The 111,107-nt window shown below is 40.8% G+C and overlaps 5 protein-coding genes across 13 annotated transcripts; 1 reads left to right on the forward strand and 4 right to left on the reverse strand.

The window, feature by feature from the left end:
• Window positions 1–33,167: 33,167 nt before the first annotated feature.
• Window positions 33,168–35,519, reverse strand: LOC102695146 (heat shock transcription factor, Y-linked-like). Its single transcript, XM_006632806.3, has 2 exons — window positions 34,150–35,519; window positions 33,168–33,955 (listed from the first exon to the last, which is right to left on the reverse strand). Exons 1-2 carry the CDS (start codon window positions 34,699–34,701, stop codon window positions 33,236–33,238), a joined length of 1,272 nt encoding a protein of 423 aa, XP_006632869.2. The 5' UTR covers window positions 34,702–35,519; the 3' UTR covers window positions 33,168–33,235.
• Window positions 35,520–35,910: 391 nt separating this feature from the next.
• On the reverse strand, window positions 35,911–37,136 carry zgc:110222 (endothelium and lymphocyte associated ASCH domain 2). Its single transcript, XM_006632807.3, has 2 exons — window positions 36,522–37,136; window positions 35,911–36,372 (listed from the first exon to the last, which is right to left on the reverse strand). Exons 1-2 carry the CDS (start codon window positions 36,778–36,780, stop codon window positions 36,143–36,145), a joined length of 489 nt encoding a protein of 162 aa, XP_006632870.2. The 5' UTR covers window positions 36,781–37,136; the 3' UTR covers window positions 35,911–36,142.
• A 1,400-nt stretch (window positions 37,137–38,536) lies between these two features.
• On the reverse strand, window positions 38,537–51,920 carry tmem185 (transmembrane protein 185). Of its 3 annotated transcripts, none has more exons than XM_006632738.3 (8): window positions 51,830–51,920; window positions 49,054–49,286; window positions 47,924–48,100; window positions 45,501–45,708; window positions 45,099–45,182; window positions 43,679–43,855; window positions 42,932–43,055; window positions 38,537–42,403 (listed from the first exon to the last, which is right to left on the reverse strand). In XM_006632738.3, the coding sequence occupies exons 2-8, from the start codon at window positions 49,089–49,091 to the stop codon at window positions 42,159–42,161; spliced, it is 1,053 nt and encodes a 350-aa protein (XP_006632801.1). In that variant the 5' UTR covers window positions 49,092–49,286; window positions 51,830–51,920; the 3' UTR covers window positions 38,537–42,158. The 3 variants fall into 3 exon arrangements, with proteins under 3 accessions (XP_006632801.1, XP_015206830.1, XP_015206831.1); XM_015351344.2 differs by having other exon boundaries at window positions 49,054–49,323; window positions 51,830–51,917; XM_015351345.2 differs by lacking the exon at window positions 49,054–49,286 and having other exon boundaries at window positions 51,830–51,913.
• A 240-nt stretch (window positions 51,921–52,160) lies between these two features.
• Window positions 52,161–74,469, forward strand: mtmr1a (myotubularin related protein 1a). Of its 4 annotated transcripts, XM_015351340.2 has the most exons (18): window positions 52,161–52,291; window positions 54,320–54,425; window positions 55,943–55,966; window positions 56,975–56,998; window positions 60,277–60,342; window positions 63,982–64,057; window positions 64,607–64,701; window positions 64,925–65,032; window positions 65,360–65,461; window positions 66,273–66,356; window positions 67,063–67,212; window positions 68,125–68,313; window positions 68,556–68,741; window positions 69,170–69,376; window positions 69,805–69,897; window positions 70,153–70,266; window positions 70,408–70,584; window positions 70,906–74,469. In XM_015351340.2, the coding sequence occupies exons 1-18, from the start codon at window positions 52,161–52,163 to the stop codon at window positions 71,068–71,070; spliced, it is 2,097 nt and encodes a 698-aa protein (XP_015206826.1). In that variant the 3' UTR covers window positions 71,071–74,469. The 4 variants fall into 4 exon arrangements, with proteins under 4 accessions (XP_015206826.1, XP_015206829.1, XP_015206828.1 ...); XM_015351343.2 differs by lacking the exon at window positions 60,277–60,342; XM_015351342.2 differs by lacking the exons at window positions 55,943–55,966; window positions 56,975–56,998.
• A 1,055-nt stretch (window positions 74,470–75,524) lies between these two features.
• cd99l2 (CD99 molecule-like 2) lies at window positions 75,525–103,620 on the reverse strand. Of its 4 annotated transcripts, XM_015351448.2 has the most exons (12): window positions 103,313–103,620; window positions 94,507–94,563; window positions 93,912–93,953; window positions 93,029–93,133; window positions 91,438–91,551; window positions 89,764–89,841; window positions 87,147–87,206; window positions 85,659–85,730; window positions 84,784–84,825; window positions 84,357–84,476; window positions 83,348–83,413; window positions 75,525–82,782 (listed from the first exon to the last, which is right to left on the reverse strand). In XM_015351448.2, exons 1-12 carry the CDS (start codon window positions 103,368–103,370, stop codon window positions 82,718–82,720), a joined length of 879 nt encoding a protein of 292 aa, XP_015206934.2. In that variant the 5' UTR covers window positions 103,371–103,620; the 3' UTR covers window positions 75,525–82,717. The 4 variants fall into 4 exon arrangements, with proteins under 4 accessions (XP_015206934.2, XP_015206936.2, XP_015206935.1 ...); XM_015351450.2 differs by lacking the exon at window positions 91,438–91,551; XM_015351449.2 differs by lacking the exon at window positions 87,147–87,206.
• Window positions 103,621–111,107: the final 7,487 nt, after the last annotated feature.

Here is a 111,107-nt window from a genome sequence, read left to right on the forward strand (position 1 = left end):
TAAGTGATTTTCTAGCAATATACCAAAGCGGTTGATATAATTGGAGGCATGTGAATTATTTGTTCTCTGGCACAGCTTTGTTGAGAGGAGTAACAAATCAGACATTCTTGGTTAACAGATATTTATTACAATGACAAAACACACAAACTACACTGCACACAACATACAACACACAAGTTACTTTATGTACAGCACTTACAAACAAGCCGTTTCTGAGGCCTAACATTCTAAGGTCACCCAGAAAACCCCAGACTGCTACTAAGCATTAAACTCTTAATATGCCTACAGAGCCCACACAAGATATGAGCTGCCTTCTAACTAAATACAAAGCAAACTGCAGTTAAATCTCCCTCTCTGCACCCTGGATGCCACAGAATAAATGGGAGCCTGTATCCCTATCCATAAAAATGTACCCTAAGCAGGAAAGATGTTTCTAACTGAGGTATCTTTTACTCACGAAACCCAAGTTGCCTAAAAACACAGAAAAGCACGTTCTCTCTAACAAGGTTTAAATACTTAGCTCCAGTCATGTTTGATTTGGATGATCGAGAAGTAGTGGCTCTCACCTGGTGCAAGGTTCAAGTCCCAACTCCTCCAGTCCCTGCACTCTTCTCCCTGCTTCTCCTCATTTCTTCCTTCTCTTCATGTGATCTTATATTGTGTGTGTCTGTACTGCTCCTTGCCAATCATTAATCCACAACTTCCTAAGGTATACTAAGGTAGACTTTACAATTATTTCTGTTCAAGGGACCCCCATACCTCAGCAAACATCATCTCTCCTTTGAAGTTAAAAGTGTTTATCCTTCCAAGTGTCAGAAACATATCTAAAATCTAAGAGACATTTCTCAGTCGCCTAAAGCTGTAACAATATATTTTATATTTATTACATTCTACCATATTATTCCATCTAACAGTAGTTCAGAGTCAGTTTCAGAAAGAAAAACAAGTTTCTATTTTATTTAGATATTATTTACATAGGATCTCAACTACAATGCCATGTTAATTTAGATTGACACTGCTTGGAAATCAAAAATGTGATTTTCATCACTTTCTTTTCTCTAGAGTTCTTCAGAGGAATCAGTGCTTTGTTCACTGTATACCACACTGTGGAAATATTACACACAGAACAGCACAGTAAAATGTTATTATATATTGTATAATATGTTTAAAAATGTTATTAGTAGCATAATTCCAACATTAACGTGCTGCAGTCTTCGTGGAGTGCTAAGTCTCACCCCAGAGCTGATGGAGTTAACTGTCTGTGTATCCACACGGGTTATAATTTAATACACATTTCCATTCATTGCCACTGGTGAGCTCATCAAAGTCAGCTGGGGTCAAGAAGAGACTTGAATGTCAGCTGTGGTTTTACTATGAGCTTAGAGAATGTGAGAATGTTAAACAGTGTTTACTGTAAGAGCATGCCTTGTTATCAAAGATTGTTGATTCATGATGACTATCTGCTTTTTTTTAAAGCTGACAGCTCTATGGAAGAAATTCACTCATCTTTTGCTCTGTAGTAACCTTTGTGGGTTGTAGATAAAATTTAACATGTACTGCAATGACAAAAAAGGAGAGGAGGCTGGCTCCCAAAAAGCTCAAGTACTACATATTTCTGGTTAGAGCCTTTGTCCAGGACTGCCTACATACTGTCACATGACTGGCAGAGCATCACCAATGGAGCATGGGCATCAACTGGACTGTGGTTCTTGACCTCTCTTAAACAACAGCTCTTGGTATGTCTTGTGACTCTAGGCATGCAGTGACATCAGAGAGAGATGTCGCCTTCCTCCAATCAGCGATAACTCTCCAGTCAAGCACAGTAGAGCTCACAGCATGACAAAAGACAAATGGCTCTGAGAGATGGGTGTAGCAGAGGAACATGTCTGCAGGTCCTCATTCTCTCCCCACACAGTACTTAAGTATTGCTGGAGATATTGCTGGAAAGCTGTGTCTTACTCAGCTTTCTTGTTAAGCTGAGTTGTTAAGAAAAAATCCTAACAACCCAAAGGGTTGGTTTAGCAATAATGTTGACCTTGACTATGTTTGGACAACAGCTAATCATGACCGCAATGTCTTTGACTGCTCAGGAGAGCAGACATCAAAATGAAACAATGAAAAGGGTCTGTAAGGAGTGAGGGAGATCAAAAGGCTTTGGACAAAGTACTTGGAGGACATACAATACTTAAAACGAGCATCATCGGTGCAATTGTCATGCCCGAGATCCCTCCCTAGAGGGCGCTCCACTGCTCCCATTATTGTCCTTGTGATTAAGTTCTCCAGGTGTACCCTTTTAGCGTTATTATTTAAAGACCAGCTCCTCCAGTCCTCGGGGCTCATCATTAGGGTAAGAATGTTGCGAGGCCCGCCTGGCACCAGGAAACCTTACGTCCGTCTCCTGAGGGCATAGGCCTCGTCCCCGACACCTCTCGCTTCCTGAGCCCGGGGTCTGGAGGATCTCGCCCTGTCACCTTTGGACCTCCATGTTTTGCCTGTCCGTGTGCTCCCCCCTCCCGGGGATTTTAACCTTGTCGCGTCCCAGGGTGGATTATTCTTTGATGGACTCTTGGACTGTGCCCTGACCTGCCTTTGGACCCGTTTGGATTTGGACGTCGTTCTTTGTCTTCCCCGTTCACTGTCTCAGGGATGGTCACTATTATTTTGTGCACTATTAAACCCCTGTGTGTTTCATTTTACCATGCCTTCTGCTTTCTCCAGCTCTTACCGCATCGCATAGGGTCTACTACAAGACCTGACAAGGATTTCAGTCCGTGTTTGTGACAGCAGTGCACTGGCTGAAATATACTGAACAGACAACACCTGTTTTACAACAACTCCCCAAAACAAGGACTGCACCAGATAGATAAGAGAATTGGACATTCGTTTCCAAATGATTTCTTGACTAATTTTGTACGTCATATTTTGAACACCAGCGTTTCACCAGGCAGGAATTTATTTTACTACTGAGGCGGTGTAGAGTAAACAGAATAAAATCAAATCTGCAAACTCCTTCAAGTAATGGCGTTAAATGAAATATGAAAACAAAATTTCTCTCCAGTTTAATAAGTTCAAAATAAACAAGAAAATTAAATTACGCACCAAAAAATAGAGTGATATAAAATGTGCTTTTATATCAGGTAAACACTTGTGTCACAGCCAATGATCAGCAAACAATTTGTTCAGAAAACATTGCGATTTACCCTTTCTTTTACAAATATCCTTACCCAATTGATAAATATGTGAATGTCCAAAGGCACAAATAAGCACTGTAATTTACGCCTGATCAGAATTTGTATCATATACATTCTTCAGTGTTATGCTGTTATAACAGTTGATTTCTCATATCATGTAACTCCCATCTCGTCCTGCTCAGCAGATTGAATATATGGTTCCTGCACAACCTTTTAATTATAGCTAATCTCACAGATGCCTGCAGTGGATAGCATTGGCCTTGTCCAGCACCACATGTTGGTAGGGCAGCAGTAGAATGAATGAAAGTCAGTTATTAAGTCTTATGTGTCGTTCCTGAGCTTCTCATTGCAGCAGTGGGATCAGTCTGTTGGTTCCTTGATGGGTTTCACTGTTCCCTTTCATTAGGAACTATTATTAATAACATTTATTAATAATTACTATTCATCTACTATGAATGAATAGATTTATGACAAGTCCAAAGACTTAAAGAGTCTTTCTTCACGAGCGCTTTAAAAGAAGACACACTGGCCTAATGTTGTTTCTTACCTTCCTTCTGATTCTTTCTTTTTGAATGATATCTTTAGAAAGATGGGACTCCTGCACCGCAACTCTACCCAGTACAAGAGGATTTGGACCGGACCTGCATGGATGGCAAAAGTCTTCTATGGCTCATGGCCTGGTATCTCACACATTTCATTAGGTCTGCTTGAAGGTTAATTGCCAAAGGTCCCAAAGGGGAGCAATTTTATAAAGTTTATTTTAAAAAAGTCCCTTACTACTTCCTAATCTGAAGTGTTACTGCATTGTGTATGTTGTTAATTGCAAATTTGATTTCATTGTTTGCAAATAATAACACCCACTAACCTACTAGATGTGCACATTAATCAATGACACAGAGTATATCCATTGTTCTATGTACAGTGTTACCATGCCAGTGTAATGTCATTACTCATTGAATAAAGTTTGCACACTACTTAATAGGTTTTTTATTGGCAGAGAAAATGGTGGAGTGGGAACAGGGAATAACAAGGGGTTGGAAAGGAATGCCAGCATTCTGGCTTTTACACAGTGAAAAAGACAGATGCTCTCATTTACATAATGATTAATATACTGAGTCTTTCACTGTTATCTTAGTGTCCTTAAAGTACCACTTCTTAGTTCAGTTTTTAGATGAGCAAAGAAACTTCGAATCCCAATAGGGGAAGTTCACACTTCTCCCACGGGATGGACAGTGGATGGATAGTGGGACATTCATCAGAATAGTTTCAAGCAGTCTACTGGGCTAAAAGGCATCACCTCTGCATGGCTTGTCGTCTTCTCTTTTTAAAGAGTTCAGGTTCCTCTCCTGCTCAAACAGCCAGAGAGGACACTCAGGATGCACTGGCATCAAAAAGAGGCTCAGAAATAAATCAAGTTGCAATAAAGAAAGCACATTTAAGATTTTTGCAGTTCTGCAACACTATATAATAATACTAGCCATTGAACACCAGTGCAAAAGAGTTTTCATGAAACAAGAGCCCACAGACAAAAAGCTATGTTCCAATTTCAGCATAGACCAATCAACATCAAACCCTTACGAACTGACATCAATGCCGCCTTAAACGATTCTTTTTCACATACTGTACACTACGATGGCCCTCCCATCTGCAAATACCACACACCTCTTCGTTTCTATTGTTATTTCAATAAATTAGCTGTCTCCTAAACTCGTTGAATGATGTTGAATGGAGAAGCACATTCTGAAAAGCAACAAAATAAGATGATAATGAACAATCCCAAAAAATGCATGACCAAAATGAGCAATTTTAAATAACCACAAATAAGAGTTTGGCGTGACAAATCACAATGTAATAAATAACTAAGACATGCTGACTCTCCTGCAAATTAGGTTTTTCAGTGGTTACTTATATTGACCTTGACATTTAATATATCTTCTCTACATTAATTGTGTTTATTATGTGACCCTGTTTGAAATTCTCTTGCAATCCAGAATTTAAACAGAGAACACTGAAGTTGTTTTTGTTTAGAGTGATATATCTGTGTGTTATACTGAGACCATGAAGAATTACTGTACTGTGGCTGAATTCTGACATTCATTCTCAGCTGCCCTGTCTGTGACAGTGTTGCACCTATCCATTTGCCAGGTGTGCAACACTGTCTGAACATCCAGAAAATCAGGGGATACTTTGCATTTAGATTTCAGCGTTGCTGAAAAACGGATTCCTATGACTTTTTCTTTGCACCACGTGGTGGGTCAATCACAGAAGCCTTTTTCAATTTCTGCTTTAGTGACTGCTTCAGTGTGTGATCGAGAATTTCACCGTAAACAGTAATATGCTGCGCTCTTAAGGGATCAGCATTGTTGCCAAGAATACAGAGCTTTTCAGACAGGGCAGGTCTTTGTTGTTTTAGTGAATGCTGATGCCTAAAAAGAGGATCTGTGACAAGAGGACCACCTTGAAGCCTTGTGACCTACTTGAAAATTATACAGCTTTCCTTTTGTCACCATGATAGAAAGTAAAACATACCTTGCATTTTTCACTGGAATCATTCCCTTACAATAAGAATTGCTGTTGTCCCTCCATGGTGCAGCACAATTTCGTACAAGAACTGTTTCTGAGTGAGAACTCAACAACACCTTATTGTGCAAATTGAGACATTTCCTTTTTTTTTGTGTTGTCAGCCTTACAGAGCTTCCCTTGCTTGTGGTTCCAACAGCAACCTATGGACCTGAGCCTGTGCAGCCATACATATCAATGTAATACAAATGGTCAGACCTGAATCAGAGGAGCCTTATTCATAATTCTGCTGCAATTGGCTTGACCTGAACCAGTGGGAGGAGAGTTGTGCTTAAATGTGTGTCAGTGTCCTGTGTCAGTGGTTGCACTGTTTAGTTGGAGAACTGTTGGGAGACTTGTAGGAAAATTAGTTTGATGTATGCCCAGCCATTTGGCACTTCCCTTCCAAAACCCACTGGTGATTGGTTCCATCTTATTTGGAGGTTTTTAGTGTTCCATTTTTAAATTCGGAATCATAGTAGGCATCCCACCAGTCCTCAGTTGTTGAAGACTCATCTTTAACTGCTGCACTGCGTGGGGAAGATGAAGAATTACAGATATACTCCTCTGACACATCTTTATTGAGGGCTCTAACTGATGAACACCCCTCTTACCATGCTGTAGTTGTTTGTTGTCACTTGGAGACTCCTGGTTACAAGAAGGTAGTGAGATAACCATGACCATGCCTATGGTGACATGCGGGTACTAGGGCTCAGCTTGTACTTAGGAGCCCCATCATATACGGTAACATTTCCAATCAGAATTAAAGCTTTTTATATCTCATTCAACTTCATCATTCAAGGCATTAGCTTGAGCAGATCTCTTGGTAGGAAATAATAACTTCTTAGAACAATAAAAAATAATGCAGATAAGAGAAGGTCATTTGGCCCATCTTGCTTATTTTGCTAGTTTAGTAATAAATGAAGCCAAATTTTTAGCTTTCTTAAAAGGTTTCTTAAAAGTGGAAAGAATTCAGGCCTCGACACCTAGCAGAAAAACTTGACCAGGACACCCATAACTCTTTGTGTGTTTACAATTCTCAATGAATTGCCTACATTTTATCATTTTGTGAAAAGAAATGTTTACCTCCGTCAATAGGTTTCTGTTAAGTTCCCAGCCCGGGTTCTGTGTCCTTGATTCACTACTGAGTGTGAAATAGGCCGTTATGCGTCAGATCTTGTGACTGAGACCTTTATCTTAACCAGAAGATCACACAACCCTTTGGGATTGAGTGGGCTCCTGTTTGAAGACGAAATCTCCAAACATGAATGATTGTCATTAAGAAGATAAAAGGAGAGAAATAATGGACTGTTCCAGCTTTTTTTGTAAATTAAATGTCCAATTAAATGGTTTAAGCACTAAGTCCTGTAAATTCCCTAAGTGGACATCTACAGTATTTCCCATTTTAGATAAGCTTTGGAGAATGTGCTGACAGAATCATTACAGACCCATCCCCCCTGCATGTCATTTTAAGGCTGGATATCAGTCTGTTGAGCACAGCTCATGTTTTGAATGCTATCATTTTGTATCCTTGTTTTTAAGTCACAGTCATTAATATTCTGTAATATGTCCTATAGAAAAATGCAGATCTTAAACGTTTGGATCTTGCTTTATCTACTGCAGTGAAGCAGTTCACACCCTTGTTAGAAAAATATCTCAAACGAGACAGGATAATTGACATGAGAATTTCTCAGATACAAAAATATCTACAAAGGGCAAGGTTTCATGGTTTCAATTTTTAAAAGCTTATCTTAACATTACTCCAATGAAAAGGAAAAAATAAAACATTACTCTTGTCATAGAGAAGAAGAGGTACAGGCATTTTTTACAAAAAAAACTTAACAGACAAAATCTGAAAAAAATGAATACATTTTACTCAAAATCCAATTACCAGCACTTTAATGCATCAAAATGTTACAGTAAATTGCAAATAAGGAATATGCATCCCTATGTGTGCATCCCAGAGGGATAATTGTTTATTCAGGAATGGGGCACAACAGTGTAGCTTCTGAGATTATATTACTTGTAGAATGGAAAAAATGCCCTCATTCATAGCTACATTTTGTTCTGCTCTGAAGAGAGACAATTACACAGAAAGCTTTCATTTATCTAAGAGAACAAATGCTAGCCCTTACGAAATAACTGCTTTGCTAATCAAATTTCAGAAAAGCTGTAATCACAGGGGATGCTTCCCAATTTAACTGCAAGGCTGAATAAAACAGCAGAGTGTAGCTACACATCTAGCAACCTGCCCCTCTGTTGTAAAGTGTGGGTTAAATAACAGTTATTAGGAAAGGGAAGGAAACTTAGAACGTAGACCCAACACAGAGGTAGCAATTTGCTGATCACTCTATAGTCAGAGTTCCTTTAAAAAAGACTTACATCTTAAAGGACTCTCAGATACTAGTATACTAGAAGTAGATTTCTAGTCATATCTAGTCTTTATTAGATATGTTCTTTTTTGCATTTCTTATCAGTGCTAAAGTAACAATTCTAGCAAAATGGTCCGAAGTGGTGAAGGACAGCCCATGTCAGGGAAAATTTTATCTTTGCAGTGGCTGCAGTACGTGATTCTCTTCTAGAGGGATTTGGTATACTGTGGTATGTTAATTGGGGGCAATTTAGAGTGAAATACAGCACACCATCCTGTGAGCACCAATCAAATACAGTATCTCCCTTCTGATTTACTCTCATTCATACTGCATCCAACCAATATGCCACTTTCCCATTGATTTAAGGTTCTTTGAATGTGTAAAAAGCATTCTGTGCCTTGCAGCTGTTTTACTCATCTGGGTTTTTCACACCACAAGATAAGTGTTCCTCTAATTACAATTCACCCATCTTCAATTTGATATGGTCTTTAGTGGAGAGAGTGGGCTGGAAAATGTAAATAAAGTATCGGTATTTTCAAACTACCTATAGTATTGGCTGAAGACTGTATTAACACTTGGCTCCATCTAGAAGACTTCACCTTGCCTGCCTCACCACTGTATGTAGGACAAAATAGAAGTTGTGTAGCACTCCCTTCTCCCAGGTGGCATCAGTATCTTTTTTTAAGCCCAGGCTCAAGACTGAACTCCTCGTTAGTGCTTTGACGTAGGCCTTGTGCCTTAAGGACAGCTCCTGCTTGATGCACCAATGTAAATCAATTAGGCAATGCAATGCAAACCAGGACAAGACAAAGAGTCCAGGGTGCCCTTTATCCTAGAATGCTCCCACCATAATGTGCTTGGCACCTGACTATGTTGATATGTTCCAGTGTCAGCAATGCCAGGAAATAACTGATCATGTGCAGACAAAAATGTGACAATGACTTTAAATTGCCATATTACATTGTTATAATCAGCAGGTGGGAACTGATTCATGCGTTATTTTATACTGTATGTAACCGCAACCCTGTGGTCCAAATACGATCTTTGAAAAGTCTAGGTAACATGGTAAATGCACATGCAAAGCAATACTGTATTTTCTAGCAAGTCTGTAAACAGGAGAATTCAATTCACCTTTTGACCTCGATAATATCATTTTGAACACACAACGTTTAAATCCAGTTCCTTTTGCAGAAATAATAAAGAAACAAGAGCAAAACCAAGGGATCAAAATAATTAGCTGGCATTATGCAAACATATATTTTGCTTGCATAATTTGTTTGCAGAACCAGGCTTTGAATAATTCAATTTTCTTCATTTTGCAGTTAAACACCCTACTTTTTTACATAAAGTTTAATTGCACTTGCTGGAGTTAGAATCCTAAAAAGAAATTCCTTTCTCTGACTTAAAGCATGTGCAAAATAGTGCTCATATAGTGAAATTGTGTTCATATAATACTTTTTCTCTAACGGTAAGACGAAAAGACGTGATTTGATGTATAATGATGCATTTAATAGAGTGGCCTTATCTGATTTATTAGTACCTATCACTGCTAAACACAGATAGAAACTAAGCAGCAACCATGCATTCAGGAGGCTGAGTTAAGGTTAAGAAGAATGAGTCAATACAGAGCACTTAACTGCAGCTCCCTGCTTACTGAGCGCAGAGAGGTTCATCACGTGTGTGATTTCACAACCCCAGCAAGCTCAAAACCCCTGCAGCCTGTCTCCCTCAAGGCTGCGCAAAGTGTAATTGGACTTAACAAAAGGTTTTTTTCAACCGAATAGTCTGGCTCACATTACTTCAAGTTGAAGCCCTAATCCGCAATTTCAGCTTCAACCACTTGCCGTGTGCAGCTGTGTCATCCCCTTTTCAAATAACAAGAAAAATGTGTATTTCGTCTTCTAGCTGGCACCAAAATAGTTGTGGTAAAGTCCATGTGCTGTGGTACCATAAGCCATATAGCCGCACAGTCCATCAGGAAATTTTGTTTCAAAAGTGATCGATTTTAACAGGCCAAACATTTCTAATCTACAATTAGTGAAGGAAGTGTGGGTGTGATTTGTGATGCCTCAAAACTCTGGTTGTCCAGAAAGTTTTTGTAAGATGCTGCGTCGATTCTTTTTACTGTACCCCACCCATTATTGTTAGACCATTTTGTGTGAGACTTTCTCACAGTTACACACAATATAATTATCCGTTCTTAGAATTCTGTTTATAATTTTCTGCAATGACATACTGTACAAAGCCGTTTCTGTGTGCATTAGAAGCTGCCTTGGATAAAAGTATCAGTCAAAAGTGATAGTAAGATCATTTTAAGTTAGTCACAATCTCTGAAGGTGTCAGCGGGATTTTTTTTCTTCTAAATGATCGGTATTAAATTAATCAGATCCCACTGATACTGACTTCAAAAAGAATCCTTTAGAAAACTGGCAGGAAGGTGATAGTGGACAGTTTTGCTTTCCTCTTGACTACTAAATATACTGTATATGTCAATTGTGTAGACCAGGCAATGAGTCAGGGAAGTAATGCAGTTACACTTTCTAATGGAACTCACTATGTGAAGCTACTTGGCTCTTCCTTCACAAACTGATGTAAAGTACAGTCTTGAGCAACAATACACTATCTGCCCCTACTCATTTCCTGTCATTCATCTATGAGTCTATGTAGTTGCTTTTTAAGGATTATTTTAAGGTTATGCACATGCTCAGCATTTTACACTTCTTGGCTCCATCTTGTCTGTCTGATCTGATCATGTACTTCTGCCTGTGTCCTGAATTCACATTTCTATTTACGTTGGACTCTCCCTCCGGTGCTCTTCAGCCCCCTCCTAGATTACTCCTAGAGTCTGCCTGTAAATCCCACACTGACATGAGACGAGATGAACTTTTGTCTGGAGTAAGGGTGAAGAGAGAAGATGTTGGCGCAAATGTTTTGCGGCACAGTGTAGTTTAAATGCTCTGAAAGAGCCTACAATGTGTTTCTCACATTATGAAATGCTTGGAGGTTAGCTAGATTACTTGCAAGTGTGGACATTGCATCTGTCATCCCTGCCAGCCGAATTTACTGTTCTTGTCACTTCTTAAATTAAAGTATATATAGAACTCCCTGGAATTCTCCCGCCTTCAAGAAGAACAGTATATTAGTCCTATTCTGTCAGCGTCCTGTTGAGAATAATGATCAATGCCTTTGCTGCAACTGAAAAATGGAATCTTTCACATTTTAATTCTGGGGGACAATTAACACACACACACACACACACACACACACACACACACAAAGGCAATTTTCTCTGTGGTTCTGACCGGTGTCTGGCACTGATCTGGGTGGGTTTCTACTTAGAGTAATAAGCTGGAGCTTGTGTGTTCTCTCTGCATGTGTGAGTTTCTTCTTGGTGCTCTGGTTGCCTCCCACAGTTCAAATATATGCAGGCAAGTTAAGTGGCTTCTGGGAATGTTTGTGTGTACCCTAAAACAGACTGGTATCCCATCCAGGGATTACCTTGCCTTGCTCCCGTTCCTTGCTGGGATAGGCTCTGGCTCCCCTGTTACCCTGAATTGGATAAAGCCGTTAGAATGTGGATGTCTGGAAGATGGAACTCAATCATACTAATCGAGATCCCTTGTTCAGAATGAAAATCAATGCACACCCAGGCACAAATGGGGTGTCACAGCTGGAAATAGTTTGAGAAACTTTAGCAATGTGAGCAGCTGTGAATGTTTTCAAGCTGTTCGTTCAGGATCAACCGGACTGCAGCAAAGTCAGGCTGTGTCTCAATGCTTATAGCAGAGGAATGAATTCCCTTCATTAGAATAAGGTCTGTGTATTCAAAGACCTTGCACAACTGCCCAACTTTTTCGCACCTCTGTCTGGGTGATGAATTTCTTGCATTAAACTTTGCAAGTCAGTGAAATTCAAAACAGGAGTGTGAGCCCTCTAAAAGCTTCCTGCTTTGAATTTCATTCAAAGAAATAACCTTTTATTTTCAAAACAGGCTTATGAAAAAGCTCTTAGCATTTTTGCTAGAGGGTATTGTAATGACTGATTATATGACCCAAACTGTAGTTTCCAATTTCCCAATTTTCTGTCAGAAGGAATCCTTTGCTAACTCAAATGTTACATGTTGCACTTAATGATTTTCTAAAGAAAGGAGGCGTCCTATGGAATTTTGTGGTTATTGTAGAGGAAAATGTAACCAAGATTTTGCCACGTACAATTTCATGCCTTTTCTCAAATCCTCCCAACATCAAAGGCGATCAACCAACTATGTCCCGCTGGATGAATAGTGCTGTTCACAGTGGGCTAGAAACACATCCCAACATCAGCTTTATCAAAAAGATTACAGAGCCCAATCTGCCCTGTTCATTAACGTTATACCTTAAGTCTACGATCTGCAAGAAGATATCTTCCAAAATGCAGGAATATTACAAAGTTCATGGATTGCACAAATTGAGTGTTGAAAAATTGAAATGTCTTGCTTCTGCACATTGGTGGTGGTGGAGGGGAGTCCACATTACCCATAAAACGCTTTGAGTGGAGTATCCAGAAAAGCGCTATATAAGTGGTAAGCAATTATTATTATTACTGTGTAACTGGAAGGTAAGTACATACTCTTTTTGCCATGAAGCTGGAGTAGAGAGCTCTATTAGTATGTATGGGCTGCGGAGAAACAAGTAGAGGTTATTTCCACGCTGAGCAGTACAAAGGAAGCACACCTTCAGCCAAACACCTGAAGAAGGCTCACCACTCAAATCGCTGTTTCTTTTTTCAGTTTTTCCACATGGCATTAACCTTCACTTGTTCCTCTTATGGGCGTGCACCGTTTCAACAGGCACACAGAATCGCATTGTGTTTCTTTGCAGCGAGGAGTTAACCCTGATTCAGATTCGCATCAGGAAGTATAAAAAATGCCTCCTGGCCACCTTTTTTAGTAGCAGCGCAGTGTTCTGTGCCAAGCGCGGTTCATAGAATAACGAACAAAAACAGCAAGTGCTGACGGATGGACTTTCTTCTGCCATTTCTCCCCCTTGCGTGTTTTACACAACTGGCACACATCCTACCGACGGGTAATTAATTACTCCATTGTCTCCCCGATGGCCGCTTCTCATTGCACTTCCTGCTTAGATAACACAAAGACTCTTTGACAGCAAAAGCCCATTTCGGCGCCTTTTTTCTTTTCTTACAACAGGGAAAATGAGGGGGAAAAAAACTCACTCAGGAAGCAGGACTTGTACCTCAGGCAACTACTGTGTGTTCAATTAGGCAAAGCCAGAGCTGGCTCTTACAGCAACTCGAAATCTCATCTCCGAAATTTTTGTGCCGTATTGCAAGCGATCTCACGACCGGTTGCAGGTTACCCAGCCTTCAATGATGAAGGCTAGATGTCTCGAAAGCAGGATTGTGATTTTTCTATAACCTGATCTGCCACCAAGACATCTTGAATAGTTCCATACACCACGACCCTCACTAATCAAGCACTGCTGTGCGCCTGGTGATTCTGACAAGAGTGTGATTAAGAAACGTGGCTCAATATGTTAAATGAATGCAAGGGGAATTAAATGCTGTGCCGTGTAATACTTTACACGGCACAGATCCTTTCAAAGCTTAAGCACCACGTCAATTCAGAAGGACCACTCCCTATTCCCACACTTAAGATCCACTTGACAAGTCCAAGCATTCTTAATTAGGTTTGCATGTGGAAATACAGCACTTCACTTAAGCAGACATGGGGGAAGGCAACAGATCAGGCCTTGCAACCATACAGTATAAATGTGTAAGTCAAACAGAGCACTTAAAATGTTACATAACTTGTGTACTGGTTCTTTTTGACATACATATACACCAGTAGTTTGTAAGCATATATTAATTATTTAATTATTTATATTTATTTACTATTGAGTTATATTGAGAGTGAAAAAATATCCAAACCCATGCACACATACTGTACCACTGTATAAATACACACGCTTAACACATACATGGATTATGTATACACATTTAATTTTTTCATGTCTTTTCTTTGTCCTTGTTTAAAGCAGGACCCGTTATGGTCTGCTTTTCACTAAAAAGCTTGTTGAGATTTTCCCCCGATTTGACCTTTGCCTTTGAAGTAAAACAGTAAACATTTCTATGTTTTGGAATGAACCAAGCTTGGTTTTCACTATGGGATAACCTACGTGGATATCTCTATTGGTTGGATCTCTAGACAGCTAATTTTGTAATCGAGGTGAATATTCATGGAAGTCAACGAGGAGAATAAATAGAACTTTCAAAATAGAAAGTTGAAAACTCTTTTGTTTCAAAAAAGGAAGGCAGAAGTCTGAAAACAAATTCAGTCAGAGTTCCGATTTCTGGGTCTTCAGAGCCACTGGGGGTGCATTACATAGAACCTTTGTTGAAGCAAAACCCAACATTCCAGACCTGGAGCAGTTTCTGGAAATGAGAGATTACTAACTGGATCACTGCCAACCGAGTGCTTGTGTAATATCCAAACTTCTATGCAAAAAAGGAATGCAGTAATTAAATCTAATCTTTCAGGTAGTACTAAAAACAAAGAAATCTAAAAAAATAAATGCAAATTACCCCAAGGGTTTTAAATTAATCTAAGCTGTAACTTGAGTGTTAAGAAAAAAGCTTTGATTTTCCAAGAGAACGTTAAAAAAATGTAATTCAGTGCTATGAATGCAAATTTCACATGCATGTTTCAGGACCACGATTTCACTACAGAAAGGTAAGAAAGAGATATTAGAATTTTAAAAAACTGCTGGTCATTGTCAATTTCATAACGTGTACTGATGCACAGTGAAACTGCAACAATATAAATTTTGCATCAATAGGTCATTGGTCACATCCATCAATTTTCTAATCATTCTGTCAGGTACAGAGTTGCAGGGGAGCTGGAGCAACAGGCACAAGATAGAATACACCTTGAATAGAGTGACAGTCCATCACAGGGCATACAGACACATGCACACACTCACACCAGGGCCAATTTTCTGAAATCCAATTAACTTACCAGTATGTCTTTGGACTGTGGGAGGAAACCAACGCACCCAGAGAAAACCCACGTGAATATGGGGAGAACATCCAACTTTCACAGAGATAGCACCATGGTCTGGAATTGAACCTGGGACCCCAGCACTGTGACACAGCAATGCTATTTTCACTGTCATTGGGCACATGCATAATACAATTTTCATTTCTTAAGTAATGTTTTACGGTGATCACTTCCAGGAATTTGTTAATGCACCCAGGGAAGTCGTATTAACTCAGTAACATTCTCTTTTTAACAATGTGTCATATTAAAAGCTGATCATGATTCTCTGGTCTGTACTTTTGTTCCCATTTTCCCTTGTTTTGCAAGTCATGTTTAAAACGTCTGAGTGAATCCATTAGACCTGAGTGTTGTGCTCATTTTGTGCATCAGTATATTCATTTCCTTGAGCATGCTCATCATCAAAACTTTAACATTTGAAGTGCAATCTTTTTTTTCTCCATTACTATTTTAAACCAAGGCAAAGGCACAATCAGAAAAGCAACAAAAGGCTACCTCTTATACAAAAGAAATCCCTCCAGTGAAAACCTACTTAAAGGGCAAACAATCTTCTTGAAAAGCAGTCTCTTAATTACACCGTGAGCATTAGAAATAGTGTTGGTAATGGTTCTCTTCAGTTACTATAACAAACACATAATACTACAAGGACACAGACAGGGTGCACTGCCCAGGAGTACGCTGTGTCCTAACAAATGCTCATCAATCTCATGCACTGTACAATTGCGTGACATGACACAACAGAGAAGGTCATTATTCTCCAGGAGATGCTAGAAGCTCCTGCACAACGTCACAGGTAGATTATAGATAAGGGTTACATGGCATCCCAGATCTAAGAGCACAGGTAAGAAACACAATGTGCTACCCACCTGCCCTGAGGAAAGCAATAAATTATCCTAGTAAATTCTAAAAAAGAGAATACGTATTCAGTGAGGAAAAGAAAATATACTGTACAGTATACTATATGTACTGTGACTGAAAAAGAAAAATAAGTCTACATGTTGTATGCAAGTTTCAAGTGATCAAAAACCATTTTCTATTTCAAGACATTTTTAGAAGAAAGCCCCCACCTTCAGTTGTTTAGAAAGAAACTACAGTCTAATAAACTTGGTGCTGACTGTATACACTACTTATAAGAAATATGAAAACTAATTATCCTACTCTAAATATTACACTGTGTATAGTATATATTGGTCCTCTCTTCAGGCTTAGTGTGGCTAGGCTTTTGGGTGATTCTCAGAGACTTCAGAAAATGAGAATATTAAAGAGACAAGCAGAGATGGGAATGGCTCTCATTCTCTCTCCTTTTAATAATAATAATAATAATAATAATAATAATAATAATAATAATAATAATAATAATAATAATAATAATAATAATTCCTTACACTTATATAGCACTCTGGACACTCCTCTCAAAGTGCTTTATAGGTAATAGTGACTCCCCTCCACCACCAATGTGTAGCCCCCACCTGGATGATGCAACAGCAGCCATAGTGCACCAGAACGCTCACCACACATCAGCTATCAGTGGCGAGGAGAACAGAGTGATGATGCCAGTTCATATATGGGGATAATTAGGAAGCCATGATTGGTAAGGGCCAATGGGAAATTTGGCCAGGACACCAGGGTTACACCCCTACTCTTTTGGAGAAATGCCCTGTGATTTTTAATGACCACAGAAGTCAGGACCAAGGTTTAACTTCTCATCCGAAGGATGGCATCTTTTTACAGTATACAGTAGCATCCCTGTCAGTATAAAGGGACATTAGGACCCACACTAGACTTCAGGGTGAACGCCCCCTGCTGGCCCCACTAACACCTCTTCCAGCAGCAACCTTAGTTTTTCCCAGAAGGTCTCCCATCCAGGTACTGACCAGGCTCACACCTGCAGAGCTTCAGTGGATTGCCAGTTGTGAGCTGCAGGGTGATATGGCTGCTGGCCTTTGCCTGATATGGCTTTTGCCTTCGGGTATACCCTATTGGTCTCGAGTACAGCAGTGTGGCCCCAAGTCCAGCAGATTTTGGGTATTGTAGGCCCTTTAAAATCATGATCCTAATAACGATGCGAGATATGGTTAAAGTTCCGTTGGTCTGAAGAGGCCTTAACCTCTGAGATCTTTTCCTCAGATCTGAAGCTGCTTCTGTACTGTGGCCCTCAATAGCCAGGGCTGTGGAGCCAGGCTCCCTCCCTTCTTGTGAGAGTGGAAGAAGCTTCATTTGTATTGCAGCAAACATCTGTGTGTGCTTGCAGTTTCCGAACAGGGGATTGGTGGTGTCTTTCTTCAATTTCATTCTAAAAGCTTAAAAGCTCTCTCCTCCTGCCTGCTGTCACATTTGTCTGACGTCCTCATACCCAGTGACAAGCAAGGGGCCAGACTGGACAATAGCAACAGATCTGTTCACATCTGGTTCCTGTTGAGCAGTTAATTCTGTGATCTTGGTATTTTTCATCATGTTTATTACTTTCATACGACTGAATCAAAGCCAGAACTCGCTGCATACTAAAACCTTTTAATTGGAGTTTCACCCTCTAATATTCCTTGCTCAGAGCTAACTAAATAACTGATTGGTCAGCCAGGAAGGCTTCAAAATCCGTGTCCAGTTAAGAGTTAGGGTTAGCCATATCATAAAATATCACTTTATTAGCCCCATTATTATTCCTTGCATTAGGAATTCATCTTTTCGCATACCCCAGCATGTTCTCCATGAGACACACAGGCACACAGACAGGGAAAGAGAAGCTTGGGGTCAGAGTGCAGGGTCAACCATTTATATGGCACCCCTTGAGTAGTTGGGGTTAAGGGCCTTGCTCAGGGGCCAAACGGAGTAGGATTCCTCTGCCAACTGCGGGATTCAAACCAGCAATCTTCCAGCCACAGGCGCAGATCCTGAGCCACAGAGCGACCGCTCTGCCCGTTATCTGGACCAGTGCAGGTGAGAAGGCCAAAGTGAGTGACCAAAATGATGTATAATTTTTATTACCTTGTTAATAGAATACATATTGCTGTACGAATGTTCAGAGAAAAGCAACACAACACATTCTTGGGCTTAAAGGAATGTCCCCACTCTGACAGCCTTAAAGAACTGAACCTTTTCATTCTCAAACAGAGAAAGCTAAGAGGGCACCTGATCCAGGTTTTGAAAATCCCCCAAGTCACTCAGAAGTCACTGTATTGGACTTTTTCACAATCATCAGCAAAACATGAACCAGTGGGCACAATTGGAAGCTGGTTGGGAGTGTATTTAAAACATGAACAGGAATTCTTTACCCAAATGGTTGTGGGTGTATGGAACAAACTACCCGACCATGTTGTTGAAGCTGATTCTTTGACTTCCTTCAAGAAACAACTGGATGAGATCATTAGATCAATTAACTACTAACTAACAAATGGGTCGAATGGACAGGACCTGTTTGTAACTTTTCCTATGTTCTTATAAGAGAACAAGTGAGAGATAACACTGACACAGGTAAGTGCAAGAAAGGTTTGCTTTAAAAGTCAAGGTGTGGTGGGAAATGCTGATCATGCCCTTGTCTTTTGTGTTTTTGTTCCAATTTCAGTTTTTAACCTGAATTTGAATAGAGTATTACCACACCTGTTTTAAATAGATCTTAATCAACAAAGCAGAGTTGCTTTTGTTGTTACTAGTAGTTTGTTTTTGTACATGATAAAACATCTCATCTAGTTATTTTGCCCAGAGAGTGTTGGTCGCCTGAACTGAAAAAAAATCAGTATAGTTCTCATATTTTCCTCTTTATTTAATGGACAGGATCCAGGCCAGTGTTCTCCTAGACGAATCAATAATAGACAGTCATTCCCTGAGGCTAAACCGAACATTAACAAAACAAGAAGGAGCCAGGCGAGTTAGGTTTTTTTGGGGGGCTTCCTACAGTTTTTGAACTGCGGCTTTTGTGTCATATTTGAAGTCTGAAAAACAAAGGACGCAAAGTGTTATTGACATCTCAGCATAACTACAAGGGTTTACTGGAGAAAATCCCTATTCATCACAGCAATATAATTTACAGGTTAGGTAGGTTTTCATACCAAAGAGGATCTCTCTGCCTAAAAAGTAAGCGGACAGTTGCTATAAAGTACACACATATAATCCTCCTTCTTCTCAATGATGAGCATTAGGGTTATAAACATGTTTGATTCTCTGTTGCCCACTACAGCTTTCAGTGATCCACCTCTTTTTTCCCCCTTTTACAGTTTGGTCTTATTAGCAGGAGAGTAGGTCTCCAAAAGCATCATGTCTGGTGCCTTCTGGATTAAAGCTGAGAGCTACAAATGTTCTGGTGCACTTAGCCCATAATCAATAGGCAGTCTGGAGAGTTACATACACAGGACAAAGGGACTAGTCTGGGTTACTGTGCTCCATTCCCCTCTGGACTTGGCCTTTATCAGGCCAAGACTGTGCTTTTGTGTTGCCTTTCATCCCCCTTTGGATACCCAGTCAGCATGTTCCGAGAAGCTGATTCCTCAAAGTACGTTCAGTGCTGGAGGCTCACTTTTTAACCATTAAAAGGGCCTGAACTCTAGTTCAGAAAGGTACTGAAGGGGGCATTTCTGCCCTAATGCACAAGCTTGCTCTGCTTTTCAGTAAGTGTAAACATGGCAATCTGGGTAGAGGACATTTAAAGAAGTAATTTAGGGCTTATGGAGGAGTCAAGGTCATTCTGTCACGATTATAGTCCCCCCTCCTTAAGGGTGCTCCAGCCCTTTCACTTTAGACTTAATTCTGTGCACCTGATCCCTTTTCCCAGCCCACCTTAAAAGCCAGGCGCTGACGCGCATCCTGGCTCTGCATCTGGTTTCAGCACCGTGCGAGTCCGGGACCTGGAAGCACCTGGTCCCATTAAGGTTTTAACCTCTGTTCCTGTTCCTTGTCCGCTGGTTCCGAACCGGTTCGTGTTTTTAATTCCTTGTTTGGAAGGATCACCTGGTTATGGACTTATTCTTGTGTTTTTGGATTCCCTCTATGGATTACTTTTGGATTGTTTGCCTCGGCCACACCTCCCCCGTGCACCAGGGCACTTTGGACACGCCCCCCTGTTTTCAGCCCCGTATTCCTGCATGACGTTTTCCTAGTGTTTCCCCACTTCTTCGGATTGTGTTGTCCGCATAGGGTCCGGAAAGAACTGATCGTTACACATTCAAATGTTTCAGGGTTAGGCATGAAAGACCAATTATTCAAAATAGCACTAAAAACATTTAATCAATCTTTGAAAGACAAACTCCATACATTTTTGTGCTCAATGTATCAGCTTAGACTTCTCAAAGCAATTTATTTTATATATTTCATGTCAACACTGCCCCTGAAAGTGAGATATGGGGTCCATTAATCTTATGCTTTAAAAAGTCTTTATTAGCCACCAAGCACTGCATCTGCTCTTTATTAATCACCATGTGCTTTACTATTCAATCAGAATCATTTTATTTGTGCAAGGAATTTGATCTGGTATCTCGGTGCAAAAATAAAGAAGCAATGAATAATTCATGGACACTTTACACACTTGCACAGGTCCACAATTATAAACAGTCAGAATTCTGTATTCACGTGTTCTAGTTAAGCAGAGTGACAGCTACGGGGACTAAACGATTCAAACCCATCATCCTGCTTAATTGATCGCTTCACTAATCACCAGCATATTCACTCTGTCTCAATAAATGCCACCCTAACACTCAGCTTCAACTCCAGTCTTCATACATCTTTGTGAAGACTGAACCTCTTATCACTATGCCAGCCAATCCTGTTTGGCCAGGGACACCTCCACATCTTCATTCAATCACTTGCACCCCTGACGCAGCAGGAGTCAGTTTGTTGGTCTCTCCCCCTCCCAGATCACCCAACTCCCTGCTGATGGTATGGCTCAGGGAGTATTCAGAACTTAATCAGTTCCTCGGCATCATACTTCAACCCCATTTGATCTAGGCAAGCCCACCAGTCCAGCTTAAGATGTATTTTTTCAAGCATCCCTTACTTACTGAGTCCCACAGGCCTGTTAACTAGTCCAGTCTGATGCTAATAAGACCATTCCTCTAGAGCTCTCACTCTCCCTCCTTCAGCCTGAAGCCCTTTACCTCCTAGCTATTCCAATAAGCCTCTTTGTTAGCCCAGAGGACTGGCTAGTTCCACACAGAGCCTGGCTGTCCTGAGAGCTCCTTTTCCTTACATGGAATTTCACACCCTCGGAGTGCTAATTACTCAGTCAGACCAGGTGTCCCTCATTCTACGGGTTTTTCCAATGAATTAACTGGTGGCTCTCCCTCAAAGCCTACTCATTAGGATTGTTTAAATCCTTCTTTTTTTCCAGCAACATGTTCTTGCGGCACAATGCAAATTTTCTTTTCCGCAACTATTGCTGCTTCAGGTAAACATAATTCATATGGAGTACATTGACCACTGTTTTAATCATTGGCGATGCACTCTCAGATACACACCTGAACATGCCCAAAAAGGCATTGGACTCTCAAGGGTTCAGATGCCCCTCCATAATTTATTGCAAAACATCTACCACAGCACATTTTTTCCACCAGATATTCTCATTCTCTTATATGACTTATATGGAAGAACAGCACTTGTTTACAGAATACATACACTAAAAGTGAGAAAAGTCAGATGTCTGTCAGGTGTTCATTGGAAAAGGCTCTTAAATGCAGGCCCTGCATTTGAGAGCCTTTTCAAAATTAAAAGCAGATGCATCTTGCTCTGAAAGTGAGGTGAAATGTCTGGACAGATATATTAATCCTCCATAACACTGCAGAATGTGCTGCATAAGCTGGAAAGCAAATTATACGGCAATAATGAAGGAGTCGAGGGACCAGTTTTGTAGAACCGTATGTCAGGCAGTTAATAATAAAGCAGGCTGCCAGACATAATCGGGTTTAAACTGACAAAAGCAATATTTGCTTGGTCAGTCGCTGATGGCCTCTTGATTCTTAGATTCTCTTTTTAAAAAGAAGCATTTCAGACCTGTTTTTTTTTTGTTGGCTGTTTTTCATTTTCTGTTCTAGGAGCAGAAAAGGACAAGACCAGTTAGATAAACATGACTGGGATCTCTAGCGCTGTGAAGCTTTGTAAATACATATACATATGTAAAATAGTTTGAAGGTCTGGTCCTAAGGCAGAACTACAGTGTCCATGAAATACAGCAGAAATCAATCAGACTGAAGGTGCTGTAATGCTTATTTCTCCTCCCATGGTTCTGTGCGGTAGACATGCAGATGTGATCTTCCCAGAAGCAGTTCTGCCTGTGGGCCATTACAAATGACATACACATTTCTTAAGTGAATATTTTTAATCAAAACGTAATTTATGCTGACATTTAGCATATTTCACCCACAAGAGTGCTCAGTCTGGGCATTCAAGGTTTGATTAAAAAGATTCACATTTGTAATTTAACAAAACGGGACATGACTGGAAGGAAGTGAATAGTTTTGCAAAGCACTTTAAACTACCCATCAAAAAAATGAACCACCACTTAGGTGTCTAAGTCTAAGCAATATGTAATTGGAAATTGGAATGTTAAAAATACTCAAAACGAATACATTTGCTGTATTTTATGTTAGACACTATTACTGTATATTATTTTTGTAGCGGTTGTAAATTTGAATGCAGATGGGCCCTTCTTTGCACTGAAATTCTTCAGGTACTGCACTTACAGTCCTGTACAGATAGAGTCACTGTCCAGTCCCAAAGGCTAACTTTTGTTTTTTTCTCCACTGCCCTGACTCTGCCCAGCTTGTTTTTCAACTTTATGAAAAAACAGCTCTGCTAGACAGATGCCATTGTACTCAGGGATACAGTGGTCTCTGACGGCAGAGCCTCAGCTGGTGAGATATGCCAGGCTATCTGGGGCAAGGGCAAGGAATACAAGAGGACAAAACTGAATAGAACTCTTCTGCCCTTAGATGCACTGCCCTTGTCTCCATGCTCTCTTCACAGTTTATTACAGCTTGCTGCAGTGCCAAATGTAAGAGACTTTCAGTATTCATTGAACACTGTATTTGTTAACCTCATTCAAAGTCCCTCTTGTTTCATTTCATGATATTTTGTCATCATAATTTGATTTATTTCAGAATAATGTCTGATTAACAATATTTTTTTATGTATTCAAGATGGCAAATGTATTAGAACATTTCTAGATTTAGTTTTTTATTGACCATTGCAGACATAAATGTATGACGATCATAGGTTGTTTTTTCCATCCAAACTCACAAGAACACAAGAAATTCATTGAAAGCTAAAAACCACAGCTATGCCATTCAGTCTCTTTAATGCTAATGTTTAGTATTCCAGCTTTTGGCATCAGTAACAGGATCTTTTTTGGCGTTGTGGCTGTGCACTTTCTCAGACTCCCTTGCTGAAATCTCATTGTCTTGAAGTTTTAATTAGAAGTCTTTTAGAAGCATATACCATTTGTGAATATCCGTTCCCTGTTGCTGCATTAAAAAAGCTATGTGCATGACATATTAAAACCATTATTAAAAACAGAGGAGCTATAATTGGCCTGGTTTGATAATGTCTCAGTAGCCTGTAGTTTGGATATGCTCGACATTCCAAGCTGCAGGATGGATGAGGATGGCAGTGGTAACTGATGAGCGCAGTGCTCTGTGGTGCACACATATACCACAGAATGCATGATTCTCAGCATTGAGTGGGCAGGTGTCTCTTCTTGGGCTCATCTTTGCTGACACAAGGAGTGCCTTTGCCTCTAGCGCTCCAAGCACAAATGCTGCTCACTAATGAAGCTCCTTCACAGGGGGCACACAGAGAGAACTGCAGCCCCCCTGTGGCTAGGGAAGTATGGCACGCTTTGATAAGGAACAGGAAATCATTTGATTCACTAATCCATTCACAGGACCTCAAATCACAAAGAAGAGAAGCATGAGGACCGGCATGCACGTACAGTTGCTTTTCTGCAAATCTCTTTTCTTTTTCCAGATTGTCCTCTCCAGTCCTCTGTTAATATTGTATTTGTGCCCCTGGGTGGACTATAGAAAGGGATTATGGCTGACGGAAAACAGCCTGTCAGACTCACACACAACATGGCTTCAAGCCCAACCATTCAGGTTCATATCATGTTCGGACCCGGAGTTCCCGAAAACCGCTTCCAATCTGCACTGAAACTGGTTATAGGAAATCGAGCACTTGTATTTAGCTGGGTTTAGCTGGGTACTTCTCTGGAGCAACGATCAGTGGGCGTGCAGCTGCAGCAGCATGGACCGGTACAGTGACAGTCAGTGGAGGGGGAATCGCCGGGGATGGAGGAGACACAGAGAATCGAGAAACGTGGCCTATGAGTTGTTGCATGGAGGCTTGGAGGTTGGGTGAGCGCCTGTGCACGTTGTTGGAGAATCGAAAAAATAGGTTGGTTGTCCGTGGGATCCATTGTGCAGGCTCGGTATTATGTTACGATTATATGTCGATAAACGAGCTGGACCCTATGTGGAGTGTGTTAGAATCCGGGAAAGCAAACTAGTCCAAGAAGCGTAATTCCGAAAGGGCAGAATCCAAAGGTCGAAGGTAGAGGTCTAAATCTGGGATAATCGTTCAAGGTAAAGCGCGCGGTGAGAGTTAACCAAGCAAACAGCTAACTGACAAGCCAGGGACTCAAATGCCGAGAGAGGAAGTGTGGGAACTAGGAGTTTAAATTGTGGAGGAAAGGGACGTGATTGGAAAATGAGGTAACGAGTGCAATTAATGTGGACAGGTGTGGTACGTGGTCGTACCGGGATCCAGCATCTCAAACTGCAGGGGTAGAATTGTGAACAACTGTTATGTTGTTTATCTGGGAATCTTTAGTGCAGAAAGATGGCGCCACTGTGAGACAGAGTTCACCTACCCTTTTATAACAGCTAGTGTTGAAAAGAAAGGGAGTTGATCGCATGGATGCTTTCAAAACCAAAATGTAATTATTTCTACTTGAAAGGCTTCCTTCCAAGCTGCTGTAGGCTGTCAAAGGTGAGAGACTATTTCTTAGGTAATCAGATTCCTCCTATTTGACAATATATTTTTTATCCATACCTAGTTGATATTATTTATACTGTACATTCTCAGACGATACATCAGGAAAATAATGGTACTTAGCATATTGGAAACCAGGGTGTGGGGGAGGGATCTTTCAGGCAATATCTTTAGTAAAAGCCAGCTGACTTCTCAGTCGAACAGTAGCAGCATTTTCAAAATGTCTTTTAAATGCTAAGAATTTATCTGATATATTTCAGCAGACAAACCGCCAACAGTCTGCTACATACAGCGGGTTCACTTTTACTAAATGCTAAATTACTATTACTAAATGCTAAATGCTATTACTGCATTTAATAGAAAATAAAATATTTCCACAATATGAGAAAGGTACCTTGCCTGGAAGTCCCTTCAGGGTCAGCTAGCTGCCTGACAGATTTCTGTTTGTCACTGAACTGTCCACCAGTGTCTGTAGTACTGAAACTATTTATTTCGAGTACTCTCACAGCGCAGGTAAGAGAGCTGAGGACAGGCTCCACTAAAAAGGGAGATTTTGGACCATTTTGCAGTCAGACAGACAGTCATGGAGACTCAGAGGCAAGCAAATATTTACATTCGTGGCTAGAAGACAAGACACAGAAAGTACACAGGGGCAGAAGGAGAGATTAAGACGCCGTGTTAAAATAAGCTTCCTCTAGACAACACAGAACGGTTCAGTATTCCCAGAGCACGGTCTGTGGTCTTCACATCAGACCTCTGAATAAGCAGCAGCTGCTAGTCCAGCTTCACATGCAAGGACCCAGTGTAACCTACATAATACAGTGCCTCCTAATTTTTGTGTATGGTGCTGTGTCATATTCATATCATGTGTATGTCAGAGTGGTTCACTTTAATGTAGCAGGGCTACTGCTGTATGTGTATAACTATTACAGTGACCACAAGCTTCAGAATCCATGTAATTTGATAGTTTCAGGCTCATGCCTTGCATCGTGTCTAGTCCTCATGACTAGCTTCACATCTTATACCCCAGTTTTCTTTTAGTCTCCAGCCCTTTGACTCCAAAACTGAGAATAATAATTTATGATGTCTGTAGTTCACAGTGTCCTCACTCCTGGCATTAACTTTAAAAGTACATCCAGTATAAGTAAGACATCCAAAGCACCTGGGAGATTTTCACACACAGGTAGCTGCTAATTAAAAGCTTTGATTGGCAATGTCGATGATGTCTGTCATGAACAGGAAAGTGCTAATTGCTTGCTAAGGTTTATTTTCCTTATTTTGCTAAATGGAAAAATATAAATCACTGTGATTTACACTTACACTACTAAACTCGCGATTTTGCACTCTAGGAATAGAGCAAATCTAGAGGAAATTAACATGCAGGCCCATTTTGAGTGCATATTGAAGTTCAATTTGCCTGTTAGCACAATTTAATTTGTATAGGGTATTATGTACAGAAGACTAAAATAAATTTTGTCGAAAACTTGTTAATGTTTGTACTTAATGAGGCACTGTTCTTGGAGCAGCTCTTTACAAAGTCAGCACGCAGGTATATATTGTTAGAAAGAAAAATTGAAGGTGTATAGGGCCAGTATTCAGCGTGTTCCTTAAATGTTTAATAAAGTTTCTTTAAATACTGCAATTGTGTCTGAAGTCCATCACCCAAGCAGCACAGCACATTTCAAAATAATTTAATGGCTATTATTATTAATTATTATTATTATTATTATGAGATTATGTAGAGCTTAGTAGGTATTTCCTTTTTTTCCAAAAAACTTTTGAAATAAAATGAATCTGGGATATTTAATATTTGATTCAAAATCACTATGACAGCAGTTACAGGAATCACTGTACAGCATGACTAATAAACAGCCAGACAACCAGGTTTTCCAAAGCTTTGCTCCAGTCTCCTTTCTCCCCCTCTCAGGGGACGTCAGTATTGTATTAATTAAAACTGTGCAGGGTACAAGACATTTCCAGAAGTTTCTGTTCTACTTTAGAATTTTGGGATAAAGCATGTTGCAGTTTTGTTTTTTCCACACTGCATATTTTCATTAAAAGTTAATTCCAGCTTTTACTCATGAGTAATACAGTTTTGGGGAAAAAATGTATTTTGTTTTTTCACAAATCTTTAAGGATTACATTATGCAAAAATGGTATCTGAAGAATTAAAGAGGCTTTTGCCAAACAATGCAAGAGGTCCATGCACTGCAGCTAACCTGTAATAAAATTTAAGATGAATTCTTTTTCATTTTTACTTTGCCATTCTGCACTCTATCAGACCCCTATTCTTATTCGTTGATTTAATTATTTAAAGCACTGTTGATTTAAAGTGCCATTAACCTGGATCAAGGTACAGTAGAGCAACACTTGGTCATATTAACACTTGAAAGACAGGGGTTTTCTATCATTGTGCATTTCATCTGGGGCTTAGCCAGAACCTGTTTTGCTCATGTTCATGTATTGCTCATTGCTCATGTTCAAAAGTGTCCTACAAAAGGAAAATATTTTCAAAATACTTATTAGTATTACAACACAGATATTAGTATTGTTGTTAAATAGAAACACTCCACAATATAAACCTTTATGTGAAATAAGTGCTTGTCACAACCCCTTTGGTTGTTACCTGACCCGATCTTAAGGTTGAATAATTGTGGTAGTATCACGAAATATAATAACAATGAAAAGACTAAAAGATTTGCAGTAAGCACAAGTCTTAAGAGACCAAGACAATTCTATTCTGACAGCTGTAATGCCCTTTCTCAAACTGCAAAACCCATTTTCAGGCATGCAATATACTACATATCTGAGCCATCTACAAGCACAACCGCAGCTCTGTTGATTGAAGGTTTAAGCAATAATGTGACTAAGGGATTATTATTAAAGCCTGTGTCTGCACTGTATAATGGATTGCACTGCTATGCCTTGTCCTCAGAGGCCCTGTTCTTGCAAATACAGGCTTGATCCAAAGCAATGACTTTTTCTACAGAGTAATGTTCAGTCGTTCTTTTCTGACAAAATTCTGATTCTGATTCTGACAAAATTACAACAGATAAATATAACATTAAATAACTATGAAATATACATTTATGTGTATGTACAGCCTTTAAGATCAAGAATGTTAACACTCAAATTAGCTGTGAGAGTAGACATTCTTTTCTTTCATGTATAACTGTTTATTTTATGAGGCTGAAGACAATTTCAGGTGTGTGTAATCGGGAAGGTAAGGTAAGTTTCCACGCTGTATAGTATTCTCACTGCAGCCATGCTGCACCAGCAACACCACTACACAGCAAAACGGGTAAAGCAGTGAGTCATTACTTCACAAATTTACAAAATGATGGTGGACTCTGGTCAGGACACTGGGGTTTAACCTCTACTTTTATGAACAGAGCCCAGGCCCAGCCTTGATCGGGATCTAAGAAGCTAAGAGCAGTAGATAAGTAGATACCTTAGGGATGTCAGTACTATGTAAAAATGGGAAACATCAGTGGCTAAATTCTATTAATTGTTAGTTGTATTTACAATGCATGCAGCAAAAGACTAAATAAACTATATGAATTAAATATTGAACACTGGATAAATTAACACTGAATTTAATATTCAGAACCAACTGTTTAACATTATGAGAGTTTGCTGCTGCATCATACATTTACAATTAGCACAGAAGAAATGAAAATTTAACATTTCCTCCAATACACTGCATATAGCTCCTCCTGGATAAACTACCAACAGCAAAATAATCAAGACAGACTGAATATCCATATCTTCACTTCTGTGCTCTTTCCCTTAGGGAGGTTTGTGTATCTGGCTCTGTAGGCCTATGAAACTTCTGGTACCGTCTCACTTACGGAGACACACTTACGAAAAGTATCATTCAAATGAACACATGAAATTATCTAAAAAGTAATTACATTTAATAAAACTAGCACACTTCCAGGATATTGAAAAATATCCAACCAAATATCCATTTTCTAACTGCTAAATCTAATTCAGTTTTGCTGGAGCCTATCCAACAACAATGGACACATGGTGAGAATATTGAAAAACATATCTCCTTCATTTTCTTAAAGGAATCTAACATAATATACAGTATATGAGATTCCTGAGGCTCTCTCTGTGTGGAGTTTGTATGTTCACATGGGTTTCTGGGTCTCTGGTTTCCTCCCACAGTCTAAAGACATGCTGGTAGGTTTAATGGCCTCTGGGAAAATTGGCCTTAGTGTCAGCATGTGTGTCTGTGGTTGTGTGTGTGCTCTGTGATGGACTGGCATCCCTCCCAGGAGGTGTCCTGCCTTGCTTGCTGGGATAGGCTCTGATCAGATTCACATATCACCCAATTCATATTCTAGATTCCATATTGCCATTCAGAGGCTACACTCTAGCCACCACCTCAGCATTTTAAAATCATGCTTTAGTAAGAAAGCCAGGAATAAAATATGCATGTCACATAACTTTCAATGAGTAACAAAACTAATCTGTGGATTACAACACTTTCCCTCTATGCTGATGAAAGGGATGTGATGTCCTGAAGCTACATGTGATCAGACAGCAAAGAATACAGAATCTGCTGTAAGTATGATTAAAAGAATAACTCCAACAGATATCCGAGTAATGCAAGATAAAACAAGGAATACATACTTTAGAAACTAATATCTGAGGAAGCAGCAGAAGGAAAATGGAAAGTGGTATAAGGGAGAAATACTTTGATGTGGGCTTACCAGGTAAGTAATTGGTATCATTCTCCATGTAAAAACATGTCCCGGAATTATCCTTTGTGACCAATGTTGATATACTGTACAAAAGAAACAAAGTCATAGAAGAACTGATGCCAAATAATTCTGCAACGTCTTTCTGGCGACAGATGGCACACTGTATGTCAGTAAACAAAAAGACTTAAAAAATGTTAACTTTTAAAACTGTGCTCAAGGTAGGACTTCACTGTTTATGTCTAAATAACACATTTAATTTATAACTGTTACAATAGTATTGGTATACGTGTAATACCATGAAGAAATAATAACAATACACAGATAAAAACAAACAAATCTGATAAGCAAATGATATTGGTTCAAAAACTTTTTTTCTGTTCTTGTGCCTCTCAATATAAAAGATGCACCTTTAAGAAAGCTTTAAAAATGTGCACAGTTCCAGATTCTCTGAAGGATTTGGAAAAATACCACACTTAAGGATTCGCACACAAGAAGGCTCTATCACCCCATATGTGTGCAGCCTGGTCTTCAACAGTGTAAAAAGCCCTGAATCAGCCAATCTCAACTTAAGAGATACAGTAGACTATACTTATGCAATATAGCCTTCAGGTTTCCTGGGGACAGAGCATTCAGTGCTTTATAACTGAACAGGAGAATCCATTGCAAATCCCCTCTGAATGTCACAGGGAGCCACTGCTGTTTACACAGCACAGAAGTAAAATGCTGACACGGAGTACTTGTAGTTTGCACATAAACTGCTCAGTTCTGGAAATACTGAAGCATGTTTCACAGTACTGTAGAAGGGACCCTGGTACAGTACATAAGTCAGGACAGTAGTCTTATCTTGGTGAAATAAAGATATGTACCTTATTTCAGAATGAGGCAGGAAGAAAAACCTTCACTTCTGACTTCACTCAAGTTGATGCTGATTTCTTTTCTTTCATGTTTCCTGCAGTAATCCTACAGGGATGGACATTCATGGTCCTGGAGAGCCAAAATACAGTAAGAGGTCTGCATCACCCTTAAAGTATTTGTTTCTAAACACTTGGAAAAATATCGCTAGGATTTGTCAAGTTAAGTTGGACAAATATAAATAGAAAAGTAGTGTAGAAAACACTGGAAGTGAATATAGAAACACTATATACTACTCAAGGATCACAGCTGTCTGTTCCTGATTGAATTGAGCCAAATAACACACTAATTGATCAAACACTCATGTGTTCCAAGTCTTTACAAATTGATTATTTTACAGTGTCCTATCGTGGACTCTCCATGACCCCAGTTTTAATTACTCTAAAAAAACAGAAATGTTTTCCTGACATCTTAAATGGAACACGCAACATGACATTACTGACGAGAAACGCAGTCAGGAATGCGCCGTTATTCCGTCTGCAGTGCAGGTCAGCCGATCAATTAAACACTTTTCTTGAAGAGATTCAATCACAGAGATTACCTGGATCTTTTTGTTCATTTACACGTGGCTTCACGTTTCATTTTTTTAAAAAAAAGTGGTATCGTTACATTTTGGCAGAAGGTGATTAGCAAAATAAAATGTATCCCCTTATTAGACTATCAAACAGGCAAATCTCGGAAATGTCGTTTGAAAAACGGCAGCCTTGCTGGGGTTTTTTCTGGCTAAGTAAAGCTGGTGTAAAATGTGTTTAATTATATTTCTCCCTTTATTGCAAATTCAATGTTCTCTGATTATTAATGGCATACTTTAACGTAAATTATGCAGTATTGATTGCCCTGTCAAGCACAGCACACTCCAGTAAAGAGCATGAGGCATCATAGTGACCTCTTACCAATAATAATTTGCTTAGGAAAACAGAGGGAGAGTGGAGATCTAAAATAAAACGGAGGGTTGATACTGTACCTTTCATCGAAACGGGACCATTTATTAGCCAGTTCAGCTGAGTTTTGCACTTTTAAATAAACTCATGGACTAAATAATGTCTGATGCACTGTAGTTCATAATGTAAGTGAAGGAAAAAGGCAAAACCGAATGCGAAATAAAACTTGATCAAATCAATACAACACACTGGGCTGTATTTAAAAAAAACATTACCACCAGGCGATGCTATCTTTTTTTCCTCTCTCGGTTAAATCGTGGACTATTTGCAGAATCAGCTGCTAACATTATACCTCAGTATAGGTTTATATCTCAGCATGCAGTTCTTGAACTGATTTGGAATTTCTAGGAAATTGATTATTTTAAATAAAATCTGCGGCAAAGCCCAGCATGCTTTATAATCCTTGGTGAGGTCCAGGGATCGCTCATGAAACAGAAAGCACCCTAAAGTGTCACCGGCTTCACTCCCTTCTTATTTTATTACTCGTTATCCATGGACACCGAGCTTTTATTTCGTGAAACAAAAAAAATCGAATTACTTTTTTGTTGTCGTCACGCGTTACACCCCAGATTAACATCTTTATTTCCCTAAACGGGAAAGTGTGTGGCAAAATTATTCTAAATCCTGATTTGTTCAACACAGTTCGCTGCAAGATTAAGGTTCAACGAGTGGATACATCTGGCACATATTTTTTTGAAAATACGTTTCTAAAGCCCACTGTATCGGTGACAAGCCTCCATGTGATTAACAGCGATTGAGGAAGAGATCTACAGTGAGCCACTTGCTGGTTTAATTAGGTTTCACCTCTGCCTTATCCGATGTTAAATAAGGAAAAAAAACAAAGTTATTGCTCCTGCTACTGGCCCTTCTTTACATAAAGAGTAAGTGAGAAAGTTTCGTCGAAACATTTTAATATTCAAAAATCCATTTTTTTTTCTAAAGCAGAAATGCATGTTGTAGTTTAATTCTGAAGTTAGGTATAATAATATATGCGATATATGTAAATTGCTACCTGCACTGCATTTAACCATGTTTTAGTTCACCTAATAACATTCACACCTATGAAAAGACATCACACAAACGGGCATCGCAGCATCTAAAGCAATCGTGATTCCCTCGGACAATAAACTTATAATTCCGTTTCTATGGTTACAGCTGTCAAAGCCACGATGCTGCCTATTGTGACTTTTCATATCACTGGGAAAGCCATTTGGAGACAAATTCTAATTTCCAGTGAAGGCCTGGAGACTCATTTATACAGCAGGACATTTACTGACATTACTACTCTGACCGCAATACCTCACTCAAACATACCATCCCCACTCCAGTCCCAGGTGTGACCCTGTCTTGAATAGTAACAATAAGCAGTCCCATAACTGAATATATGTAACGTCTATATCGAAATAAAAGCCGTTTTGAATTATTTTAAAGGTGAATTATAAAAGGAAATAATGAAACGGGAATTTAAATGAAGAGCTTTTATTATCAATCTGAATAGGTTTATATAGAATGAGCATCTCGCTGGGGTCCTTCACTGGGCCTGCCGGGAGGCAGGAGTGCCGTCGGGGTTTCGGGCGCAGTTGCAGCTGGCGCAGTGGTGGTGCGGAGGTGTGGGGGCCCGCGGCGTGCAGGACCGTGCGGACATGGAGAAGGCAGAGGCAGCCGCCATCATGGGCATCGAGAACCACGGGTTGCAAAGGGGCAGCCAGCTGGCCAGGTATGCCTGCGCTACCGCGATATCCGGGTAGGCCGGTGGGAACGAAGGGAAGGGCGTCAGCTGGCCGAAGCCGGAGGCTGGGACGGGGGGCATCCAGTGATATATGGAGGCGGTCGTGGCTGGTGCGCTGCTAGGCTCTAGGGGCAAACTGTCAGTACGGACAGGCTGGCCGACCGGCAGGGACGAGGACTGGGGCAGCTGAAGGGCTCTGGTACCAACAGCTTTGGCTAATTGCGCATCTGCACTGACCGCCGCTTTGGGGGCGCTGTTGGATCCCTGACTTGCGGAAAGTGTAGGGGGTGGACAGGGCACCCCGACAGTGACCCCTGTGTTTTCCGGTGGCTTTTCGGAGCTTGTGGTCGTCCCCTCTTTCTGGCCTGCCGACGTTGCTCCTGTCGATTGCCCTGCTGCGTTGGCGTCCGCGTCCTCGCCGAAACTAGCCGACAGCGCATTTTTAATTCCGATTCGCCGCTTCATTCTTGTGAGGAGGTCTGGGAACCCTCTTCGGAAATTAGGGTTGTAGTAAAACTGAAACTGAAATAAAAAAACAATCCGAATTAAGAAGTGCGCAGGCAAGTGAATACAAGAAATAAAAGACTATAATGGGCAATGAACTTGTTAAGGTTCGCAAGTCTCTACACCAAAAGTTGAACTTCGCAATACTTCTACGCGATTACATTTGATCATCAAATAGCTGGAGAGCATAACACAGCCTCCAGCTACTTTACCTTCGACAGCATCACTGCCTCCTTCTCCTGAGCCAGGAAATCTGCCAGGGAAGCCGACCTGTGAGGGTCGAGGCGAACTTTGGTGAAGCCGTAGAGGTTAAGCTGACGGATAAAACTTTTAACGCAGTCGGTTTCGAAGATCCGTTGGCAGCCATTCCTTTCCAAAACCTCCGTTTTAAACAGCTCCTCGTCGAGGACCACGTAGTTTCCATCCTGGTCCCACTTGATGGATTTAAATCGGTCGCTGTCGACGATCTGCCACAGTTTGCGGGGGAAAGGGAGGGCGGCCAGCTCCAGCCGCGGCTTCTTCAGCACGGATTCGTGGGTCAGCAGCTGCAGAGCGTTCTCTTCCAGCACCGACCGCATCAGCTCCAGGTCGCCAGCCCCCGACTGGTCGCAGATGGGCGCCACGCATTGGAAGACCGGTGGCTTAGTAGCTTTTCCGTTATTTGAATCTTTCTCGGTCCTAACCGAAGAAGTGCTGGGTGTCAATTTAGATAAGCCGGAATCGACCTCCATTCTGTTATCTTCAAGTTTTATGCTTGCTGCCATGTTACATATAACATATCCAGAAACAGATGGGGTTCCCGGCCTTAGCCAGACTGAAATGAAGTTAAAAGTTGTCCAGATAATATGTTTATTTTTTACCAGACATCACAAAGAAATGATCCAGGCGTAAGGTTAGGTCATAATGCTGACGTCACAATAGTAAAAGCGTCATCAGTTGACAAATGCAAACGCATAGTAGTAAAAAAGGCTATTGTAAGAACATAAATATAAAAAAATAACTTTTAATTGGAGAATGTATCTTAATTTTAATCTCACTGGTACCATCTTTAAAATGCTGAGAATAATAAAGAGTTAAATTGGAAACAACAGACAGTTGCAAACACAATAAAAGCTAGTACCAGTTATAAACACAAATTAAAAGTCTTATTTTCTGGAGTCATCTTTTGCATTTCAGGTAAAAAAAACAAAATTAAGAAAAAAGCTCACCACACATGCTTAGAAAAGTGAAATTTTACAAAAGCTTTCATAAAAAAGGTTTAATGTGTCACGGTAAATCTGTCAACATGCTGAAAATTGCAAATGCAAAGATGAGGAGACATTAGAATACTACTTTATACAAAGACAATATACAGTATGTGACCCAAGCACAAGCCCAGATTGGAGCAGGCACAAACACTGGATAAGGCAGTTTAAGCTGGTGTGCCATGCAGGGCCAGTCAGAGAGAAGACTGACAGACACACTCCCAGTGTTTCCACTGGGAGGAAACTGGAAAATTTCCACCATTCTTTGCATGCCCAGTTTGAAAAATAAAACAGGGAAATAGCTATGACTTCCATTACACAGCCTTGCAATTAACCTATTGTTTAATGACCTCCATAAGAGTTTCCTATATAACCAACACCAGACACTAGAGGACTACCGGCCTATTAACTTTTTAATCAGATGCATTAAAATTAAAGACTGAAACATGGTGGTTTTTTTATTTATTTATATGAAGAAGAAACATAAAGCCCGAAAATCTTGAAATTGATGTTCTTTACAAGAATTATCATGTTGACTGGCACATTTGTTCCTAAAAAAACAAAGCACAAACACTCAAAAGATTCCTTTCTGGTTGTCCTGGAAAAAAAATATATGAACACCTATTTTGTGTATGGTTTTTGTGTGCATGATATGTCGGTAACTGTACCACAGATCTGCAGTGTTCTGTAGTGAATTAAGCCTAGATCCTGCTGCAAAACAAAAAATCCTGAGGTGAAAATTCTGGGTTTATTTAAAACTTGCACTGGCACAAAGAAAAAATAGAAAGACTATGCTGCCAACATCTCACTGACTTTTAAAAAATGGCATAAGTTTGTCCTGACCCTGGCTTCCCCAGGCAAGAACTACATTGAGCCACCACCCAGTTAAACACAAACTCCTGACAGCAAACTCCGGTGTGTCCTGAAAATATTTTAAAAATGATGTGAGGAAGCAGAGGGTCTAGGGCTCAGGAGTGGGAGGGGCAGGGAGTAGACGGATTGGGATTTCTACTGTCCACAGATCCTTGTGTCCCCGCGAGAACAGCGGCTCCTTCAGCCAGCGAGGGCTGGACAGCACTGTCAGATATTTCCCCTGCAGGCCGGGCAGCACAGCTCTCCTCTGGAGGTCCTGCAGGTCGTCAGTGGCCAGGCTCTCTGGACACTGCCAGGTCTCGCCTACATCCACCAGGCCTTGACAGAGACAAGAAGTGGACGTTACACACAGACACCACTCATTGGGAAAGGCAAGATTCACTGCAACTTACTGATTTCAGCCTGGTTTTCTTTAGCTTTGATAGGAAAACATTTATGATTTATCGTTTTCGGGAAGAAAATCATACCTGCTATAACTCCTCGTCCAAATCTTTCACCAGCGTCAAGAAGTTCCTCCACTTGAGCCGGATTTATGCTCAGAGCGTCCGTTAGTAATTCTCTCCACTCGGACCCTTCCCAGTCCCTCTGGGCAACGTGAATAGCCAGTGTGCAGTTTTTCAGTTCAGACAGCAGGGGTCTCCATCGTGTCTCAATCGTTTTAATTCCGTTCAGTATGAAGCCTGCGTAGGGCTGTCTAAAAGACAGGCAGTTGACTTGCATCGTCATCTTCAACCGGCTAATTTAAAGCTCTTATGTCGTCATCAAAAACGTACTTTTCCATTTTAGTTCACGCCCTTAATACGATTTTGATTTTTTTTTAATTATTTACACGTATCTCTCATATAAAAATATTCTTGAACGATAAAGCCTCACAAAAAGAAGAGTTTTAAACCAGCCGCAAATTGTTCCTTTATTATGTCGACAATCGCTTGTTCCAAAAGTTTTTGTGGCAAACGGACTTTTAAGTTTTACTTCACAAACCATACACCCGCAACTCGGAAAGCAAAGAGGAAAATGCAGCAAACAAAGCACCGTAGAAATCATGAAATTGTGCAAGGTTATCGCTGGTATAACGCAGAAGATTCAAGATGGTATTCAAGCATAGGTTTAGTATAAACTTGTGCCTGTATCGCCCTCGTGTGGGTGAAAGAGAGGTTGATATATTTGTGAAATTTACGATACGTGATGTATTAGAATACCGCTGTTGGATGGCATTTGAAGACGATACTATTATTAGAAGTGAAAGAAATGAAGTTTGAAATCTTACACTTAAATGCGTATAAAATATTTTATCTTATAAAGAATCGCAGGGGAGTTAATTTCCTCCCAAAGGTAATTGCTTTTATAATACACTCAGCCTATCTTGGCAAGCAATGGGCTCAAGGCAGGGTACAACCTGGCTGGGATGCTTTTCCCTCACAGGACAAACACACAAATAGAGAATGGCTCAGCCAAGGGTCAATTTTCCCAGATGTCGGATAAGGAAATGAACCTGGAGGAAGTCCACGTAAGCACAGGGAGAACATACAGTACAAACTCCACACAGTGTAGTACCACAGGTCCAGAATTGAACCCAGGGCCCAAATCCTGTGAGGCAGCAATGCTAGACACTGCTCCACCTTGTGACCCGTAATGCACTTTTCATTCTAAAGAAACTTCACATGTAATAGGAGACATCACATCACCCACCACTGCAGTGCAGCCCTGACCTGGGTGAAGGAAACAAAAATGTGAAGCTCGAGATCAGGGGATGGTGCTTTACAATGTTTAAAACATATAAAGACATGAAAGTAAGGCAAGAGCTCTTTAACCCATCACCACATCTGAAGCACCTTCATCTATGGAAGATTCAGCTTTCCAACTATGTATTTACATCAAACTGCTCCCATTTGACTGCTGGGCATATGGTATTGTATGGGCTGCTGCACTCAGACTACAACTTTGGGTCTATGACCCTGGCCTTATGGACCTGTACTCCTGCTGCCTTTTATAGCCTAGAAGGTACGGAAATGCCTCTTAATCAGGCAACCGATTGATCCAATGCCATCTTTGAGAGCTCAGCAGAAATGAAAACCTGGAAATGTTGGAATTCTGCACGATAGCATTGCAGATGCAGATGAATTAATAATAAATAATAATAATAATAATAAACTTTATTTTATATAGCACCTTTAAAGGTGACTTCTCAAAGCGCTTTACAGAATGACAACAATAAATAAAAATACACTAGATAAAACACAATTACAATATATAGAGGAGACCGTGGATGGTGGTACTAAGAAAAGCAGGGGCGTGAAGAATGGAACCAGTTAAGTAAAGGCTTTTCTGAAGAAGAGGGTTTTGAGTCTGGATTTGAAGGAGTTTAAAGAAGGTGACTCTCTGATATCCTTGGGGAGAGAGTTCCAGAGTTTGGGGGCATAACAGGAGAAGGCCCTGTCACCCTTCGTATGCAGACTAGGTTACAGAATTTATGCAGATAAGGTTAGGAATATGGTATTTTTATTAGTTACAACTTCAAAAAAATGTACAGATTAAGGATGTAATATTTACAATACATACTTTAAAGATTGCCATTAGAACACAGATTTACACTTACAGAGTATACATTAAAGAACCACCAGATCAGTAAAACACAAAAATTGGTCCAACCCAATAAAAGAAACAGTACACACTTTGCACCTCCTCTCAGGCCAGCTGAGAGTCTTCACCATAATATCACATAATATAATAGTCCTCGCCATAATATACATCATTCACAACTGATCCACCACTCTGGGTAACAAAAAATAATCCTATTGTGCTGCTGAACAATCCTTCTGTTGAGAAACATTCTGTCAAGTAGGAAAAGGACTCCTACTGGACGGAACAATACAGGTTTTATAAAACTTGGGAACTTTAGACATCAAAAAGCATTGCGGTTAGTTACATTTGTCCACACGGAAGGATTAAAGACATTTTACCAATCTGTGGAAGCAAGGAGTGATTTTGAACAGAAATAAGCATCAATGTAACAGCGTTCGACAACCTTCATAAAATTCTGTACTCGTTAAAAAAATACCTGTGTGATACAAGAAACCTCAGAACTTTAAAAAGGACGGCACTAGAAGCAGGCTGCCAGTTTGTGCTTGTATAAGGTTTAGAAGGACTGGATAGCTGTGACAACTGTACAGCTGGAGAGAGGCTTCAGTGTATCAACAAAGATACAGAATATGGGGACTTGTGAGTAGCTAAGCCATTAAAGAAGCTTCAAGCGCTGGCAGCAGATTCGATCCCAGAAGTCATGTCATTAGATGCCAGGCCAGGGTTCCTTGTGCCCTCCAGAGTGTCAGTAGGTCACTGAAACACCAGAGATGGACGAATACCTCCTCCATGATATTAACCCACCTGTGTATTGCAGAGGAGCCCATTACAAGCTAACAGATAAACTACTAGGTGGGTGAGAGGGAGGCTGTCTGCACCTCATCATAACCCTAGTGTGGCAACAAGAGCCGCTGGAAGTTAAGACACAATTAGCCAGGCCAAATTGCACAAAGGTATTTGTCTCTTTTTGTCAAAGAATGTTTTGAGGGCTTCACAACCAGTAAAGGTGGACCACAGACAGCACCACCGGAGACAGCTGACAAGTCCAGACTGCAGATGAAAATAAACGTCATTTCCAAATTTGGATGAGACTTACATGATGCCACTCTTTAAAATAAAAGGATTGGCACATATTCAGTAGGGATGTAAAGTTTGGTAAATAATACATTATTTCAGGGAACTTACAATAGAGTTAGTCTGACCTGTAACTTGAACCGTAAGGCGGCTGCTTATAGTTCACAGACCTCTTTCTCAAAGATGGACAAATTAATTCTAGATGGTTAAACAAAAAAGCTCTCAGAAAAATAAACATTTGTTTCTGTTTTCGTTATGGATTTTCTCATATGAATGGAATTGCTGCTCATTATACTACACATCTATCGTGTTTCACTGCATCATTACTACCAAGCTAAACTTAAAGAATGGACTGCCATTCTATCTCACTTCCTTTTATTTATAGAGCAATTTTCATGCTAAGGGATTCTAATGTGCTTTAACAGGACAGGATCCATTTTATTCATCACTGAAGTTCAGCTCTACCTGAACAGCCATTTTGCACCAGAAGCCGGATTACACAGTAGACTAGGTGGAGAAGTGAGAAATTGCTTCATCAGTTGAATTTTGCAGGAGCTTTAGGAAGGTCAGATTGTATAAACAGAGAATTTATGTACCAGCAGCCTCATGGAACACTAGCTAAGGTTAAAGGAAGAAAGCCTCACCAGTTTTATTTAAGCCTGTATTTAACCAGATAAGTCTAAAGAGAACAAATTCTCTCTGCAGTAATTTACATGGCACACGTTACTCAACGTTCCAAGAACAGCACTACACCAGAGACTTAAAAACCACTAGTAGCTGAGCTGCTACTAGCTGAATTAAAGGGGAACTCCTGGGTGTCCAGATTGTGTGATTCCATGGTGGAATTTTGCCATTGCACCAGGGTCAACACACCTAGTCTTACAAACAGTACCATAGCTTTTTGACAGACCACAGTTTAACCTCTCTTCCAAGGGACAGCACCTTCTATAGTACAATGTACCCAATTCGGCACCGGTTTGGAAATTCTGGTGCATAAGGAAGAGTGTGGCCTACTGGTCCACCAACACCACTTGGAGCTGCAACCTGGGTTTCCTGAGAGGTCTCCCATCCCTGACCAGGCATAGTCCTGCTTAGCTTCTGGAATCTGACCAGATAAGGTGGCAATGAATCTGTCCACAGAGTCTCTAGTGAAGCTTTAAGGAACACTTAACAAAAGTTTGGTTTCCTTGAAAAGTGCTACTGTGTATGTGGAAATGGAGATAGTTTTGCTCAACCATGCAACCAAAAACTAGCAAATATTTTTACAACTTCACATTTCTAAGTTTTCATATTAAACTAATTCAACAACTTATAAGTTCCAAATACAATTATTTTTGTAAATGTTTAGTTTTGGGCCTTTTAAACCTTGATATAAAGCAAATGTCAAATAAGCTGTTTATTTACATTTCTGAAAATTGCCCTATTTGTTCTCATGTAGGTCCTCCAGTTTAACAACCTTATTAGTGACGTCTCCACAGGTTGGACTCTTTTACAGCGAGGATTTTAGTTACACTATTTTCTGAGGCTACTGACTGATAAAGATTTAATAAGACAAACACAAAAATGTGAAGTAATGTTAACAGAAGGGAGTTAACACAAAACCAAACCCAGCTGATTCTCACTTTTTTGAAGCTTAAAACTTCAACACTGTAAAAAAAAGTTGGAAGCTCTAAATCAAGGTCTCCTATTAAAGTTGAAAAGAGTGAATCACTGAATCATGAAACATTAGCTCTTCAATATTTTCACAAAGCAAAAAGGGGAAACAATGAAAACATCTTATCGCACAGAAATGTATACAGATGCCTGTGCAGGCAGATGCCAAACTATGAACATGTGAACTTTACATATGAAAGTTTACTTGTAGAAACTATTTTAGGTGTACAGAACTTGAGGAATAGGTTTTAATTCAAATGCTACACTAACATTTGAGAATTTCCATGTACAACCTATAAAAAATTAGAACAACCTAAAGTGGGCAGTGGGCAGAGGTAATTAAAGAAGCTCTACCACAGTCTCCTCTGACGAGACCTGGAATAACATGACTTCTCCTTTGTTCTTTCATGAGCTCTCCCAAAATTCATCTAGGCTCCATTTGGGATGGAGTCTATCATTTGGGATTTGAAGTTGTCACACACTCTCACAACTGATAACAGACAAGAAGTAAAAATGGTCTTACATAAATATTGGCTAACCAGTGACTTAACACACAGACATGCCACTTTCTTGCTGTCCCACTGGCAATTGAGGACTTTCCATCACTTACTGTAGCTGTTAATATAAAAGAGGATTAAAATACCCAAGCTTTACGTCTTCATTTTACGAACACCGAGACCATCAGACTTGTATGGCTCCTGCGGCTCACAGCTAAGTAAATTTTGAGATGAATAATCCCACAGCCAGGCAGGCTCCATTTGATCATCCCATCACGAGATTCCAAACCCGTGTGCTCATTAGTCCGGCATGTCGATGCAAAGTTTGGGAGGTGGCACAAAATATTTGCCCGGGCTCTGGGTGATAACCACGCCAGTCTTTTTGCGGAACATGGGTGCAATTTTGGGAGGTTCTGGTGTTGGAGTCTCCTCTGATTCTTCAGTGTCCTCATGATGGAGGTCGTAGGAGATATTTCCATATTCCCTAAGGAAGGGAAAGATCTCCAGGAGGAACTGGCAAAAATCCTTACGGATCCCAAACCACCCTACGAACAAAATGTCACGGTTAATGAAAATGATCATGTTCATCAATAAAAAGCTTACTCACTGAGCAACCAAAAGAACGTTTTTCAGCACATAAAACATACTCATTTATTAAATGTCTTAGCATACATATCACATTTAGACTAATCCAAAAATAAATAATGTACAGTGCATTCATTTTTCAGTTCTCAATCAATATGAAACTCTCCAATACCAGATCACATAAATCAGTCTTTCAAGAATTATTCTAATAGATTTTTAATAAAAAACATTGCTTTTCCTAAATTTAATAAAAATGGATGCTAGCAATGACTGTTGAGCTTACATAAGCAGCAAGTTAAAGACCTGGAAAAAAAATCATTAGTAATAAAGAATATCAGTAATGCACTGAGTAATCTAGTTTCGTCCTAGGAATTGTTTCGCCCTACCAAATGCAATTAAAGATAGAAGTATTAAGCGAAGGCAATACATTCATGACACATTCATTACTATAAATAACATCAGCCCTTTAATTTCCCTTGGGTACTTACAGTGATTTCCCCCTTTCTGGCCAAATGTTGTAGCCATCAAAGTAATGAGAGACAGCCACAATGGAACAAACACTGGAACATAACTGAAACTGTTGTGGCCATCCAATCTATGAACCAAAAGAATCTGGAAAAAAAAGTTTTTGTTCTGAATACATGCACACTTTGAGAATCAAAACATGTCAACCCTCAAAGTCACACTTTAGGCATACCAGATAGGTTTATTGAAATTTTGACTAAATGAGTTCACCTATGCTTGGCAAGTTTCTCAGATTATTATATAGAGCTTTCTCTAAATAAATTCTTTATTTGATCAAGAGAGATTGAGGGAATTTCTCTGTTATTTATTAGAGTATTCTGGGAATCCTAGAAATTTCACTATTGCAGGTGTACACGAAAGATTTGTCAAGGTGTGTACAACTTCATAAAGAGAACAATTCAGTTTGTTTTTTTCTACAAACCCCTTTAAATCTGTAGGCACATTAGTATTTCATTGGATTTTTTACAGCAGTGACAGGATCATGAGTCAATTAAACTATAAGACTGTAGATCCTGAAATTCAAATACACCTCCTTTATATTGGATGTCCAATATATAAGGGGGGTAGTCTTCATCAGAAGCCACCATGTTTTCATTATTTAACACAGCAAAGCTCTTACAGCAGCTCTTGTTTTCTATAGACATGAATTTAAGGCTGTCACAATTTTTTTAAAATTCACTTGTATGTGTAACAGGATTCCAACGGCCTACCTCAAACGTTAGTAATGGCACAACAATAGTCATCCAACTGATCGCCATGGTAATGTGAGTTCTTCTCTGTTCTGCTATGACATCCATGGAGCGCAGGAACAATACGGACCAAACAATATAGTACAGAACCACAAGACAAAGGAATGACATCAGAATCCAGAGAGGGACACAGACAACCTAGGAACAGACATACAATACAGTTACTTAAGAGTCGTTCTTTGATGCTTTGATGTTGAAAGGACCCTAAAAACACACACAGCCCTTATTTTCATGAGCTGGCTCAGATTTCAGATAAATCTTACTGCAATCACAGTATGACAAGCCAGTATGAGACCTGGTCCTGTCTTTCCACATTAAAAAAAAGAATATTAGACCAGTGCATTTTTATTCAGAAAACTGTAAAATGAAAACTAGCTTTTATTTCTCTATTCAGTTTTAGTCCTTAATAAAAAAAAACTACTAAGATATATTATCATAGTCCTTAGTATTTCTTGGATCCTTTCATGCAGTTTTACCCTAAAGCAAGAATGATATTCTTACAGTTAACAGAGAAACACAACTGTATAGGTTTTATTTTCAGATGTATAGCCTTCAAGAAACAAACTTAATATCAGATTTATACTTCAAATTTTAAAAATATCCCCTTGGTTATGAACAAACCCAATGGCACATGTTTCAGAGACAATACATGAAGTAAGCTTGTGCAGGAGGTTTGATCATTTTAAAACTGTAAACCAAAGAAATATTTACCCGTGGTCAAACAGTGTACCATGCAGTAGACAGTTTAACCTTGAGAAATAAGGGCCAGACTACACAGAAATATTTAATATGTTTTATCTCTTTCCTTCAAATGTAGTGACATTCTATTTAACAGTTAATTGAACTTAATTACCTTTCACTATAGCTGATGTGTAAAACTGACTGCATTCCTTCCTAGAAATACTGTCAGGCAGGAGGCTAATGGCTTAATGGACTGATGGACTCCATCCCTGAAAAGCTGAACATAGGCAGCCCTTCTGTGAAGTGTAATAATGCTTATTCTATATTGTAGAATGGAGACAACACTTTTTGTAGATGTAATAAAAAAGAATCCAAGTGAAAAGCAAGTCAACTTGCCAGGAGGGAGGAAACTGACTAACTAAATTAATCTGTACACCCAGCAGACTCAGTAATGGAACTAAAAACAATACTAAACAATACAGCTTAAGTCTCCCAATAAACCTGATGAATAGACAATGTATATCTGTATTATCAATTAATTTCCAGTTCAGGATCTAACAGCATAGTTGGAAGCTAGGAACACATATCATGGAAATCCCTATTCAGTGTTCTTTTAAAATATACCAAGAGGAACACTCATCTCAGCTATAAAAATGTATTTCGTAGCAGGTGAAAGGCACAGCTGCAGGATATCTCTTACCAGCCAAGGCCAATTGATGATCTTGTCCAGCCTCAGTGCGATAAATATAAACTGAAGAATATTAACTGAGCACAGGATTTCCAGCTGAAGGCAGAAACAGAGAGAGAGAAACATTAAAACATAATATTAAATAACGCCTATTAATGTAATATGTTTGTGAGTCAACATGTTAGAACTGCAACAACACTCCAGGCGTCATGTATGGTTTTTGTCTGCCACAGAACAAGTGATTACTATTGACATTTCAAGGGCATGGCTGTTTTCATTCATTTTTCTTATGCGTCCAAAACTCGTTACTTATTTTAGGATAAATAATCTGGATTCTCCTCCACACATCCAGATATGCAATCAAGACAATACTGACTGGCCATGGTCATTTTTATAACGGTGACCACTACTGACCTCCAGCGAGCGGTCATGCCGGAAGCCCCAGACACAGGCCGCTACTGACACTGGAGACACGAAGAACAGTGGCATGAAGACCAACAGCCAGAAGTGAGTCCCTCTCTCAATGCGGTCGCACACCAGCACCTCGAACATCAGCAGCAGCAGGTGAATGCCCACTGCGATCAGCATGGCCTTGAACTCCACGCAGGTCTCCCCTTCAGCCCTGCCCGCCGGGAGAGAGAAAGGAAAGCGTCACAGGTGACATTCAGGTGAAACGGAGAGAAAGCAAAACCCCAAAAGGAGGCAGAATGAGGCTAATGAACTCCAGTGGGTGGCAGATTATGCTGTTCTTGGCCATCAAGCTCATTCTTACCAACCATTCTTCAAGATTATAAAGCTGATTATATGTAGCTAATCTTCATTTAAAATCAACCACTGTCAAGGTTTATGCCTGGACTCCTCTCTGGCTATGAAATCCTTTAGATATCAGAAATGCCAGCAGTCTTTTTTTTTTTAAATCCAAGAGACATTCACAGCTCAGCTGTGAGGATATGACGTGGTGCCATTTGTTTGTGAAATAGCTCCTTGAAAAGCATCAGCATTAAAACCCACTATAAAATCTGAGCAAAAGCTTTGCAAGAAGTCCAACTCCCAGACAAGTAAACGCAAAGCCCGGATTCCAAATGAGATCTCTGGACTTCTGAGGTTTTGCAGACAAAATCATGTTACTCAACCTGCTGATGCTGATCATTGCGAGCATGCGTGATGAACGCCCCTTGTGACTCATCATGGCCTCAGCTACCACAGCTGAAGTTATGTCTTGGCAACCAAAAGATTGGAGTGCAACAAAACAGATGATCAGAAGCACTGTCCACGGCAGAGAAATCCTGAGCTCAGCAACAACATGGATCCTAGGCCACATTCTCCACCTTCCTGTTAATAGGTCTTCATCGTATGTTGAAGCTGTACCGTACAGCTTCTACATAAGTAAATACAAATTGCATTTGGCTTTGAAAGTATACTTCTGTTCCCGAGTTCCTAAAACAGGATGTGGAAGGGTAGGACTGAGCAGTCAATACAAGTTCTGCATGAGTACCTTCAGGAATTTTCTACCGTCTTCAATTTTAATACAGAACTGATTCAGCAAACAAAGTGTCTACATTGTTTCCATAGTCAAGCCAAGTTGCCTACCAACTTGCCTACCAACTTGCCTGATGATTACTGTAATTTTCAGTACTTGAATTTCGTACCTCTAAACAAACATGTACTTATTAGAGAAAAAAAAAGCAAACTCTTACTGCTATTAAGTAAAGCCTAGTTAAGTAGCAACTACACTGTTTGTCAGACTTCCTTGTTTATGGTATTGATCTGCCTTTGCCATTTCTCAGAAACAGCTGACGTGCAAGGTCTGGTAATTTGCTGCATCCTACAACACAACCTGATATAACCATCTTCACAAGCCATGACAGGCACACTGGCAACATGAGGTCCAGTGCAGCCAACGAGCTGCAGTCACCTGACCTGTGAGATCACGAGCGCAAGGCTTCACCAGGGCCCAACTTCACTCATTGCAGAGGCTGTAGCTGATACTTTAATCACCTCTAGCCAGGAGCTATAGATCATTCCTGTTGTTCTTTTTCAGCATTCTGGAGGCTTGGTTTGATTACAAAATACATAAATCTAGGAATCACCCACAGCTAGGCAGAGCCTTAGTAATGTTACACACCCTAATCTGTGCTAGAACTCCAGCAGTAACATTCTGATAACATGATGCCCCCCTTCTCCTTGCATTATTTATATTTAGTGTTAGACAACTTGTGTTTATTCATTATTTAGGTGATGCTTTTATCCAAGGCACCTTACACCCTAAATCACTGAATAACAACCTTTTACAATCATTAGACAGAGAATTCAACATAAAACACTGTATGCAAAATTAGTGCATTTTCATTACATACAACTCCTTTAAGAACTGCAATGCTATATATTTGCATACTTTTCATTAACACGTCAAAAGGTACTTAAGATTAAGTGCTGATGGTTAAACTGTATGTAATTAAGCTATTAGGAATAACATGAACACTGCCACCAAAATAATCCACTTCCCTGGCATTTCTGCGCATATTAACACCACTGTTGTGTACAGATCAAATAATACTATTATAATAATATTTTCAAAAACCAGGAGGCCAACAGCACAGGCCTATATCTACATTAAACGGGTCTGGGCAACTCTGTTGAAAAAGACCACAAAAACACTTACCACATCTGAAAGAAACTGGAGGCAGAACAACAACATGCTTTCTTAAGACCCCAAAAGGGGCAAAAGCAGAAATGTCCCCTCACTTAATGTCAGTCTGGAAGGTTGATGGTACATTTGTTAACTAAGGCAGCTACAATTCCATTCGGAAAGGCAGAGCATGCAGCTGCTAGCTCACCTGTACTGTGGGTTTCGGGCCCACACTCCTGTGCCCACCGACGCACCAATGATGACCATGAGCTTCCAGAGCCATATGGGTGCAAAGACGGCCCAGTAGCTCCACTGGATGATTCCATCGAGCCGGAGGGAGAGCAACACGGAGAACAGCAGCAGGCAGGAGTAGATGAGGAATTTGCTGAAAAGCACAGGGATAGCTAATTCAGACTTTTGTGCCATGAACAACTGGCGACAAACCATCACAGCGCCATTTAACAACCGGCATATTCTTAACGTCACTGTTTTTCTGCCACCATTCTGAATTAAATAAGACTATGTGCAAAATTCAAACTGCTTGTGAAACTGGTGAAACGAGGACCACACTAGAAATCACGAGTTTTCGATTCTGTCTGTGGCTAATGAGAAATTAATCTGTGGTAGCGATAATTCTCGCTAAAAATATTGTTGAAAAAAACATTTTCATTCTCTTGTTTTAGCTTGCTACCTAGTACGAAATAAGTGTTATGCGGCGCCAAACGTGTTAAGCGACACAAAATCTGGTTACATCGGATAAGCAATTGCTTCTGCAAACTTCAAGACCCACTGTAATTTTTAGTAGGCGTTTGTGTTTCCGTGCGGACGGCTTCGAAACAGGAAGAGCACTTCCACAAGCTGCAACCACAATATCGAAAACAACACGATATTCTACCAATCTGTTTAGTAGCATTAACAATCGTCACTGAGGCCCATATACTCAAAAAAAAAATAACGGTTGCAAACAGAAAAGCAGATAAATTGCTGGATTTACTACAAAATAGTTGGCCTATGTGCTCCATGTTTTGATCTCCACTATTCCCGACTTTGAAGCCGCATTCTTCGGGTTGCAACATCAACTTTAGTCCGGGGCTTTCGGGCATGACTCCTCCGCTGAAGTACTTTATAATCTTTCAATGAAAACAAACTCTCGCTAGATAGCACAATCAACCCCGAAAAACAAAACCACATCATGAATTTACATTTACATGCTTAAAAATACAGGTTAAAACAAGTGAAAGCTGTTTTAGTCTAACACGAGGCCTGTTACCCCATCAGTAACTATAACGCCACATTTAGAGGTTTGCATGAACAAGAACAGCGTTCAATTCTCTTTACCTGGGATTAAAATCTTGGAAGAGTCCCCTCAGATTCATGGTGGAGACTTTCTTGCTCTAAATCATCGTTTTCTTGTGAGTCTCACTCAGAAGGCTTCCGCCCTGCTCTCTCAGTCCCCTCCCCGGCGCAGCAGAGAGAGAGGCGGGCAGGCAACAGCGACACCTGCGCGCCCTGCTGGAGAGGTGCGCTCCGCCCGTCTTCGAACACCCCAAAACACAGGTCGGCACTGTTTTCTGCAAAACGGGGGGACCCCATTTTGATCAACCGCTTCTGATAAAAGGGGGCAGTAGCTCCAGATTAAAGCAAATAAAGATGGCAACTGCAAAAAACTGCCGAATTAATTTATTAAAATGAGACCCGACCCGCCGACTCAAGGTTCTGTCTACACATTTGTTAATAAAGCCACTGGAGTGAGCGTTAAAAACAACCCCCTCCCAGACGATAATATTAACCGTAAAATAGTTGGGTAAAGTTCCCGTTACCCATCTTTTACAACTAGAATCCATTCAAGGGGCCCTTTATTCTACACTGAGCACCTAAACAAAATTATTAGTCTATGTACAGTTTTAAGAAACAAAAGTGTAAATATATGTATATTTCTAATATGACCATGGTACACTCAGATGCCTTTAAATGTTTCAGAAGGACCAGCCTGTTCCTAGTGGGCATTAACTGTAGATCATGAGGCGGTTTAATCTGTTGAAGGTTAATTAGAAAGATGTTAAGATGTCAGAGGTGTCCCTACCATCTGATATCCGAGATCAAATAAAAAATAAACAAACCCTGAAGCACTATCTGGCCCTAAACAGACTGTGACCACAGCCTGGTGACAGTCTCATATCTGTCTGGTCTGACACAAAGAAAGCACTTTGCTGAGGAAGGTCAGACACTTAGGTGTAATATACTTCCTGCCCGGAATGTGGCTCTGTCACAGCCTGAGTGTGCAGGGGCTGAGAGACCGAGAAACCGAGACACCGAGATGAACTGAATTGACATAATGGGTTGATGTTCAGTTCAGTTTTTCTGATTCACCGGTCTCGTTTGTTTCTGTTATTTTTCTCTTTGCGTATTACTTTTAAGATAAATCTAAATATATATATATATAATTTTAGCATTTGTATTACGGTTTTGTTATTGCTTTGGCAGCATTTTGACTACTTGGCATGACAACAAAACTCCTTTCAATTTGACTTCGGTACTGTGAGCCGCCGTAAGGTGGAGCTGTTTGATAACAGAGAGTTTAACATTGTGGAAAGCACAGTCTATACCTGCACTTTCATACTGGACGCTCGCAGAGACCCTTCATGCAAGAGCTACCTCTTCTACTTTGTAGTGGTTTTACTAGAGACACACTTGTAACAAGAGGCTTTTACAAGAACATGCAGCGTTATTTAAAACTCCAGTCAAACCCAAAGGAACACAGAGCTCTCGAAGACCATGTCCCAGTTGAACTAATAATTCAATTCAATTCAATTCAAGGTGCTTTATTAGCATGACCGATGGGTACAGTCAGTGTTGCCAAAGCAAATAAAAATAATAAAATTAACATAGAACAAAACAAAAAATAGAAGTAAAATAAAATCTACAGACATGTTACAGACATTTACAACAAAGACATATTATATAATATTGACATACTGTAGGCAGCTGGAGCATTATTGGGAGACGGACTCACTGTTCCTCAGGCTGTGACAGGAGATCACATACTGGGCTGCCAGATCAACTGAGTTCCCTCCTCCCTCTCCCAGTAGGATTGGGACCTGTTGTGGTTTTGGCAGGTGTGGGAACTCTGGGATTAGATTTCTGAATTTCGGGAAGAATGTTTCTCTAATCCCAGAGTATCTGTCACAGTGCAGTAGGAAGTGCACCTCTGTCTCTATTGAACTAATATCTCACACTGAAACGCATTTTGTGACTGTGAGGTTAATACCTTTAACCTTGTCGAAATCACCCTGGGGGGTTCAAGGGAACGTTTCCGCAGGTCTTTCCTCCCGGTGGTTGTCTGGGTGTATAACGCTGCCCTAGGCTAGGACTGTTAGCCCTTCATTTGCTTGTCTATGGACAGCATGTTGCTCCATTATACTTTTTGGACAATCAATCTGTATAAACCTATGCACATTTTGCACATATTCTATTGTTTTTACAGTGACTATGATCATCATATTTTGCACACACCTATGTATTTATTTTGTATAATGTTTCGTCTATTCTTATCTTATTGCTTGTCATGGGCTGGACTGCTGTAACACATAAATCTCCCTTCGGGGTCAATAAAGTCTAATCTATCTATGGATCGCATTCTGCTACAGGGAAGCAAAATATGACATGAAGTGTCAGTCAAAAATAAAAAATTAAACAGCTCCAAATACACCACCCCACTCCGGTATGATTATGAAACCTACAGTGACATGGTACTGTACTCATTTGATGGCAAGATACCAGTCTTTCTTTTACGTGTAATGTGTTCTCATAGGAAGTGTGTTACAGAACTTGCCGATACAGAATCATGCTATCGTTAAGGGTTTGATTTGATGGTAGTAACGGATTCTTGCAAATCACATGAAAAAGGAATTACATGCTTTCATTTTAAGAACCTCTTCAAATATATTTTCAGTTCTGACACACTCCACAGGGGTCCACGCTATTCCCATATTGTTTACATAGGAATACACCTGATTACTATTCACGCTGTACAACCTCACCAAGTTGCTTTGGGGATTACACCCGCACTCTCGACCATCTGAGAACAGGATAATTCTTTTCAGCTCCCACCCACCTTTCTCTGCCTCGGCGGAAGAGCGCTTTCTTTTTCAAGCCAGTCTGGAAGAGAGGAGGACCTGCTGCCCGGCGCCCCTGTCCGGGCGGAGAGGGGCGGCTGTGGCCCTGCGAGCCAGGGACGAGCGCGCAGTTGCATCCTGGGTAATCGCAGTGACATGAGGGTATGGCTGCTTCCTGGATTCGGCGCTAGCGGTTCGCTGTCACTGGAACAAAAACACAGGAAATCTTTGCGTAGCTTGCCCGGAAAAAAAAGACGCCCATATCCGTCCATTGCACTAGGAAAGCGTAGCCTGCATTAGGAAAATAGGAAGGAAGGAAACTGGCAAAGGATGGAAAAGGTTCCAGGCGGAGGCAGTTACGGAGCGGAGAGCCCTGCTCCCCCGGCACTGCCCTCTAGGAAGCCTGCGCGTCCGCTCGTGGGACCCGGTCCCAGGCAGCCCAGCGAGGAGACTCTGGACAGGTAAATACACAACACTCGGCAGCGCTTTGCTTTCTCCTATAAGGGCAGCAAGACGGCCGTTGAGCTTAAAAATTAAGAATTGGATACACAATGGCTTGGAGACCGTGTCTGTTCGGTGCACGGCTGCAGGGTGAGAAATATTTTCTCCGTCTCCTATACCGGGTGTGTCGGGCTCGTCGACTCTGTCTTTTGCAATCAAGGATCGACAGTAAGTGATGCCTTACTGCTCTAGTTGATAATCTGGAACAAGGGAAAGTACGAGTGTCTGCTGTCAGCAGTCCAGCCACTGATAATAGAATATACGGGACTAAAGCTCGATTCATGCCAAGGCTGTATTTCCTAATGAAGCCATCCCAAATCATCATTTTTTTTTATTAATTATGTCAATGCGTCGATGTTTTGTGGAAACGTGACAAGCACGTAAGGATTTTTGGATCTAAGATCTAGGAGTTAAGGATCACCCTTTCACAGTGATTTGACTTTTGTGAAGTACTTGATAAGTTCCTGTAATGTTCAAAACCCATGTACTGTATTTCAACTGGGGCTGTAAATAGTTTCTCCTGAATTCATGTTCATATGCAAAAAAGTTTTGATACATTTAGACAACTGACAAAAGTGGGTGAAAGTGTTAACAGAGAATGTGCTTTGCTGCCTACAGTATGTGTTGAGATCTCAATAGGAGACCTCTGAAACATAAAACTGATTGTTGCTGTAAGTGGTGTTGGTAGACCAGTAGGAGGTGCTGTTCTCTATGTTGTGGAATTTACCATCCAGTGTCCCAGTATGGTGACAGGAGACACTACTTAAGGAAGTGCTATGCTTTAAATGAGACATCGAACTGACAACTTCACTATTTGTTCCTTAGTCTTCGCCTCATTCAATCTGGCATTGGAGTGGGTCCCCTCTTATACGTAAAACTCTTTGGGGTCCTTCAGGATGTTTGTTCTGAAGCTAGTATTTCTTAGAGGGTTAATATTTGCAGCCAATTCTTAGTACTGTAAGTAGAAATCCTTGCTCCATAACATCTGCCCTTTTGATTATTTTTAGTAAAGATCATGTTACATTTACAAGGTAGTGATATTTCTGTGTGGACTTGTGGATAGCAACACTCTAACAACAGATAACACTCTAAATATCAATCTGACTTGTTTGAGTAGCACTTTGGTTCAGATAATTTGTGTTAGGAAGTTGTGAAATGAAGGCTCTTGTATGCATTTAGGTCCATAGCAGTGCCAGACTGCAAAGTACTGAATATTGAATAGGAGTTAAATGCTTAAAAGAATACAGTACTGACAGTCATTGAATGTTGCAATACCAGTGTAGGAATCTCTCAACTTCAAATACAACTACACTAAAGTTAAAGAATTGTCATAAGTGGTGTGTTTTGAGGCCGAATGAATAAAATCAACAGAGAAGGAAAAGGCACCTTTGCTTGTTTAAGATGGATGAATAGATGGAATAATTCAGTCTAGGATAGACTAAATACCTGTCACAGTCCTTGCAGTCCTGTTTATGCCGAGAGGATACGTCACAAAAAGTACTGGGAAGGGGAGAGAGTTGGCTTGTGATTTCTTCACAGCAGCTACCTGTGGGGCCTGCTAGGTGCCTGCAGGCCAGTGTGGGGGTCAGTAGGCGTCCATTCACTGCCTGGAACCTCTGTTCTGCTCTGTCTGCTTGGGAAAACCACATGATTGCATCAGGGCCTGGCTGCAGCTGAGAGTCAGCCGGGATGAAAGTCGGTGGTTTGAAGTTGGCCCTTTCACTCTGGCCGAAGATTGTTTGCAGGTCAGAGGCCAGGAAAATCAAGACCTCCAGACATCCGTGTGTGCCATTTTCTTACACAATTAGATAATAGGACTGAAACATCTGCAGCTGGCAGCTAGAAACCAACATGAATGATTCTGTTTTAATGGGAGTCTTGTAAGCTCCTGGCTCTTAGTAAGCTGGAAATGTTTACTATATAATATCTCACCTTATAATCTCTCCCATGACACTTACTGTGATAATAAAAACCATCTCTCATTGCAGCCCCACAGGATCCCATGTGGAATGGTGTAAACAGCTGATCGCTGCCACAATCTCCAGTCAGATCTCTGGTGTCGTGCCCTCTGACCCCGTCTCCCGGGATTACAAGGTATGAGCTGCCCATCAGACCAGTGCACTGGAGTGTGTGACAGCCAGATTCTTAATGTAATTGATGGGGCTGATTGGATCTTGCATAGTTCATTTGATAGATTTGATAGAAACTCAGTGTGTTTAATGTTTGTCCCTCATACACTGTCACTCCTTGAATTATGTGAAGTTGAGTATTATATGATTCACGTGCTTAATAAAGTAAAATGTGCTTCCCGATTACATGTTACATGTTGTTAATCTCATTATTGTTGTTGATCTGGAAATTTCAGAATTGAATTTGGATAATTACGGATTTGTAGATTCATAAGACCTGTTTCCTTTAACCCTAAATGACTCCTTCTGGAATCTTGAAAGTTAACGGTTTTATTCTGTTCATTCATTCTTTTATTCTTTATTTCCTTTACCCTTTCTTCCTCCAGAGTGGATGCAAGGCATGTCTTACCTTTACCAACAGCTTTGCATGACAGTTTTCTTTTCCATTTTTTATCATTCATTGCTGATGATATCCTAAGATATAAAAATAAAGGAGGTGTGATGGCACAGTAGATACCACTGCAGCCTATGAGCTGCTGGGTTCTGTGTTCGGTTCCAGCCGGGGCTGCCTTCTGTGGGGAGTTTGCATGTTCCACCTGTGTCCCACATGGGTAATCAGTGTCTGTATATTATGTCTTGGTGGGAGTGCGCCCAGTGATGCACTGCAGTTCCATTCAGAGTGTAGCTCTGCCTTCCAGGATGGGCTGACTTTCTGAAATGATTTGTGATGGTGGATAGATGGCTGGAGTAGCAAAGCACTAAAATAAGAAAACAAGCTTTTGTTTTGTGTTTGCAGAGCAAATACAGATGCAAAACAGTGGTTCTCTGGCGTTTAGACTTAATGATGAACATAACCGTGAGAAAAATACTACTGTATTTAAAAAAATAAAATTGTATTTTTTAGGAAAATAAAAAAACGGTGAAGATGTGTTGGGGTTCAAAGTTTTTCCTCTTTAATCATTAATTTCACATGTGTTTTGGGCATTAAGTAATGAGAAACGCTCAGGTGATGTTTTGAGAGAACTATCTGGTTGACATTTAGTTACTTTGGACTTAACCAGTTTAACTTGCCTCATGCTGAAGAACACTGGGTAATAGATTTAGTACTTTGGGGTTTTAATGGGTAGTAGATTTAGGTTTTTCACTGGACTGATGATGGCTGTATAAAAATCTAAAGAAAATGCAAATGAGCAAGATGATTTGGTGCCCATTTCTTTGGTGTAATTGCTCTTGATCCTCAAAGAACCTGAAAAAATCTGCAACTATAGTATTAATAGCAGACATAATGAGACATATTAAGACGTTTGGGTTTTTTTGCCGAATCAGAAGTGTTGCCTTCAGTGCCCTCTCTAAGCTGTAGCATTGGAAAAAGAGGCTAGGGATGACAGCCTTGCTTGGGATTTAAGATCTCCTCGACTGCTTTGTTCTGGGCTCTGCAGTCTTATCAGGAAGGTTCATAACTGCTGTGTTTCTGACTAACAGGTTGGAAGGATGCCGGACTTGCGGGTAAGACTGACGCAGTGTGTGCAGAGCCTTCCTGTCTCATGCTAGTGCTAAATGAAAGATGCGGTGTCTGTGTGTCTTCTCTTTTCCTGTCGCAGAGCAGCTGTGTGACAGAATGAAACTCATGTACCTCATCTGCAGACAGAGAAATGTAGGCTTGCGGGCTTGTGCTTCCTTGTCACCGTACGTCAGCACTGCGACACCTTAAAGGGCAGTGAAATTTAGCCAGTACACTTCCAAGAACGGTGGCAATCTGGGTGGCAGTGTTCATGGCTGCCACTGGTCACACTTCTTGTGAATTGTTCTCCTACTGCAAGTAGGGGTGATTCTAAATTCATCAGGGCATATCTCTCTGCTTACTGTTGCTCTGATTCTGCGCACTTTTGAAACATGTATGCAGTGCCTGGCAAATTCGGCTCATTTAGATTTTGTTTATAAAGGGCTTCTACAAACAGGTCAAATACTATTTAGGGTATTCCTAATCTTTACCGCTACATTTTGGATTTCTTAACCATAGGTTAGAAAAGATATATACAAAACATAATTGGTCAGATTGCACGCTACAATTATAATATTAAGAAGTGGCTTTGTTGTTAATGATACAAGACCTACTGTTTTAAAACCACATCTCTTTGTTCTTGATTCTTGTAAACACTCTAACTTTGCAAAACCCATCCAAAAGGGAGGCTCCTGCTCCTACTGTTTTAGGGTGTGTCAGTAAAAATAGTATTCTGTTATTGAGAGTTGCTATCCAAGACCCTGGGTTTGGAACAGCAGGTCATGTATTTGTGTCTAAAATTAAAACAGCAAGAAGCATCAGTCTGTCCCATTGCAGCTTTACAAGTCTGCTTTACTTTTCAAAGAAGCTTTTATGTAATTTAGCTGCTGAGCCTTTATTTCTGGCTTTTTCTTTGTCTGGAATATTGTTTTTATTTGAACTGAATCGAATGACAACATAAACTACAGTTTCTCAAGTTTTATTGTGTGCTTTCTTCTGTTTGTAACAAACAGGTTTCCAAGAGGCCTGATCTGAGGGTAAGACTGAGGATTAACTGCATCAGGCTGCTTTCTGTCTGTCTCTCAGGCTGATCTTAAATGTTTTTACTTAATTATTAGGAATTTGGTTGTTTATGTTTTTAGCTCAGGCGGATCCTGTATGGCTGAAGTAAGTTTCTCCAGGCTTTTGTTCCCCATAAGCTCTTAATGACCTTCCTCAACCCATTACTGGCTTAATTGGACCAATTGGCAGTTTCCCCAGCTCTACAGCTGCTGGTGTGTGAAAGAACCCTTGAAAACCTGTAGACACACTGGCTCTCCAGGATGAGGTTCAGACACTCCTGCTGTAGTGCATGTATTAGTATTCTTGGGCTTTATTATCACCCTGATTTGCTTTACTTAAATGCCCCTCCACTCAAAATACATTACTGATTCATGCCCCCCCAAAAAATAGCCATGCACTAGGGTTTGAAATTGATCTTGGCCATCATAGGACTATTGGTTTTTTCATACTACCTTCTTGAGGTTCTGACCAGTGGTGTGGATCGTGGTCATGCAGGAAACCAGAAGCACCTGGCTCGAGCCTTTCTTTCGCTCTTATTCCGGGTTCAGGCCGTTCATGTCTAGACTGTAAGGCTCAGTTGGACTGTGAGTGAGTGCCTTCAGTTTTTGAGCCACTAATGATTCGCAGATGGTTATGTTTGTGACGCATGTAATCCTAGTTTGCAGTATTCTTCAGTATCACGACTACAACTAAGGCCAATTCTGTCAAAAGAATAGGGGAAGATTGGGCTGATGAGCTTTTAGAACTCTACATCCTGTTCACACTGTTCTGACTGGTCATCAGAGTTTTTGGACAGGGTTCCTAATATTTTGGACACTGAGTACATGCATGAAGAGCTGGCCCTGCTTTGACAGTATGAGTCTTCACAGATTGCTCTTCCTCCAATGGGTAGTGGAATAGTCCCTTCAGAGTTGTAATGGGAGAGTGGCACAATGCTGTCTTTTCCTGAAAATTGAACATATCTTTTTTCAGAATGCCCACTGGAGAGGTAAGATTGTCATACTATCTATTCCATTTTTTTTCTCTACTGGAATAGCATGGATACTTCGGAGCTTTTGCTGCATGTTTCGATTTAAGGGTTAATTAGAGTGAGCAGATACAGCAGAGGCTTGGCTGCAGTTTCTGTCTTTCACTACGTGCAGTATTTAACGTCAGACATCTGGCTGTACCAGAGGAAAGGCCTTTGACAGCCTGATACATTGGTCTGCATCAACGGCAAAATGTGTAGCTGGTCAGTCCAGTGAACATTAGAAAGATTGTATGATCCTGAGTCTAATTATTTTTAGCAAGAAAGTGGATCAATTTGGATTTCAAGGTGCTGTCTTTTAAACACAGATAATCATTACCATTAAGTATTGTTCCAGTGTTTTTTGCTCATGTGAATAGAGCTTAGGATTTGAAAACTTCTGTTGCAAAGGGGGCCCTATTGAATTTCTGAACTACATAGTTTATTTCCTTGTTTATTTGAGTTTCACTTATGATCAAGACCCAAGAGTATTGTGATAATCTTGATACCATTTGTGTGAAAGTGGATTTGTTTCACAGTAAAAAACACATTTTTTAAATAGATGTTATTGTGTGTGGGGAGTAGGACTATTTTGGCAGATTTCCCAGGATTTTGCAAATGCTGTTAAGTGCTTTATCATTTTTGTAATTGTATTAAGATGTAGACAGTTATTTTTTGTTGTGATTTACCTCTTTTATTGAAAGTGAAGCAGGGATTAGGGGTAAATTATGTATCACCAAATTCTACAGCACATTGTTTTGACATCTTATCTAAAGAAAGATACAGACCCTCCATATGACACAGGGTGATAGGAGACTGATAGATCTGGCAGTTATGGAACCCAATACCTTCCATAACTGGGTAAGATTCTTTTGTGGTACTGATTTACTGTCATTCTTCTTTACATAAATGCAGCCAAGAGGTCTGATAATAGTCTGTAATAATTCTGCTTTTCTTCCAGTCAAAACGAGTAATTGCCAACCACCTAGTGAAAACTCACAAACATAACCGGTTTTCCAGACAAAAGCATGGTTTGAAATAATTCTGAAATTATAAGGTTGATCTCGTGGCCAATCTGGTAATTAAAACAATATGTAAACTGACCTCATTGCCTCTGAAAACTCAGTACCACAAGGAGGGAAATGAAAGGCAGTTTGGTTGGTTCTGAACATCGTGATGGTTTTATAAAACCGAACAGTATCTTGGCACTGTTGCCACTAATCATGTGATTTTTAATACTTTGAACATTTGGTGTTAAATAATTTGTAAATGGACAAACAAAACTTGTAAAGTGCGTACTGCACTAGATATTGTAGAGAAAGCAGTAATTGTAACATTGAGTGCTGATGAACAGATGGCTGTGTGTTTTTCACAAGGTTTTACATAAAGCTGTTTACAAAAGTTTCATCACAGCATTATGTGGGCTATACACATCATAACATTACATGCTGTTGTATACACCAAGTACTGCAATATACAGAGTAGTTATAAAAGTCTCTTAATCATATCCAGATGTCACTGTGTCTCTTCAACTGGGAATATTTGCACTGTCATTCTCTTAGTCCTTAGTCCTATCTGTGTACCATGTCAATATCAGGTAAATTGGATGCATGGTTACAGTGCTTTTCAAAGCTAATTACAAGACTTTATTAACCCACTGTCAGTCAAAATACAGTCTCTTTGACTTAAGTGTTGAGATTTGGTTTTCAGTATTGAAGCACATTTAACAGATTTCTCTCTTTTTGCATAGGGTGGTTTTCTCCCTGTATGTGTCACTCCCTGTCACCTGCAGTCTCACTTCTGTATAAGTGAGAAAGCACCAGTAGAGATTATTGCTATTTGGACAGCTGCTGATGTCTGGAACCAGTTGTTCTCATCCAGACCGTTTGGAATCTGGGCTACTGTTGCAGTTACACTGGATATATTTTACTACACATAGAATTGTACTAGGAATATTTTATAGCAGCAGTCATATCAATAAGTATATTTTATCTGAAAGACTACTCTATGTGTCTCAATAATCAGCATTCTTTTTTGCTTCTCAAAGGGAATATTATTAACTCAGCTAACTGCTTTTTCTGATGGGCTTTCAGGCTGCACAGTGATGTCTAACCCTGGCTTCTCTCTTCAGTGCACAGTACGACTCTCCTTGGGTCCGCTGGGTTTCTGGGGTGGTGTCTGACCTTTGAACTCTCTCTTTACCGGCGTTGTCTCTCTCTGTCTCCCCACTCTGCGCTCCCTGGCCAGGAGCCTGCGGACGGAGCCAACGGCTGTCACTCGGACACAGACTCTGAGTTCGCTCCTCACTCCTCGGCAAGTCTCTGCTTCCTTCTTCACATTTCCTGCACAGCTGCACAAACCGCTTCAGTGGGTTTTACAGTACAGAACAAGATTAAATGTCCTCATTCCAAACCCCTCTATAGCAGTAACACAAATCATCACCACCCTCGTGTTTATCGGTAATTCCAGCCATAAATAGGCTGAAATTCAATTTTGTTTCCCCAGGTGCGCCTAATGTAGTCTTCTTAACTCTCAGCACTAAGTTTCCAGGTGATTTTAAGCTTTGGATAATCTTCCCCTCTTGCAGCACAGAGCGGTTTCTGGGTTGCAGGTGAAAGGGTTGATTTAGTTCTTCTAATTTAAGAATAGAACTGATTTATACTGTTCCGTCTAAGGCTAAGCTGAAATTTAACAGCCTTCTATAATCTTACATTTTAATAGGAGAAATTCTTAGTTTTCAGAAAAGCTTAATAAGCTTTAAATTTAGCATTAGTTAAAATTAACTTATCTTCTTAAAAAAACCCGGTACAGACATTGGCTTCTGTAATAAATAAGTAAAACGGAATAAATTTAAGCATTTGGTTGAGACTTTTTGCTAGAATTACCGAGTCCTACACCCTCCTGTCACCCCTCAAAATGACGAGGTAAGAGGTTTGTGCAGGTGGGCTCAAGTTCAGAATCAGGCCAGGCCGACAAAGCTTTTGCTCCAGCTAGCAGTATCATTCAACAACAGCAGTGCCTCCGCTGTCCTTATTGACTTTTTCTTACCTGCACAGCGGCAGCTGTTAAAAATCTACATTTTTAAACTGGCGGCATTTTATTACTTTGGACAACTGATTAAAGATGGACGATTTTGCCCATTTTACCACATATACCAGTATTTAGAAAAGGGAAAGTATGGCACAGGTATGGCAGCATAATGCCAAAATATTCTGAAGAAAATAATTTAATTCTGCACTGTACTCCAAGAGCAGTACTTTGTTCCCACTAAATGCTAGTAGGACCAGATTTTACCATTTTCCAACTTTTGTATAGTCTCTAAAGCACTTGTAAATCTTTGACATTCATACTTGTGAGTAGAAATATGTGGTACTGGGACTGATTTCTCCATTTTCTGCACTGATGTGAGCCGGATCTTCAAAATCTTTGCAAGCCTGGCCTTCCAAGCTTTAATACTAACCCTTAATGCCAACTTACATGCATGCTTATCCAGTAAAAGAATGAATAATGTTCTTTGTTGTGGCATGGTGCTTCAGGGTTTTCTGTGTGTATGAATGAGGTAGTGGTAGAGAAATGCTGAGAGCATTCTAACAAAAGTTGGGGTAATTTTTTAGTCAGAAAAACTAATGCTGGGAAACGTGCTGAATGATTTTGACTTCCTTTTTATTAGATACTTTTTCCAATATGATTAATTGGGATGTGTATGTGTTCATACCTCTGGACCTTTCAGTAGTGCATTAGAAGTGCTGTGAATTAGGTATATCAGGTTTTCGGCATGGAATCATTCAAAACATATATCATGTCAGTGCACAATAAGATCTACAGATACAGCGAGGATGACAATGCCCTCCATTGGGAATATTGCTATTCACTAAAACCACATAAACCTGAAGGAAGTGCAAGATGCACATACATGTCTTTTTCCCTGGTTATATTCAGCTGTGTCATGCTGATGAGCTCTATTGAGGACAAAAAACTGTCTGGCTGCTGATTTTAACTTCATACAGAAAAAGAAGTCTGCTTAGATGTTTTCTGCTTTCTGGAAGTGTGAAATTGACAGAACTAAGTGTTGTTCACCCCCCCCCCCCAATTCTCTATTATTTTCTTGAGTGTCATAAATATTATTTGTGCTTGACCATTACATCTCCTAATTGAATAATCATTCTGTCAAGTGAGTATCTGATAGGGTGATTCAACTTATTTAACACAGTGTAAACCAATAATTTTAGAAAAGATGTCCTTGTCAAATATACATTTAGTTTAACAATCCTTAACTTATTACACTTTAATCATCCACCATCTCTTCATCTTTATTTTGCAGTAGCTTTAATAAACAATTAATTGTGCATGTTAAAGGTTTGGGGAAAATATATTTTTCAGAATTGTACTACACCCTTGCAAAACCTTCACTTGTTTTGTTTTGAACTTTTGCATTGCTGCAGGAATGTAATTGTAACACTGGATATTTTCATTTTCAGATCTTGAGCTGTCTGTAGGTAGTTGATGTGCACTGGCTTTAAAGTAGCCCCACACCCAAAAAAAAATAAGTCACAGGATTTTAAATTTGGAGAGTACGTTAAAACCAATCCCAGCCATTAGATATTTTTTTCTGTGCAATGATTTGCAATCACCCAACCTGTTAAACTCTATTAAAAGCTGTAGTGGACGAGACTAAATAAAATAGCTTGCATTTACTGTTGCATACATTAAACGTTCTGTGAATTTTGAAAAATTATCAAATCTTTTCTGAAGGCTCTGTATAAAAACTCCTTTTTGTATAGTATGTAGTATTGCTTTCAAAATGTAGCAATTAGATAAATGATCCTGATTATGGCAAAACATACAGTACCAGTGATGTATTGAAATTTTAGATCCAGTTCGTTATCATCCAAAAACACAATATAGAGGATTTCGTGAATCTGGTAGTTATGTTCAGCTGCTTTCCCACAGTTCATTAGGGAGAAGACGGTATCGTTTCAAAGTGCAGTTTCTTTCAGCGCCTCCAGTGTGGCTATTAAGACACTGCAAGTACATTGCATACCATATTCGGAACCCAGTGTGCAGTGTGCATTGTGCATTCCTACAGGGTTTGCCAAATGTAACAGCTAGGGTCCCTGTTAGAGGCAGATTAAGATTTAACTGACAGTTTTTGCTAATTGATATTTTAGGGGAAATTAACATAATTAGTTCCAGCTAAGTGGTTTTTAATAAAACCTGTTTTTCAAAACCTGTCGGCCAGTGCTGCAGAACTTGACTCTGGGATGGGATGGTGTTATTAAGATAAAGAAGTGCCATGGGCAGTGATGCAGTTCCAAATTTCATTCATATTGTATATGTCCATGCAGATGAAATGTATCCTCTACTCAGTAGAATTATGGGACCTTAGTTTTCTGTTGTAGGCAGTTAAGTGTGTATACAGGCAGGGACCTTTTTGAAATACGTACAGTGTATGGTATGCGCTGGTGGGCAAAAAGCTAAAAGCACTTTTCACGTTTTTTATTCAGCAATTTTGAAAATAAGCTTCAAGCAGAAAATTGAAATCAAGTGAGGCTCAATGATAAAGAATTTCGCTGCAGCATAATACAGAAAACAGGTTCCCCCAGGGCCGCTATTGAAAGCCTGGGGGATAGTCCATCATGGCACTTAGCAAGTGAAATTTAAGACAACCACATGAATCCTCTGATGGCTTATAGGACAAGCCAGGGTAATGTGAGAAATGTGAAAATCTGCTGAAAGATCAGTCTCCTGGTATAGTCTGGGCTTTAGGATCGGGCTGTTTTTTAATGTGGGTAAGTGACGTAAGTGCCCTTTGAGACAGTGGTGGTGTCCAGTGTACATGCACTGGCACACACCTGCGGTGAAGCTGTGTGTATGTGCACTGGCCGCAGTTCCAGCACACTGCGAGGTACAGAGCAATGATTCCACTTAACTGTGGGTTTGGATCAATGCCAGGCTCTGAGGGACGGCAACAAACTGGCACAGATGGAGGAGGCACCGCGGATTCCAGGAGAGTCCATCAAAGCCATTGGTGAGTGCCCAGCCTCTCAGCTCACCGTCGAGACTGTAACGTAGTTTTTGTATTTTCAGTCGTATTAAAGCTGTTCTACCCAAACTTACAAGGCAGATATGAATGTGACAGTCAAGAGAAAACGCAGAAGCAGAGCTTTGCTAGGGTCACTGGAAAGAGAGCGTTCTGTGTTTTTGGCCGACTGGATCAGTGACTGTAAGCTGTCCTCTTAGAGCACTACAGGACTGTGAACTGAAGCTGAACTTTTTAAGAAAGTGAAATTCACAACGTTTAGTTTTTGATCAGTTTTGTTCAACTGATTCAGCTCTTTCATTACCTACAATTAGCTTTAATTATGTTATAAATATGTCAGTGTAAAAATATCAGTACCATCAGAACTTAATACCAGATAAAGATAAACTCTACAGTTGCCACAGTCCTAATGTCAGAAGATGAAATAGGAATTGGTTTTACAGAATTGCAATGAAATCTGCACACTGAAGCAGGTTACCAGACTAACATGGACCCTGTGGTAGTTTCAGCATAAACGAGGTTCTCTTGTTTCTGCAGCTAAAGATGTGATGTACATCTGTCCGTTCACTGGTGCTGTAAGCGGTACCCTCACTGTCACAGACTACAAGCTGTACTTCAAGAGCATGGAGCGGGTAAGGACCTTTTATGGCCTCTCTGTTGGTTATGCTCTGCCTAGTCCATGGCATGTTTCTGCATTTGAACTAATTCAAGTTACTAAATCAATTGTACTGCAGTTTATTTTCATTGGCTGTAGGTGTTGGTGAACCTAGTTAAAGCAGGCAGAGCAGTGAGTCTTTCTTAAGAGATTATCGCTGTACACTTCTGCTGTTGTATTCTCTGTCGGAATAACGACAGGAGCCACCTTTTGTATTGGATGTCAATCTGGGAGTGATCAGCCGGCTGGAGACCATTGGAGTGCAGAGTCATGGAGAGAACTCCTGTGGCATGGAGATAGTGTGTAAGGTAAAAAAGTCTTAGTTAGGATTTTTTATTTTTTATTTCATGGTGTCTGCATTTTTTACAGCAAATAACAAGATTCTATACAAAGTTTTGCTAGTAGTAGACTATGAAACTTTCAGAGTGACACTGCTTCATATTACCATCTAATACATGAAGGTCTCCAGAACAGTGGAGACCAGCAGGGCACATGTACTGTGTGAGTAGTAATGTTGAAATAGTTGTTTCAGTGAATTGTGTAACACTCTTTTCAGTACAGTAAAATATATTTTCTGTGCATTTCATTTCATTTGTGCATTTCATTTCATTGTGCATTGTTTCTTTTGATGACAGGATATGAGAAACCCCAGGTTCGCATACAAGAAGGAAGAGCAAAGCAAGCTGGAGATTTTCGAAACCCTCACAAAACATGCTTTCCCCCTGTCTCAGGATTTGGTGAGCCAGCAGGCTTTGCTTTTTGATCAGTAATACAGCTTACTGAGATTCACTTATACAGAAAGCATTCTATAATGATTAGATGTAAGGCCTGCTTATGTATCACATAATAGGTGAAAAAAGTCATTGCTATGTCTTGTAATGATGGGCTACAAGCATATTTGAAAACTTAGCTCTTGGTGCTATCTCAAATTTGCTAATTCACTTTAAACTGTATTTTAACTATCGTTTACTTGGATGTTTGATTATTCAGTACAATGAGAAGAAGTGTCTCTAAATTTAGTTTATAAACTATTTTTTCACCAGATGATAAATAGTAAATTGATTTGTTTTAGATGTAATGCCCCAATACTTTTGTTCCTGACAATACAAGTTCTAAGTGTAAATAACAGGAATAATTTCTGACCATCTAAGGTGCACATCCCTGATGCCTGTAAATATAACTTAAAGTCAACATTGATATACTGTAGGCATAGGCCATTTAAATAGTGACTTTTTTCTTGGACCATAGAGTTAAATTAACTTAATTTTTATATTACGCATTTCTCTAATACAGTATTTGATATATGTGAATAGAGTGTTCTGTCCTCATACCTTTTAACATTAAATACATCAAAATCGGAGAGTTTCAAGTTACTGTAATCAAATTATCCATGTAATTAAATTAGAATTTTAAGTGATTAGCTTTATTTTTCCTGTCTCTAATCTGCGATGCTTACGCCCAGTGATTTTGGAACTGTACACAAACCCGAATCGTGTTAGAACTCTTGTAGCAGGACTGTCAGTCACATCCTTTTGTGCTGTTTTTCAGCCACTGTTCGCATTCCTTTACAAAGAGATGTTTCCTGTTGATGGCTGGAAAGTATATGACCCTATAGCTGAGTACAAAAGACAGGTAAAGGCAGAATGACTTTTCGTATGAATACAATTCCTGTTTGACTTAAAACAGTATAACCATAGTGAAGGTCAGCTGAGGGTTCTACTCTCAGGATTTCCGAAACAAATCTGCAGCTCAGATGCATCAGTGTTAAAAATGTTTGTTACAAGAGATTCCTTCCATTGTCAGATGTGTATTCTTTTTGAGGGTTACAGCCCCCCTGGAGTCCATTCAAGAAGCACAGGGGCACACAAGCAGAGCCAGGTCTACACCCTAGTCCTCCCCAGGATTTGCGCACACAAACACACACAGGCACAATACAGAGATGCCAGTTAATGTGGGAGGAAAGGGGAGTACCAGAGAAACCTAAGTCGAACATAGGGAAAATGTGGGGAATATATCCTGGGTTGTCCGTCTTTGAAATTATTTTTGAATTAAATGTTTTCACAGAAAATTGTTTACCTCGTTCACGATCTCATCATCCAGTCAAGCAGTTCAGCCCCAGGGTTTCGACTGACCGCTCAAGAAAATTAGAGGCAGTGGGGCTCATCTGCACCCCTATAAGCATATCGGGGCTCAAAAAATCAATTAACCTAGTATGAATTACTTTGTTCACACACCAAAATATATGTCAGAATGTACTTAGCCTAATTATAATGAGTTAATTCATCCTCTGTGGAGCCGTGATGGCAGTTGTCCTATGTTTCACCTCCCTCTCTTTCAGGGGCTGCCCAATGAAAGCTGGACGATCAGTAAAATCAACAGTGGTTATGAAGTGTGTGACACGTACCCCGCGCTCCTTGTGATTCCCACCAGCATTCAAGATGAGGATCTGAAAAGAGTGGCTGCATTCAGAACCAAACAGCGCATCCCTGTGAGCTCACGTGAACAATTGTACTATGTGTTCCGTCACTATGGCCAGTCAAGCCAAAGCATTCTTGCTGTCTGTCCCTAAATTGCCAGTTTGCTCACATACAGCATGATTCCTGACTTTCTCCCTCTCCTGAAGGGAAGTGCAGTGTTACTAGCAGTAAATGTTTTGTGCCATTCCCAGAGTTGTTTTGATCAAGACAAGTTACATTTCATCCTAGACCCCAGGATCCCGTGTTCGGTGTTGGTCACACAGGGATAAAGAGACACTAATGAACATAGTCCATGTTTTTCGAAATTTGAGGCAACCAGAGCAACCCTTGAAAATGGGGGGAGATCATGCAAACTCTGCACTGAACTCCCTATCCACAATTGAACCCAGGACCCAGGAGGTGTGAGGCAGCAAAGCTTTGCCCACTTTGCCCACTGTGCTGCCTACATGCAATGGAAGATGTAAATATGTACATACAAGAACACGACTAAAAGATTCAAAATAGACTTCAAGAGTTTCAGCTTGCTGAGTGTTAAATTGTGTGGAATTCCAGGAAATGGGAGCATGCTGACAAAATACTCGCAGCTTTTTTCAGGCAGGTACAACCAGAATATCTTGAGTCTGCAGGTCTGAAAAAGCGCACAGAGGGAAATAAAGATGAAAGAGCATCGAGCATGAGGAGCGTTCGATGTTTTGTCAATACAGCCACTTTAAAGTCAATTGCTGCCACATAGGTCGTCAGTGTGATGATTTTGCTGTTGGTACTGTATATGTTTACAATGCCTCGTGTGAGAAAGTCTTGATCAGAAGTTTGCAGCCTTCTGACTTTAGTTTAAACTGTGTAGATGAAGGTTCATGTCAGTCTTGCTCCGCGATTTTCAGCCATTCAGAAGTTACCAGATGTGTCTGATGTTGTGGCAATAGGCTTTATCCTGGATCCATCCTGAAAGCCAGGCTACGATCGTGCGATGCAGCCAGCCGATGGTGGGGCCGACAGACAAGCGATGCAAAGAGGATGAGAAGTTCTTACAGACGATAATGGACGCCAATGCCCAGTCACATAAGCTCACCATCTTCGACGCCAGACAGAGCAGCGTGGCGGTAACAAACAAGGTTCGTTTGGGATGTCCTGAACATGAACGTTAATAGTGTGGAATAGTTTTGTGAATTTTCATTGTTGCAGATGTATTCATCTCTCTTCTTAAAACCTCTTGACTTTGATTTACATTTTGCTGATTAGTTTTACTGTTTCGCACAAAAAAAAAAGGAACGCAAACACGTTGAAAGAAGTTCTTGCCCACCCTACAGTAGTTCATTGCGCCACAAACTAATACTTCATTTTCTTTTTTCCGCAGACGAAGGATGGCGGGTTTGAGAGTGAGAGTTTCTACCCGAATGCTGAGCTGACCTTTTTGGACATCCCCAACATTCATGTAATGAGGGAATCTCTCCGCAAACTGAAGGAGGTTGTGTACCCCGTGATCGATGAAGCCAAGTGGCTGTCCAATGTGGACTCCACACACTGGCTGGAGTACATTCGGGTAAGACAGCTAGACCGAAGGAACGAGAATGAGAAATGCCATAATCTTCTTTTTTTTTAACCAAATTGTGGCGTACACACTTCTCGAAACATTTTAGACTTCACTTCCAGACAGATCAAAGTTATGGAAAATGCAAAGACAATTAAATGTCCTGGAAGGGTGAAAAGCAATGTCACATTCACAGAAACAGAAAGATTGAGGTATTAATGAGGCTACTTTGTGCACTAACAGTCACAAAGTGCAATTATTGGAGGTAACCTGGAAGATGGTGAGTGAGCGCTGAATGTAAAAATGACAAGGAAAAGCCTTGGAACGTAATCCATCAGGGATTGAGGGCACCTTGAGCATTACTAACACAAAGTAAGACTGCAGTCGGATGAAAGGTAACTTTCTAAATACATGGCTTCACCCCTCTTCTTGCCATCTAGCTGCTCCTGGCGGGAGCAGTGCGGATCGCGGACAGGATCGAATCAGGGAAGACGTCAGTGGTGGTGCACTGCAGCGATGGGTGGGACCGCACTGCCCAGCTCACCTCCCTGGCCATGCTGATGCTGGACAGCTACTACAGGACCATCAGAGGCTTCGAAGTGCTCATTGAGAAGGAGTGGGTCAGCTTTGGGCACAGGTTTGCCGCGGTGAGTCCCGGATGAGCTGGTAATTAAGAAACATTGCATTGCAGGATGGTGGTACACCTCCAGCATGCCCTCATCTGAGCTCTCATTGAGACAGCAGGATTAGCCACAGCTCACACTTACTCCTAATTCTAAAGAACTGTTTCTAATACAGTTGTACAGTCCTGGTTCTGTAAAGCCCTGGTGTGTCAATGAACTTTCATTCCAACTGAGCACCTAATGATCTAAACTTGTTTGTAACTGTCTTAACTGGACCGGTTTAACAGCTTCTTCCCCAGATGTTCAGGTGCTTCTGCTTTAAAGAGATTTTTTGAAAACGGCAGAAACACCATCCCTGTAGGACCTGGATTGGACACTCTTGATTCTGGTCTGTTGTTACGTACATGTTAGGATCCTGCTGGATGTGTAAGTCTCTATCACTCCCTCCACAGCGTGTGGGCCATGGGGACGAGAATCATGCCAACTCCGAGAGGTCCCCTCTCTTTGTGCAGTTTATCGACTGTGTCTGGCAGATGATGAGACAGGTAAGAGGGGCACTGAGGTGAGAAACTTGCTTGCAGAGTACGAAAACCCAGCAACAGGTGTTTTAGATGAAAAGCTCTGAACAATTCTTTAATGATTGAAAGAAATTGGAATCTCAGAAGAGAGTCCTATTTTTATATCAGAAGCTAACAACAGCAAATGTTGAGGGGTCTGATTTTTCCAGTGTCTCTTTTTAGTATTGAACCTTTCTTTTAATATAATGTTCTGCATCCTAAACAGGCTGTTTTCATTTACAGTTTCCAACTGCCTTTGAATTCAATGAGCTGTTCCTCATCACGATCTTGGACCACCTCTACAGCTGCCTCTTTGGAACCTTTCTGTACAACAGTGAAGTGGAGAGACAGAGCAAGGTGCCTTTTGGATGATTTATTATTTATATTGTTATTTATAATAAAATTGGATGGGGGACAGAAGGTGCAAAACTACAAAGAACAGTTTAGCCAGCTAATGCACAACTTACAAAAATTCCATTCCTCTCCTTTTTCTCTTAGGAAGTGCACACAAAGACTGTGTCGCTGTGGTCATACATCAACAGCCAGTTGGAAGACTTCACCAATCCCTTCTATGTGAATTATGAGAACCACATCTTGTACCCAGTGGCCAGCCTGAGGCACTTGGAGCTTTGGGTGAATTATTATGTCAGGTGGAATCCTCGCATGAGGCCTCAGGTAATTCATTGGCTCATTCATCTGGAATATTAATCCCTATAAATAAAATGACCTGATTTTCCATAGAAATGAAGCGTTAGGCTAGTAACAGGTACAATAGGTATCAGTGTGCAGTATATGAGTCATGTTAGACGAATTTATGTTCTAAAACATGGCAGACAATTGAAAGTTATAGAAATTGTTAAAAATGATAGGAAACCGTTCTCTGTCTTCCAGGCTGAATAGTTCTCATAATCTTTGTGCCTTCAGTCTTTGAATCTTGCTCATTAATCAGTGAACCATACTATAGTGGCTGATGTCCTAATTTTCTTCTTTGACAAGATGCCAGTGCACCAGAATCTGAAGGAGCTGCTGGTGATCCGTGCGGAGCTCCAGAAGAAGGTGGAGGAGCTGCAGAGAGAGGCCGCCGCCCACTCCATCTCCTCCTCCTCGGACCGGGGGTCCTCTCCCTCCCATTCCAGCACCCCACTTCACACCACTGTCTGAGCAGACCCCTCCCCCGGCACTGCAGCCTGATCTCCCACCCTGTGTCACTCACACTCTCCTCTGGAAGGAAGAGATTTCACTCACACCGCTGCCAGTGCACAAGGGAAGGGTTTACCAGACAAACAGGTACACAACGGCCTAATCCAGTTTATATTGTAGAAACTGCATCCTCTTACATAAGCACACCAGGTCCTGCACTTCTTTGGAGAGACTAATAGATCTGAACGTCTTCATCAGCACAAACCTAGCTTTCAGCAGAATCTGAAGAGGTTCAAACTGCTGTGCAATAGGAATTGTCTCCTCATGGAAATGGTTGGAATAGGGTCTCCATCTCTCCTGCAAATAGTTCTAGCTAGAGCTGTACTTTATACACACCCTGGTGTTATAATTAATTTCCTGTGTACTGCCATTTGTCTGTCTGTTATTAACACTGATCACTTGTCAGTTCCGGTGTCTATGCTAATGACACCATATCCATGAGCAAAACAAATAAGGAATTCCTTCCAGGGTGAGAGCATTCATGTAACTCATAATTCCTTACATTGATATGGCGCTTTTTATCCCAAAGGAATCTGAAGCGCTTTACATACAGTATAGACCCACTTCTATCCAACACCGTGCAGCACCCACCTGGGAGACTCATGTCAGCCATTCTCTCAGAAGCCCCACTACACACTAGAGCAAGGGGAGGAGTGGGAAACTGCTCCATCTGGGAACTATAGGGATGCTTAGAGAAGAATTTAGACAGGACACCCCTGTTCTTTCGGAAAGTGCCATAGGATCTTTAATGACCATGTCTCATCTGAACGACAGCATCGCCTGCAGCACAATGTCCCCAGCACAATACTGAGGCATTGGTATGGACATGCTGGTCCAGTGGGAAAAATGTCACCTACTGGTCCACCAACATCAGGTCTGTCATCAACTGAGCAGCCCAAAGTTGCTTGAGTCCTGATATCTGATGAGGTTGGGCCAGAAGGTGATTGCAGCTTCCTGTTGATAGATAGAGGACAGACTAGGTATTTTGAGAAAACAAATACCTCTTGCATAGAAAGGTTTATGGTCAGGCACCCCAGAACCCAGTTGTAAGTAATTAATTCTGTGCTGGGCAAGTGATGTGTAAGAGTTTGTATACAAGAGCATTGATCTCTACCTTCTTAAAAGATTTTGAAATGGTTGACCTAATACTGTATATAAAGATAAATATATATATTTTAATGTTTTGCAATAAATATTTATTGTAATGTTGTTCAATTAGCTTCCCAACTCTAGAAAAGGCCCAGTCTGTTGCAGTGAAATATTTGGTCCTATTGCATGTTGTACATTAGCAGGTTTAAATTGCACAGCCCTCAAGAGAACATTTGTTTTCACGTTCTGCACACAGGACAATTTCTGCAGCACTTCACACGAAAGAGCAGACGAAGATAAAACACAATTATTAAATCCTAGTTAAAAGATTTATCACACAGAAATGTTTTTAGTCCTGATTTAGCATCTCATGCTTCTGAATGTCAGCCCTGACTATCTCGGGATAATGAGCTACCTCCCATCTCCCCGTGGGAGGCTCACAGGCAGTGAAATATGAGGATAGCTCAGATACCTTGATTAATGTGTTTGCTCTAATAATTTTATTTTGTCCTATTCAGTCACCACTCTATTTGTTCAGAATTGCAGCTGAAAATGGGGATAACATTGTTTTTCCTATGCAGCCAAAAACTTTACTATTTTATGGTCCTTTCTACACGCAGACACAATGTGCTCCTACTGTACGTGAGACCTGTAGTATGGACAGTATGTATTTTTTAACTGCCTTCTTTCTTTATTGATGATGACTTTGGAAAACAATGTGTATTTAACCTCTATGACACTCCACCCCTGAAAATTCACCACACTGACCAGAAGAAAATTACTGTAAATCAGTTCTTTCTAACAAATCCCATGTGAAGAAATCGCAGTTACCACTGACAATTCAACAATGTCTATTGAAGCAAAATTAGTAGCAGTCAATTCATTTTAAAATAAAATTAGACTTTGTGCTTTACAATTAAATGGTACAGACAAATTGGTTTTACAATTATCTGCTCTCGGGTCTTCAGGAGTTTAATAACTCGGCAGCCCCCTGTAATCAAAAGGAACATCACAGTGTCTCTTTGCATCTCAATAAAAACAGTCCTGAATGCCTTCTAACATAGCTTAGCATGTAACATTCTGTTGCATGATTCTTGCAAGGCTATTCACTTGCCTTTAGGGATAGTATAGGATAATATTTTTTCATTTTCTACGGAGTAGAAAAGTTTATTTGACCTGAGCTATTAAACTATCAAATGAATAAGATGAGCCAGATGGCTTCACCTCATTTTCAGCCTTTTTATGATGCAATGGGCAGTTGTATCAGTGTGCAAAGCTGCAAATGAACAAGTAAATATTAATCCTACTCTGAAAAAAAGATGGTTTGTTGTTTCTATGTTTTGATTATTGTAGTTTGTATAATTCAGTCGTCTTGAAGATTATAAGGATCTTAATTGAATCCCTGTGGATAATGGGGTACTCTCAGCAGTGCCCTACAGCTATCTAAAAGACATTTAAGGAAACTATTGTGACGATAGGAAACACAATATAATAGACAACATGTCTATGATAACACAATATCACACAAAAAAGTTCGTGGGAGCATAAATCAGCTTGTTAAAGCTGGGTTCGTTCATGAAACAGCTGAGTGAGATCTGTACATCAATTTCCTACTACCTGTCAAACAGACTAGCTGGGCAAATGAATCGCCTACTCTCCTTTTAAAACCTTATATTTTTGTAGAAAAAAAATGTTCAAAGGCATTGTATATGCAACCAGTGAGTGTTGGAACCAGTCATCTGTGATACCTGTTACAAAGAACCAATTTAGCCAATATAACAAAAAAAGTTAAAGTATGTGCATTATACTTGGGCAAAGGTTTTTTTAAGCAGGATGTTTGGCACCGTTGTTTGATAAATGCAGATTAAATTTTGCTCTGTGACCTGAAACTGACAGTTTCACTTCACTGTATGCCAGTATTTGCTAAAAAGCTCCATCTCTGAAAGAGGGAATATTTCTAATATATCCTAACTTAGTGCTTTTTTATTATCCATTTATAATTGAATTGTTAAAATTGACTTCACACAAAGTTCCTTAAGCACATTTAACTCAAAAATGAAAATTATGAAAGCATATATTCTGACAGGTGTTATTTTTTTAATTTACAGTATTTCATGGTTATAATGCAATAATTGCAGCTGAGCATACTGCAACTTAGTGTTTCATGCCTTCATTAAGTCTGTTGTGAGTGATGTGTCTTTTGACTTTAGAGATGTGCCATATCTTTGGAGAAACTTAAAACATTCCATTATAATAAATCTTGAACCATGATAGTATGTCCTGCTATTTCTTTCATACAGAACACACTACATTCTTGCTAAACATTCTTGGGAACCAGAACAAAGATCTTCAATTGTAATGCCTCTGAAACGGGCTCTTTTGCAGAGGTCTGCTTGCTGTTGTGTACACAAATGCTTAGAATTTGGAATGGGGTTCTTGTGTTAATTTACGTATTCTTCATTTTTGGAATTTAGACTTACAGTACACAGGACATCTCCTCTTTCCTCTCTGTCCTGTTCCACACCTCACTTTGGCTTCAGGTTATCTGTGTGCATTACCTGATTTTATTATTGTACAAAATACATTGAATACCACTACAACTGAAAATAACACAATTCTAAAAACTGGTCGGTGAAAAATTGGTGAAATATATTTCACTTTACACGTCAGCAAAGAGAAAGTTTCAGACAGACTCTTCTTCTTCTTCTTCTTCTTCTTCTTCACAGCCTTAGTCCCAGACTGTCCTGGTGTCAGCTGCTTTGGTTGCTCTTCTCCACTTGTCTCTGTCGAGCACATCTTCCTCACTCACTTCACATACCTCCATATCTTTTCTCACACAATCTATCCATCTCCTGCCTCTTCCTCTGTTACCTTCCACCTCAAATTCCATTACCCTCTTTGTTACTTCCTCAACATCCCTCCTCATGATATGTCCATACCACCGTAACCTCGCCTCTCCTCAGCCACATCCACCACCCTACATCGTCTACGGATTTCTTCATTTCTGATCTTATCCTTCATTGAAATCTGTAGAATCCATCTCAACATCCTCATTTCAGTTCTTCTCATCAAGTTCTCTTCCCTCTTTCCAACTTTCCAGACAGACTCTGCACCCCTCTAATATTACTAAGGCCTTTAAATAGACAAATCCCTTTGCTTAAATTTTACATTTTTAGATTTCTGGAAAAATTACATTTTAATTCAAACAATTATTTAGTGAATGTCAACAGCAGACTGGACTGTTTGAGGTGAGGGTATGTCGTAGTGCTTTGATATGTAATTTTACCCTGAGTATTTGTAGGCAATGATCAACAACAGTACAGATGTCTTTTTTATTAGGTTTATTGTATCCACAGCATTTCCCCAACACTTTTGAACACGAATGCATCATTAAAACAACATTCAAAGCAGTAGAAAGAGTACAGCCAATCAGTAAAGTTATGATGTCAACAAGTGTTCCTTGTAAACCTAATGGTTCGGAAGTGCTAGCAAGCATTCATCTGTGAAATCGCAGCCACCCCTGATAATTGTGAGATAATAGCGATTGCATGCTATTGTTACATACACTTCTAAAGCTCACTGTCAGGTGAAAACACGTAAGATACACGTCTGTTTTTAGATTAAATTATTTGTTAAATATCTGGCCACTCAATTTGGAATTGCCAATTGTATCTTTAGGTCTCTGCTCACAGAAGAATACCTGTTTTAACACCTCTGATACTCCCTGGACAGACTCCTCCCAACCCCGCCACTACAAGCTCTACAGCAAGGTACAGAAGAGTTAGCACCGCCATTCCTTGGGGACATCAACAGGAATCTCTTTCCCTTGTTGTCAAGGGAAGTCTAGCTGACCAATGACAGCCCTGCCCTGTGCAGTGCAGAGCCAACTGCATGCCCCTTTTCGGGGAATCCTGGCCACATGGACAACTTCCAGGGCCTGGGATCACAGAGCCCACCCCAGATGCTGAGAGGGCAGCCCCTCTACTGTAACTTTTTTAACAATGTAATTGTTGCAATGAAACTTCAATTTTTGATTCAGCAATAGAAAAAAAAAACTGAGCCTCTTTACTGTAGCACAAAGTAGAATTAGAAACACACACCAGGACACAGCTGGAAACCACACAGAAGTGCATTTATAAGCGAGAACAGAAGGCACTTCTTTTTCCAAAAGATAGTAGGAGTATGGAACAAGTTACCCAGCCATGCTGTTGAAGCCAGTACCCTGACGTCTTTGAAGATACTGATGGATAAAATAATTGAATTAATTAACTACTAACTACCAAACAGGTTAGATGAGCCAAATGGTTTCCTCTCATTTGCAAACTGTGTTCTTTTGAAAGAATGGAGGCACAGTGCAGAAACCCAGCTATGCAGAACTGTAACCTACTATACCAAATGGCATCAGTGTAAGACACTGATCTCAAAAAATCTTTTTAACAACATTTAAATCTAGCTACACTGTAATCTTCCCTTCTTAAGAATTAATGCCAAATCTGAAATAAGACAATCAGATCTAAACAACCTGTTTATTAAAATAAGACTACAATGCAATTTATTAAATTGATCAACTGCAGGCGGCATCCATTAATTATTATCTAACCTCTTCAACAAATACAGGGTTGTAGAGGAACCGGAATCTATTCCAGCAAGCAATGGGTGCAAGGTGGGATACACCCTGGAAGGAACGCCAGTCTATCACAGCAGGGCCAATAGTCCCAGAAGCCAATTAACCTCCAGTATGTTGTTGGACTGTGGGAGGAAACCGAAATACCCAAAAGAAACCCATGTGAACATGAGAAGAACATTCAACTGCATGCAGATAGCACCCCAGCTCTGGAATTGAAACCATAATGATAATCACAGTGCCACCCTGCCTCTGTGTGCTACATGTGTTGCGAATTATAACAAACTGGACAAACCAAATCTTCCAAGATTGTTTGCTCAATTGGAAGTCTCCCACAGGACGGGAAAAGAGCTTCCCTCCGCAAACCAAGCAGCCTCCCTACCCCACAAGAAAAGAGCTGCAGCTACAGGTCAGAGCACCAGGGGGCAGTATGGATCTGTGAGTCTCCCACACTCCGTTCAGGCACTAGTCGAGCCGTCAGAAAAAGCAGCAGAGAAAGAGAACATTCTCCACAGCTTAATAACGTTTTTTTTTTTAATTTCAAGAGAAGCACATTTCTCCCAGTCTGACTGGTAGATCGGGAGACAGGACACGCTCCAGGGTGTGAGGGGAGAATGAAAAATAAACCACCTCACGCACTTCTCAAAACCCACAAGTCTCAACTGTTCCCACAAGAAACACATCATTGGGACCTGCAGTCTCAAGAGCACATCGCAGTGTTGCAGGTTCTAGCTGACAGAACATCTCAAAATAGCGCATTAAAAGAGCCAACATCTGTAGAATTAACTTTAATGACATAATAAAATTTTATAGTACCTTCTAGAATAAGATAATTAGGTGGCAGGATTTCCTGATTTAGTTCAGATAATACATAAATTAACACGCAGTTTCATGTGCATTTATGTTCCCATTTTCAACTTCTTGTCCTTTATCAACTAATCACCCACATCCACTGGAGATACTGAATTAAAGAGAGCAGGCCACACAGGTTGCAGTGAAAGTCAAGATATGATGCATCCCTTCGTATTCAACTTGCAACAGAAAATTCAAGCACTTGGAGAGCTAAATCCCTGCTCTCAGATCAGCTGAGGTCTAGTATGTTTTATCACTCTGCAGCACGATTGTAGAAAACTGTCAACAGTGAGCAGCAGGTGGGTTCATTTTAATTTTGGGCTCTGTTTCGCCACTCCGGTCCAGGGAATCACTCCTCTTAATATTATTCCAACAGCTGCGTCTGAGGGACCATGCTAATTGCCAGTCTGACATTCTCCACCTCCACAACACTTTCCCACTGGTCAGTAATTCCTGAGGTACGGAGTGCGCTGCAATTCCTTTAATTCCAAAAGGTGCACACATTGACTGCTTACACTTCTCTGTTTGTACAAGGGGCAACAGTGCCACTCATTAGCTGAGCTGTCATTCAGCAGCCTTTGTCACTCCCACACAAGGGTAGGCATGCAGTACAAGCAGAGGCACTGAACGACAATGCGTGAGCCGTCTAAAGTCACTTTAGCTTGCTTTGCGGTAATCACTGGTGACTGCATTTCAATTTCTCCCGAGCCTCCGACACAAAAACAAACATGCTGAATCATGCTGCTGCAGTCGATAAATATCCCCCAGGAGAAGATGGATAGAGAGAGTTTCTATGAAGAAACTCGGCAGCACAGATGATCAGAACAGCTTCTCATCTTGCAACCAGTTTTTGCTGTATTCTGTTCACACAGGTCTGCAGGTGTGGGTCAGAACTGCCCATCCCAGGGCCTGAAGGGCCCACTCAGCCTCAGGTGCTGGTTTAAAAAGACGTATAAATACCTCACAGACACAAAGGACCCCCAGGACCAGGTTTGGACACCCCTGGTTTAAATGAACAAACACTGTTCTACTGGCCTTGTATTTGAGACCTAAATACAAAGCCAGCATTTGTCAGAAGCCATATCACCCTGCAACTCAGAACTGACAACCCACTGAAGCTAAGCAGGTATCAGTACCTGGTTGGGAGACCTCCTCGGAAAAACTAAGGTTGCTGCTGGAAGAGGTGTAAGTGGAACCAGTAGGGGGCGCCCACCCTGTGGTTTATGTGGATCCTAGTGCCCCAGTATAGTGATGGGGACACTGTACTCTAAAAAGCCTCTGTCCTACAGAAGCGACGGAAAACTGAGTTCCTGACTCTCTGTGGTCTTTAAAAATTCCAGGGCGTTTCTCGAAAAAAGTAGGGCTGTTACCCTGGCGTCCTGGCCAAATTTCCCATTGGCCTTTACCAATGATGGCCTCCTAATAATCCCCATCTATTAATTGGCTTCAACAGTCTGTTCTCTTTCCCTCTGATAGCTGATGTGTGGTGAGCGTACTGGCGCACTATTGCTGCCATCACATCATCCAGGTAGGTGCTACACATTGGTAGTGGAGAAGGGGAGTCCCCATTACCTGTAAAGAGTTTTGAGTGGAGTGTCTGGAAAAGCACTATGTAAATGTATGGAATTATTATTAAGATACATTCAGGCTCATCTGACCTCACTCTCACTTTTCAGGTTTGAAAGTGCTTTTGCTTCTATTCAATCTTGCAACCTCATGTATATCCAATGAGAGGTGCTATTTAAAATTAATCGATAAAGAAAACAAGTTCTTCAGCCCTCTAGGATTGAAAAAGCTCTGTGGGTTATATTTCTAACCCTTCTTTTATAACCTACATCTCACAGTGTTGAATTGATCGTATAAAAACTCAGAGCTTATTAATAGAAAATGTACATCTGAAAGCATGCCTAGGAATAACAGCCCTTTTGTTATAAATAACTAGGGGCTGAACTGTGACAGGTTTTAAAGCCTGACAGCTCAAGAACCAGAAGGCAAGCTGTTAAGCAAGCATATTCAACAGGACAGACGAGCATAAAGGAGACTGCTTAACATTTAAACAGTCAAAGAAACAAAGAGGACTTCCACAGAGAGACTGTGTCAAGTACCAGGGATACAAGAAGTGAAGACGAGGGCTCCCACCTCCTGCCCTCAAGATCTTGAATCCAGCAATTTGTCTAGGTCTCTTTGAATTATCAGCAGAGAAAGCTGATAAACCTTCAGTTAAACGCTTCTGCCATTTGTTCATTACTCGAAAACCCCACTGAAATCCAGAGCCCAAGGGCCAGGGACCATATCTGGAATTCTGCTTCTTATTGTTGACAGGAAAGAACTTCCTGACGTGTTGCCATGCCGCTGATGGGCGAGATCACTTCCTGACTCCTCAGAAGGGTCAAGGGTCATGGATGGCCAATGCATATTCACCACGTGGATAGCGGTGCAAGAAAAATCGGCAGTGTGAAACGGAGTGTGGTGTTAAATACTCCCAACCGGGGTCTGTTGAGATTTAAGATTTTGTGACCCTAAATCATGTTTCAAGACAAGCACCACCTCACACAGTGGGGACTTTGCTTAGTGGTAATTGGCTTTAGGCCATGCGACTTCACATTGATAGGAAAATGTTCCAACTGCTGTTTTGGAGCAGTTAAACTGGACGTTACAATAGCAAGTACCCCACATACACACGGCCATGTAGACAGGTCTGTGTATGGAGCAGTGGAGAAGGCTCTGGTGATCTGTGACAAGGATCAATAGTCTAGTAACATAACATTGTTGAATTGTCTTAGAGGTAGTGGGGGGTTTGAAAAAGCCATTTTTCATTTCTCAAGTTTGAAATACTTCAAACTTCAAATAAACCTGCTTGTTTAAATCCAGTTTTAACAGAGAGATGTGAAGACGCTGCTACTTGGCGATTCACCTCGTGGGGGGTGGGGGGAGACAAATCGCGCAAGGTAAAAACTGACACTGCACTGTCTTTCTTCCACTCACTGAAAAGGAAATGGCTTCAGTGCCATAATCAGAAATTTCAAAGAATAAAACAATACATTCCACAGATTCAGTACACTGACAATCTTCAATCTACAGAGCCTGCTGAGGAACCTATCCAGGCCATGCAGTAAGAAGGTGCACAGCCCTGATTATCCACAAACAACATCTCCCATCTGCAGCACAACAGCAATTAACCTGTTTGTATAAAAGCTTGGTAGGCAGGATTGTACTGCAGTCAGGGGAGATACTTCAAATACATAGGACTCCACAATATTAATTAACCAATATACTAGGACAAACAAGATAATCCATTAGCGCTAAAACTACATTACAATTCAGCACCCAACAACGCGATCTAGAAACAGTAATTTACCCTACAACAGTTACAGTACATTAAATCACGGTCCTACATAGAAAAAAGTTAGTGTGAGGAAAAAAAAGCACTTTGACAAAGTTGTAGAGCTGAAGGCTAGTGACTTGGACACTGTAAGAAGCAGAAAAGTTTTTAGAAAATCACTGCCCAAGTCAAGATGTAGTATTTGGGAAATGCACTATGCCTTTATGCACAAAATATGGGACTGGATGAACTGCTTTGAATAAACTTCCGTTTAGCTATGAGAATCAACTCAACTCCTCTGACAGCCCTACATTTTGTTTTGGGTATAGTGCTAAAAGTCCCATGGATCCCAAAGTGCCCCTGTTCCCCCAGGGAGCACTGAAGTACAGGAAGCCACCCTTGAAAAGCACTTGCACTGATGTGCCGAATTAGGAGGAAGACAGAAGGTCATTAATACACTAAAAGAAACATAAAATAATTGACGGAAGCAGGAGTACCAAATGACCAAAAATGGTCATAGTTTCATACAGTCAAAATGCCAGTGTAAATAATATACAGTAATGTGCTAGTAAAAAGGTTAGGAGTATCTCCTAAATCCATTTATTGTGGCACCCCAGATCTCTCGACAGTCAAAATTCTCCTTCACAGTTCATTTGCGTCAATTTGCACACTAGAACCAGATTCTACTGGCCATGTTTTGGAACAAAGCAGTCTTTCCAGTTCAAGTTGTGGGTTTTTGAAAAGGCAGTTTTCAGTACTATCATGAGGCACTAATGCAAAAAATGTGCAGTGTTACAGGTATTTCAATTAAATTACAAAGCACATACAGCTGCACTCACTAAAGGCTTTGCTTTCTTTCAACAGTAACCCCTACAGATACCTCAAATCAGATTAAAGAAAATCATTCAGATAAAGAGGAGACGGTATCCGAAGAAATACAGAGAGCTAAATTGAGGAAGTTAAGACTGAAATTCCTTATTATGTGTGCTGAGAGGAATTAAAAACACAACAAATGTGTTCTGGATCCAATAGCATTTGCTGCATTTTCAACGTCTCTCCACATATTTCTGTTCATCCAAACAACCTTCGCTATGAGACAAAAATGAAATAAAAGGTCTTCCAATCTAAAAGGTCACTCAGACTGACTTGTCTGTGTGGAGACTGCCATAACTGGACATGTCTAAACGGCTTTAAGTCAAGAGGGTCCAGGATGGGGTCATGGGTCTTTCCTCGAGGTGTTAATTGTGAGTGGGAAAGAGAAATCTGCTGTTGAAAATAAATCAACTTTCAAGTGTTCCTTATATCAACAAATAGCTGTTCTCATCAAGCTTGCCTCAGGCATCGTGTCCCCCTGGAAAACAAACTGAGGCCTTGCAGGGTCTTCACTTCACTTTCACTGGTAGAAATTGGAAAAGGGGAGAGCAAAGGTCTGAGGCACACACCTTAACGTCTTCTGCAAGGAAGCGTCGTGTCCAACCTGAAAGAATAATTAACCAAGAATAGAATTCTTCAGAATGTCCCGGATCTCGAGGTGACCCCTTCAGTCCTTTCTTTGGAAAGCGTTAGACCGTAACAGGCTTTTGGGTCTGTCTTCCACCTAATTAAAAGCTGTGTAGAGTGACATTAAGGAGCTGACACCACAAGTACAACCAAGGGAGTAGACGGCTTTTCAAACTACGTTCTCAGAGGAAGTGTCCTGGAAGAGCCCTTCCTGGCCACAGCTAGACCTTGTTGGAGTCCTGAGCGGGCGGCTCTGAGGAAGGAGACTGGAGGAGGGTCTGCTGGACTGAAAAAAAATGAGACAAGAAGTCATAACCCTGGGAGATAGGTGTAGGAGCCAACCACAAAGTCTCCACTAAACTCAATATTCTCTTTGATAAAAGACGTCCATTTTTAAAACCAGGTATTTTCCTCTAGCAATTTATTTGCTCGGCCCTAACATCTGGGATTGCCAGATAGTTAGAAAATTATGATTAAAATTATTATTAAAATAAATGTATCTAATTTTGCCATCACTGTACAGTAATCAACTCAAGGCCAATGCTTACACCCAGCACAGAAGGGATAAGGGCAACAAATATTACAAGTCAGAAAAATGCACAGCGATGATTCACTTCTATCTCAGCGATAACTCTGCGAGCCCGAGGGAGCCCAGCAGAGCAACTTCAAACCCACCCGATAAGACTGTCTGTTGCTCTGCCATATTCTCGGGAATTCTGGGAAATTCCCATTACTGCTGGCTACAGTCACCAAGCGTGATCTGACTTTATTGCCGATACAATCCTTGTGGCCTTGAAGACACTTGTTCGTATGGTCACTCCATGAAAAAGAATCCAAACGAGAGACTTTACCTTGAGGCTCCTGAGCTACGACAGCTTCCAACGTGTCTCCTTTCACATACTCGGCATTTAGACCCTCTGCAGTAAAAGAAAAGCACTCGAGGTTAATACCCAAACATCCAGGTCCGGTCTCCTTAACCGTGCATCCAGAGTGTGACAGAGGAACCCCCGAGAGCAGAAGTCTTACTCCACCAGCTTGGAACCAGAAACAACTGCCCATAGCAGGCACACCAGACCCCAAAGTCAATACCTAACACCACAGCAGGATGCCTGAATTAAAACGAAGTTTCACTGCAACAGATAAGCATGCTTCTTATCCACTTTCCCACACCCTTGACCAGAGCTCAACATCTGGTTAAATCACCTCTAGAACTAAAATTTCAAAGAGGCAGGAGCAGAAGAATTGTGGATATAAATCATCACACACAGGCTGGAGGCAGATTATAAGGAGACTACACACTAGTACTCAACATCCCGAAAAATACTGATAAAATCTATTATTTTCAAATACTCCGAAGAACCTGACACACAGATCTCAAATGAAAGGACGCTATTCAGCCAATGTTGCTCATTTGGGCAAGTACTCAATGTTTCCCATAACCCCCAGCACACACATCCCGCTTCAAACTTACAACACAAAAGAGAAACAAAAAAGAGATTAACAGCACCTTCTTAAACCAAGTCAGAGAAATGATATTTCATACCGAAAAAAGCTCCTTATTTCCCCACCAAAGAAAAGAAATCTACCGAAATCTAAAAACGGACAAATGCAGCCACTTAAGGAGTTGAAAAATCAGTTCCCCAGAGGACAGGAGAGCTGCCAGGTAATGAAAGCTGATGAAATCAAAGTGGAGCTGAAAGATGCTTGTGAATGACTGACCTAAGCCGTATCAACTGCTGCAGTGCAGGTCACTCCTTTCAAAACCTGAGGAAGATATTTGCAGCATTTCTGAGCCCATTTCTGTTAAAAGCAATTCTGAGTCTCCATCATTCCCGAAATGTAGGAACGCCTTGCCGTTACCTTGTATGCTGAAGCAAAACTTCTTCTGCTGGTAGGAGATGTAGCTGGAGACGGCTCCGATCAGCGCCATAGCAAGGGCACTGGCGATACCTGCGATGGTTCCGGTCTCGGCCGTGCTGTCTGCGGACAAAAAGCAGCTGGAATGATTAAGAGTATCGGATTATGCGATTCCCGCAGAGGGGATTACAACTACCGCCCTTCTGAGTGGTAAATCTACACTGTGGAAAGTTCTGATGAATGCGTGGTTCACAAATTCATAAAGATTCACAAATTGTATGAAAGCCTAGACATTTTCTAAGGAGCTCACCAACTGCTGTAAAGCTGAGACATCAGCCTGTAATCTCCGGATAACCAGACCTTTTCCTGGTCACCTGATTTCATAAACCCCTCGGTGATGTCTGCACTTGAAGATTGCACTCACACCTACCGTAGTTGGTATCATCAGATGAGGCTGATCCTCTACCACGGTCTATGAAAGAAAGAAAGAAAATTATTTTTGAAATCTACAGAAAAAAAGTGGTGTGCATTTTGTTCAGATGTACTGTGACATTAGGAAAGAGTCAAGAGCCATTCGCTGATAGTGAAACATAGGAAGAGCACGTGTCTATTGCTGTTCTTAATAACTATGCTAACGCTAAGAATGAGCATCACACACGGTTCAGCACGTTTGTTGGAACTGCCATCAGCTCACATAATCTTGAGGGACATTAAAATGACAGGATCTGATCAATTCATTGAAATCATAGGCTAATTACAATATATATTTTTTTTAAAATCAGTTAATCATTTTTTACCATCACCCCCTGTATAATAAAAAAAAATATATTTAAAAAAATAAGCACTACTTTGAAGAGTCATTACCTTTGGCACTATGGTAACAGAACTCCAGAGAAAGGCTAAGATTTGCTTTCATTAATTAGACAAAATGTGGTAATGCAAGGCTGCAGCAGTGATAGTACAATAAAAATTAAAACAGTTCTTATAATATATTATACCGAACTGATAACCTCACCCACTAATGTCTGCATGCTGGCTTTAAACAGGAACCACAGTTGGGTTAAACAAAAGCCTAAACTTTAAAAGGCGAGTGTTTGTTAAATTCTGTGCATCTGAAATGATCAGAGAGCAAGGAGAAAGGCCACCATCATTCATATGCTAGATGTGGAAAAAGTCAGTTGCTCTATGTGACTGAACAGAGCCTTGCCTGAGTGGTGGAAAACATTACAATAACAGCACACACGGACTACAGAGACATCTACCGAAGACAAGCACACACCTCCTAAAGAATTGAAAGACGGCTACCTGGTTTTTTATCTGGGGAGTAGCCACCACCCTTGGAAATGTCCTCCAGGTCTTCATCTGTGAACGTCCCACCTGCAGGCACAGAAAGTGTCAGGAGGGGACAGGAGCCCAGCTGGATCGCACAAGCATTCTGCTCTGGTACCCTCCCAGGCACACAGGGCACATGCAAGAGGGGCAAGCGCATCAGCCAGAAGGATAATAATAATTGCTTACACTTATATAGCGCTTTTCTGTACACTCCACTCAAAGCACTTTACAGGTAAGGGGGATCCTCTCCAATACCACCAATGTGCAGCATCTACCTGGATGATACACCTGCCAGAGCTCTGCGCACATAGTGACTGACACCCAGCTCCAGGGACAAGCCTAGTGTTCGATGCTATTACTACGTCAGCAATGAATGGCGATAATGATAACTGTAACAATAACTGTGCTTAATGCCCTTAGTTTATAGAAAATGGTATGTTTCTGATATAGCGGGCCTGTATGTTTCCATGTCACGACCACCTGTGTGTGTCTAGCTTACTCTTCAAACATTTATTATAATAATAATAATAATAATAATAATAATAATAAACTTAATAAGATGGATTAAACATGTGCGAAGAAGAAGAAGAAGAAGAAGCAGTGTGCACAATTGCTGCAGGCATTCGAAAAGGAGAAGACACCCATGAAGCAAAAGATTTGGGACAGATCGTAGCAGTGAATATTACCAGTATTAGCTGAAATCACCATGCTGTTCTATCAGAACCCATAATACCATCTTCAAGGATGTATTTCAACTATTATACCCATTTTTGCATCTCAACAAATACAAACAAGCAGTACTGATCTTCAGTCTTTTGGATCAGCACTAAAAGTATGTCAACTGGAATGATTTTTCCAAATTAGAAATAAGGGGCCAGGACACCCATCTTCAGATATACTTTCTGCAAGACCTAATTCTGTGAGGTGTAGCAGTTGAACCATATCTTTGATTACATTTATTTAGACTACAATGAAAAAGAAACCTGTTTCTATTAACCTCTATGGAAGGTGTGTTTGCCACCCTGTGACAATTTAAGAGAATTACAAAAAAAGAGTAATCCCACTGTTCAATATCTCTGAAAAGTCCGTTTTTAAACATCTTAACCAGCTAGAAAACATTACAGAAACTAAAGAGACCGATGTAAACTGCAAGCAGTAATAAGATCAGGAAGATTTTGACTTTCAGCAGAAAGAAATCCAAAACCCACAACAAAAATACACAGCATGCATTATCACCCCATACCAGCACCTAATCTCTGAATTTAGCATTTTTTCTTGATTTAAGGAGAAGTCTAACCATTTGTCCTATGGCCCAGCTGAAGATTCTTGTTATTGGTTAGTTGTGTGAAGCAGCCTGCACTCTGACCTCACTGAGCAGGGTCAGAGGTCAGGGGTCAGGAGAGACAGGAAGTTGAGGAAAAAGTGCCACCATTAGCAGGGAAGGTCAGGCCGACACCTTACCCTTCTTGTCTCCTCCAGTAGGGCCGTCATCACCTCGGGAGCCAGGAATTACTCCTTTATCTGACAGGTAGACAACATGGTTGTCACGTTCCACAGAACAGTGGTATTTCTGTCAGCCTGGAGTGCTCTTTTACTATCCAAGCACAGATCAACTGGGAAACCAACAACCTCCAAAGTTTTACTGCTGCCCAACATGGAGAGTGGACTGTTGCAGAAAAGGGTTTGTTCACAGTACCATGGATTCAATTGGGAGATATTTCACTAGGCCACAGTCCCCGCTGAAGGATAAAATAATTACTACATCTCACACCCAGCCAGTGTGCAGTTTTGTGCAGTTTTGTTATTAACTGAATAAAATCTTCCTAGCAGGGCAAGTGTGAGCCAGCTGGCAAATCAGTGATTAGCTGTCTATTAAAAGCCTCAAAATACAGATGAATATAAAAATGTACACAACATTGTTTCTATGGAGTCCATTGTTTGATATAATAGGAGGCTCTGCTTATAAAACACATCCCTCACATTCTGAATTAACTTCTTTTATCTTCTTCTTTTTCTTCCTGGTGAATAAGCAGAACAATTGGAATGTGAATAACCCACCAAGAACTCAGGACGTGAAGGGTCCAGACAGAAGTCTGACGAGTAATGTACTAATAGACATACACACACACATTGAGCAGGATACTGTCTTATCGAGAGGATTGTTTTTCCTGCTTTCCTCATCTGTAGGTTGGAGAAGACATCACTGCTTTCCAGCAGGTGGCGATGTGTAACCTGAGACATTCAGCCAGTCTCCTCTCCCAACAGCCCTTACTTAATTAGTCAGATAAGCCCACAGAGCATTGAGAACTTTGGCCCTTCAGTTTCTAGTTTAAATATTCAAATTGATCCTTTCCCGTGAACAAGCTCTAAAAACCACTGATCATCAGCTTTGATGTTTGATGGCCCTGTTAAATATTTCTATGGTGTTTAAATTCTCTGCGTTTTTCAGAAGTAATGGAGAATCGTCGTTCGAGCTTTACGTCCAAATCCAAACCGTGAGTCAGGACTGTCACCTGCTTCTTTTTCAGTTCTCAGATTCTCCCCTCCAGGCATCAAGGTGACCTTATCAGTCCTGACAGCCACTAGCCATGAAGAGCAACAGAGAGAGAATGTCCTGTGACTCACTAAGGACATTAAAACAACAGTATCATTCTGTAAGGAGCCAGCTAAAACCCACACATTCAGGCCAAATTCCCGGCAAAGCACTTTTTTCAAAGATATTTATCTACTATTCCTAACAGATGACCATGGCACAAATTTTCTTTGAAAATTTTCCCTGACACAGAGTTTCTTAGTGATCACAGATATCAGTGGGCAGACAGATACCCCCTCAGTCCCTCAACAAGATGAGGGTTTGTCAGGATATTGGCAGGTTTTGTTTAACCTGTCATTTTGGGATCTTGACAGACATTCTCCAGCTCTTTCCTGTATTCAACAAAACAAAATGATGAATCACTTCAACTTTAAAAATAAAATTGTAACCAGCTTTTGTTTTTGGTTGCAAACATACTCTTCAGGCAAGAAACTAAAAAAAAAACTGTGGAAAAGCGTAGAAACACATTTGCTCTCTGCTCCTGCTACAGGCAAGAACTGAGACAGATTCATTCTGTATGGAACTCCGCAGGTTAAAGACAACAGCGGAAAATAAGACCACTTCATTATGCTTCAATGTGAGGAAGAATTTTAGCATTAACCTTTTTTAAAGTGTATAAGATAGTGACTAGTTGGCTTTGAAAAATGCTTTTTACCCAGCAACAATATGAAAGAACAATTGTAAGCATATTATTTGACTTTTTGACATTGATATTACAAACTGTAGAATGTCTAGCTTATTTCACACTTTTTATTTATATACTTCCTTTTGTCTATATGCAAGGTAGAACTGCTTCTTAAGAAGAATGAGGTCAATTACAAAGAAATATTTGTAGAGAGAAAAACAACTACTATAATGAAAAACTTAGAATGAGCTTTCCTGTGTGAATTTGCTGTTTAAAACTCATTGCATTTATCATCTCGTTGGAGAGGTTACTCACAGATCTGTATGAGAGGCTGCTCTCAGATCTGCATGATTATATCCTCCCCATGCGCATGAATAAAGGGACTCTGCTTGACCACACCTAACCTGCGTAAAAACTTTCCTTCGGCAGGAGCCGAGTCACCCCTGCAGAGCACACTCACTCTGCCACAGCGGATCGGTCGAGGCTGGAGAGGAGAGGAACTACTGGATCCAAAGCCGGAGGGTTACAGGAAGGGTCTGGCGATTCCAAATGTGTCATTAAAAAAAACCAACAGTTGTCAAATGACTGATGACCATTCATTGCTCTGGATTACTTTAAAAATATGCAAATAACACAGAAGAGTCTCTTAGGCAGCAGCATGGCGGTAGAGGTTAGACCTCTGCATTGTGCGCTGGAAGATCGTGGGTTTAAATCCTGGATCACTGCCCCTGGACAAGGATGGAACTTCCCTCAAGCTTAGTATGCACATAATGCATTTCCACATCCAAGTTCTGTGGCACAGCCACTGCCTGGGAATGAATGTATTTCAGCTGATTCAAGCAAGGTTACACAAAACCTACCTCCATTTTTGTTCTGGTCTTTCCCGCCGATATCATTGTTCTCATCCAAGGCATCAGCGAGGTTGAGATCATCAGAAGCTGCAATGGAAAATTTTTGTTTTTGTTTTACAGTGTGTTAGGAACACCAGGGATGAGATGAAAAACATGGGCTGATGCACTGTGGACAGCAGTTTTCACCATTTCTGGGACAACAACACAGAACCCTTAAGGATCCTGGCCCATCCAGTGGGATCTTTATACAAGAGGTGACTTGAGAAATAAAACCAGATCAGAGGATCTGGATTAAATCAAACATGAAGCCGCCCACCAACAGCAGCATCTGATGGCTGATTTCCACTCCGTAGAACGTCTGCACCAAACAGAAACACTGAATCCATCATGCTCTGGATTCGTCCTTTGTCATTCTTATGTGGGCCACAGTGGACTGTATCCAAGACACAGGCTAGAAGCATTTCCTCCAGGAAAGCTGAAATAGCAGAGGCCAGGTCCCTGCACTGATGCACACTCAGGGCGTTTGGGGTTCCAAAAGATTTCATTATTACAGAGCTGTTCCAGATGTCGCTTACAACTACATGATCAAAATAAGAAGCACAACTAACAGGAGGAAAATACCTGCTATGCATGCCTTTTGTAAAAACAGGTTTTTAGCTGTCCAAATAATCATTACCAGTGATTCTGAATGTTTCAGGAAAATACTCCTTGAAAAGATGTCTACAGGAAAATGGAATGGCATAAAACAGGGGTGTTAAACTGATTCCATCAAGGACAGCCTGGTTTTCCACTCTCCTTTCCAGACTCAATGACCTTTATCTATCCCCAACTCTCACAGACCAAACTGGGAATGGCCATAGAGAAATATGGGTCAGACCACATCACCTATAGTCTTCAAGGTCACTAAACTACTGAGAGTCTCATCCTCCAGCTACAGTGAAGATGCAGATCAAAACGTGAGAACATGAAGAGCATATTCAACCATTTCTCCTGGCTTTAACAGGGTTGGAATCTCAATATTGTCTTAGAGAAAGGTGGAAGTCCACCTTGTCTTCTCCACACCAGCCACACACTGCTTGTGACCGAGTCTATTCTTTTGAGTTCTTTATATTTTGACTAATGAAGGTGAAACTACTGCAAATAATTTCTATGTTCTCTAAGTCTTTAAAGCCAGAGCAGTGATAAAACGCTTTGCAAGCTGGACAGAAGAATTACTTTTGTTCTGCTCATCAAATAATTAACACCAACAGTTAAGAAGGGAAGGCCTTGAGAGGAGTAAAAGCCATGAATCCCAGGTCTGAGATCCCAGTTACAGGCAGAGAAACTAATGATACAGGATGAAAAAACACCCAACAGTGACCGACAATCCATAATATGTATAAACAATGAAATATCTCAATAAACTCAGGAAGGCTTTTTGTATTTGAATTGGAAAAGACAATAAAAAATAAAAACTACTGGCAAAAAAACAGATAAAACAGATACCTTGCATCAAGCATTAGGTAAAAGAGTATGAAGTGCACAAAACCAAAGGGAAAAGAGGAAAAATCTTAAGTTTAAAGCACAAATAATAAACATGTTTGAGATACAGCACCATGTAAATGAAGTACTTTAAAAAGAGGCAGGGATCTTACATGCACGCATTCCAGCAACACGACACTGAGTAAAGTGACAAGTACAGACCAGCCTTCCCCTTAGATGGTGGTCTGGGGGTTCGGGGTTGTTTGGTGGCAGTGTGGGGGCCTGGTCTCAGACCTGGACGCACAATGGGGTCACCGTACCCTTTCCGATTCAGATCTGTTAGCAACATAGCGTGAACTACATTTAAAATTCAGTGAGGTATCAGAAAGAGGTCTTTTGACAAGTTTAACTGCACACATGTAAAGTTCATATAAATGGGAGCTTAAATCTGGGGACTTCTGTCATAACGTCCACATCATAGATAACCCTGGTACATCCACTCTATTGAGGAGCAGATTCTACTTTACTCGATAGGCTCTTAATCAGAAAACTGGCTCTGCTGCAACTGCAGGTTACGTTAAACAGTTAAGGATTAGCTGGAACACAATGCAATGAAATGAGCTGCTTACTGTACCTCTCCCTACAAGTCCCTGTAAATGTATTAACAATAAACAGTAAATCAAGATGTTTACTTTAACTCCATGCAAAGAGCTTTCTGTAGATCATCTCTTAGGGTCTTTTAAGGTTCTTCTGTGAATTTATGGAGTTGTGATTCCAGAGTCATTAAGTAGTACTGCTATACAAATCCTGGATGGATTTCAGGGCTGTGCAAGATAATGGCATAAGGGAACTCCCAGGGAATGCTTGTACAGAGATCAGGTTCAGACAAGAAGTCCAATTGCTTTCAGTTTCAATGCAGGCTGTCAGTGGCTAACGGTAACCAGACTTCTCCCGAGCGCCAGCAAAGCACTGAACCTGGGCAGGCTCTAGACAGGAAGGGGAATTTCCTGGGCTTGTTGTGCCACAATCTCATCCAACCTTTCACTCATCCAACTCACAATACCCCTCAGGACTCACAGCACAAGGATTGCGGACACCTCTTACCGGCACACGCCCCACAGCAGACAGAAAGAAGGCTCCAGGGAAGTGCTCTGCAGTGTTGACGATACAAAGTATGTGTTCGGATTTGAATTGGCTCCAAACTGGCTGCGGCTTAAATCAATTGCCCAATTTGGAAAAGGCTTTTTGGATGTCTATTAAAAAGTAAGATGTTCAACATCCTTAGGACGGGGAGAAGATCCCCACCCCAAATCTCGCAGCTCTGACTCACATGGTCAACTTCTACTGTTACATTGCAAAGTTAATTCAAGAATTTGTTTTTCAATTTGTGTAGGGTACCCAGCCTGAATTGCTCAATGCCTGTTCTACTAGTGCGGATTCCTGATCCTTTTCATCCAAATTCAGCTAACCTAGGTTAGGTGGGTGCTTGTTCCTTCTGCCCAATCTTCAGGTTCTGGCACAGTTCAAGGAGAAAATCTGATTCAGAAACCCATCCCTTCCCACCCACACAATAGACACGTTTTCCCCCCAAGTTAGAACAGCCTTTGTGTCAGCAACGACGCATAACAATTACAGCAACAGATTCAGCAGTAGGAGTGTTTTGAAAGGTTTCTTAAATGACAAACTGTTTTGTTTACTTCTGTTACTGAATTTCTAGTTAAAATATCTATCTTTCTTTACCCAGTGAGCTCCAGCCATGTCATATTTCAAAAGACCGCTCATTACCCAAGATGCAATGGGAAGGAGTATTTACCTTGCTTTGGTTTGGGCTTCGGGGGTGCTTTGGTGGTGGTGGTGGTCACTTTCGGAGCCTTTGTTGTGGTCTTTTTAGCAGGGAAGTCGAAGTCGAAATCAAAGTCTTGACACCAACATCAAACAGGAAATGACAAGCAGAAGACACCTTAGTTGCATACACTATTGTTACATTGAACACAAAATGAGGAATCCTCCTGACTGAATTAGTCATGGTGTGCAGGCACACACATTCTCATTGACATATGAACATACAGAAATTCCCACATTATCCGCCAGAGGTGGCAGGCATTCGATAGGCTCACAGGATCCATTTTTCCAAATCCAAAACAGGTTTTAACTTGTCCTTTTATTTCATCCAAGATAATGAAACAGAATTGTTTCCAGTCTGGATAAAAAACTTAAAAGGGCAGCACATCCACAAATTATCTGAAATAAGAAGACATGTACAGGGCTTGACAGAAAAGTACAGAAAATTATATTTCCATTGGCAGAACCTGAATATTTTAGCAAATCTACTGTGCCTTTGAAAACTACCAGCTTCAAGCACATCTGTTGCCTGCGGTATGATAAGAAATATTAAATCAGGGAGTTCTTGTATTTCTGAAGCCGACATTTTTTTTTCATATTTTCCCTTTCAGTCCCAAAGCTGCTCAATTAAAAAGATGCCAACACTGCAACATTGTGGCTGCAGGAAATATTTATTGGACAGCCCTGCTGAAGTGTGGGAAATATCTGTGTACTGCAGGGCTTATCAGACCAATGCATCCCAAGCAACAACACTATGCAATGGGATGAAGTCATCTGAACTGATTAGGCGGCGATTTGTGGCTACAGCACTTGTGAGACCTGTCAAAAAAGAGCATTCTCATATCCCTACTCACCAGAAGAACCTCCAGGCACCTTAGGGTTTGGCTTGACTGTCGCTGTAAAACAGAATTGAACAAATAAGTATGATATTGAAGGGTTAAATTCTTTCTCCGTACACAATGGGCATAAGAGCACAAACTGTATGATTACGTGTAGCTAAACTAGGAGCTTGCAGACAGAAAATAGCTAATTCTAACAATTTTAGGAATCGTTCTAGTGCTTAAACACAACCACACGTGCTCTCAGAAGCACTATACCAGTTCAGTCACATTTACATTTTTATGATCAGTCACTGTGAAATGTGCTTAACCAATGACTATCAAATATAACTTAAGTTTTGCTTTTTAAGACTTCCTTAAGTAAGCTTTTAAGGAGCCAGCCGTAACTCTTCTGGTCAGAACTAGTATCTTGACTGCTTCTTCTCCTCGACCGAGTATTCAACGAACTCCTCTTCTGCTCGACAAAAAAGGTCTCCAGTGAATTTTCGCTCTCCACTGCAATGTCAGTTATAACCTGTGTACTTCAAAAGGTGTTTAGCTTTTTTTTTTCCTGCATAAAAGTTGTTCTATGATTGCGATTGGCAAAGAGATGAAAAAACACAGAACGTACGTGGCTTCGTAGGCTTGTCATCCAAGGCGTCTGCTAGGTCAAAATCTTGGGCTGACCCTGGAAGAGAAAGGAATAGAGGCACCTGAGTCACGTCGTCTTCTGGGTTGAAACAGCACAGTGCTCTGACTCACCCCAGCCAGGCCATTTGAAGCGATGATTGATTCCTTTGATTGCATGGAGACCAATAACATTTATATCCCAGCGCTGTGGGAATTCTGCACAGTTTTAAGGCTTCCACCAAACACCCGAGTTCACCTTTTAACCCTACAGACACCATTTCACAATCAACTTTATTTCCGCGGCATCTACACAGAGCAACAGGGCTCTGCTCCTTGAGGCTATAAAAAAGTACCTGTCATGATACATCATGCTTCTTTTCCACTGCCCACACAACAGTACCCTATATTAATACCGAAGAGCACAGTCTGGTTGAACTTGTAATGCACTTATGCTGTGTTCAGTTTGACTCTGCTTATGAGTTACAGAACTTCTCAGAGGATTTGGTCTCCTCGTGATTTAATCAAGCAAGACAGGCATGCTGCCCAACTATAGGGAGTGTGTGTTTTCCACCTCCTCTCTGAATGCAAATGAACTGTGAAGCTGCAGTGACTGAGCCAAACCTGTCCTGCACTGCTTCTTAATCCTGGAACAGACTCAGAAATATAGTCACATATGCACACTACCTCATGACTTGAGCCACTACTATAGGAAACCAGAGGACCACACATCGGGAATCCACAACATGGATCTAAAATTTGGTCAGAATAAAAGTACTTCTTGAGTGAAATTCCACGATTGTAAATTAATTCATTTATCTCTTGATCACTCTGCAAGTGTAATTCCCCATTGTCATGATAGAATGAGGGTTTAAAATTTGGTAAAGAAACCAGCACTGTGAATGAAAGGGTTGTGTTTTAATCTGTGAAATTCTAACCTTATCTGTGGAAAGAAATAATACATATCTGGGTTAAAATTTTCACAGTAGATCTTTTATTCTACACTGTATTCTGTAGTTTAATCATGTGTGAGGCTACCTTTTAACTTCAACTGTCTTTTTCAGTCACTAAGTTAACAGTTATTACATATTCAGATTGTAAAATGTTCCAGCAAATATGCAATTCAAGAAGTGTTGGAAAAGCATACATGGCTGGTTTAATAAACATTTTAAGCAAAGGACAATGGTTTTATATTGACAACATTGTTACTGCAGAATTTGATAGCTGTAATTCAACATGCAAAAAAGAAGCAGTAAGTCCACAATAATTATTACTGTATGTCTGAAACAGAAACACTAAGGAGCAGAAACAGAAACATCACCTGCTCCTGATGGATTCTCCCATGTTTAGACATGAGCTTTCAAACAACTTACAAACAGCACAAACAACGGCACACAAAAAGATTTAGTGTGTGAACTAAATAATGAGGGGAGACAGCTACAGTATGGGCAGATTCCTTAAACCCGTTTTGTCTCATCAGCCTTGAAGACAAACTAATCAGTCACACCATCAAGCAGAACAGCGCCAGAAAACCATCTGGACCGAGATTAGAATATAGATGAGATGAAAACATAAGCTAAGCTAACAATGACTTAATGCCCCATCTCCGTTTTCATCTCATTAATGTTAATGACATGGGGCTTTTGAGAGGGGGGGTTGGGGGGGGGGGGGGCGGGTCTCTGGGGCGTCCCAAGCACATGAGTGGGCAGAAAACAACTGCTGCCAAGTCTCTGCTTTCAATCTCTCCCTTTAATTGATTATGCAAGTGGCACCTGAGCCACCAGCCTGGATCACATACAGCAACACAGGACATGGTCAGGAGGGCTCAGATCCAGAATTCTCACGCACTCCTCACTGGGGCGATATAACATTTCAGCAGCTAATCCAAAGCCTCAAGAATTACGGCCTCTCTTTACCAACTCCTGAGTCCTCATTAAGCATTCATTACATTTACATCTGGTACTCATGTATGACAGGCGTGTTTTTAAGGTGTGTTCTGGGGTACCATTTCAGCTTCTCGCCAAAACATTGGTTGCCCTTTTATCCAATTTCTGACCACCACTGCTCTCGCACATCAGGCTCGTTCTGAACCACAAGGATCTCAACCCTTGGAAAACGGCCCCAGTTTTGCGACCTTGAAAAACAAGGGTCATATTATTACAGACACTTGTAATACCAGAGGTTTAGAAATGACCATGATAAGACACCCATCTTTTTTATCTCAAGTTATCTCTTAAAATTTCTCATTAAGATCCTATGGCACTGTTCACTGGAGTACGGGGTATGAACTCCCGTGTTATGAAGTTAATTAGACCGGTGAAGTAATTTCCCACTCCTCCACTTGACCTGCGATGTAGTGGGGTTGATGATGCACACTGACTGTCACATGTCACCAGGTGTCAAGTGAGTGGAACCTCTTGTATAAGAGGCACTTTGAAATTCTTTGGGATGAAACATGCTATATAAATACAAGTATTTCTTAATATTTAACACTCGAACATTACAAGAGCTCTTCTGCTTCATAAAATGAATACACAGACAGGCCTCAGGCTTCACCTGCTATCTGCAGGTGACTAAAATGCAATTGTGTTAAGTGCCGAGAAATGGGTGTTTTATGGGTTATTGTGAAACCAGCTATACTGAGGCTCACCAGGAGCGGGATTTGCGGCTTTCTGTGCTCTGCTATTAGCAGTGTGAGTAGGAAAACCCCATCCAGCTGAAGTAACAAACTACAAGACCACACCTGGAAGGAAGATGCGTGTCTTAAAAAGGTAGCATTCTCCAGGACAGGCACAGCTGCGCTCTTGAATATAGGTCAACAAGATTATCTTTGCTAAGAACAAGGCGGCACCACATGGCGGTAGACTAATTCCAAACCAACTGCTGGCACAATCAAGGTCTCAGGGGTCTTCCACACTTCCACACCAGCTGACATACAATGTACAGTAGAAAAAAAAAGTCTGAAAGGTTTGAGAGTTGGCGAACTGGCTATCAGCTAATCCATTACACAGGCTGACCACAGCTCAGGTCAGAAACGCACAATGGCTATGACAGTTCACAGTCATCAAAAACATTGTTACAGAATTATTCTCAAGCACAGAGCACAATACGTTTACACCTAATAAATGCTATTTCACATACGTTTGTTTTTCTACACAAAGTATGCAAATAAAACATTTCTAACAGCCCTGGCAATGTCTGGTTTAGCCAGAAAGAGTTAAATATATGCATGAAATCCAAAGGCCCCTTTCCCCATCTTTCGCAACACAGCAGAAGCAGCAGACAGGCATCCAGCTTGTGGTTAAGGGTGAGATAAAATTAGATACATACTGTCTGCCAAACTAGCTGCACACACTAACTCTAAGCAAGAAGCATAAAACTGAAGAGATTAAAAGAAGAGCGGTTTTAATATCCTGTTTACCAGCTTGGCTACTGAATGTCCAGAGCATCTTTTGTCATTTATTGCCGTGAACCTAACTGGCTGTCAGTAGTCAAGAACATCTTTCTAACATAGTTTCCTGAACCAGAATTGACAAAGGCACTGTAATAGAGGTGGCCACAAACGCACATTTGCTAATACACTTTCTTGAATTACATACAATTTCAGTCCACATACTTAATCAAAACAATGATACCTAACAGCCTATGACAAGACAGAGTGCTCCACATTTGGGTAAAGAGGCCAATCCTTCATGAGCCCAGTATCAGGAGCCTCTACACGAAAAGCACTCCATTATACAACTAAAGAGACATTTTTCCTCATGTTCAATTCCAGGAACTTACAGGTCAAGTCATTTGAAAAGTGCCGCTCAACAGGACTCAATGACATAGTGCTGTCTCCTGCGGCAGCAACGTCACTGTGAAGAACAGAACATTTGAAAAGGCACCAACCACAACACCATAGCTGATCAAGTCACTGAACAAAATCAAAGTACACCAATGTTAAGTGATGGGAGGCAATGCATCAATCTAGCAATACACTTTGCACTTGGATGGCTAGATAATCAAAACTGCAGATGCCCTGGTCTCCTTTGTTCCCCTGTTAAGGCCAGCAGCAATGTCAGCATTATCACCATGCAGCCTGAGCTCATGGGACCTCAGTGAGTCCGGGCCTGGTCAGTGGGGACGGGAGACTTCTCAGGCTGCCCTTCCTGACCTTTTTGAGTGTCCAGACCCCTGTGTGATTTCCAGATGTTCCGAGGACCACCCCACATTCCCAGGTGTTTCTACACACGTTGATATATGGAAACCTAACATCATAAAGTCAATCTGCTCTCACTGAACGTTTGTAACGTAAATGTTAAATGTTACAAAATGTTAAACTATGTGTAAGGCTTATTCATTACTACCCCATATGTTTTTTGTAAAACACAAATATGCCTGTGCATGAACAAGTGTAACTTAATGAGACGGATTCGCAGACTTTGATTCTTTTGAATTTGATTCTTTTCTTTTTAAAGGGTTCAGATTGGAGTGACGACAGCTTTGTCATTAAATCCGATTTTTGCATCATGTTGTTCTTTTCCCACAGACCCTCTGCAGCAGCTTCCCAGACCACCAAGGATCCACAGCCCACTGGCTTGGAGCTGCTGCTCTGCGGAAAACCAAAAGTGGTGTTGGTGGACCAGTAGGAGGCGCCTAATTTTCCTGACCAAACTTTTCAGAGCAATGTCCCACTGTAATGAAAGTACAGATGATGGAGTACACTGCTGTACAAGGAGCCATGAATGAATGAGACTTTAAACCAAGGTCAGGACAATCTGAACATTAAAATTTCCATGGCAATTTTCAATAGTGTAGTGGCATTGTAAAGTTTGGCCTAACTACATGCTCCCCTTAATTCAACAGGCAAAATAATCTTTCATTTTCCACCTGATCTTCCCTGGACTGATGGCACAGAATGGTTAAAATGTGTCACCCAGAAGGGCAGATGTAGGGGGTCTTCTACTGTATGTAAAACGCATGGTGACCCTTTGGAGTGAAAAAAATATAAATGAAAGAAGTTGTTTTTGTCAATAAAACTAGTAAGCCATGAGAGCTTCATATGGACAAAGCTTACCTGCCAGTGTGACTCAACCCCTGTGGGCTGAGGACAAACCTGTAATCTGAAATAGTATCTGAGGTCATTGGTTTGGTTTAGCGTCATGTGCCAAACTTTGACAAACACCAGTATAAGACGGGAACCCATACTGCGACTTTTCAGAACGGCAATCTACACCTAAGACAACACTAGTGTTTTTGTAGCTAGAAAAAATAAAAGACTAATAATAATCATTAATAAACCAGCAACTACATTGCAAAAACTGTATGGATAGAGAATGGGCACTCCTGTTTGCTCAGCTTTTAGCTGCATACTAAAAGCTGGGGCGGAGAAGTGGCACTGTGGCTAAGGATCTGCACCTGTGGCTGGAAGGTTGCTGGTTCAAGAATCCTACTCCGTTGGGCCCCTGAGCAAGGCCCTTAACCCCAACTGTTCAAGGGGTGCCATATAAATGGCTGACCCTGTGCTCTGATCCCAAGCTTCTCTTTCCCTGTCTGCCTCATGGGGAGTAAGCTGGATGATGCAAAAAGACAAATTTCTAATAAAAGAAATTGTATATGGCTAATAAAATGATCTTATCTTATACTGATCAGTGTATCTCATCCAACTGCTGTAAGAATGGTAACACTGACTCAGCCCATCACTCAGCTGCGATTAGCAGCTCCTTCCAGACACTCACAAGTCTTTACCCAAAAGACATGCCCCCTCATATTTATACACAGTGTTGATCCCATAATGAAGGAGCTGGAGCTCACAAAACCGATTATTCATACAGTCTTGGGATAAGAGAAAACAAACCTTGTATGATCATTTAAGGGCACGGGAAGAATGCCCAGCATGGTCATTTCAGAACATTCACAACATAGAAGAGAAAAACCTGAAATTATTGATGGGCAACACGCTGGGACAGTGATTTAATTCCAGGTCAGGGGTTCTATCTGCGTGGAGTTTGTATGTCCTCCCAGTGGGTTTCCTCCAGGCACTCTGGTTTCCCCCCACAGTTAAAAAAAAACTACTGGGAGGTTAGCTGTCCCTATGTCCCTGTCCCTGTTTGAATATGTGTCTGTCCTGCGATGGACTGGGTCCAGGTCACATCCAGTGTGTACCCCGCCTGGTGCCTGTTGCTTGCTGGAAAAAGCTCCCAAGTTTCCCCGTGACCCTGTACTGGATGAAGAGGTTAGAAAAGGGACAGATGGACTGAATAAAAAGAACAGCAGCCATGTCACCCTGCAACTCACAACTGGCAACCCACTGAAGCTAAGCAGGTGTGAGCCTGGTCAGTACCTGGATGGGAGACCTCCTGGGAAAAACTAAGGTTGCTGCTGGAAGAGGTGTTAGTGGGGCCAGCAGGGGGCGCTCACCCTGTGGTCCATGTGGGTCCTAATGCCCCAGTATAGTGATGGGGCACTATACTATAAACAGGTGCCGTCCTTCGGATGAGACGTAAAACCGAGGTCCTGACTCTCTGTGGTCATTAAAAATCCCAGGGCGTTTCTCGAAAAGAGTAGGGGTGTAACCCCGGCGTCCTGGCCAAAATTTCCCATTGGCCTTAACCAATCATGGCCTCCTAATAATCCCCATCTATGAATTGGCTTCATTACTCTCTGCTCTCCTCCCCACTAATAGCTGATGTGTGGTGAGCGTTCTGGCGCACTATGGCTGCCGTCGCATCATCCAGGTGGATGCTGCACATTGGTGGTGGTGGAGGAGAGACCCCATTACCTGTAAAGCGCTTTGAGTGGAGTGTCCAGAAAAAGCGCTATATAAGTGTAAGCAATTATTATTATTATTATTAACAGCAGAGGAAAGGTGCAGCACAGAAAGGTAAGGCTGTTTGCTAACAACGCACGTGTGCAGAACACACACAGGACATTAGGAAATGGGATTGATGTCACACACCAGAGAGATGAGGCTGCTCATGTTCTGTGTGAATGGCCTTGTCTTAATCATGCTCCAATCCAAAGTGAAGACATGTTTCAGTACCCTAAAAATAGCTATGTAAACACTTTATATATTTTTCACACTAAAACTAAATTAATAATTATAGTCCGTTCTTCAAAGCAAAGGCCCTGGAGAAAACCTTTATTACTTTTTATCTTCATTTATCCAGGTGTTATCTAATGTTCTGGAGTGGCGCAAGTTCTGCCACTATCGACTGTTTAGCATCAACCTGCATCATATTGTAGCGCCCTCATCAGGCAGTGATGGGGCATCGGATAAACAAGCAATGGGGCTGGTGATGTCGGCCTTAGGAGAGAATGCTGGGATAGTTGGGAATTATCAGGGCCATTGTTAACTCTCTGTACGCAGGGGGGGAGGACAGGGGTTTGTGTACATGTTATGCGAGTGTATGTATGTGACTGTCCCATGTTTCCCCATCCTGGTCTCAGGTTCTCACTCTGAAATGCCTGTGCTCTGTTAGTCGGGACGCCCACCTTCACGGGATGTTGAAGCGGTTTATTTCATATCAGTTGGGGAGAGTAGTGTTTTGAAGCTTGGGGGAACTTAGTCAATTTGACTAATACAAAAGCGCTTCCGCTCCCCCCCTTCCGCGTACATATTGCCCATGCTACAACGTGGTAAGGGCTACACAACAGGCAGGTCTCACACAAACTTAGTTTTGTTCAGAAAACAGGCGTTCTGAAGAAGAGAAGCGACAGTTTCCTCGTTATAAGAGATGTGCTTGTTGTCTGAAGTGTCATTGTGGGTTTGAATGAACGTTTTGTCTCTTTAGAAGCATTCCAGGATCCCTGAAAGCACGGTGCACTCCATTCGAAAGAAGGGTAAATGTACTTATGAGGCCATTTGCAGCCCAAAATGCTTATACTGTACTTGGAAATAATGTCAGTTAAGTTTTGAACATTTACGTGTTGTGATTTAGCTCTTTCGAATGCCCATGTGCGCAGCTCCAACAGTGAAGAGAAATGATCGAACTTAACAAATGAAAAGCCTGTCATAGCCCCAGATCGAGTATAGTATTATCTTATCATATAAAACATAGTTCTATGTAAACGCGTTGATAAAACGCGAAAAAAAAGCTTTATTTTAACTTAGAGATTAAAAAAGGCATAATGTAATTTGCCCAACACAGGGGAACAACACTTGGTAAACGCTCATTTAAACTGGCAATTATTTTTCACCGTTTTGTAGGTCTTTTCCTGTATACTTTTTTGCGTGAATTGAAGAAACGTAGGAGCTCCAGCGCTGTACGTGAATAAATTGTGAATTGAATAACATATATGGACTTAAGAATTGCACCCCAGACCACAAATCTTTCGCGCTTGCGCAATCCAGCTCGACCATCCCTGCCAAGCGACACAGTCCCATATGAAAACAAAGTGTTTCATAAAAAATGCAACAAAAAACTGCAGAATCTACATCAATGACACCTACACTTGATAAGAAGGCGTTATCCGAGTTAGACGAATTATGGTTTCATTAATATGCCAATAAGTCATAAAATAAGACCAAGCACACTACGCAGTATGTAAAGAATATACAAAGGTTATGTGCTAAAGTAATGCAACCTTTTTATTTTCTGTAAAATACAATGGTACTACAGCAACTTACAATATGCCAAGTTCTGATTTGTTACATAGTCAACAATTAAACTAGTAAAAATTATATATATAACTGTTAGAAAACTGGAAATGTGACCCGAAACTTAACATTATGGCGTGGTGATGCACAGAAAACAAGCATTTCACAGCAGTTTAGGAAATCGGGCATGCCAGCCAGCGTTTTACCATAAAGAGGGGAAACCGCTTACCTTTCAGACAAAGAAGATAAAATGTTACTACCAGGATCCAAGCAGTATATTTAGCCATTGCTGGGGGGAAAAAAAAGGATGATCCTATCCACACGAAACGACTCTAGTTCTTTAGTATCTTAATTCTTTCTTCTCCTTTGCGTAGACTTAAAAAATCTCAAAAGCAATGCGACAGCTGCACCGACTCGCCAGTCTGCAGCACAGAACATGACACGCAGGGCAGAGTCTGTAACGTCAAAGCGCGCAACAAAGACGCAGGGCGGATCCTCCTACTTTAAGCACAACTAAGGCGCACACACGCAATGGAGGTAGTAAGATATACACGCAGGCACTTTCCTGCTGCCATTACCTTACGTTTCCGTATCAGGACATATAGCTAAAACTGGTGTGCGGGTGTTTTCTCCAATTTCAGAGGGGCTGTGCTTACAAAACTCTGACCAGACTGGCTGCTGGGACAGACATGTCCCAGCTCAAACCTGCCTTGTGAGGTACTGTATATGCCGTCTGGGATAACTGTCTTGACGATAAGATCACTTTATTGGCCATATACAATTTTTTGGATTAAGAATTTATTTTCACATACCCTAGCTTGCTCTCCATGAGACACACAGACAGGGAGAGAGAAGCTTGCGGCCAGAGCACAAGGTCAGCCATTTATATGGCAACCCCTGGAGCAGGTACCCCCTAAACAAAGAGCTGGGTTTGACTACAGGAAGACTTGCAGAGTCCTATGAGCACTCCGCAGAACATCCCTGCTAAGTCTGCACCTATACAGTATATCCACTACAGAAAAAAAAACAGTATAGGGACTGCCCTGAGTCAATATGTCAATATATGCATTTTATATACAGCGTATGCTATACAGTACATGGGATTTGTCCCAGTATACTCAAATTTGTATTTCAAGAAATACAAAACAGTCCAATTAATCTACATCAGACTCGAACGAGCTTCCTGACAGCTTACAAAAACTTTCATAGTGGGCAATGCTGAAAATCAAATTTTCAGGCAAATTACATCACAAGAATGTCTGTCATCCCCCATCTTTCAAGCAGTTCAGATGTGTAATAATAGTATCACAGCCCTTTGCAGGGGTGTCTTACTACTACATACTGCTAAAAACATCAATTACAGTAAAAGTTTCAGAACATTCAATCGCGACAATAGAGTACTCCCCATTTCTAGTATTTTTTTCTTAACAACTGATCTCAGTAGAAGAACATCAAACAAAGTGTCAGAATATATGCCTTTTTTGCAGCAGGATCTCTGAGCAGTCTTTTTCCTCAACTGCTTTGGAAACATCAAAGCCAGATCAACACACTGAGCCACACTTTAATGGCAGAGCCAACCAGTCTTGTTTGAATTTTTGGCGAAGTTCAGGCAGTAATGTTTCTCCTGGGTATAATATTGCTGCTTAGTTGGTTCAGGTTTCTTGCAGCAAAGGTGAACTGAGTGATCTCTTGTTTAATACCTCTCTTGTGTTCTTAAACAAAAGGGTATCAAAGCCCCCTTCCTGAAAAGCCCCAATTCAGCATGTTTTATAGGCCCACAGCTCACAACTGGTAAATCCCTGAAGCTCAGCAGGTGTGAGCCTGGTCAGTACCTGGATGAGAGACTACCTGGGAGAAACTAAGGTTGCTGCTGGAAGAGGTGTCAATGGGGCCAGTAGGGGACACTCACCCTGTGGTCTGTGTGGGTCCTAATGCCCCAGTAAAGTGATGGGGACACTATACTGTAAAAGGGTGCCATCCTTTAGATGAGATGTAAAACTGAGGTCCTGGCTCTCTGTGCTCATTAAAAATCCCAGGGATTCTCTCAGGGGTATTACCCTGGCATCCTGGCCAAATTTCCCATTGGCATTTGTCAATCAAGGCCTCCTAATTACCCCCATCAGTGAACTGGCTTTATCACTCTGTTCTCCTCCCCACTGTGTGGTGAGTGTACTGGTGCACTATGGCTGCTGTCGCATCACTGCATGGTGGTTGAGGGGTGTCCCCTTTAGCTGTAAAGTGCTTTGGGTGGAGTGTCTGGAAAAGCACTATGTAAGTGTAAAACCTGTGACACATTAAGCAGGTATTGCAAATTAAATGTATTTTAGATAATCCATCTCCATCCAACTGCTTCTTCAAATTCAGGGTTGTGGGGCAGCTAGAAGCTAGCAAGCAATGGGGCAGACACACACTTTATTGATGCTTAAAATAGTTTTAAAACCAAACCAATATCATTTGGACTCATTTAATAAAACCACAGACTCTATCCATCTTTTTTTGTGGATAAGCACAAGGAACCTATTCTTGATTATTCTTACAGTACAAAAACTATCACTCACATTTAGGGCCAATTATCACTTACACCAGGGCCTATTTTGCCAGAAGCCAATTAAGCTACTAGTGTGTTATTGGACTGGGAGGAAACCCACGCAAACATGGGGAGAACATGCAAACTCCACACAGAGAGCACTCCAGAAATTGAACCTAGGGCCCTGCACTGCGAGGCTGCAATGCTAACCACTGCATCATAGTGCAACCTCAATTTAGACATAATGTGGGACCAAATTCTGAGATCCCTTCAGAATCCATCATTCATAGTACTTCTCAAGTGATCTTATCTTATCTTATCTGTTAATTGAACAGAACACTTGCATATGTGATCAATATGACACAGATGTTGTCAATATATAGACACTGTAGGACTAACTGGCTTAGGTCACTCCAAGACCAAGGATGGGCTCCTGTCTTCAAAGCTTTGCCTCTGTTCATTATTATTATTAGCACATTTTATTAGGTGCAATGGGAAAGAAGCATGTCTGATTAGTGGCTTTGTAGCTTTCCATCACTCCCTCGGCTCAACAAGACCTCCTTCACTTTGAATCACACTGTGTAAGAACTCCTTGAATCATCAGTAGTAACTTCAGCTTTCTCCCATTTCACAAAACAGATGATGGTTTCAAATTTCATATCAAATCCAGTGTTTCAAGATTAACTTTTTTCATTTGCAAAACTAACATCCAATGAATGAATCAAGGGGTATACTCTACAGTAGGAACCTATAAAAGGTAAACTACAAACAATTACTAAAGGCTTAAGAACAAGTGTATACTACAGATTAATTGAGACAGTGTCACCAACCACTTTCTTTTTAGTGATATCAAGAAAGAACTGAAATTCAATGTTGAGAAGTACATAGTTATCTAGGCAGGATGTTTGAACAAGCGTATTTAAATCCCCTTTGTGACCTGTGAGTTGCAGAATTAATGTAAAGGAATCTGACTTAAATGTAGAACAAAACGGGGATGCAATTAAAATGGAAAAAAGAATGTTCCAGTTTATAACAAAAAATGTGGATTTCAAAGTGAGGGAAGATTAATTCTAAATTCACCATGCTTTCGTAGAACCTTATGTTGAAAACTGTGTTCAGTATTGCTCATTACCAAAAGAAATCAAAGAAGAACAATACGAATTCACTGTTCCGTTGCACGGTATTGACTTCCTTGTGTTCATTCAAGTCTTTAGGATCTTCTCCGTGTTTCTGCCATGAACGATGATAGCGATAGTGCAAGGCACAACGCATTTTCTCCGCCAAAGGCTGTACGGAGATCACCAGCTTGTTGGTGTGTTCACCACTGGAAACAAACAGTATACTTCATCCTTACATTTTTACACCAGGTAACAGAAGCTCTCCTGTGGGATCGTCCCGTTCAATTGGTATAGCCTGGACAAACGCGTCTGTTCACCCGTCTCTTGGATCCGAACGCCACGCATCGTCTGTGGTTCCAGCTCATACCACAAATGGTATCGGGGAGGACTCAGTTCCGGCGGGTAGGTCACGACACAACGGTAATTTGTTTTTTTTTTATCTTTCAAGAAAGTCTTGTGTTACACGAGGGAGACAGGAATGCTGTCCAGAAAGAGTGCAGGAATCGCAGCAGGTCAGGAGAACAGCGGGACACCCGTGTACACTGATGAGGACATGATCAGTGTAGCGACATGCAGTCGGGTTGTTATTAATCACTACAAGCCATAGTTGTGTAGCGACCTGCTACACACACCACACGCTTCTGACCTCCTCATCGATCTCGGCGAGGTGTCGTGACTCGTGTATTCCCAGATTGTGCAACTCTTTGACTCGATCACCGCATTTGAAACTGCCGTCAGTGAACACCGCAGAAATGCGCGTTCCAAAACATCAGTGGTTGGCATGTAGTGTACGTGATTTCCCAGGGCATATAGGTTTTGTCTTTGAGCTTTAGGTTTTCTACAGGTTTGTCCTTAGATAAATTACTTCATCACCTGTGCCCAATCAACACTCTCTGGCTAGTGAGGTATTTAAGTGGTTATGCAACAATTAAAGTCACTTGAGTGGATACTGGTCAGTTGTGAATGATCAGTTAACCAAAAAGAGCTAACCATTTAATCAATATCTAAAATTCACTTATTTTATTTTTCTGAGAAGATCCAGGCGTGAATGTGAAAGTGTTTTATGTGCAGTGTAATGTTGTAACGCGTGTAAATTTGCGGCACCGTTTTCTCTAGTAAATAGAAATTCATCCACTGTTCGCATTATTCAGATTAATATTTTTACATGCAACTTAACGCGTTTATTATGTGCAATTGTTCGGTTTAGTGAGTGAAAATACCGTGAAACCGTGATGTACTTTCAAGCACATCGGCGAACTCTTCGGCGGAGATCCGTGTCGTTTGCGTAGATAGAAAAGTGAAATTATTTTTTATGCAACTGTTAAAGCGACTTTTGTTTTGCTTAGACAAACAAGAAATAACAGGCGAAATGAGCCACAGTGCTGAGGACATCAGTTAAACTGCTTACTTATACACTACGGTAATGAATGCGTTAGAGCTTCAATTGATCGTTAAGTAGGTAACAGGATGAGTGGTTCTCCCCTTGGTAATTTAGCAAGAAGCTTCAAGATTTCTCTGGCAACTGAACGCTTGGCGACAGACCCGTTGAAGTTTCTGATAGATGGGTGTCTTAAGTACCGATGCAACGAAGCGCATGATAAAGAGTAGAGTAGCGTTGTAAATACTTAAACTGATTTTTTTGTTCATAGAAAGGTTCCATTTGGTATATGCATACTAAAATTTGACATTTATTGTGCAGACGGAAACGTAATGCTTCCAGCAGATGGCAATATCCTGGTCAGCGCCAAGATCCCCACAGCATACGCACGTAATGCTGCGTGTAGACAGAATCTGTACTGCCACTCACTTTACTGGACGTCTTAGAAACAAACTTGTAGAAACTTGTTTCTTATAGAAACAAACCGATGAAAAATATTGATGGCTCATGTAACATTGTGTTTGACAGTATAAAGGCTTGCATCTGAGCATTTGTGCCCTGCACAACTACATGTACAGTACATACTGTAGGCCTGCTAGCTAAACTGGAGTACCACTTTAGCACCTCACTGTTTGTCCTTGTCTTTACTACCTCTCAATGGGTGTCCACGTCCTTTATCATAGGAAAAGGGAGAAACCACGTTTCTGATTTAAGTAGGATCATGATATATTTTTTTAAACTTTTTGCATGCTCCAAACACGTCAACTTCCAACTGTGTTGCACAATCATTTTCTGGGTATTTTTGGTGTAAAGAGTGGTTGCAGATGTGTGCAATTCTTAGTGACTTAGAATAGATCATTTCCCTGAAAGTGTCTCCTGTTTATTCCTACTCCTTTCAGAGAGAAAAATACCCAGCATCAGGAACAGATTTGTGATAGAATGGATTAAAGAACCCCTTTAAAACCCCCAGAAACCCCCCAGCTTAATGCAAGAAGCTGACTTTGAAGTGTTTATTTTCTGCAGGGCTGTTTTGAGGAGCAGTGGGGCACAGACCCCAAACCTCCTTGGTCTTAGTTAGGGGGCTCCAACCAGTAGACCAGGGGGATGACATTTGTGGGATCAAATCCTGCATTGACACTGGTAAAAAAAACCCTCCCTATAATTTGTCATCATTTATCTCCAGGTCATCATTGCAAATGACAGTTTGTTGCTAGTTATTTTAGATGTTTTAATGGAAGCATACATTAAATAAAATCATGAATAAAATAAAAGAATAGTGAGCTATAATGTCACAATAAAGTAAAACACCTTCTATGTAATAGTAACATTTCAGCTATGTCTAATGCTTACTCATCCACACTATTCTTCTATCCTTTCTCACACTCTGTTTAAATTAACTAGCCTGTCATTCCTTTATTGTTTCCAAAAGATTCTTCTTTTTTTCAGTTTCTGAAAGACCTTTCCCCACAAACAACATGGGTGACCTCACAAATTTCATAGTGAGATAATGTTTAGGTGTTATAACAGAATCACCAGCTCCTGTCTGAAAAGCCACTGACAGGCAAAAGGATAACTACTATCCTTGGGTGCCAACACAACACCATATAATTCAAATGTAAGCAACTTTACACAAAGGGTTGTTGGAGTACGGAACAAGCTACCAAGCCATGTTGCTGAAGCCAATACCCAAATCGTTTTCAAGATACAGCTGGATGAGATCCTTAGATCAATTAGCTGCTATAACATGAGCCAGATTACTGGATCTCCTCCTTTCATTTGTAACCAGAATTTTACGTTCCTAAGTCAGGAACAATTGTGAACTATACAGTTCTAGTCTTCACAACATACAAACATAAAATAGTATGGAGAAAGACCAAAGAAGAACAAAAAGACTCTACAAGGCAAGGAGAGTGAGTTTTGAAGGCAGACATGAAAGTAAATAATAATCTCAGACTCGGTAAAAGACTTTGGAAATTAGTATTGACCAAGTATTCAAAACTGTAATAGGAGTAAATAAAGAATATATTTTGCAGTCATTTCAAATTATGTTCAGCATACAAACCATCCATTTTCTAACTGCTTCATTCAATTCAGGATCATGGGGATGCTAGAGTCTATCCTAGCCCAGCAAGCAACAGGCGCCAGGCAGGATACACCCTGGACAGGATGCCAGTCCATTACTGGGCCCATACAGATACAGACACGCACACAGTCACACCAGGGCTAGTTTTCCCAGAAGCCTATTAGCCAGGGCTAGTTTTCCCAGAAGTCTTGCGAATGTGAGACAAAACCAGAGCACCTTGAAGAAACCCATGTGGTTTGCTGTGTGAACATTCAAGCTCCAGACAGACAGCACTCCAGGAATTGAACCCAGGGCCTCATTGTTGGGAGGCAGCAGTGATAACCACTGCACACTGCCACAATGACGTAATTCAAAACGAATTAAAAACCAGATCTTATTTTGGACAGAGCAAGTTCTTTTATATGGGATGGATTACTAAGCCCTGCAATAAGATGGTGAATATTAGGACCACGCTGTCCATCCAAATAGCCTTGAGCTCCTTAAAAACTAATTTTGACATGGGGACAGAATCAATTAGCACAGAGGAAAATGGGGAGCCCTAATGGGCTTGTTCTCATTCTGAGGTTTTATTATGCTCCCAGTAGTTTATTTAAGATCCCGCATGGGCTGTCTTGCAATCTTGTCCTGCAGTTCGCCTAGACCTTTAACCTTTTATTCATGTGCTTGGGAAAACTTTCAGATGCGCCTTTTTTTTTTTCAAAGAGAAGGGAATGATGCCCTCACCCTCCACATCAGCCAATCAGAACAGGGGCTCATGGATATTCATTGACCTTCTAGATCACCTGTATGGATGCATCGGGCATAACAATTCAATTCAAGGTGCTTTATTAGCATGACCGATGGGTACAATCAGTGTTGCCAAAGCAAATAAAAATAATAAAATTAACACAAAACTAAACAAAAAATAAAAGTAATATT

The sequence above is a fragment of the Lepisosteus oculatus genome, chromosome 8, assembly GCF_040954835.1.
Source record: "Lepisosteus oculatus isolate fLepOcu1 chromosome 8, fLepOcu1.hap2, whole genome shotgun sequence".
NCBI lineage: Eukaryota > Metazoa > Chordata > Actinopteri > Semionotiformes > Lepisosteidae > Lepisosteus > Lepisosteus oculatus.

Excerpts from the sequence above, each read along its gene's own strand:
- tmem185 (XM_006632738.3), bottom strand. The coding sequence starts at position 49,091 with ATGAATCTGAGGGGACTCTTCCAAGATTTTAATCCCAG. Across the intron at positions 43,856-45,098 it reads TCATCAATTGGCCTTGGCTG|GTTGTCTGTGTCCCTCTCTG; the intron begins GTAAGAGATATC and ends GTCTGTTCCTAG. Across the intron at positions 42,404-42,931 it reads CCAGAAAGGGGGAAATCACT|GGTGGTTTGGGATCCGTAAG; the intron begins GTAAGTACCCAA and ends TTTTGTTCGTAG.
- LOC102695146 (XM_006632806.3), bottom strand. The coding sequence starts at position 34,701 with ATGGCAGCAAGCATAAAACTTGAAGATAACAGAATGGAGGTCGATTCC. Across the intron at positions 33,956-34,149 it reads AGGCAGTGATGCTGTCGAAG|TTTCAGTTTTACTACAACCC; the intron begins GTAAAGTAGCTG and ends TTTTTATTTCAG.
- cd99l2 (XM_015351448.2), bottom strand. The coding sequence starts at position 103,370 with ATGGCTAAATATACTGCTTGGATCCTGGTAGTAACATTTTATCTTCTT. Across the intron at positions 93,954-94,506 it reads TGACAAGCCTACGAAGCCAC|CGACAGTCAAGCCAAACCCT; the intron begins GTACGTTCTGTG and ends TCTGTTTTACAG. Across the intron at positions 83,414-84,356 it reads GTTTTGCTTCAGCATACAAG|AGGGTCTAAATGCCGAGTAT; the intron begins GTAACGGCAAGG and ends CTTTTACTGCAG.
- mtmr1a (XM_015351340.2), top strand. The coding sequence starts at position 52,161 with ATGGAAAAGGTTCCAGGCGGAGGCAGTTACGGAGCGGAGAGCCCTGCT. Across the intron at positions 68,742-69,169 it reads ACTGGCTGGAGTACATTCGG|CTGCTCCTGGCGGGAGCAGT; the intron begins GTAAGACAGCTA and ends CTTGCCATCTAG. Across the intron at positions 70,267-70,407 it reads AAGTGGAGAGACAGAGCAAG|GAAGTGCACACAAAGACTGT; the intron begins GTGCCTTTTGGA and ends TTTTTCTCTTAG.
- zgc:110222 (XM_006632807.3), bottom strand. The coding sequence starts at position 36,780 with ATGACGATGCAAGTCAACTGCCTGTCTTTTAGACAGCCCTACGCAGGC. Across the intron at positions 36,373-36,521 it reads TGGACGAGGAGTTATAGCAG|GCCTGGTGGATGTAGGCGAG; the intron begins GTATGATTTTCT and ends GTCTCTGTCAAG.